We start from the raw sequence: 143,182 nt of genomic DNA, 5'->3' as shown, positions 1-143,182 counted from the left end.
TCATTGTGTGGCAAATGCAATTAAAAAAATAACAAGGAACAGCACCAACCGCTGCACATAGCTTTTATCAACCTCGTGAAAGCCTTTGACTATTAGCCATGGAGGCTTATGGAATATCCTCCTCAAATTTGGCTGCCCTCAGAAATTTGTTATTATTCTCTGCCTACTCTAGGATGACATGCAAGCCATGATCCTCACCAATGGAACACCCACAGACCCTATCTCAGTAAAGACTGGGCTCAAACAAGGCTGCGTCATTTCACCAACCTTCTTCTCCATCTTCCTTGCTGCAATACTGCACCACATTTCCAGCAAGTTACCCAGAGGCACAGAGATAGTTTACAGAACAGATGGGAAATTGTGCAATCTACTTTGCCTTCAATCCAAAGCCAAAATCACTCCAACCTCAGTCATGTAGATGGCGCTTGTGTGCACTCACTCAGAAACTGAACCTCAGGTCATTGTCGACTCCTTCTTTAAGCATATGAGAAAATGGACCTTTCACTGAATACCCAGAAAACTAAAATAAAAACAGAAAATGCTGACTCAGCAGGTCTGGCCACATCTGTGGAGAGAGAAACAGAATTAATGGTTTGAGCTCTGAAGAAGAATCATACAGACTCAGAATGTTAACTCTGTTTCTCTCTCCACAGATGCTGCCAGACCTGCTGAGTTTTTCCAGCATTTTCTGCTTTTATTTCAGGTTTTCAGCATCTACATTATTTTGCTTTTCACCCAGGAAATAAGGTCCACTTCTAACCAGCTCCCACAGCACAACACCCCACGCCCACCCCCCAAATAAGATGCTGTTTGCGAGATCCTGGAAAATATGGACAATTTTCCATATCTTGGGACCCTCTTATCAATGAAGGAAGAAATAGACAATGACATTCATCATTGCCACCAATGTGCTAGCTCAGTCTTCAGCAGACTGAGGAAAAGAGTGTTTGAGGACCAGGATCTCAAAACTGAGACTAACCCAAATTCCGAGACTAAGGTCATGGATTACTACAGGAAACACCGCAAAGCACTGGAGAAGTATCACCAATAGTGGCAGTACAAGATCCTCCAAATCCAGTAGCAAGAAAGGCAGTCCAACAGCAGTGTCCTCTCCCCAAGCCAACATACCCAGCATTGAGGTGCTAATCTGGGTAGGGCTGGACTTTTTGTTTGTATGCCTGACACCAGACTCCCAAAGCAACTGCTCTACATGGAACTCGGTCATAATAGGAGACGCCAAGGAGGGCAGCAGAAACACTTCAGAAATGTCCTCAAAACATCCTTGAGTCAAACACCCCAGCGAATGATGCAAGTCCCTAGTCTGTGACTGACCAAAATGGAGAAGATTAATTCAGGAAGGAGCCAAAAACATCGACAGGCTTTGTCAGGAGCATGCAGAGCTGAAGTTGAATCATTGGATAGAGCACACAAACTTCCAAACAGCTGACCTACTCAACCCTTCAAGAACCAGTTGCCTTACATGTGGCAGAGTCTGCAAATCATGCAATGGACTTCTCACCCATCTCCCGACACATCAAATCAGAGTGGAAGTGAGTCATTCTCAACCCAAAGGGACTGCCTAAGAGAAGAAGCAGCACCAATATTTCATCATGCAATCCACAATTCCAATAGTCAAGGAATGTCCACTTCCAGCTTTATCATAGAGTAGATACTTTATTTGGTCCATCGACATTGATCCATTTAGGGTTCTGTTCTGCCCCCTTCTAAGAGCACTAAATGGGTTTAGATGAAGAAGACTCTTCTGTCCATTTGATGTTGCCCTTACAATACGTCAAAGCTGCCAGCTTTTCATTACAATCCTCAAGGCAGAATCATCCGTGCCCGCTGACTTTGGGCATGTTCAGTGGAGTCAGTGGACAATATGGTGAGAAGGCCAAAAATCGGTTTCACAATATCATAAACCACTTTGCAATTGTCTGCTCAGCCTGTCGTTGGTGGGCCACGTTCCCCGCCATTGGATGTCAGGAACCTCATTGTAATACATTAGCATATTATTATAAGGCCAGCCCACTGGACTCATCCCCCCCCCCCAGCTGGGTCGTCTGCCTACATCGGCAGGAAATACGCCGGTGCAGAACTTGCCTTGACATGTGTGATGTGCAAAAGCCGGGACTTACCGCCAAGGCCTTGCTCACATTACAGATATCCGAGGATATCCAATGCTGGAGCCTGACAGCAATGGCCCACTGAAGGAACGTCCACATCATGCTGGGTGGATTCTCATGGACATGGCTGTGCTTCGATGCAGCTGACAGAAGTTGGAAAGTCACCATTGATGCTCACAACAGATCATGGTCGAGGGGGTTGGAGAGGAAGGTTTAGGATTGACTGGGAAGGGACGAGGTGTTGGGGCGGTGAGGTTGGGAGGGGGGAATGAGAGTGGTGGTGGGATGATGGATGGAAGGGATTATGGTGGGGGGAGGGGTAATGGGGGAGAAGATGGCAACTGGAGAGGTAGATGTAAGGGGGTGGAAGGTTTAAGGGAAGAAGTTTGAAAAGGGGAAGAAGTGCAGAGAGGGGAGAGGGTACAGGAGGAGGAAGGAATGCAGAGAGGGGAGGAGCCCTGGGCGAAGGAGGGGCTGTGGAGACGTGAGGGAATAAGAGTGGAGGAAGAAGTAAGGGCAGGGGAAGGAGTCGGGAAGTGGGAAGGAATAAAGCTGGCCGAAGAGGTGAGGCTGGAGGAAGAGGTAAAGCTGAAGGAAGGAGATAAGACATAAGACATAGGAGCAGAAATTAGGCCATTCAGCCCATCGAGTCTGCCCCGCCATTCAATCATGGCTGATAAGTTTCTCAACCCCATTCTCCCGCCTTCTCCCCGTAACCTTTGATCCCCTTACCAATCAAGAACCTAACAATCCTGGTCTTAAATACACTCAATGACCTGGCCTCCACAGCCTTCTGTGGCAATGAATTCCATAGATTCACCACTCTCTGGCTAAAGAAGTTTCTCCTCATCTCTGTTCTAAAAGGTCTTCCCTCTACTCTGAGGCTGTGCCCTCGGGTCCTAGTTTCTCCTACTAATGGAAACATCTTCCCCACGTCCACACTATCCAGGCCTTTCAGTATTCTGTAAGTTTCACTCAGATATCCCCTCATCCTTCTAAACTCCATCAAGTATAGACCCAGAATCCTCAAACGTTCCTCATATGTTAAAGCCTTTCATTCCAGGGATCATTCTCGTGAACCTTCTCTGGACCCTCTCCAGGGCCAGCACACCCTTCCTGAGATACGGGCCTAAAATTGCTCACGATATTCTAAATGTGGTCTGACCAGAGCCCTATAAAGCCTCAGCAGTATCCCTACTTTTATATTCTAGTCCTCTCGAAATAAATGCCAACATTGCATTTGCCTTCCTAACTACCAACTCAACCTGCAAGTTAACCTTAAGAGAATCCTGGACTAGGACTCCCAAGTCCCTTTGCACTCCAGGTTTCTGAATTCTCTCCCCATTTAGAAAATAGTCTATGCCTCTATTCTTCCTACCAAAGTGCATGACCTCACACTTGCCCATGTTGCATTCCATCTGCCACTTCTTTTCCCATTCTCCTAACCTGTCCAAATCCTTCTGCAGCTTCCCCGCCTCCTCAATACTACCTGTGCCTCCACCTATCTTTGTATCATCTGCAAACTTAGCCAGGATGCCCTCAATTCCTTCATCTAGATCATTAATGTATAAAGTGAAAAGTTGTGGTCCCAACTGCGGAACTCCACTAATCACCGGCCGCCATCCTGAGAAGGACCCCCTTATCCCCACTTTCTGCCTCCTGCCAGACAGCCAATCTCCTATCCATGCTAATACGTTGCCTCTAACACCATGAGCTCTTGTCTTACTGAGCAGCCTCCTGTGCAGCACCTTGTCAAAGGCCTTCTGGAAGTCCAAGTAGATAACATCCATTGGCTCTCCTTTGTCTAACCTACTCGTTACCTCCTGAAAGAATTCTAGGAAGAACTAAAGGTGGCAAAAGAAGGGTGTCTGAGGGAGTCAGAAAGGGGGAGGGACTAAGAGGGTGGGGGAGTCCTGGGGGGGGTGGGAGGACTAAGGTGGGGGAAGGGGTTCTGGGGACGAAGAGGTCTGGTGGGGTGGGGTGGTAGCGGATGTCCAGGTGAACATGCAAGGGAGGGGTCTGAGGGGTCCATGACTCCCAAGGGAGTGAACCGAGGGTGGGTGTGGTATGAGGAAATGATGAGAATGACCAAGGGTAGAGACAGTAGGGTGGGAGGGTGAGGGTTCGACGGTAGCAATTGAAGGGACGGTGAGGGTGATTGGTGGGGGCTTGGAGGCAGATACGGACCCTGCAGGTGGGAAGGAGGAGGTTGGGGAGGTGAATGTGGATGGGGGTGGGATTTTCGGGAAGGAAGGGAACATGCACATTCACCAGATCATCCCGAAGGAAAAGGGTTGTCGCTGGTAGGTCACGGGGGAGAGGTGGAATGTGATTCCAGGGGAGTCAACTGTGATGAGGGAAAGGAAATAGGTGACTGGGGGAGGGGAAAAGATGGGGGAATCTGATGAAAAAGCGAAAGACCATGCTGTCCAAATTGAAAGTGAAACGAGAGTCGTGGTGGGCAAGATCAGGTGCTGCATGGGAGCGTGATCAATGGGTGGGTGGAGATGCAGGTCAGCTCAGATGGACAACTGAAAGCGAAACCCAGCAGGCAGCATTCAATATGCTCAGGACATTGAGGTGAGTGTGGTATGGGAAGGATCTACGTGTGTGGGAGAGTGCTTGCACAAGGCTCTGAAAGGCCCTGCTACACACACACCTCTCCCTCCAGAATCATTCATGGCCGGTTGCTCCCTCTGCGGTGACAGAGGACGAGGTTGAGAGTCTTACTGGCACAGGGGACCAGGACGGAGGACAATTGCCACTCCTCCTCCCTTTGGGTGCCCAAGGGGCCCTGTTCTGACTCCTTGAGGGGAAGGAGCACCTGGAGGGACGTTGAGGTGCCCCTTTTCCCTCTCACATTGCCACTGTAGGAACTCACTCGTGGCTCCCGCGATGAAGTGCAGGTCTGTGCACATCTCCTCATTCTGCTGGACCAAGGTCTCCATGGCATCCGCCATTCTCCCCATGAGGCCTCCATACGCGCGCATGTGGGCACCACTTCATCAGAGATCAGGTGCACGATTTCCTCTGACTCGCGAACCATTCTGTTGAAGACTTCCAACAGCTCTGCATGATGTTACCCCACCTTCTGCTGCCTCTCCATGATGAGTTGGAAGGCTGAATCCAGAGACTCGTCATCTGACTTAGACCTCACAGATGCCTCTTCCCCAGCAGTCATCTGAGTGCCAGGGAGCTCGGCTGAACCAGCCTCCTCCTCCTGCTGTGGACGGGTTTCCATTCGGTGACCACGATTCTGAAACCAGCATGCTCTAGATCTAGGTCCCACCGAGGTCTGCGCTAGTGGAGGGTGTGGGTAAGCAATGTGACAGGTCTTCCAGGCTGCTTATTTCAAGTCCCTTCAATAGAGGAGATGTCCTCTTGGCTGGAGGTGAGGATGTGGATGGAGCTGAGGGACTGGCTGGTGGTGTCAGTCGCTTGGCAGAGCTCCCTGTGAACCAAAGTAGAGATAATTAGTGCATGGCAGCAGATTCAAAAGCTGGAGAGAGAGCACTCACATTTGTATTGAGAGAGAGATGATGCAGGATTCTCAGGTGGGTGTTTACCGCTGCCACAAGCAGGGTCCACATCCTCACCAATTAGCACAACAGCACGCTCCTCAAAGTGAGTGAAAGGCCTAATGTGGGCCACTCCACCCCTGGTCTGGAACCTCTCTCTGCTGATGTGGACAGGCTTCTCCTGCATGGAAACAGATGGAGAGAGTATGAGCAGGACACATGGCACTACATGTAATGTTTGTGTGGTGAGCGGAGCTATGGATGGGATGAGGACACAAGCTCCAGAGGATATGAGCCTGATGGAGATGTGGGGGTGTATGCGAGAGTTGGTGCAATCATCATGGTTTTTAGATCACTGTCCAGTTGTGGCATTAATATTCAACCTAATTCCCACTTCCACATAAACACCTTGGTTATTATTAATCCATCCCTCAGCATCAGCTTTCCAGTACTTTCAGCCCTATTTCAAGGTTCACTGATCAGATTGAAGCCAGCGCAATTTTCTGCCTCATCAGTCTCTAGCTTTAATAAAAAGTTTTCATTTTGATGACTGAGCCAGTACTGTGAATCAAAGAGTTTTTGCCTTTATTAAATGGAGTTCTTACATCTTAATCGAGGCTCAGTGGTGAATTCAAAATCATGAAATGAGTGCAGCCACAGCATTCATCAAACCTTTACCTGTCTGACTAAATATGATAATGTCATCTTGTTATGCAGCAATAATATCCAGATTGCATCTCGGCAGAATCCACCAATGACTGGGTCCTGCAAATCACACTTTGCACCCTATGAATAGAATACTGTGAACTATAGGCAATAGGCATATAGCAATGTGGGTGCAGTAAGTGTGCATATTCTTAGGCTTTGGCACTAAATGGAACCTGGCAATAATCTTTTACCACATCAAAGGTCATTAGGCACATGACGGCCCTCATCCTTCCGTTGGTCTCATCAAATGAAGATCTTCTTCAACTTGGTCATTGAATTACCAGTAAACCGTAGATTTTGGATAGAGCACCCAGGTGACGTCAGAGGCCCTACTAAGAAGAAAACATTGCCAGGATCTCCTGCACATTCTTTGTGTTCCTGTATGCTGTTAGGGACTGGATAGGACATTAACAAACAAAGCTAACAGTGTTTTTCTCTAATTGTTAAAGCTCTAATCACAAAATAAAAGCAAAATACTGCGGATGCTGAAAATCTGAAACAAAATCAAAAATTGCTGGAAAAACTCAGCAGTTCTGACAGCATCTGTGGAGCAAAAGATGAAGTTAACATTTCGAGTCTGTATGACTCTTCTTCAGAACTAAAGAGAAGTAAAAATGTGGTGAAATATATACTGTTTAAGGTGGGGTGGTGGGCAGGTGAAATTGGATAGAAGGCCAGTGATAGGTGGAGGCAAAGGAGAGATTGCAAAAGATGTCATAAACAAAAGGTCGAAGGGGTGTTGATGGTGGTGATATTAGCTAAAGGAGGTGCTAATGGTGAGATTAAGAGTAGATGGTAAAAACAAAAAAACTGCGGATGCTGGAAATCCAAAACAAAAACAGAATTACCTGGAAAAACTCAGCAGGTCTGGCAGCGTCGGCGGAGAAGAAAAGAGTTGACGTTTCGAGACCTCATGACCCTTCGACAGGCCCTGGTGGGGGAGGGGGTAGAGGGAACAGTATGGGAGAAAAGTTCAAAATAGGTTAAAAGGCGGGGATAAAACAATGAATGGAAAGAATTTTTAAAAAATAATAATAGAAATAGGTGGTAAAAATATATATATAAAAATTAAAAAATAAATATTTGAAAAAAGGGGATCAAAAAAGTGTGAGGATTGAGGAGAGAGTTCATGGTCTGAAGTTGTTGAACTCAATGTTAGGTCTAGAAGACTGTGAAGTGCCTAAACAGAAGATGAGATGCTGTTCCTCCAGTTCGCGTTGGGCTTCACTGGAACAATGCAGCAGGCCAAGGACAGACATGTGGGCATGAGAGCAGGGTGGAGTGTTGAAATGGCAAGCAACATGGAGGTCTGGGTCATGTTTGCGGACAGACCGCAGGTGTTCTGCAAAGCGGTCACCCAGTCTGCGTTTGGTCTCTCCAATGTAGAGGAAAGCGCATTGGGAGCAACGAATGCAATAGACTAAGTTGAGGGAAGTGCAAGTGAAATGCTGCTTCACTTGAAAGGAGTGTTTGGGCCCTTGGACGGTGAAGAGGGAGGAAGTAAAGGGGCAGGTGTTGTACCTTCTGCGATTGCATGGGAAGGTGCCTTGGGAGGGGGTTGAGGTGTTGGGGGTGATAGAGGAGTGGGCCAGGGTGTCCCGGAGGGAACAGTCCCTATGGAATGCCAACAGCAAGAGGGGGGGCGGTAAAGTGAAGATGTGTTTGGTGGCAGCATCATGCTGGAATTGGCAGAAATGGCGGAGGATGATCTTTTGAAAACGGAGGCTGGTGGGGTGAAAAGTGAGGACAAGGGGGATCCTATCATGGCTCTGCAAGGGAGAGGAAGGTGTGAGGGCAGGGGCGCAGGAGATGAGTCGGACACAGTTGAGGGCCCTGTCAACCAGCATGGGTGGGAAACCTCAACTAAGGAAGACATGTCAGAAGCACTGTTTTGGAAAGTGGCATCATCAGAACAGATGCAACGGAGGCGAAGGAACTGAGAGAATGGTAATGAATATTGGTGGACAGTCTGTCAACAGAAATTGAGACAGAGAGTTCAAGGAAGGGAAGGGAAGTGTCAGTGTTGGACCATGTGAAAGTGATGGAGGAGTGGAGATTGGAAGCAAAATTAATAAATTTTTCCAAGTCCCGATGAGAGCATGAAGCAGCACTGAAGTAATCATCGATGTACCGGAGAAAGAGTTGTGGGAGGGGGGCCTGAGTAGGACTGGAACAAGGAATGTTCCACATACCCCATAAAGAGACAGGCATAGCTGGGGCCCATGCGGGTACCCATAGCCATGCCTTTTAATTGGAGGAAGTGAGACGAGTTAAGGAGAAATTGTTCAGTGAGAGAACAAGTTCAGCCAGACGGAGGAGAGTGGTGGTGGATGGGGATTGTTCGGGCCTCTTTTCAAGGAAAAAGCAGAGAGCCCTCAGGCCATCCAGGTGGGGGATGGAGGTGTAGAGGGATTGGACGTCCATGGTGAAGAGGAGGTGGTTGGGGCCAGGGAACTGGAAATTGATATGATGCAGGGCATCAGAGGAATCGCAGATGTAAGTGGGTAGAGACTGGACAAGGGGAGAGAGAATGGAGTCGAGATAGAAAGAAATGAGTTCCATGGAGCAGGAACAGGCTGACACGATCGGTCTACTGGGACAGTCCTGTTTGTGGATTTTGGGTAGGAGGTAGAAGCAGGCTGCCTGGGATTGGGAGTCTATGAGGTTGGAAGCTGTGGAAGGAAGGAAGATCACCAGAGGAGGTGAGTTCAGTGACAATCCTGGAAACAATGATTTGATGTTCAGTGGTGGGGTCATGGTCCAGGGGGAGGTAGGAGGAAGTGTCCGCGAGTTTGTGCTCAGCCTCTGCGAGATAGAGGTCAGTATGCCAGACAAGCTCCACTCATCCAAAAACAGAAATACCTGGAAAAACTCAGCAGGTCTGGCAGCATTGGCAGAGAAGAACAATGTTGACGTTTCGAGTCCTCATGACCCTTCAGCAGAACTAAGTAAAAATAGGAGAGAGGTGAAATATAAGATGGTTTAAGGTGGGGGGTGGGCGGTGTGGGGGGAGGTTGTAGGGACAAGCAAGCAGTGATTGGAGCAGATACCAAAAGGTATCACAGACAAAAGAACAAAGAGGTGTTGAAGGTGTTTATCTAAAAGAATATGCTAGTTAAGAATGGATAGCAGGACACGAAAGGTACAGATAGCTCTAGTGGGGGTGGGGTGAAATAAGACTAAAAGGGCATAAAAGGTATAGATTTAAAAGTAATGGAAATAGGTGGGAAAAGAAAAATCTATATAAATTATTGGAAAAAAACAAAAGGGAGGGGGAAGAAACAGAAAGGGGGTGGGGATGGAGGGAGGAGTTCAAAATCTAAAGTTGTTGAACTCAATATTCAGTCTGGAAGGCTGTCAAGTGCCTAGTCGGAAGATGAGGTGCTGTTCCTCCAGTTTGCTTTGAGCTTCACTGGAGCAATGTAGCAAGCCAAGGACAGACATGTGGGCAAAATGGCAAGCGACAGGGAGGTCTGTGTCATTCTTGCAGACAGACCGAAGGTGTTTTGTAAAGCGGTTGCCCAGTCTGCGTTTGGTCTCTCCAGTGTAGAGGAGACCGCATTGGGAGCAACAAATATAATAGACTAAGTTGAGGGAAATGCAAGTGAAATGCTGCTTCATTTGAAAGGAGTGTTTGGGCCCTTGGATGGTGAGGAGGGGGGAAATGAAGGGGCAGGTGTTGCATATTTTGCGTATGCATGGGGAGGTGCCGTAAGTAGGGGTTGAGGAGTAGGGGGTGATGGAAGAGTGGACCAGGGTGTCATGGAGGGAACGATCCCTACGGAATACCACTGAGGGGGGGTGGGGGGGGGGTGAAGGGAAGATGTGTTTGGTGGTGGCATCATGCTGGAGTTGGCGGAAATGGAGGAGGATGATCCTTTGAATGCGGAGGCTGGTGGGGTGATAAGTGAGGACAAGGGGGACCCTAGCATGTTTCTGGGAGGGAGGACTCGAAACGTCAACTTTGTTCTTCTCCGCTGATGCTGCCAGACCTATTGAGTTTTTCCAGGTATTTCTGTTTTCGTTTTGGATTTCCAGCATCCGCAGTTTTTTTGTTTTTAAGCTCCACTCATACGCTGTAAGTCTGAACATTTCCACTAGAGGGTGCTCTCTGGTTATAATTACATTGCTAGATCAGGAATAGTACAAACTGAGCTTCATAAAATAATGTTTGTCAAACTTCTGTTTGGTTGAATAATGAATCCTAGTTTTTGGGTGGTGAGTATTTTACTGCTTGTGCATTGTACTACTTGCATATGAATTTCCCCCCTCCACGTTTTTGCATATCCATTTAAAGCCTTCGTTATGCTGTGGCTCAGTTTCTTGGTGTCTTAGCAGTTAAATGCTGCAGGACAAACAGCAGTAAACTAAATTGAGACAAAGTATATTGCCATAATTGGAAAGAAGTCCTAAGTTAATGAGAGTGTACAATCTTTAGATCCGAAGATCCAGAGAGTAAGTTCTCTTCTGTTAATATCTGAGGATCCATGTTTACAATGCCTGTTTACCCCGAGTATGTCAATAATAATGATTTTGAACATTTGCATTTGTATAGTGTCTTCAATGCAGGAAACCTCCTAAGACCCTTTGATTCTATTGTTTTCGACTGTTCAGGACAAGTTGAAACAGATTTTCATTATCTGTTCCGTTAGGAATCCTAAATACAAGATTCTTATCACATCCAACCTTCTCTTTTTCAGTGGGAATTCACATGACTGCTCCTCATAATTCAATCCCTCTCAGTCACTTTGGTTGCCTTCTTGTATCCTTTCAATAGGTGCAATGTTCTTTTAGTACAGTGGTGAGCCTACCTGTTCACAATATTGTGAATGGAGTTGCACCAACGATTCACAAACTGGTAGGATTACCTCACTGTTTTGTCTTTATTTACCTCAATATGGGAACGGGACTTGCTGCAAGTTAACCCTAACATCGAGTTTACAGAAGGTAGGATTTGGAAGACCAGCCTTGATGAATGGCTGATCTTTCCTTGAAGCTTCATCTTAAATGTGTAGCAACGATTTCAATATATTGTCATAAAAAACTGGAAGAAGGGATTCCCATTATATGATCTTTAAAAAAAATCATTCACAGGATTCATTTGGTGGCAAGGACCACATTTATTGTCCATCACTGTTTCCCTTAAGAAGGCGTAGTCCATGCGATGAAGATGCACCCACTGTGCAATTAGATAGCAATTTCCTGGATTATGACCCAGAAATGAAGAAAAGGCGATATATTTCCAAATCAGGATGTTGTGTGACTTGGAGGAGAATTTGGAATGGTGGTCTTCCTTTGTACCTACTGCCTTTGCCTTCTACACAGTGAAGTCAAAGAAACCTCGGTGAGTTGCTGCAGTATATCCTGGTACAAAATGTAGTCACAATGCACGAGTATTGGAAAGAATGAATGTTTAAGGAGATGAATGAAGTGCTGGTCAAGTGCAGTGCTTTGTCTTTGATGGTATCAAGCTTCTTGACTGCTGTTGGAGGAAAGTGGAGATTATTCCATCACAATTCTGACTTGTTCTTTTTAAGCGCTGGAGAAGTTTTGGGGAGTGGGAGGTGACACTCACAAAAGAAAACTCAGCCTTTGATCTATTCTTGTAGTCATGGTATTTATGTGGCTGGTTCAGTTAAGTTTTTGATCAATGGTGACCCCCAGGATGTTGATGGTACTGCTATTGAATGAAAATAGGAGGTGGTTAGGCTGTCTCTTATTTGAGTTAGTCATTGCCTGGCATACGTGGCATTAAAGTTACTTACCACTTAGTCACAGCAGCTGGATCTTGTCTTGCATGTGGGTATGGACTATTTCATTATCTGAGGAATTGCAAACGGAATGCTGCAATCAACAGTAACCTTATGGAGGGATGATCATTAACAAAGCAGTTAAAGATGGTTGGGCAAGGGAACTATTTTGAGAAACTCATTCAGCGATGTCATCTCACTTTTCTGTGACCTGACCTCTGATCTGCCAGTACAATTTAGCCTGTAGCACATGTCAATACTATCAGGCCAACACAAAGGTATGAGAATGATAAGTAGGAAAAGATCATCTTGCCAATCATGCTTGTCCCATATAGTCATGGCACAACTGAGCATTGTAATTCAAATGTCCTTCCACTACCATTAATAAAAATCCTCTACAACTAATTCCTTATCCATCTCAAGACCTGTCAATCGCACAGGATTATTTCTTAAGAAATAGCCTTAAAACATCTTAAGAGTTGTTGACTGCTTGTTTTTTTTTGTCAGTGGGTAATAATTACAAAGCCTAAACGGACTGATTTTCTAGTGGTTATATAATACATAAAGATGAATTAATGAGATGGAGTCAAGTGAAGCAGATAATGGAACGAACCTAGGCTATCATTATTAATGAACTGCATTGCTAATGCCCTGTATTGTCTGGTTGATTCAAAGCTGTAAGCCTATCTGTTTGCAGCAGCAACAGTTATAAATTATATACCATCTAATCAGCCATAAATGTAGATGCAGCAATAATCAAGGTTAGATGGATGGCATCCATCAGTATTGATGAGTACGTTTTTATGTATTAATTTCTCAATTCTAGCCTTGATACTAACAAAGTTAATTTTGACCCAATCCATCTGGTAGAAATGGAGCAGGATGTTTGATATTGTTTCTGTGGACTCCCAATGCTTGTTCTGCACTGTTCCTTCCCCCATCATTTTAACCCAAGTTTCTGGCTGTGATTAAAGCTCTCACTTGGGCAAATGGTGCCTTAATTAAAATGTCGAAACTGGGATTGCTGTGAGATGAAAATCACCAAACTCCCCATTCTCTGAAACTCCTATGATATTAAACAAATGCAGTGGTGTCAACTGCTTCATCTAGCTCTGGCTAATGGGTCAAGTATATATTCCTAGATAAGTTGTATGTGTGGATTTAATCTCTTAAGGTGCTGAATTTAATAGTAGCACCTTAACTAAAACTAATCTAACATGCCAAAAATCCAAAGGTGCCTGTACCAGTATTGACATCTCTTGGGCCAAATGTAGGTGATCGATTGGAAATATGGCACTATTTAGGAGTTGCTTTTGGGGCCCATACAGACAATAGAAGCAGACAAATAGAATGGCTCCCTTTACAAAAGGGGAAGAGAAGGGAGATAAAAACAAAAAACTGCGGATGCTGGAAATCCAAAACAAAAACAGAATTACCTGGAAAAACTCAGCAGGTCTGGCAGCATCGGCGGAGAAGAACAAAGTTGACGTTGAGAGTCTCATGACCCTTCAACAGAACTAAGTAAAAATAGGAGATCGGTGAAATATAAGCTGGTTTAAGGTGGGGGGGTGGGGTGATTGTAGGGACAAGCAAGCAGTGATAGAAGCAGATAATCAAAAGATGTCACAGACAAAAGAACATAGAGGTGTTGAAGATGGTGATATTATCTAAAAGAATGTGCTAATTAAGAATGGATGGCAGGACACACAAGGTACAGATAGCTCTAGTGAGAGTGGGGTGAAATAAGACTGAAAGGGCATAAAAGGTATAGATTTAAAAGTAATAGAAATAAGTGGGAAAAGAAAAATCTATATAAATTATTGGAAAAAGACAAAAGGGAGGGGGAAGAAATGGAAAGGGGGTGGGGATGGAGGGGGGAGTTCAAGATCTAAAGTTGTTGAACTCAATATTCAGTCTGGAAGGCTGTCAAGTGCCTAGTCAAAAGATGAGGTGCTGTTCCTCCAGTTTGCTTTGAGCTTCACTAGAGCAATGCAGCAAGCCAAGGACAGACATGTGGGCAAGAGAGCAGGGTGGAGTATTAAAAATGGCAAGCGACAGGGAGGTCTGTGTCATTCTTGCGGACAGACCGAAGGTGTTCTGCAAAACGGTTGCCCAGTCTGCGGTTGGTCTCTCCAATGTAGAGGAGACCGCATCGGGAGCAATGAATGAGTAGACTAAGTCGAGGGAAATGCAAGTGAAATGCTGCTTCACTTGAAAGGAGTGTTTGGGCCCTTGGACGGTGAGGAGAGGGGAAGTGAAGGGGTAGGTGTTGCATATTTTGCATATGCATGGGGAGGTGCCATAGGTAGGGGTTGAGGAGTAGGGGGTGATGGAGGAGTGGACCAGGGTGTCACGGAGGGAACGATCCCTACGGAATGCTGCCGGGGGTGGGGCGGGGGGGGGGGGGGGGGGGTGGGTGAAGCGAAGATGTGTTTGGTGGTGGCATCATGCTGGAGTTGGCAGAAATGGCGGAGGATGATCCTTTGAATGCGGAGGCTGGTGGGGTGATAAGTGAGGACAAGGGGGACCCTATCATGTTTCTGGGAGGGCCAGAAACATGATAGGGTCCCCCTTGTCCTCACTTATCACCCCATCAACCCCCGCATTCAAAGGATCATCCTCCGTCATTTCCGCCAACTCCAGCATGATGCCACCACCAAACACATCTTCCCTTCACCACCCCCCCCACCCCACCCCCGGCCCCCGGCAGCATTCCGTAGGGATCATTCCCTCCGTGACACTCTGGTCCACTCCTCCATCACCCCCTACTCCTCAACCCCTACTTACGGCACCTCCCCATGCATACGCAAAATATGCAACACCTGCCCCTTCATTTCCCCCCTCCTCACCATCCAAGGGCCCAAACACTCCTTTCAAATGAAGCATTTCACTTGCATTTCCCTCAACTTAGTCTACTCATTCGTTGCTCCCAATGCAGTCTCCTCTACATTGGAGAGACCAAACGCAGACTGGGCAACCGCTTTGCAGAACACCTTCGGTCTGTCCGCAAGAATGACACAGACCTCCCTGTCGCTTGCCATTTTAACACTCCACCCTGCTCTCTTGCCCACATGTCTGTCCTTGGCTTGCTGCATTGTTCCAGTGAAGCTCAACGCAAACTGGAGGAACAGCACCTCATCTTCTGACTAGGCACTTGACAGCCTTCTAGACTGAATATTGAGTTCAACAACTTTAGATCTTGAACTCCCCCCTCCATCCCCACCCCCTTTCTGTTTCTTCCCTCTCCCTTTTAATTTTTCCAATAATTTATAGATTTTTCTTTTCCCACCTATTTCCATTACTTTTAAATCTATACCTTTTATGCCCTTTTAGTCTTATTTCACCCCACCCCCACTAGAGCTGTAGCTTGCGTGTCCTGCTATCCATTCTTAATTAGCACATTCTTTTAGATAATATCACCTTCAACACCTCTTTGTTCTTTTGTCTGTGACATCTTTTATCTGCTGCTATCACTGCTTGCTTGTCCCTACAACCACCACCTCCCCCCCCCCACCTTAAACCAGCTTATATTTCACCCATCTCCTATTTTTACTTAGTTCTGTTGAAGGGTCACAAGCACTCAAAACGTCAACTTTGTTCTTCTCTGCCGATGCTGCCAGACCTGCTGGGTTTTTCCATGCATTTCTGTTTTTGTGTTGAACAGAAGGGAGACTTTGGCCTGAGTGAGGCAGAGACTGAGTGTGTATATTTGGGAGTTTGGTTCAAAGTGGGAATTCAGTGCATAGGGTGAAAGAGGTGCTTTAGGTAAGGTTTACTGCAGGAAGTCATGTGCTGGGTGGGGAGGTGGTACTTTTACCTTCTACTCTTTTTCAGTCTCCAGTATTTGATTTCCACTTTGTTGCAGCTGAAGGAGCAGATAAACCAGTAACTGGTATTATTAGTTTTATCAGCATTGTAAGTACTGTATTATTTTACCAGTATTGTAAAGTTTACTGGCAGTGCCAAAATCTGTTGGTAAGTGTAGGCTTTGTTAGTTATAATTAATTAGCAATTACTAATTAACATATTGGAGATGGCAGGGCAGGTGATATACTGCAATTGCAGGATATGGGAGTTTCTGGATACCGGCGTGATCCAGGGCAAACACATCTGCAGTTAAGTGTTTGCAGCGGCATGAACTTCAGCTCTGAGTTATTGAGCTAGAGGACGAGCTGCAGACACTGTGGCATATCAGGGAAGGGGCAAGTTACCTAGACACTTTATTCCAGGAGGTGGTCAAACCCCTTAGAATACAGGGACGGGAGAGTGTGACTGCAAGCGAGGCAGGTTAAGGGGACACAGAGGGCAGGAGTGCAGGAGCCTCAACCCTTGCAATTGTCCAACAGGTTTGAGGTTTTTTCAGCTTGCTTGGATGAGATGGCTGGCCATGGCACCTTGGTACAGGAAGCTATCCAAGTGGGGGAAGTTACAAGGAATGTAGAGGTAGTAGCGGATAATATAGTCAGAGGGATTGACTCCATTTTCTGCAGCAAAGAGTGAGAGTCCAGACAACTATGTTGCCTACCCAGTGGCAGGGTTCAGGACGTCTGCTCGGGGCTGGAGAGGAACTCACTGTGGGAGGGGGAGGACCCGGTCTTTATAGTACTTGTTGGTACCAACGACACAGGCAGGACAAAGGAGAAGGTTCTGCATATTCAGTATGAGGAGCGTGGCAAGAAATTAAGAAGCAGAGCCTCAAAGGTCAATCTCTGGATCACTATCTGAGCCTTGTGCAAACTGGCACAGGACAAATCAGAATAGGGAGGTGAATGTGAGGCTCAAAAACTAATGTGGGAGAAGTGGGGCACTGGCACCAATACTGGGGAAAGTGGGATCTGTACCATTGGGATGGTCTACACCTGACCATGCTGGGACCAGTGCTCTTATGAGGTGCATAACTAGGGAAGTAGAGAGGGTTTTAAACTAAGCAGCGGGGGCAAAGGATCAAATCTGAGATGTGGTAAGTCAAAGAGTAGAGATAAGGCAAAAGAGAAAGGTATTACAGGAAGCAAAAAACAGACCGTGACAGGAAGGGATAGAGTACACAAATCTAACAGTAAATCAACAGCTGAAACAAGAGGTTATAAAAATAAAAGGATAAAACTAAAGGCTCAGTATCAGAATGCATGTAGCATTTGTAACAAAATAGATGAACTGAGGGGGCACACAGAAATAAATAAGCATGATTTGATAGTCATATGGCTGCAGAAGGACATTGATTGGGACCCGAATATTAAAAGGTATAGGACATTTAGGAAGGATAGGAAGCGAGGAAAAGGTGGAGGAGTGGCTCTGTTAGTTAATGATGGTATTAGCACAATAGAGAGGGATTAACCAAGTTCTGGAAAACAGGATGTGGAAATGGTTTGGTTAGAGACGAGAAATGGTAAAGGCAAGAAGTCACTTGTGGGAGCGATGTACAGGTTCCCTAATACTAATGGTAGGATGGAGCATAAAGGGAGAAATAATAGGAGCTTGTCAGAAAGGCACAGCAATAATCATGGGAGATTTTAATCTACATATAGACTGGAAAGGTCAGATAGGCAAAGGTAGCCTCGATGAGGAGTTCATAGAATGTTTCTGGATTAGTTCCTTAAAACATCATGTTCTGGAGCCAACCAGAGAGCAGGCTATGCTAGACCTGGTATTGTGCAATGAAATGGGATTAATTAATGATCTTACAGTGAAAGTGCCTCTCTGTATCAGCAACCATAACATCAGTGAATTTTACATTCAGTTTGATGGAGAGAGGAGTGGGTCCGAGATTATGTTTTTAAATTTAAATAAAGGAAATTATGAGGGCATGAAAGGAGAGCTGGCTAAAGTGAATTGGTAAATTAAGTTAAGGGATGGATCAATAGAGATGCAGTGGCAAACATTTATGGGGATACTTCAGAATGCACAGGATATATTCCAACAAGTAAAAAAAGTCCAAGGGCCAGACACACCATTCATGGTTAACTAGAAAGGTTAAAGATAGTGTCAAACTAAAAGAGAAAGCATATAAAGGAAGGCCAGAAGATTGGACAGAACATAAGTAATAGCAGAGGATAACAAAAAGATTAATAAGGAGGGAAAAATTAAAGTACAAGAGAAAGCTAGCCAGAAATATAAAAAGTTAATATGAGTTTCTATAAATATTTAAATAAAAAAAATGATAAAACAAAGTGGGTTTTGTTCCTATAGAAAGTGAGTCTGGAGAATTGATAGTGGAAAACAAAGGAAATGGTAGATGAATTGAACAGGTATTTTGCATCAGTCTTCACTATAGAGGACATAAATAACATCCCAGGAGCAGCTAAAAATCAGGAAATGGAAGGGAAAGAGGAACTCAGGAAAATTAATCACCAGAGAAATGGTACTGAGTAAATGATTGGAGCTGCCACGTAAATGATTGGGCTGCCAAGTGCTCAGGTCCCGATGGACTTCATCCTAGAGTCTTAAAAGTGGTTAGAGAGATAGTTGATGCATTGGTTTTAATTTTCCAAAACTTCCTAGACTCAGGGAAGGTCCCATTAGATTGGAAGGTAGCAAATGTAACTCCATTATTCAAAAAGGGAGGGAGACAGAAAGCAGGAAACTACAGACCAGTTAGCTTTACATCTGTCATAGGGAAAATGTTAGAAACTATTATTAAAGAAGCTATAGCAGGGCACTTGATAAGTTCAAGGTAATCAAGCAGAATTAACATGGTTTTATGGAAGGGATATCATGTTTACTTAACCTATTGGAGTTCTTTGAGGAAGTAACATTTGCTGCGAATAAAGGGGAACCAGTGGACGTACTGTACTTAGATTTCCAGAGGGCATTTGATAAAGTGCCACATCACAGGTTAATGCAGAAAATAAAAGCTCATGGTACAGGAGGTAGCACATGGATAGAATATTGGAGCCTAAAAGAAAGCAGGAAGTAGGCATAAATGGGTATTTTTCAGGTTGGCAAGATGTAACGAATAGTGTGCCACAGGGATCAACGCTAGGGCCTCAACTGTTTACAATTTAAATAAGTGACTTAGAAACATAGAAACTAGGAGGAGTAGTAGGTCATTCGGCCCTTCAAGCCTGCTCCGCCATTCATTATGATCATTCAACTCAATAGCCTTTCTCCCCATATCCTTTGATCCCTTTCGCCCCAAGAGCTATATCTAAATCCTCCTTGAAAGCATACAATGTTTTGGTCTCAACTACTTCCTGTGGTAACGAATTCCACAGGCTCACCACTCTCTGGGTGAAGAAATTTCTCATCTCAGTTCTAAATGGTCTGCCCCATATCCTCAGACTGTGACCCCTGGTTCTGGACTCCCCCACCATCGGGAACATCCTTCCTGCATCTACCCTGTCTAGTCCTGTTAGAATTTTATAGGTTCATTCTTCTGAACTCCAGCGAATATAATCCTAATCGACTGAATCTCTCCTCATATGTCAGTCCCACCATACCAGGAATCAGTCAGGTAAACCTTCACTGCACTCCCTCTATAGCAAGTACATCCTTCCTCAGATAAGGAGACCAAAACGCACACACTATTCCAGGTGTGGAATCACCAAGGCCCTGTACAATTGCAGCAAGACATGCCTGTTGCTGTACTCAAATCCTCTGGCTATGAAGGCCAACATGCTATTTGTCTTCTTTACCACCTGCTGCATCTGCATGCTTACCTTCAGTGACTGGTGTACAAGGACACCCAGGTCTCGTTGCACATTCCCCTCTCTCAATTTATAGTCATTCAGATAATGATATGCCTTCCTGTTTTTGTTACCAAAATGGATAACCTCACATTTATTCACATTATACTGCACCTGCCACTCACTCAGCTTGTCCAAATCACTGAAGCATCTCTGCATCCTCCTCACAGCTCATCCAGCTTTGTGTCATCTGCAAATTTGGAGATATTACATTTAATTCCCTCATCTAAATCATGAATATATATTGTGAATAACTGGGGTCCCAGCACTGATCCCTGCGCTACCCTACTAGTCACTGCCTGCCATTCAGAAAAAGACCAGTTTAGTCCTACTTTTTGTTTCCTGTCTGCCAACCAGTTTTCTATCCATCTCAATACACTACCCCCCATCCCATGAGCTTTAATTTTACACGCCAATCTCTTGTGGGATTTTGTCGAAAGCCTTTTGAAAGTCCAAATAAAACCACAGTCACTGGCTCCCCCTCATCATCTCTACTAGCTACATCCTCGAAAAATTCCAGTAGATTTGTCAAGCATGATTTCCCTTTCATAAATCCATGGTGACACTGTCCGATTCTGCCACTGTTTTCCACGTGCTCAGCTATTAAATCTTGGACTCTAGAATTTTCCCCACTACTGACGTCAGGCTGACTGGTCTATAATTCCGTTTTCTCTCTGCCTCCCTTTTTAAATAGTGGGGTTACATTAGCTACCCTCCAATCTGTAGGAACTGTTCCAGCGTCTATAGAATCTTGGAAGATGAACCACCAATGCATCCACTATTTCTAGGGCCACTTCCTTAAGTACTCTGGGATGTAGATTATCAGGCCCCAGGGATTTATCAGCCTTCAATCCCATCAATTTCCCCAACACCATTTCCCTACTAATACTGATTTCTTTCGGTTCCTCCCTCTCACTAAACCCTGTGTTCCTCAATATTTCTGGTATGTTATTAGTGTCCTCCTTTGTAAAGACAGAACCAAAGTATGTATTTAGTTGATTAGCCATTGTTTTGTTCCCCAATATAAATTCCCCTGTTTCTGACTGTAAGTGACCTACATTTGTCTTCACCAATCTTTTTCTCTTCACATACCTATAGAAACTTTTACAGTCAGTTTTTATGTTCCCTGCAAGCTTACTCTTGTACTCTATTTTCCCCTTAATCAATCCCTTGATCCTCCTTTGCTGAATACCTTAGATGAAGGGATGGTTGCCATAATTGCTGATGAAACAGATAGGTAGTAATTTGTGAAGAGGATATAAGGAGGCTACAAAAAGATATGGGTAGGTTAGTGAGTGGACCAAGATCTGAGAAATGGAGTATAATATGGGAAATCATTCATTTTGGCAGGAAGAATAAAAGAGAAGCATATTATCTAAATGGTGAGAGATTGCAGAGCTCTGAGATGCAGAGGGATTTGGGTGTCTTAGTGCATGAATTGCAAAAGGCTAATGTGCAGGTACAGTAAGTGATTAGGAAAGCTAATAGAATGTTATCATTTATTGCGAGGGGAATTAAATACAAAAGTAGTTATGTTATGCTTCAATTATACAGAGCACTAGTGAGACCACATCTGGAATACTGTGTACAGTATTGTTCACCTTATTTAAGGAAAGATGTAAATGCATTGGAAGCAGTTCAGAGAAGGTTTACCAGGCTAATGCCCAGAATGGATGGGTTGCCTTATGGGGAAAGGTTAGATAGACTAGGCTTGTATCCGCTGGAGTTTAGAAGAGTAAGAGGTGACTTGGTAAGCAAGGTTAGCAGGGGTAGATGGGATGCAGATGAGGTTACCATCAGATCTGCCATGATCTTATTAAATGGCAGAGCAGGCTCAAGGTGCCAAATGGCCTACTCCTGCTACTTGTTTGTCTGTTCGTATGATGCTACCTGGGCTGGTCAACCATTATTTCACTTAGCTCCATAAACCAAGTGACAATCCAAAAGTATTTACAGGAGTAGTTAAGTAACAATATTAGGTACACAATAGCAAAGAGACCAGTAAAATATTTTTAGTTCAGCAAACATTTGAGAGTTGCATGTTTTAAGACTCCACAAAGAGGAAACTGCTGCTGGCGACATCTATTATATTACAACTAACTAAATAATGTGGTCCTGCATTATAAAACCAGATTTGACATCTGAAAGACAATACAACCTATTGACCTAAGTTGAATGTAGAGAGCGGGTGGATTCTACATTCAGGTTTGTAAAAACTGAAATAATTTTAAAGGGTTCATTGACTTAACAGGCTGAGTTATAAGGCTATCCACTTCCAAACTTCACTAGCACCAAAGTATAAAACTGCTATACTATAATAGTTAAAATTGAGTATGCAAGTAAACATTATATAAGATGTGAAAATAAAGTTATGTTGCTTTTCCTACAATTAAAATGCTCATAAAAAACACCATTAAAAAGAAAATCCACATGAAGAAACGATCCATTACTTTAGCTACTTTCTTCCATTCAGCAGATTTAGCATTGGTTGCTTTTTGCTCTCTAAAACAATTGGCTATAAATTCAATATTTTTCACCACCCTGCCTCGATGCAAATAACAGAAACAGGAGGACATGTTAAGATCCTCTTCACTGACACAACTGCCCCCTATGCTTCCATCAAAATGCTCATTGGGTACTTTCTGGTTGCATACTGGACACTGATGCACTGGTATTACAGACAGGGTAGCTTCTTCCTTCAGAATTGTGTTGGAGCATTGGTAATTTTTAGACAGCTGAGCCTTTATTGTTAACTCTTGCTCTTTTCTGAATTTTTCATTTGTCTTGGAATTATCCATCTGTAGTCTATAGTCATTTTTATCATCTTTTTGCACCACTGTGCAAGTTTCACCAATATCATACACAAAAAAGATCTTTGACATGTATTGCAATATGATCACTTTTGCCCATTTTGGAACTGGTTTGGCTTCTGGCCCACAGTGATGAATATTCATGATGAAAATTGTCAGTGCAGTAGAGGCAGTGATCATTGTCATTGTTGCTATGTAGTATTTACCTGAAGGATAAAGAGAAACAAATATTGGAATGATTTAAAGATTTCATTGCAAAACTCAAAATGCATAACTTATTTTAGGTCCAGGCACAGAATTAAGAAAAGGTTATTTGATTCATAAAAGCTGTTGTCTCCACAGACGGTGTACACAATTTATTCTTTTGGTGCATTCTACCCAATACTCAATCTGTTGAGGAGCAAAACTACCAAAATAAAACTCATTTATTCAAATGGCTTCCAAAGCCAGATGATGTACTAATTTCCACCAATTTCGTTTGAACACCCCATGCCTCTCTTCCTTGAATGAAAACAAACTTGATCTATTGTGTCTTTTATACAGGAGTTACTTTGTTTTTGCCAGTTTCTACCCTCTCTCCCAAAGAGATGGACTCCTTCTTGGGTTTCTGCTCAAAGACAGCAGCCACTTTTCAGTGCCTAGCCAGGTGTCTGTTAGTCAAATTTAGTTTGAAACATTTCTCCATGGATAGCTTGTATGTCATTAGCAAATTTATCAAGCAGGTGGGTCAAAGGGGCATGCGGCAGATGTCAGGTTGATAATACAAGTTAGAGAGTTTTCCACTTCCGCTCTGAACTAAGAGAAGCATAGAAAGAGTTTGAGAAGAGACTGGCAGCCGACAAAAAGAGTAAGAAAAGTGTTAACAGATTGAGTGGGAGTTCAGAACATTGTTTGTTACATTGGAACTGGAAGTGTACAATACTTGCTAATTTTATGATACTGCTGAATTGGAAAGAACAATTTATACTGAAAGAGAACAGTTAGTCATAGCACACTGATCAAAGCCAGACAGGTAATCACAGAAGGACAAGAAGTCCTTCTATGGCTAATGCAATAGAAAAAATTTGAGAATACACTAACCAACCAGCAGCCAATCATACACCCAACTAACCAATCCACATCCAGAAGAGGATTGTGCATGAGCCCTTTCAAAAACTGTATTTTGTATGTAAACTCCTGCAAGTCCGACACAGGAGTGCTCAAGAAAGAAGGCAAGTATCAACAAGGTGAACTCCAGTGAACCAAACAGGAAGATGTCAGTCAAAGATCACTCCTAAGTGACTTACAGCCATCTCAGGTCAACCACCAGATGAGTAACAATAATTTAGTTGAAGCTGTTTTCTTTAAAATTCCCAGTAAAGGTGTCAGAGTGAGTCAGTCATAACTCTCGGTCTCCAAACTTAAAAGGGGAAAAAAATCACCCCCAAATTTTGCTAATCAGGCAGGAGACTAAAGTAATTGACAACAGCTAAATCCGACAAGATTAGTGACTAGATAATCACTTAAAAAAAATTGGTGTGTTAGAACCTTGGGTTGAGGAAATAGCTGAAGGTGAGAAAGGCTGGGTTCTCTCACCAAGGCCCAATGAATGAAAGTCATTTGGCTTCTGGCAAATAAGGTGCAAGTCCAAAGACAAGAGGGGAAAATTTAGACAACTGGTGTTCGAGAAGGTGGAACTCCAGAGGAAAGCTGGTGACAGAGAAGCGGTAGTAAATAAGTTAATGAGCAATCTCACAGAGGAACGCGATAAGTTAAAATGTGAAAGGGATAAAATGGGAGTGTGTGGAATCGTGGTGTGAAATGTCACTTGACAAAATGCAAGTTGAAGTGCAATTAATGCAAGGAGGAGAATAAGTTTAATGTAGAGGGGGTGGAGAGAACAGAAAAGGAAGAAGTGAAAGATTAAAAGCTGTCTTTAGGGTATTGCGAAATGACTCTCAGTAAAATAAGCCATCAGCAGTGAGGTCCAAATTTGGGAATTGAGGTAGCAGTCGAGTACAGCACAGGGGACTGAGTACCTAATGAATCCAGGGGATGGGGAGTCTGATGATGGTCCCCAGCATGGGAGCTGCAGGCCCCCGCCATACTCCTGAGCCCCGAGATTGAAACACGTCAGAACCAATGGCCCCAATGAAACAAAAGTTCCCCCGACAAGGGACCCGAGAATTACATAATAATTATGAAGTACCTTACTCCAATGCTCAATTGATAGAGTTAGTAAGAGACATGGCCAAGATCGGGACGAGAGATGATCCTCGCCATCACTTGGCAGGACAAGGTCACCAAGTCAGAGGTCTTGGAGTGTGCTAATTCCATCAGCACACAGTTATTGCTAAGCCAATGCCCATTCCACTACTGTAACCCTGCCAGGTGTTTGACAGAAAGTTTTAGACACAAACAGTATCTCTTTCAAAGTTACAGCAACACAGTGAAATAAACCAAGGAAATTAATCCCCAAATGGTGCAAATGTGAAAAAAGTTATGGGTTGCTTCTGCTACACAATAACTAAAGAGGCCCACCTGGAAACAATGTTAATGATGATCACATATGCAAGTCTAATTTAAAAACCTAATTTGAAATAAATTTTATGAAAAGCAGTAACAGCCTGCACAGGGTGATGTATTTTGTCACAAAATACATTGTACTTCTGAAATTTGGAAAGTTTCTAAGTGTAATTACTTTCCAGCCCATAATTTTGAGCATAACCATTCACTGACAACTTTACTGATGCTCAAGGCTGGTCACTTACCAATCAGTGGAACACTTTCAGATGGAGGCATGCTTTCTGCAACCATCAGCTGAAACACAGTCAATGCTAGGAGCACAGTCACACCAAGAGATACCTTCTCTCCAGAATCAGCTGGTAGGTAAAATCCTAATGGTGCTAGGAATGAGATCATTACACATGGGATCAACAAATTAAAAATGTAAAAGGAAGACCTCCTTTTGAGGATTAATGTATAGGTGACATCTGGGTAAGGATCTGAACAACACCCATATGTTATTATATTCTTTGTTGCTGGCATTCCATGTACTTCCCATTCTACATTCTCCACAAAATCAGTCAGGTCTCCACTGTCAAGTCCATTTGTGATGTCAACCTGATTTCCATTGTAGGTCCAAGAGCCAAAAGTAAGATTGCATCTCTGATCATCAAATGGGAAGTAAGCCACATCCACTACACAAGAGCTCTTCGTAATCGCTGGAGCATCCCACGTAATCTGCCCATCATATCTTAACACCACATTAGTCTCCTTGGATCCTGTAGATTCATCATCAGCTCTAAAATAACAAGTTACCAAAGCATCCATGGCAGTCAGTTACAAAAGGATCTTAAGAAAATATTCAGTCATGTCATAAGTACAAATGATAACAGCCACCTAAAAATTAACTACAGTACTTGAGCTACTTAGCCCTTTTCAGTTTCTGCCCTCCCTCATTCTCTCCTGAAGGAATTTCTTCCTTGCAGCATTATTGTTTCTTGAGCAAAGTCTTCTGCTGAAATCTGGCCCATGGAATCATTCTTGTTAAGCTACTCAATACCTTTCTCCAACTGTAAAACTGCTTTTTAAAATGTGGTTGTAATGTTGTTTCCTTTAAGCAAATAGCATGGATATTCATCTTCACCGCTGGGTGACAATCTGGCTGAGCAGTTCAGCCAACCTTCACAGAACCAGCCTTATTTTCATTCCACTGATTTCAGTGCTGCAAATGTCAGCAGCTTACATAATGGGTGGGTAATCTGCTCTGCCAATTTATAACCCAGGCAGTGAAGATGAAAACCTGTTCGCCCACTGCCTTGCTTCCACAAATATTCCGTTTAGGAAGGAAAAGCATTAAGCCTGCAAGAATCCTCCAAATTTTCAGCACCTTTTCCACCACACTGGAATTCACTAATAAAATGAAGGCAGGGTTATTATTTTGTTCATTCTTCTGTTCAGGTTTATACTGATAAAAATTTGTCTTGGACAAGTTTTGGGCCCAGAACTGACACTGCCAGGCCTTATTTCCATAACTTTGACCATCTGCTGAGTGCTATGTCTCCACAGGCAGGTTCACAGCTTGGAAAACAAATTTTGTGCCACTTGCCTTGCCAGCAATGGTGCCCAGGTATGTGCCAGGGGTTAGCGGGAGGGGAAGGCAGTGGTATGATGGCCAATCGCAGCTGGCCAGAATGCAGTGCAGCTGGGAGGAACACTCCTGTTTATTACGCCTGATCCACACCTGTAAAGCCTGAGCAGAGAAGGTCTGACACCTGCTCTACTCAGAGCAACCCAACTCCCACAAGGGGTGTTAAAACAGCCATTAGGCTGTATATTAGCATATACAAGAGTCCTAATAGCTTTTTTTTCTAAAAAAAAAGGTTTTAGTCCTGGAGGTACAGGGCTGTGGTGTTCAAATCAGACCACCTTGTGCCCATTTTATAGGTATAAATCAGATGCAATAAGTTCCGATGTCTACCCACACTTACCAAAACTTTACTGCATTACTCCTAGGAAATACCTCATCCTCAGGGGAAAAGAGGAAAAAGCCAAATTTTAAATGGAAGTAAAGTAATTATTTAGGAGCAAGACTTCAAGGGTGATAATCCATCAGTCATTTGCTGGAATAGGGAAAGATAATAAGATAGGGGCTAAAGGGATGAGGCCAGGAAATGGGTTTCCATTTTAGTGTGTTGACAGCAGTTCTGGGGAAGATGGAGACTATTTTGGCAATGGGCTAGATCTGGGCAGGAAGGGAGCTAATGGATTGGTGTAATGGGGAAGTGAGGAGTCATGGAGTCATTTAAATTAGAAATGATGGGAGGTGGGGAAAGAGCAAGTACAAAAGATTTTAATGAACAACATAAATAAGCAAGAGAGTAATTTAGTAAAAAGAAGAAATAAAAGAAAAAGGATGGAGATTTAATCAGCCACTTGCAGGTGAGGAGAACAGTGAGATAAAGAAACAATGCATTAGCCTACAGAAAAAAGAGGAAAGGAATATCTTTAAGGACAAACAAAAAACAAAGCACATATTGCAATGCTCAGTTTGGGAACAAAACTGCAGCAATTAAATGAAAAGGTGTAGATTTAATAGACGTAACAGAAACATGGGGTAGAATTTTTCCTATGGCAGGTGGGCTGGAACGGGCGCTGAGCCGATTGCCACCCGCGATCAGCTGCGCACCACCATTTTACACAGGCAGGCCAATTAAGGCCCACCCAGCATAACGTGCAGCTAGTTAACTCTGCAGGCGAGGGGAGGAGGGAGAGTCGCATGTGCGCAAAGAGTGCAGAAATCGCCCTGAGGCACAGAGCTGCCTCATGGAGATTTAAGCTGATAATAAAGCTTTTTAATAAATGAAGTAGAAAATTATTTATACGTGTCCCCTCATGTGACAGTGTCACAGGAGCTGGGATATGATTGTGAATTTTGCAAAATTTATTTAATTATTTTATAAAACCTTCAGGAAACCTCATCCCACTTGTGGATGAGGTTTTCTGAAAAACACAAAGGCCGCTTGGGCTCTTCACCTGCCCAATCTCAAGGTTGGAAGGACAGCGTTGTTAACAACTTTAATTACTTTTTCAATGGGCTTACTAGGCCGTTGACAGTTCGGCAGGCGCACATTTGCAGAACAAAATATCAGAATGACGTGTGACAATGTTGGGATGCACACCCAATGTCATTGCACATCATTTTACACGTCAGTGTGTCGCACCCAACCCCTGCACGCTGATGGCAATATTCTGCCATGGGTATTCACTGGCTTATATTGGGTTATAATATCTGTAGAAGACACAATACAAATGAAGAGATAGGAAGGTGACAATATTGGTGAAGGAGAGAGATGTTCTAGATTTAAATTACTTGCTCATTGACAGGGAGGGGCATGGAATTCCTAAAATGGGTTCATTACTTCTTTGGACAAGCCATTAAGCAAGAAATTAATGGAACTTTTAACAAAGTATTTTAACACTTGTGGGGGACATTAATCTTGATATTGACTAGAATCACAGAACTTTAACAGCACAGAATGAGGCCATTCGGCCCATCGTGTCTGCACCAGCTCTCCAAATCAGCATTATGGCATAGTTCCATTGCCCTGCCTTTTCCCCATGCCCTTGCATATTGTTTCTATTCAAATAATCATCCAATGCCCTCAAAAGCCTTGACTGAACCTGCCTCCTCCACACTTCCAGGCCCATACCTCTCGTAGTGAGAAAGAGTTTTTGCTCATGTCACATTTGCTTCTTTTGTAAATCACTTTAAATCTGTGCCCTCTCTTTCTTGATATTTTTACAAGTGGGAACAGCTTCTCCCCATCTACTCTGTCCAGCCCCTTCATGATTTTGAACTTTCAAATCTCCTCTTAGCCTTCTTCTCTCCAAGGAGTACAGTCCCAAACTCTTCAATCCATCTTCATAACTGAAGGTTCTCATCCCTGGAACCATTCTTGTAAACCTCTTCTGCACTCTCTCCAAATGTGTTCACATCCTTCCCATAATGTGATACCCAAAGCTACACACAATACTCCAGCTGAAGTTAACGAGTGTCTTACATAAATTCGGCATAACCTCCATGCTTTTGTACTCAATGCCCCTATTAAGGAAGCTTAGGATATACATGCTTTATTAACTGCTCTCTCCACCTGTCCTGCCACCTTCAATGATCGATGCCCATAAACACCCAGGTCTTTCTGCTCCTGCATCCTCTTCAAAATTTCACCCCTTATTTTATATTGTCTGTCCACGTTTTACTTGCCAAAATGTATCACCTCACACTTCTCTGCATTGAACTTAATCTGCCACCTATCTGTCCACTCCACCAAATTGTCTATGTCCTTCTGAAGTTCTACACTGTCCTCCTCACAGATTACAACACTCCCAAGCTTCATATCATCCGCAGACTTTGAAAGTGTCCTTTGCACACCAAGATCTAGATCATTAATATACATCAGGAAAAGCAAGGGCCCCACAGCCGACCCCTGGAGAACTCCACTGCAAACCTTCTTCCAGCCCAAAATGTATCCATTGACCATTACTATCTGCTTCCTATTTTTCAGCCAATTTTGTATCCAAGTTGCTACTGTCCCCTTTATTCCATGAGCAATAACTTTTCTCAAGTCTGTTGTGACTAGCAAATCAATTTGGCAAACAGTCTGGAAGAAGAGTTTGTAGAATGCGTTCGCAACTGTTTCATGGGACAATACATTGTGAAACCAACTAGGGACAAAACTATCCTTGATCTAGTATTTTGAGGCAGGGTTAATTAGCGATCTCATTGCAAAAGATCCTCTGGGGAAAATAATCATAATACAATTGAATTTCATATTAATTTTGAGGCTGATATATTCCAACCACAAACAAAAATCTTAAACATAAATAAAGCCAATTGTAAAGGTATGATGAAAGAGCTGGCCAAAATTGATTTTGAAAATACACTAAAAGTTGTGGCAGTAATGAATCAGTGGGAAACATGTAATAAAACAATGCATAATGTTCAGGAGAAATAGATTCCATTAAAATACAAAAACTCAGAAGGATCCATCCCTGGCTTGCTAGGAAACTTTACGATAGTTTAAGATGAGAAGTTTATAATGTTGTAAGGAATAGCCGTAAGCTTAATGATTGGGAGTGCTTTAGAAACCAGCAGATGGTAACCAAAAAGTAGATAAGTATATAAAAAAAAAGTAGCTAAAATAAACATTGGTCCCTTAGAGACAGAGTCAGGAGAAATGATCATGGATGGGTGGAGGGGATGAGGAAATAGCAGGGATGTTGAACAAAGATTGTGTGTCGGTCTTCACAGCGAGACACGCAAATTACATAACAGAAAATAGAGGGTAACCATGGGCGGGTGAGGAGGCTAATAAGAGTGAGGGACTTATGATAATTAATATCAATAGAGAAAACGTATTTGAGAAACTTAAGGGACTAAAAGCAGACAAATCCCCAGGGCCTGATGGCCACATTCAGGAGTTCTAAAAGAGGTAGCTGCAGAGATACGCTGGATGGTTTACCAAAATTCCAAAATTCTAGACAGAAAATTAGAAGTGAACATTATTCAAGAAAAAAATGTGAGGGGAAAAAATATCAGGGAACTATAGGCCAGTTAGTCTGGGAAAATGCTGGGAGTCTTAACAATGCACTTAGAAAATCATAGTATGATCAAAGTCAATATGATTTGATAAGTGGGAAAGGTGCTTGACAAGTTTATTAGAGTATGTAACTAGTAGATAGATAAAGGGGAGTTAGCAGATGTAGTATACTTAAATTTCCAAGGTTTTCAATAAAGTCCCACACAAAAGAGGCTGAATTTTCTTGCGATGGCAGAAGCCCCACTGCCAGGGCCAAAAGGGGGACACATCCTCACATCAAGACAGATGACGGTATATTTCCAGCAGTGGAAATTAAGAGGTCTCCACCTGGGCGGCTGTCCAATTAAACACAATGGCTCACACCCAAGGGCTGCCGGATTTTTGGTCTCTTGGGAATCAAAGGATATGAGCAGCATACAGGGAAATGAGATAGGGGCAGAAGATCAGCCATGATCGCATTGAATGGTGGAGCAGACTTGAGGGGCTGTATGGTCTATTCCTGCTTCTATTTCTTGCGTTCTTCTGTAGTGTCTTCATATGCCTTCAAGAGAAGGGTTGTTGCCTGATCTAGTATTGACTAACAAAATAGAGCAAGTTTTTTTTTTTAATTCATTCTTAGGATGTGGCTCTCCCTGGCTGGGCCAGCATTTACTGCCCACCCCTAATTACCCTTGGAGAAGGTGATGGTGAGCTGTCTTCTTGAACTGCTGCAGTCCATATGGTGTAGGTACACCAACAGTGCTGTTAAGGAGGGAGTTCCAGGATTTTGACCCAACAATAGTGAAGGAAGGGCGATATATTTCCAAGTCAGGATGGTGAGTGGCTTGGGGAAAATTTGCAGGTGGTGGTGTTCCCATGTATCTGTTGCCTGTTGGTATTAATTTTCTAAAACTCGCTAGGTTCTGGAAAGGTTCCATCGGATTGGAAAGTAGCAAATATAACCACTCTATTCAAGAAGGGAGGGAGGCAGAAAACAGGAAACAAATCGGCCAGTTAGCTTGACATCTCTCATGGGGAAGTTGTTAGAATCAATCATTATGGAGGTTATAGCTGGTCAATTAGAAGTGCTCAAGGCAATCGGGAAGAGTCAGCATGGTTTTGTGAAAGGAAAATCATGTTTAACTAATGTATTGGAGTTTTTTTGAAGGAGTAACATGCGCTGTGGATAAAGGGGAGCCTGTGGACATACTGTACTTGCATTTCCAGAAGGCATTTGATAAGGTGCCACATCAAAGGTTATTACAGAAAATAAATGCGCATGGTGTAGGGGGTAACATATTAGCAAGGATAGGAGATTGGCTGACTGGCAGAAAGCAGAGCGTATGCATAAATGGGTCTTTTTTGGATTGGAAGGATGTGACAAGTGGAGTCCCACAGGGGTCTGTGCTGAAGCCTCGACTTTTTACAATTTACATCAATGACTTAGATGAGGGGAGCAAAGACATGGTAGCTAAATTTGCAGATGACACAAAGATAGGTGAGAAAGTGTGCTGTGAAGAGGACATGAGGAGGTTTCAGATGGATATAGATGAGTTGAGTGAGTGGGCGAAGGCCTGGCAAATGGAGTTTAATGAGGGAAAATTGAAGTTGTTCACTTTGGCAGGAAGAACAAAAAAGCAGAGGATTACTTAAATGGAGAACGGCTGCATAATTCTGAAGTGCAGAGGGATCAAGGTGTTAAAATATGTGAGTCAAAGTTAGTATGCAGGTACAGCAAGTAATTAAAGCTAATGGAATGCTATCCTTTATTACGAGATGGATTGAACATAAAAGTAAGGATGTCACACTTCAGTTATACAGGGCCTTGGTGAGACTGCACCTCGAATAGTGTGTGCCGTTTTGGTCTCCTTATTTAAGGAAGGATGTAAATGCATTGGAGATGGTTCGGAGGAGTTTATGAATTTGAAACCTGGAATGAGTGGGTTGCCTTATGAAGAAAGGTTGGACAGACTGGGCTTGTATCCACTGGAATTTAGAAGAGTGAGGGGTGGTTTGATTGAAGTATATAAGATCCTGAATGGCCTTGACAAGGTGGACGTTGAAAGAATGTTTTCTCTTGTGGGTGAGTCCAGACTAGGGGACACGGTTTTAAAATTAGGGGTCATCCTTTTAGGACAGAGACGAGGAGAAATTTTCTCTGAGGGTAGTGCGCCTTTGGAACTCTGCCTCAGAAGGTGGTGGAGGTGGGGTCATTGAGTATTTCTAAGGCAGAGGTAGATTCTTATTAGGCAAGGGAATCAAAAGATTTTTTGGGGTAGATGGGAATGTGCAAATTGGAACACAAGCAGATCAGCCATGAATGGCAGAGCAGGCTCGAGGGATGAGTGGTTGCCTCCTATTCCTAGTTCTTTATGATCTTATGCCCTTGTCCTTCTAGATGATAGTGTTTGTGGGTTTGGAAGGTGCTGTCTAAGGAGTCTTGTTGAGTTTTTGCAGTGCATCTCGTAGATGGTACACATTGCTGCCACCATGTGTCAGTGGAAGTGGAGGGAGTGAATGTTTGCGGATGGGGTGCCAATCAAGCAGCTGCTTTGTCCTGGATGGTGTTGAGCTTCTTGAGTTTTGTGGGAGCTGCACTCATCCAGGCAAGTGGAGAGTATTCCATCACACTCCTGACTTGTGCCTTTGGGGAGTCAGGAGGTGATTTACTCACCGCAGGATTCCTGGCCTCTGACCTGCTCTTGTAGCCACAGCATTTATATGGCTAGTCCAGTTCAGTTTCTCGTCAATCAAAACCCCCAGGATGTTGATAGGTGAGGGAATCAACAATGGTAATGCCATTGAATGTCATATTGTCCAGGTCTTGCTGCATTAGGACATGGACTGCTTCAGTATCTGAGGAGTCATGAATGGTGCTGAACATTGTGTAATTATCAGCAAACATCCCTAATTCTAGCTTATGACAGAAGGAAGGTCATTGATGAAGCAGCTGAAGATGGTTGGGCCTAGAACAGTACCCTGAGGAACTCCTACAATGATGTCCTGGAACTGAGATGATTGACCAGCAACCAGAACCTCTGTGCTAGGTATGACACCAACCAGTGGAGAGCTTCCCCTCCCCCTACTACCACCCTTCCAGCCGATTCCCATTGACTCCAGTTTTGCTAGGGCTCCTTGATGCCACACTCAGACAAGTGTGGCTGAACACCTTTGGAGACATATTGACAATTTAAGATTTTAAAATAAAATAGAATAGGAAAAATAATTAGTACAGAAGCAACGATACAAGATTGGAATAGGAGAGATTTTAGAAAGATCTGAGTTAAAGTCAAAAGACAAATTAACAGAACTATACACCAACAAACGGGAATTTTTTTTTAAACTGCAAAGTTTCAGAATTAATATACAACATTAAAAATGGAGACTACTCTAACATGCATATTGGTTTAGATAAATAAAGTGGTTAAAAATGAGCAAAGATTGAAATGTGCTGATGGGGCCTGTATGTGAAGATAAAGATCGAAGAAAAAGGAAATAAGGACAACAATTAAGTAAAGGATAAGGAAAGGAGAGGAGAGAATCTATAAAAACCAACTGTAGTGTATTTTACAAATAGATTGATAAAAAAGTTAAATGGGAGGTAGGGCCCCCAAGCCTGAATTGCACATACCCCTTTAATTTGAGCAATTATCCTTATTTTATTTAAAAGTACACACAAATACAAAACCAGTCGAACTAATCTGCTATAAATAAATTATACTAACTACACATACATTTGTTATAGGAAAGTGAAAATACAGATTGTTCCTGTGTTGTCAAAGTGCACATGAACAGCGAATTGCAATTTAAGGAAATGGTTATAATAAATAATCATTGTCAGTAAAATTTAATTGAAAAACAATTACTTTAATTTATATAGCACTTCTCGAAGGACATCTCAAAATGCTTTACAGCCAATGACGTTCTTTGGAAGTGCAGATACTGTTGAAATGTTGTAATTGTTGATAAAGAAATTGCATTTCAACTTACTTGTTATATAGAACAATATCAGGTCTCCACACAGAGCTACTGGGTATTCGTATAGCATCAAGTCCATCATATTTGTCTCGGTCCCACTTAAGGAAAGCATCAAACCAGATTTGTCGAATCCAAAGGTAAGCAGTCAAAATTTGGTTCCTTTCGTCCTACAAGCATGAAAAATAAAATTACCTCAAAAATAAATTGAATTAAAATTCTATTGCAATTTTATTTCATATTGTCCCTCAAGCTACAATCAACTTCTCTATCTTAAATATTGCTGAAAGAGAGACATGCTGTCAAACCTTTTTGCCTTGCACACATCAGGACAGTTTCCTCAAGGATACCAAATTTCAAAGGGAACTATTTATACTGGATGAGAAGAGTGTGCTGATTAGTTGGAAAATGGGCTCTGACTGGTAGAGACGTTGCTGTGGAGAATGCACCTGGGAACAAGTAGCCACCAAGGTTTTGTTTAAATTCAAACCAGGCAGGTAGACTCTAATTGGTCAAGGCATTACCATGGGGAATGAACCAAGTAATGGCTGTCCCCCAAGCTTTTGTTTAGTCGAAAAAGACATGTTCTTTGTTTGCAAAGGACATGCCTCTGTATGTGATTATATGCAGCTTCTAGCATGCATAAGTGAGCCACATTGCAAGCCTGACATAATCTCAAATTGGGTGTTTGTGCTAAAAATTAAACTATCAGGATTGTTTAGTAAGTATTGTCCAACCATGGAATTACATCTATACTATATTTTGTTGAACACTATATTTTGAATTTTGCCAGCATGGGCTGTTTGAGTATGGTCAATATTTTGCCTGGTGTGAACAACCAAAGGGACATGCTGTTTGGTACGATCCACCAATCATTGGGACGTACATCTTACAAACCTGGCATCACACCGGCATTGAAATTCATTTACCACATTACTTATTTGTGGGGTAGGCAGATGTCTTTTGGCTTGATGGCAGCATCCTGTTAGTGGAGAATACTACTTGTGTTGCTACTACACAGAGCCTTCATGTCAGGCTGCTACTAAGCATCAATCATCATAGCTGGGAGTCACTAGATGATGACAGGAAAATGGTGACACCACTTATGGGCTGGAGTGCACCACCACAATGGCCAGTGGACAGCTGCTTGGCAGCCACCAATGTCGATAACAATGACCCACAATGATACTTGGAAGCTCCGTGTTGTAGCACTTGAGGCACAACCTGCCTTTCAGGGATCAGTCTCTTCAGCCATCAGCAAAGGTGTGTCGTATGAAGACACCATCTGAAATTGATTGGTTGCAGCGTGTCCATCATTTTTCATAGATGGAAGGAACACGACGACGACAACTCAGGTACAAAAAGTAAGCAAGAAAAGTAATAATAATAATTCAAATGGAATGTTGGCCTTTATTTCAAGGCAGTTGGAATTCAACAGTGAGGACATGATGTTTCAGTTGTACAGGGTTATGGCCAGGTCCCCAGCTGGAGCGCTGTGTTCAGATTTTGGCACCAAACCAATAGTATTCTTAGAATTGGTATCTCTCAGATTTAATGGGAGGTTTGCTGGGGATATGCGGGTTGAAGGTTTCAGAACCTTCACATTTAAAAGATCTGATCAAGGTGTTTAAAATATTAAAATAAATTCAGTAAGGCTGGTAGAGAATCTATTTCATCTAATGGGGAATCCAGAACAAGGAGGCGTAATCATAAAATAACAGCTATCCCATTTAGAGATCAAATTGGACAGTACTTTTCCATACAAAGTGCAATGGAAATCTGGAACACTGTGGCAAAACTGTGGATGCTGCGATAATTATAATTTTTGGGATTGAGAGAACAATACACTTTTGTTGGAAAAGATTTACATTTATATTGCGCTTTTCACAATGACCCAACATCTCAAAGTGCTTTACAGCCAATTAGGTGCATTTTTTTTTAAAAAAAGTGTTGTCACTGTTGCAATGTAGTCAATTTGCACACACCAACTCCCACAGACAGCAATGCAATAGTCACTAGATAATCTGTTTTTGTGATGTTGATTTGAGGGATAAATACCAGCTAGGATATCACAAATGAAAACAGAAAATGCTGAAAAAACTCAGCAGGTCTAGCAGTATCTGTGAAGAGAGAAACAGAGTTAATGTTTCAAGTCCATATGACCCTTCTTCACACTCTGAGGGTCAGATGCTGTTAGACCTGCTGAGTTTTTCCAGCATTTTCTGTTTTTGTTTCAGATTTCCAGCATCCGTATTATTTTATTTTTATCACCAGGACATCTCCCCTGCTGTTCTTCAAAATAGTGCTACAGGATGTTTTAAATCTATGCAAACAGGCAGATGGGGCTCTCCGTTTAATGTCTTATCTGAAAGATGGCACCTCTAATGGTACAATACTTACACAGTATTGCACTGATGTGTCAGCCTTGCTTTTTGTGCTCAAGGACTTGAACCCGGAACTTTGTGGATCAGAGGCAAGAGAGTGAGGCTCAGCTGATAGACTTGAGTAATGAAGGATATGGATCAGATGTGATCAGATTGAATGGCAGAACAGGCTCAAAGGGCTGAATGGCTCACTCCTGTTACCAATGATATTTTATAAATATTCAATGCATAATATGATTTGGGACTTTAACATTGACATCTTTGTATTCAATGATAAGATTACTCAATTTTTAGTCTTTTGTGCCTTTTTAAAACAGATTAGAATTTAGCTTCTCAAGCTCAATATGAATTAAGCTCAAATAGCAATCCGTATATTGTTTCCCAGACCTGCGAGAGACACTCTTCTGAAAGTGAATTTAAAAAAAAACAGCAGCTGATTGGTGAGTAAATCCTGGTGAGTTTTTTTTTCAATCTATTAAAGTAATTCATTGCTTAATACTGAGGTAGGAGCTAAGAAAGTATAGAGTAGTACTATACAAGTAGAATTAGTCAAGAAACAAGGTTCCTAGCTAACACAAATAAGGCCAAGCTAGCGTATTTTTTAAGGGAGTAACTAGCTTAATTGAGAGGGACGTCGTGCCAGGAGAACTCAGACCCGTGATAATGCTCCTCCTGCAGGATGTGGGAAGTGAGGGACGCTTCCAGCATCCCTGGTGACCATGTGTACGGAAGGTATGTCCAAATGCAGCTTCTAGCTAACCGGATTTCGGAGCTGGAGCTGTGGGTGGCCTCATTGTGGAGCATCTGAGATGCTGAGCAAGTCGTGGATAGCATGTTTAGCGAGGTGGTCACACCGCAGGTGAAGATTACACAGGCAGAAAGGGAATGGGTGACCATCAGGAACAGTAAGACTTAGGAAAGTAGTGCAGGAGACCCCTGTGGTAATCCCCCTCACTAACAGATATATCGCTTTGGATATTGTTGGTGGGGGAGATGCCTCACAGGGGAGAGCAGCAACAGCCAAGTTCATGGCACCATGGGTGGCTCTGCTGCTCAGAGGGGTGGGAGGAAAACAAGTGGCAGGGATATAGTGATAGGGGATTCAATAGTTAGGGGCACAGACAGATGCTTCAATGGCCGCAAACGTGCATCAAGGATGGTATGTTGCCTCCCTGGTGCCAGGGTCCAAGATATCACAGAGCGGCTGCAGGACATTCTGGGGAGGGAAGGTAAACAGCCAGTGGTCGTGGTACACATTGGTACCAATGACATAGGTAAACCAAGGGATGAGGACCTGCAAGCTCAGTACAGGAAGTTAGGAGATAAATTAAAATGCAGGACCTTAAACGTAGTCATCTCATGATTACTCCCAGTTCCGCGTGCTAGCGAGAGTAGGAATAAGAGGATAGACCAAATGAACATGTGGCTGGAGAGATGGTGTATCCAGGAGGGATTCAGATTCATGAGGCACTGGGGCCAGTTCTGGGGAAGGTGGGACCTGTACAAACCAGACGGGCTGCACCCAGGCGGAGCTGGAACCAGTGTCCTTGCGGGGGCTTTTGCTAGTTCTGTTAGAGAGTATTTAAACTACTATGGGAGGGGGATGGGATCCCAGGAGTAGGATTAGTTAGGCCAGATTCAGATCAGAAAAATGGAGGTAGAACATTAGCTAGGGACATTGTGATGGACATAGAGTTACAGGAGAAGCAAAGTTTAAAAAGTGTCCAGCAAGGGAAATTGACAGGGTTAAACTGTTTATACTTCAACGCAAGGAGTATTACAAACAAGGTAGAATAGTTAAGGGCACATGTAGACACATGGCAGCAGGATGTCATTGCTATAATGGAGACCTTGCTAAAGGAGGGACAAAACTGGCAGCTTAATATCTCTATAACCAGAGTCTTCAGACACAATAGAGAAGGAGGTAAAAGCAGAGTGGGGTGGGGTGGCACTAATGGTTAAAGAATCAATTCCAGTTGTGAGAAGGGATGATATACTAAATGGGTCAACAAACAAGGCTTTATGGATTGAGCTTAGAAATAAAAAAAAGGGGCAGTCACACTACTGGGAGTATACGACAGACCCCCAAATAGTGAAAGGGAGATAGAAGAACAAATTTGAAGGCAAATTTCTGCTTGTAAGAACAAGAGGGCAATAATAGTAGGAGCCTTCAACTATCCTAATATCAACTGGGATTCAAACAATATAAGGGGCACTGAGGGAGACAAATTCATGCAGTGTGTCCAGGAAAATTTTTTCAACCAATTAGTGACAAACCCAACAAGAGGAGATGCAATTCTAGACCTAGTCTTGGGGAACAAAGGGCAAGTGGGTGAAGTGACAGTTGGCGACCATATCGGGGACAGTGATCACAATTCAGTTAGATTTAGCATTAGCATGGAAAAGGAAGGGATAAGGTAAAAGTCTTGAACTGGGGGAAGGCAAATTTTGCTGAAATGAGAAGGGACTTGGCTGAGGTGGACTGGACAGCACTGCTGGAGGATAAAACAGTGGAAAACCAGTGGGAAGCACTAAAAAGCGAGATCATAATTCTACAAAGTAGACATGTCCCCTACAAAAATAAGAGAGTGGTACTGCCAAATCTAGACCCCCTGGTTGTCTAGAGAAGATCAAACAGAAAAAGAAAGCGTACGATAGGCACAAAGAATTAGACACTGCAGATAGCCTAGACAAATATAGGAAGTGCAGGGATGAAGTAAGAAAGGAAATCAAAGAGGTCATGAAAAAAAGATTAGCAAGTAAAGTTAAAAGGTAACCCAAAGATGTTTTACCAGTACATTAATGCCAAAAGGTTAGTTAAGGCAAAACGAGACCTATCAGAGATGAAGATGGAAACTTGTGTGTGGATGCAGAGGCTGTGGGAAGGGTTTTGAATGAATATTTTGTCTCCTTGTTTATAAAGGAAAGGGAGGATGTAGATATAGTAGTCCAGGAGGAACACTGAAATATTGCACAGGATAGTCATAGAGAGGAAGTACTCAAAGGGTTGAAACCCTTGAAAGTTGATAAGTCACCAGGGCCAGATTTTCCAATCTTCACTAGGTACAGGGGAGGTACCGGAGGACTGGAGAAATGCAAACGTAGTTCTCTTGTTTAAAAAGGGATCAAAGGAAACGCCAAACAATTATAGGCCAGTTAGTCTCACATCAGTAGTGAGCTAATTAGTAGAATCAATCCTGAGATAGGATTAACTGTCATGTGGAAAGGCATGGACTAGTCAGGGATGGTCAGCATGGATTTGTTAAAGGAAGGTCTTGCCTCTCAAATAGCCCTTGCGAATGGAAAGTTGTCCCAAGTGGTGTTCCACAGGGCTTGGTGTTGGGACCCTTGCTAGTTGTATTATATATTAATGATTTGGACGTGAACATGGGCGGGGGGGGCACGATTGGGAAATTTGCAGATGACACAAAGTGTAGAAGATAGCCATAATCTCCAAAACGATATTGATGGGTCGTTGGAGTGGGCAGTAAAGTGGCAGATGGATTTTAACATACAGAAGTGTGAGGTCATACATTTAGGGAGGTCAAACAGTTACAGGGATTACACAATAAATTGGAATATACTAAGAGGGGTAGATGAAGTGAGAGATCTTGGCATACAAGTACACAGGTCCCTGAAGGCAGCAGTTCAAGTAGACAAGATTGTAAAGAAGGCATATGGAATGCTCTCCTTCATTGGTAGGGGTATAGAATATAAAAGTAAGGATATAATGTTGGGGCCACAACTGGGGTATTGTGTGCAGTTCTGGTCACCACATTACAGGAAGGACATTATAGCTCTGGAAAGAGTGCAGAGGTGGTTTACAAGAATGTTGCCAGAGTTAGAAAAATGTAGCTACGAGGAGAGATTGGATGGGTTGGGGTCATTTTCCTTAGAACAAAGGCAGCTGAGAGGTGACTTGATTGAGGTGTACAAAACTATGAGGGGAATAGATAGAGTGGACTGGATAAACCTGTTTCCCTTGGTGGAGAATTCTGGAACCAGGGGACATCGATTCAAGTGGCAAGATGAGGAAGAACCATTTTACGCAGAGGGTAATGGGTGTCTGGAATTCGCTGCCCAAGTTGGTGGTAGAGGCAGAAACTCTAAGCTCTTCTAAAAAGTACCTGGGTCTGCACCTAAAGTGCTGTAAACTGCAGGGCTATGGGCCGGGTGCAGGAAGGTGGGATTAGAAAGGGCACCTGGGTGTCCTTGGGCTGGCATGGACAAGATGGGCCAAATAGCCTCCTTCTGTACTATAACTTTTCTATGGTTCTATATCATTTATCTGGATAAAAACGCAAGTGGACAAATATATTTAAATAGGCTCCCTGGGTGACCCAGCAAACTTATCCAGTGAGCAATCTCTGATTGTTAATTGTTCTCAGTCAGGACAGCAGCACTGGCGAAACATCATCACCCCAACATCATTAGTTTGGCAAATCAAAAATCCTTCTTCCTATCCAGAAACTTCTGGTGAAAGCACATATACGCAAATATCAGAATTGGCTGTGGTGCTCTTGGTAATTAACACTCACTAACAAGGTTCACAGTTGAAGAATGACCATTTGGGTAAAGGGTGAGTGACCCAGTGGAACTGGACTAAAACAAGGTATTAACACCTTGAGGAAGAAAAAAGGGAATAAAAGGAAGAATTGGTGAGGAAAGGAGCTATGAAGCAAATCTTACCATATCTTTAATTTGGGAAAGAGTAATCTTCAGAGTGACATTCAGGGCTAAATCTGTATCTTCTACAGGCCTGAGAGCATCTATATAATCTTCAAATAAATTCTTAAACAGCATCTGAGCATATCTTCCATCTGCTGATTCAGTGCCTATTCAAACATGAAGCAAAGTCTTATTCAAAATATATAGTACAATGTAGTGAAAAAATGATCAAATTATATGCTATTTTTATCCGTTTATTGTTTTTTTTCTTAAACTACACTGCAATTTAAGTATTCTGGAAACTGACACACAAAGCAGAGCAAAGATCTCCCAAGGAATTGTAAAAAAATGTTTCAGGCTCTATAAAAAAATCTTATTTAGCTTAACCTATTTAATTTAGAGAGTAGAACTTAAAAAAAGGAACAGGGGAGGCCCCTCCTTCACACAGGTTGTAATTTTATTGCCCAATTACTCCCAAGCACTGTGTTGAAATGCTTGTCTTGATAGGTTAAACTCTGACATTGCATTAAAACTAACTGCAAAGATTTACTACTAGTGGATTGAAATAATAAAATCTCTCAAGTAGTTGACAAAATGTAAGTAATTTAAATCTGCTATTTTGCAAGCTTTATATCAACAGCACTGCAAGCTCTGGTGGACCAAGAGTTGATATGGTCAGCGACTACAATCAGCTTGCTGGAATGAATAGTATTGTCTGATGTCTGAGGCAACAGTTGCTGTATTATATAAGTACTATCATACTGGAGTTTAACTATAAGTGGTCCACACCAATTATGCAGCCAAACTCCATTTCCAAAGTGATAGCATGTTCCACAACTTTTACTCCAAAAGCACAACCTATTATCCATTCAGCAACCTGTATCCCACCAGCATGGAACATGAATTAGGAAATTAGAATGGGTGAAAGAGGTTCTCTGCAAATGTTTAGCCTGCTCTAAGCATGATCAATTGTTCAATTCCAGGTCCATTAAGACAAGAAATTTGGAGAATATCAGGTGACATGTGGAGAGATAGTGGTTTTATTGAAAGGCATATTGGTGAATCGCTGAACAGTTAAATCAGAGAAAAAAAATGTTTTCTCACTGATGGAACCACTAAAAAAAAAGAATGACAATAGGACACAGGGCAGAATGTTAGCTAATTAGATAAGAGGAGAAAACCTGGCTTAGTAAGGAAAACCTCACTCACCTCAAGCCCAGAGGTGATTAGAAACAAGAGGCTGGCCAGGAAAAGTTCATTCAACCCACTGAAGTCGGATAGTGTAGTATATTATTTTTCACTCTTGATCTCAAGGCTAGTAAAATGAAGGCAAGACTTGATCATATCTAATACTTTGTACATTCATTTGCTATCAGTTTAATGATCCGGACTGAAGTCAGGTGGAGGCATAGTGGTACTGGACTGGTAATGCAGAGATACAGGCTAATGCCCTAGGGACTCAGGTTTCAATTCCACCACGGCAGATAGGGAAGGAAACCTGCCATCCTCACCTGGTCTGGCCTTAATGTGACTCCAGACCCACAGCAAATACCCTCTGAAATAGCCCAGGAAGCTACTCAGTTGCTTCAAACTGCTAAAAAGTCTGAAAGGAATGAAACCAGATGGACCACCCAGCATCTACATAGGCACCAGGAACAACAATGGCAAACTCAGCCTTGTTGAATCTACAAAGTGCTCATTACTAACACGTGGGGGCTTGCGCAAAAATTGGGAGAGCTATCTCATAGACTAGTCAAGCAACAGCCTGACATAGTCCTCCTCACAGAATCATACCTTACAGATAATGTCCCAGACATCATCACCATCCCTGGGTATGTCCTGTCCCATCAGCAGGATAGACCCAGCATAGGTAGTGGCTCAGTAAGGAGGGAGTTGTCCTGGAAGTCCTTAACATCAATTCCAGACCACATTGAAGTCTCCTGGCTCCCTAAAGCCTGTCTACCAGCTACAAGATAGAAGTCAGGAGTGTGATGGAATATTCTCCACTTGCCTGGATGAATGCAACTCCCACAACACTCAAGAAGCTTGATACTGTCCAGGGCAAAGCAGCGCACTCGATTGGCACTCCATCCACTAACTGTCACTCCCTCCACCACCAACACACAGTAGCAGCAGTGTACACCATCTACAAAATGCACTGCAGGAACTCACCAAGCCTTCTTAGACAGCACCTTCAAAACCCACAGCCAGTACCATCTAGAAGGTTAAGGGCAGCAGTTAGATGGGAACACCACCACTTGGAAGCTCCCCTCCAGGCCAGCACCATCTTGACTTGAAAATGTATCACTGTTCCTTCACTGTCGCTGGGTCAAAATCCTGGAAGTCCCTCTGTAACAGCACTGTGGGTGTATCTACACCTCATGGACTGCAGCGGGTCACGATGGCAGCTCACCACCACCTTCTCAAGGCAATTAAGGATGGGCAATAAATGCTGGCCTAGCCAGCAATGCCCTCATTCCATGAATGAATAAAAAGTATTCTAGTCCATCGTTGGATAAACTGGGCAAGTGCAAATGAGGGGATGTACAAAATACAGTATCCAGTTCAGATCAAAGGGGAACCTGGTTAACCTGGTATTGTAACAATTTTTCATTAGATATTGGGTTACAAACATAAGACACTCTGCTTACAGAGCACAACTATTCACAAGAAACTTGTATCAGATATCCATCTTTTCATCTGCTAACACTACACACTGGCTTGTGGAGGGAACTGTGGAAAATTCAATCCATTTATTTCCTTGTGTTAGGTTCTTACAACAGGGAAAGAACCCAAACAATGTATATTCAAAACTTTATCCCTATTACTTTTTTTTTTAAATTGGACCTTTTCCTACTGAATAAAAAATTAAGATGGCTGCTACAAGTCACTTGATCACAAGGTTGGCCCTATCTGGGAGCTAATCCCAACAGTTTCCAAGAACAAGATAAATATTTTTTCAGCTTCTGGAATTTCACATTTCATTGCATGAACAGCTTGTAATCAACGAAAGCAGAGAAGTGCAGATGAACTGGCTTCCCCATCCTGAACCATCACAAAAGGGAAAGATTGAAACTGGTTATACTGGAAGAGATGCTCATAACCAAGTTGTTCTCTCCCAAGGATAAACAATAGAATCCTGGCCAGGAGCCCAGAAACTAATTGTTAAGCTGCAATTAACCATCAACAAGCCATGGCACATGACCCAAGCCTCTGACAGTTTTAACATTGCTTGTGAGGCCCAAAGCTGCTGTTTTAACATTGAACTGGAAAGCTAAGAAACAGGCTCCTCCAAGCTCAACAACAACTTGCCCATCTAGCCTGGTTATGCTGGAAGATTTCTTTGAATCAATTCTGTAGGCGATTATATCTGTGTAACTACTTCATCTTGAGGGATCAGCACCAACTAAAGAAGTGAATACTACAACTCCCCAGTTGAACTTGGAACACCTACGCAAAAGAATTACTCATTGGACTCTGGAACTCATGTGAGCTTATTCATTTTTCTGTGGTCCTTATACTGTAAAACTTTTCTCTATCCTCCCCCACCTTTTTACTGTGCATGCACTAGCAGTGTGGGACATTGCTAACACTCCTTTTTCTGGGTTTTTAATGTGTAAAATAAACTAACCTTCGGAGTTAATCCCAACTCGAGTTTGCTATGGATTATTAGTAAAATTGGAGCACAAAAACTGAGGGATTGGGAAAATACACCACCGCTTATTCTTTAAAAATTAATTCAAAACACCTTCTGTTTATGGACAGGTGGCCAGAGGAAATCAATGTAGTTTGACTGTCTCTCTTGTCCGTAACACTTGCAATTAATTGCTGTAAACATTAATGTTTTGCATTGGTAATCTCCTTGACTAGCATGATTGTCATTACAAACCTATCCAGTGTTTCTTTCCTAACAGAAACGTGAAGGATGGCTGCTCAAAAAGGAATCCTTCGTCTCATCAATAAAACAACTTATATCCATCATCATGGAGGGAAATAACTAAAACATTAAAATTAAACATGCCCTCTCTCTCAACAATCTAGGAATGTTTACATTAGCCTGGATTTTGTGTTAAGTGGCAAAGCAACGGTAATTGCCATTATCCTCAAAGAAAGCTGTGTGCAAAGACATTATTTTGAATTTGTGCCAAGTCAAGGCAATCACCAGGTGTTCAGCAACAGTGCTGTCATTAATCATCAAGAGTAAGGAGTCAATCACATTGAAGTCTTCTTATGGACAAACAAACCAGGAATTAAAATGCACTGATTATTCTTCACTTTAAGGGAATTGTCACTGGTCTGGTAACTCAGAGACCCAGCATAATGTTCCGGGGATCTGGGTTCAAATCTCACCATGGTAGAATTTGAATTCAATAAAAATCTGGAATTTAAAAAACTTCTAATGATGACCACAAAACCATTGTGAATTGTTGTAAAAACCCATGTGGTTCACTAATGTCCTTTAGGGAAGGAAATCTGCTGTCCTTACCAGGTCTGGCCTATATGTGACTCCAAACCTACTCTTCAATGCCCTCTGAACAAGGGCAATTAGGGATGGACAATAAACGCTCACATAGCCAGCGATGCCCACTTCCCATGAATAAAAACTTTTAATTTAAAAAAGGTACAGAAATCAAAATAAGTGGATTGGGTCATATATTGGGAAATATCATAAACTTTATTAATTTTTTATAGCTACTGGAAGCTTCATGAAAAAAATGACATTTACACAAACATAAAATTAGTTTTCCAGGATAAAGTGGTTGTTCAGTAGTGCACCTTTAAAAACTCAGTTGCACCTGATTAACAAGGTGTAATTTCTCTTCAGGGCTTTTTAAACAACGATATTGCAGCACAAGTGGGAAGGCTCTCATCAATACAGAGATTTCTAATTGATTGCAGTCTGTGAAGTCTTTAACAGTCCACCCAATGGAGAAGCCTAGAATTACCAACAGCAACATCTGGATTTCAGTGTTTAACTGCAGATGTGCAAACTCAAGGAACTTCTGTCAGTTTTAGAAGAGTAATGGTGCTGAACAATAACAATACCACCTCAGTACTGTTACTAAATCCAGACTAATGTATAATTCATTGTGTGGTTCCAAGGCCAATGCTATGAAACAAAATAACTTCAGCCAGCCGCTCTGAAAGGAAATTCAAATGGAACAGTCTGCAGAAATGTGAGGTAATGCATTTGGGGAGGGCAAACAAGGGAATACACAATAAATGGTTGGATTCTGAAAAGTGTACAGGAACAAAGGCACAAAAGCAAAATACTGCAAATCTGAAATAAAAACAGAAAAATGCTGAAAATACTCAGGAGGTCTGGTAGCATCTCTGGTGAGAGAAACAGTTAACATTTCAGGACTGTGATCTTTCATCAGACCTTTTGGAATGTATGCCTCCAGATTCCTGAAGGTAGCAGAGCAGGTAGATAAGGCAATCAAGGAAGCATTTTTTTTATATTCGTTCATGGGATGCGGGTATCACTGGCTAGGCCAGCATTTATTGCCTTGTTCACAGGGCATTTAAGAGGCAACCACATTGCTGTGGGTCTGGAGTCACATGTAGGCCAGACCAGGTAAGGACAGCAAATTTCCTTCCCAAAAAGGACATTAGTGAACCAGGTGGGTTTGTAAAGGTTTTGTGATCATCATCAGACTCTTAATTCCACAGTTTATCTAATTCAAATTTCACCATCTGCCATGGTGGGCTTCAAACCCAGTTCCCCAGAGCATTAGCCTGGGTCTCTGGAATGCTAGTCTAGGGACAATACCTGCCTCCCTGCAGCATATGGATACTTTCCTGTATTGCAGAGGTTTAGGCTATAAGTGAGGGAGGTTATGCTGGAACTATATAAGACATTAGTTGGACAGCAAGTAGAGTACTATATACAATAGTATTGTGTACAGTTCTGGTCACCACATTACAGAAAGGATGTGATCATAATAGAATGGTAAAGAGATTTATGAGGATGCGGCCAGGAATGGCGAATTTTAGACATGAGGAAAGACTGGATAGACTGAAACAAGACCAGAAGAGACTGAAGTTTGTACAAAATTAAAAGGGGCCAAGTAGGGTGGACACGGAGGACCCATTTCCCTTAGAGAGGTGAACAACCAGGGGTTAAAATTACTGCCCGATAGAGCGGTACAGGTAGAAACCCCCAACACATTTAAAGAACACCTTGGGCAGGCACTCAAAGATCTGTAATCGACAAGACTACAGACAGAGAGTTGGAAGGTAGGGTTTAACTGTTTAGTTCTTTTGGCTGGTATGAACACAATGCGCTAAATGGCCTCTGATAAGTGCCGTAAATCTTTCTGGTTTTAACAATTTGATATTTGAGGCTCATTATAAACATGCTGATTAAAACAAAAACAAAAGAGAGACAAAAATATAACAAAGCGTTACCTATAATGAACAGTGCAGTCCAAAGAAGCATCAATTTATAAGACAGGAGGCAGATGTACAGGTTCATTCTGCGATCGACCTGCAAATGCAGCAAGGAAATGCACTTCTGCAAAAAAATGTTGCTCGTTACTTTTGACAGCGACAAAAAAAAACAAACATATTGACCGAACACTGACGTTACCTTCAGTGTGGAAAGGCTTCGTTCTAACTTGCGAGGTTACTCCGGCAGCCCCAGGTCAGAGCTGACCCGAACTGCGCGTGCCCAGGTGAGCGGGCTGGGGGGAGCCGCGTACCGGACTCCAGTTGGTGAGTGACAGGTGGCTGCAGCGCGGTGATTGCATCCGGCTGGATTATTAAACAGTTCATCAACACTTATCGAAAATTCTGCTGGCAGCCCCATTCGTTAACCAGTGATCAGTTTGGGCGAATACCGTAACAGTTCTAAGAAAGCCGGGAATGACTCAAGGCCGAATTGAATATTTAGGTGGGACTATGTGTTTATGGTGTTATTTTGGTTGCAAACGGTAATCCCATCAATTGGTATTCTTTATTTTGGTGTAATCTCCCTATGACTCACGAACTAAATGGAACTGGACAAACAGTAAAATCAATGGCTTCGGAGTGGGAAAGAGAAGTAGAGAATTGTATTACTCAGCGAATTAATTATCTATTGTAATGCAGATATTTGGAAGAGCGCTCACCAAGCTGGCAGTTTGCAAGGATCATGGGTTCTCCGGTGTAAGAGTGGAGTTGAGGCGGGTTTTTTACGACAGGACTCACAGCAAGCAGAGTATCTTAGCACAACCTGTTGAAATCGTGTACTGAAGCAAACAGTCCGTTTATTAAAGTCTCTCAGCAAACAACACCTGCCTGAAACCGCAGCAATATTTCCTAATGAAACTAGGATAATTTCTTTAGCAAAATGCAGTTGGTGGAGGATGGTTACATAACGTGATGTGCGTAAAATCAATTCTGGTCCCTTACAATAGTACGGGCTCTAGGCGTGATTGACTAGTTGTGGATGGGGGGAAATTACCAAAATCATCTCTATTCTGGCCAAAAAATAGTAGTATCACTATATCCAGTTATAAATTTTCACCTTTTACAGCATTTTGGTACATGGCTACCGGTAAGGAGCCTTTGCGCGCGTGCTAAACCCTACGATTCCTCACCAGTGTGTTTCCAATGTCTGCCAAGTTTCTTTGGTGAGGTGCAGAGTGGAGACTGGGAAATTGCACTGTCATCACAGAGGGATGGAACCAGACAGTGGCTCAATAAATCCAGTAAGAAATTTAGGAACAAAGTTTTACAGTGTGGTGAGGATGTGGCACTTGCTACCACATGGGGTGGGAGAAGAGTCATACGGACTCGAAACGTTAACTGTGTTCCTCTCCGCAGATGCTGTCAGACCTGCTGAGTTTTTCCAGGTATTTTTATTTTTGTTTTGGATTTCCAGCATCCGCAGTTTTTTGCTTTTATTTAAGGGGAAGCTCGTTAAACACGTGAGGGAGGACTGACTAGGATATGCCACAAGAATGAGATGAAGTAGAATGGGAGGAGGCTTATGTGGAACATGAACACCAGCATACACCAGTTGGGTTAAATAGCCTGTTTCTGCACTGTAGTTTAAAAAATGAAATTTGGTCTCATACTTCATGATTTTAGCCATTAATTTTAAAAGCAAAAATGTATCCCCATGACAAAAACTCTTCCATATTGAAGATTTGACTCTTGTTAATAAGTTAGCTGTACAAAATGTGATTTTTACCCCACAATACATCCTGTGCTCCAATACTCCTCAGTGTAAAGGGAGGCACATTAAAGGGGAGGAAACCCCAACATCCAGGTTGCTTAAACAATAGTTCTAATGTTTGGATAGGTGGGGATCGAATGCTTTTCAATTTGAGCCAGAGAAAATTGGCAAAATGCTGAATGTATGGTATGTGCTGCAAAATAAAACCAATCAAAGATGCATACATGTTATCTTTTGTTAACATGCTTGCTGGGTGTACTCATTAGGTTCTTGATTTCACAGAAAAATACAGCATAGAAGTAAGCTATTCAGCCCACAAAATTGTGCTACCGCTTTGAAAGAGCTATCCAACTGGTCCAATTTCCCTGCCATTTCCTTATAGCCATGCAAATTTTTCTTTTTTCAAATATATATTAAATTTTCTTTTGAAAGATACTATTGAATCTGCTTCTATCACGCTTTCAGCCAGTATATTCCAGATCGCAACAAATGGCTGCATTTTTAAAAATTCTCCTCGAGTTTTTCTGCCAGTTATCCATTGTACTTAGCTTTGTGCTTTGTCTTGCATTTTTTACACTTACTTTCGCACCTACTGTAGGTGGGAACCGTAAGTTCACTGCCTGGGAAATGTGTATCCTATGCTTTTAAGTAGTTGTCCTTCCACCAAATGACAGCCACTTGCTTGGTTCTCATGCTCATCAGTTAACACTTAAAATTGTACATTCCACACACTATCCAATTTAGGGTAAGTGCCCAAATACTTACACCAGACCTGATCTTGCTGAAAATGCTTTGAGTGAATTTTGCATTTCTGGGTGTGCCTTTAAAAAGAAAGGAATAAATTAACACATTTATTGCACTGTGTACTAAGAGCAATTTTACCATTGCAGAATAAAAAATTAAGAGCTTTTATTTTAGGAGATGTATTGTTAAAGAATGCTTCAAAACTTGATAGTAATTTGAGTCTAAGAAAAATAACAACATTGTCTAATGAATGTAATTATGGTACCAAATGAAATTATTTCATGTTGAAATGCTTGTTGCCATCAGTTCAGTTACTTTTCAGGAGAACAGAGCAGATGCTGTTCTGTAGCCTAGTATGATACTCATTAGTGGAACAGCTTAAGTAGCTGTAACGCAAGCTTCCCGGGGTCAATCTTAGCTCTAAATGTACTAACAAGTTTTAAGTTCCCCAATCTCAGTTACCTGCTCTAATTAATAATGAATGGACACCACTATCAAGTTTAATCTCTCCCAGTTATTTAAATCCTAGAATTGAAAGGCCACCTCATGTTACAGCTTATCTGGCTTATCGTTATTGAGGTACCTGGGTGACAAGGTAACAGATATTGTTTGATTGATGTGATTGGATCATTCATTTAAAAACTATTTATAATTTCTCCATGTTCCTTGGATATCTCCAGGGCTTGTGGGAGGTGCACAAGGTGCAAAACACCAGGGCTCGGGCTAGTTGCCGTAAATGGAGCTCTCATCATTGTCCAGACTGAGCAACTAGAGCTTCAAACCTGAAAGGCCATCTTTAAAAAAGAATCAGGCTGATTTTTTTTTAAGCCAGTCTTCCAAGTCAGATTCACTTACAGTTGCTGCGCTGCTACTTATGTTGGGAAGCTTCGTGGTTGTTGCTTTGAAAAGTCCGCTAGAAAACCATGAAGCTGCCCAAAGGTCAGTAGTAGCAATTCCTATTGCAGCTGTCACAAGAGCACACTCAGTTAAAAATCTACTCGAACAATGGTAAGTGGAATCATTTTAGATCCAATTAAATGCTGGGGAATGGGACTTTTCAGGTTTGGTACCACAAATGAAATAGTTACATTTCACAAAATTGTCTTTTGAATTTAAACTGGCATATAAATAGCAGCCTAAATTTTCATTCTGCCCTTAAGTAGGCACAATTCTGATGATGTGCTGTGTTGATACAGAGGCTTGAGAATCTTAGGCCTCATCAGAACAAATGTTTTGTGGGGCCCAGTGTCCTGGGCCCAGCTGCTTCATCAATGACCTTGCTTCTATCATAAGGTCAGAAATGGGGATGTTTGCTGGTGTTCAGCACCATTCACAACTCCTCAGATACTGAAAAAGTCCATGTCCAAATGCAGCAAGACCTGGACAATATCCAGGTTTGGGCTGACAAGTGGCAAGTAACATTTGTGCCGCACAAGTGCCAGGCAATGACTTATCTCCAACAAGAGATAGCCTAACCACTATCCCTTGATGTTCAATGGTATTACCATTACTGAATCTCCCACTATCAACAACCATTGAGCAGAAACTGAACTGGATTAGCCATATAAATACTGTGCCTACAAAAGCAGATCAGAGACTAGGAATCTTGCAACGAGTAACTCGCCTCCTGCCTCTCCAAAGCTTGTCCACAATCTACAGGGCACAAGTGTGATGAAATACTCCCCATTTGCCTGGATGAGTGCAGCTCCCACAACACTGAAGAAGCTTGACACCATCCAGGACAAAGAAGTCCGCTTGATTAGCACCACATCCACAAACGTTCACTCCCTCAACAACTGACACACAGTACTAGCAGTGTGTACCACCTACAAGATGCACTGCAGGACAGTACCTTCCAAACCCACAATCATTACCATCTAGAAGGACAAAGGCAGCAGATAGATTGCAACACCACCACCAGGAAGTTCCTCTCCAAGTCACTCACCATCCTGAGTTGTTAATATATCACCATTCCTTCACTGTCGCTGGGTCAAAATCCTGGAACTCCCTTCTTAACAGCACTGTGGGTGTATCTACACCACATGGATTGCAGCAGTTCAAGAAGGTAGCTCACCACTACCTTCTAAAGGGCATCTAGAGATGGGCAACACATGCTAGCTCAGCTAGTGAAGCCCACATCCTGTGAATGAATTTTTTAAAAAGTGGTGTGACTGCCTCCTGGTACAAATATTCCAGGTAACATTCCCCCTCCCTGATGTGTCACAGGGGCTGCAGCTCAGCCTCCAGCTCAATGACTCTGAGCTGAAGCTCCTCACGTCACTAGCACTTACCGCAGACTTGTTTGCCCTGGGTCACAGTGTTATCCAGGAGCTCCCACATGCCGCAGCCTTGACACATCACTTGTCCTGCTATCCTTAATGTATTTTAAATATTTACTTAATTATATTAATCACTGCATTTGGACATGGACTGCGTCAGTATCTGAAGAGTCGCGAATGGTGCTGAACATGTTGCAATCATCAGCGAACATCCTCACTCCTGACCTTACAATGGCAGGAAGGTCATTGATGAAGCAGCTGAAGATGGTTAGGAGAGGGTCTTCTGATTTGGGCCATGGTCAGGGACAGGAGGATGTGACTGTGAGTGAGGCAGGTAATAGGACCCGAAGGGAAGGAGTGTGAGGCTCTGCAATTGTCCAATAGGTCTAAGGTTCTCTCTGCTTGTTTGGATGAGAGGGGCTGCAGGGTGGAAGAGCAAACTGACCATTGCACCATGGGGGGAGCAAAAAGGGATGTAGTGGTAGTGGGGGACAGTATCACGAAGGGGATTAACATTGTTCTCTGTAGCAAAGAGCCGTGTTGCTTGCTGGGTGCCAGGTTTCAGGACACCTGCAAAGGGCTGGAGAGGAATTGCAGTGGGAGGGGGAGGATCCAGTTGTGTGGTCCATGTAGGCACCAATGACATAGAGAGGATGAGGAAGGAAGCTCTACATGGTCAGTATGAGGAGCAAGGCAGCAAAGTAACAAACAGAACCTCAAAGGTCATAATTTCAGGATTATTACCTGAGCCAGGTGCAAATTGGCATAGGACAAATAAGATTAGAGAAATGAATGTGTGGCTCAAAGACTTGTGTGGGAGAAGTGGGTTCTGCTTCATGGGGCACTGGCACCAGCACTGGGGAAAGTGGGATCTGTGCTGTTGGGACTGTCTACACCTGAACTGTGCTGGGAACAGTGTTCTTGTGAGCCGCACTACTAGGAAAGTAGAGATGGATTTAAACTGAATAGTTGGGGTAAGGGATCAAATTTGGGAAGATGTGGTAAACCAAAGAGTAGAGACAAGGCAAGAGAGAAAGATAGTAATACAGGAAATGATAAACAGACTTGACAGGAAGGGACAAAGAGTACACAACTAAGAGTAAATCATCAGATAAGGCTAGACGTTACAAAAATAATAAAAGGACAAAACTGAAGACTCTTTATCTAAACACATGATAGCCTGAATGACAAAAAGATTAATAACAAGGGAAAAATTAGAGCACGAGAGAAAGTTACCTAATAGTATAAAGACAGATAGTAAGAGTTTCTATAGATATTTAAATAAGAAGAATTAACAAAGTGAGCATTGGTCCCATAGAAAGTGCATCTGGGGAATTGATAATGGAAAGTAGGTAGGTGGTAGATGAATTAAAAAGGTATTTTGCATCAGTCTTCACTATAGAGGACACAACTAATGTACTAGAAATAGCTGTTAATCAGGGAATGGAAGGGAGGGAGGAACTGGGGAAAATTACAATCACCAGGTATTGAGCAAATTGTTGGGACTACGGGCTGACAAATCCCCAGGTCCAGAAGGACTTCACTCTAAGGTCTTGAAAGAAATGGCTAGTGAGGTAGTTGATGCATTGGTTTTAATTTTCCAAAGTTCCTTAGATTCAGGGAAGGTTCCATTAGATTGGAAAATAAGAAATGTAATTCCTTTATTCAAAAAGGGAGGGAGACAAAAAGCTGAAAACTGCAGGCCAGTTAGCTTAACATCTGTCATAGGGAAATTGTTAGAAGCTATTATTAAAAATGTTATAGCAGGGCATTTAGAAAAATTCAAAGCAATCAGGCAGAGTCAACCTGGTTTTGTGAAAGGGATATCAAGTTTAATCAATTTATTGGAGTTCTTTGAAGGAGCCACATGTGCTGTGGATAAAGGGGAAGTGGTGGATGTATCGTACTTAGATTTTTTATTCATTTACAGGATGTGGGCTTCGCTGACTGGGCCAACATTTATTTCTCATCCCTAATTGCCCTTGAGAAGATGGTTGTGAGCTACCTTCTTGAACTGCTACCATCCATGCGGCATAGGTACACCCACAGTGCTGTTAGGAAGAGAGTTCCAGGGTTTTGACCTAGCTACGGTGAAGGAAGGGCGATTTATTTCCAAGTCAGGATGGCGAGTGACTTGGAGGGGAACTTCTAGGTGGTAGTGTACCCATCTATCTACTGCCCTTGCCCTTCTAGATGGTAGTAGACGTGGGTTTGGAAGGTGCTGTCGAAGGAGTTTTGGTGAATTCCTGCAGTGCATCTTGTAGATGGTACACACTGCTCTACCGTGCATCGGCGGTGGAAGGAGTGAATGCTTGGATGTGGTGCCAATCAAGTGGGCAGATTTGTCCTGGATGGTGTCAAGCTTCTTAAGTGTTGTGGAAGCTGTGCTCATCTAGGCAAATGGGGAGTATTCCATCATACCCCTGACTTGTGCCGTGTAGATGGTGGATAGGCTTTGGAGAGTCAGGAGGTGGGTTATTCATTGCAGGATTCCTAGTCTCTGACCTGCTGTTGTATCTACAGTATTTATATGGCTAGTCCAGTTCAGTTTCTGGTCAGTGGTAATCCCCAGAATGTGGATAGTGGGGGATTCAGTAATAGTAATGTCATTGAATATCAAGGGGTGATGGTTGGATTCTCTCTTGTTGGAGATGGTCTTTGCCTGACACTTGTGTGGCGCGAATGTTACCTGCCACTTGTCGGCCCAAGCCTGGATATTGTCCTGATCTTGCTGCATTTGGACATGGACTGCTTCAGTATCTGAGGAGTCGTGAATGGTGCTGAACATTGTGCAATCATCAGCGAACATCCCCACTTCTGACCTTATGATGGAAGGAAGTTCATTGATGAAGCAGCTGAAGATGGTTGGGCTGAGGACACTACCCTAAGGAACTCCTGCAGTGATGTCCTGGAACTGAGATGACTGACCTCCAACAACCACAACCATCTTCCTTTGTGCTTGGTATGACTCCAACCAGCAGAGAGTTTTCCCCCTGATCCTCATTGACTCCAGTTTTGCTAGGGCTCCACATGCTACACGCTGTTAAACACGGCCTTGATGTCAAGGGCAGTCACTCTCACCTCACCTCGGGAGTTCAGCTCTTTTGTCCATGGCTGAATTAAGGCTGTAATGAGGTCAGGAGCGGAGTGGCCCTGGCGGAACCCAAACTGGGTGTCAGTGAGCAGGTTATTGCTAAACAAGTGCCGCTTGATAGCACTGTTGATTACCCCTTCCATTACTGATGATGGAGTGTAGACTGATGGGGCAGTAATTGGCCCGGTTGGATTTGTCCTGCTTTTCGTGTACAGGACACAGCTAGGCAACTTTCCTCATAGCCGGGTAAATGCCAGTGTTGGAACCATACTGGAACAGCTTGGCTAGGGCGCGACAAGTTCTGGAACACAAGTCTTCACCACTCTTGCCGGGTTATTGTCAGGGCCCATAGCCTTTGCAGTATCCAGTTCCTTCAGCCAGTTCCTTCAGCCATTTCTTGATATTACATGGAGTGAATTGAATTGGCCGAAAACTGACATCTGTGAAGCTGGGACCTCTGGAAGAGGCCGAGATGAATCATCTGCTCGGCACTTCTGGCTGAATATTGTAGCAAGTGCTTCAGTCTTATATTTTGTACTGATGTGCTGGGCTCCCCCATCATTGAGGATGGTGATATTTGTGGAGCTTCCTCCTCCAGTGAATTGTTTAATTTTCGACCACCATTCACGACTGGATGGGGCAGGACTGCAGAGCTTAGATCTGATCCATTGGTTGTGGGATCACTTAGCTCTGTCTATCACTTGCCACTTATGCTGTTTGGCATGCAAGTAATCCTATGTTGAAGCTTCACCAGGTTGACATTTCATTTTTAGGTATGCCTGGTGCTGCTCCCGGCATACCCTCCTGCACTCTTCTTTGAACCAGGGTTGATCCCGTGCCTTGATGGTAATGGCAGAGTGGGAAATAAGCCAGGCCATGAGGTTACAGATTGTGTTCGAGTACAATTCTGCTGCTGCTGATGGCCCACAGCGCCTCATGGATGCCCAGTCTTGAGTTGCTAGATCTGTTCGAAATCTATCCCATTTAGCACAATGATGGTGCCACACAACACGATGGAGGGTATCGTCAATGTGAAGGCGGGACTTCATCTCCACAGTGACTGTGGTCACTCCTACCAATACTGTTATGGACAGTTGCATCTGTGGCAGGCAGGTTGGTGAGGATGAGGTCAAGGTGTTTTTCCCTCTTGTTGGTTCCCTCACCTGCTGCAGAACCAGTCTGGCACCTATGTCATTTAGGACTCAGCCAGCTCGGTCAGTAGTGGTGCTACTGAGCCACTCTTGGTGATGAACATTGAAGCCCTCCATCCAGAGTACATTCTGTGCCCTTGCCACCCTCAGTGCTTCCTCCAAGTGATGTTTAACATGAAGGAGCACTGATTTACCAGTGAAGGAGGACAGTACATGGTAATCAGCAGGAGATATCCTTGCCCATGTTTGACCTGATGCCATGAGACTTCAAGGAGTCCAGACTCAATGTTGACGACGCCTAGGGAAATTTCGTCCCCACTGTATACCACTACCGTTACCTCTGCTGGGCCTGTCCTGCTGGTGGGACAGGACATACCCAGGGATAGTGATGGTGGTGGCTGGGACATTATCTGTACGGTATGATTCCATGAGGATGACTAAGTCAGGCTGGTGCTTGACTAGCCTGTGCAACAGCTCTCCCAATTTTGGCACTAGCCCCCAGATGTTGGTAAGGAGGACTTTGCAGGGTTGCCAGGGCTGAGATTGCTGCTGTCATTTCCGGTGCCTAGGCCAATGCCAGGTGATCCATCCAGTTTCATTCCTTTTTGTGACTTTATAGTGGTTTGTTACAACTGAGTGGCTTGCTCGGGCATTTCAGAGGCCATTTAAGTGTCAACCACATTGCTGTGGGTCAGGAGTCACGTGTAGGCCAGACCAGGTAAGGACGACAGATTTCCTTCCCTAAAGGACCTACAAGCAAAAGCTGACTGAGACTGTAACCGTTTGCTGGAAATCCCTATTTGGATTACACTTGACCAATTAGTCCAGAGAACAGAATGTCACACCTAACCAGGCGTCAAGGTCGACTTTAGACTTGGAAAAGGTATAGTGCAAAAACTGAACTGTAATTTCCTCTGAGTTATATCCCAGACTGTGGACAGGATGTGAGATGAAAATCAGGCCTCATCTGGGATCATAACAAATTGGGGATCTCAACCAGGGACCCGTCATTACAAACTGGGGGCCTCGCCCGGGGACCGGTCGTAACATTCACACATTGGATTGAATAAATCTTTCATACTTCGTTTACTTCTCTACATCAGCTCACCCCTTTTAACATGAGAAAAGATCAGTCAAATTGGAATGATGTTAAAAATGGTTGTAACTGAAAACTTTTTATTTATCCATGCAAAATTGTGCAGTACTCTTCAATAGCCATCTTTGAACTGACTTGGGCCAGCTGCAAGAAGGCAACCAGTGTTCATGGAACTTAAAGATTTGGGAATCAAGTGCAATGTTTCAATTTAAGTCTGTCGGCTCCTATTTGTGTGGCCTTAATGGCATCAGACTCAATATTGTAGCAAGAATAGGCATATGTTCTGATCCCAAGTACAATACATAGCTAAATATTCCACCTCACTAATTCTGCAAGAGTCTTTTGTTCTTCCTGAATGAGTTCAACTTTGTCTGCCACATCTCCGACCAGCCGAAGCACAGGAAATGACAAGTGTGCGCAGCTGCACCAGTGCAGCAGCTCCCCCAACTCCTCAAAGCTGGGTCGGGTGGGGTCAAAGGTTGCTAAGGCAATCAAAACATCAGTCATGAAACCGCGCTAATGCAGCAACTCTCCGAACAAGCCAGTACATTTTATCACTCATTTAAAATTCTTGCATGACCCGCTTAAAAAAATGTCTGGTTTTCAGACACCGTCGTTTTTCAGGTAGCTGGATTTTCCTGTACCTATATCTCTTTGTAGCTTTGTTGTGGTCTCCTCACTGTTTATATTCCCACCTAGCTTTGTATCATCAGCAAACCTAAATACATTACGAAAACAAAAATACTTGGAAAAACTCAGCAGGTCTGACAGCATCTGCGGAGAGGAACACAGTTAACAATTTGAGTCCGTATGACACTTCACCAGATCCAAGGAAAAATAGAAAAGAAGTGAAATATAAGCTGGTTTAAGGGAGGGCAGGTGGGACAGGTAGAGCTTGATAGAGGGCCAGTGATAGGTGGAGATTGCCAAAAGGACAAAGAGGTGTTGACAGTGGTGATATTAGCTAAGAAATGTGATAATGGTGACATTAAGGGTAGAAAGCAGGACGAGCAAGGTACAGATAGCCCTAGTGGGGGTTGGTGGGGAGAAGGGATCGAAATAGGCTAAAAGGTAGAGATAAAACAATGGATGGAAATACATTTAAAAATAATGGAAATAGGTGGGAAAAGAAAAATATATATTCATTATTGGAAAAAGGGGGATCAGAAAGGGGGTGGGGATGGAGGAGAGAGTTCATGATCTAAAGTTGATGAACTCAATATTCAGTCCAGAAGGCAGTAAAGTGCCTAGTCGGAAGATGAGGTGCTGTTCCTGCAGTTTGCGTTGAGCTTCACTGGAACATTGCAGGAGACCAAGGATGGACATGTGGGCATGAGAGCAGGGTGGTGTGTTGAAGTGGCAAGCGACAGAGTGGCCTGGGTGATACTTGAGGACAGACCGAAGTTGTTCTGCAAAGCAGTCACCCAGTCTGCGTTTGGTCTCTCCAATGTAGAGGAAACTACATTGGGAGCACCTAAATACATTACTGTCTCTCTCCTCGCCCAAGTCATTAACATAGATTGTAAATAGCTGAGGCCCCAGCAGTGATCCTTGGGGCATTCCATTTATCACAGCCTGCCAACTTGGAAATGCCCCATTTATCCCTACTCTTTGCTTTCAGTCCATTTACTAATCCTCTATTCACACTAAATATTACCTCCAACTCCATGAGCCCTTATGTATTAATCTTCTGTGTGGCACCTTATCGAATGCCTTTTGGAAATTCAAGTGCTCCATTTACTGGTTCTCCATAATCTAGCCTACTAGTTACATCCTCAAAACTCTAAGTCAGTGTTATGTGACCCTGGAGACATTGGTAAAACGATACAGCAGGATGCTCCTGACCAGTCCAATGATTGCTAGTCATGCTCAACAATGTTATACCTATTCCCACCCTATTCTCTGGTAAAGGTATGACCTCAGATAGCAGAGATGCTAACCAATTATTTTGTATCAGTTTTCCCAGTAGAAGACACAAGCAGTAGAAGAGGTAAAAAGCATACAAAAAACAGTGGGGAGACAAATGGGCTAATGAGATTGAGGAACTGTAAGTATCTAATATAGGTAGAAGAAAAGTAGAAAATCAGCTGACAAATCCATTGAACCTACATATTAGGGTTCTAAAAGAAGTGTCTGCAGAAATAGTGAATGCATTGGTTTTGATCTTCCAAGATTCTAGAATGACCCCAGTGGATCGGAAAGTAGTAAATCTACTACCATTATCAAGATGGGAGAGAAGGAAAATTGAGAACTGCAAGTCTGTAGCCTGACATTAGTTGTTGGGAAAATGCTGCAATCTTTTATTAAGGAGATGCTCATAAGGCACTTGTGATTTGGCAGAGTCAAATGGTTTTATGAAAGGGAAATAGTGTCCAACTTACAATTTATTAAGGCTATTTTGACAATGAAACTTTTTTTATTCTTTCGTGGGCTATGGGCAATACTGGCAAGGCCAGTATTTGTTGTTCAACCCAAATTGCTCTTGAGTTGAGTGGCTTGCCATTTCAAAGAGCAGTTAAGAGTCAACCACGTTACTGTGGGTCTGGAGTCACTCATAGGCCAGATTAAATAAGGACAGCAGATTTTCTTCCCTAAAGGGCATTAGTGAAGCAAATGGGTTTTAACAACAATCAATGGTCAACACTTCTGAGATACCATTAATTCCAGATTTTTATTAAATAATTCCATTAGCTGTTAACCATGTTTCTACACCATTAACCCAAGCCTCTAGATTACAAACCCACAGTGATATTATCACTATGCTACTGTCTGCTCTCAATCAGCAGGCTAAATAGAGGAGGCAATAGATGTAGAATATATGCATTTTCAAACCGTGTTTAGTATATAAAAGTTATTACACCAGAATAGAGTTCATAGGATTAGGGGTAATATATTAGCAAGAATAAAGAATTGGATAAGGGACAGAAAGCAGATAGTAGGGATTGCACAGCATTTTCAAGTTGCAGGCTTTAACTGTTGGGGTGCTGCTAGGATCAGTGCTAAATAGTTACTTAGATGAAGGGATCAAGAGTAATGTATTGAAAGGAGGAAAACAAAAAAAGCTGCAAAGGGATATAGACAGGAGTGAGTGGGCAATAAGATGACAGAGTATAATGTGGGGAAATGTGGGATGATCCACATGGTAGGAAGAATATTTTTTAAATGATGGGAAACATGTTCAGAGAAATTTGGGTGTCCTCATTGTAGAAACACAAAAAGTTAGCCTGCAGGTACAGCAAGCAATCAGGAAAGTAAATGAGATGTTGGTCTTATTGCAAACAGGCTGATGTATAAAGTAAGGTAGTCTTGCTGCAGTTATACAAGGGCTTCGGTGAGACTATACTTGGAGCACTCTGCACAGTTTTGGTCTTCTTATCTCGGGAATAATAGAATGGTTACAGCACAGAAAGAGGCTATTCAGCCTATCGCATCTGTGCTGGCTCTTCGCAAAAGCAACTCTGCTAGCCCCACTCTCCTACCCTTTCCCCATAGCCAGTAATTATTTTCTCTTCAGGGCATGGTAGAATGGAATGGTGAATATGAGAGAGGGGCAGAAGGGGCTGGTAGGGCGGGTGGGTGAAAGTGTGTTGGTACCGGTAGAAGGGACAGAAAGGTGGTTGGTGGGGACACGGAGGCAAACACGGGCCCTGGGGCTGGGAAGGAGGTGGTGAGGGAGGTCAGTATGGATGGGGGTGGGATTTTCAGGAAAGTGGGGAACGTGAATGTTTGCCTGGATATCCTGAAATGACAAGGGTTTGGACTGTAGAGTAATGAGGAGGTGGAAGGTGATGCCTGGACATTGGACTGTGATGGGGGAAAGAACATGGGTGACTGGGAGAGGGGAAAGGACGGGGGAACTAATCAAAAACTTTAGTATGACAATTTGGCACAAATCGAAAGTGAGCAGAGCTGCATGTTGGGCAGGCACAAGTGCTGCATGGGAGTGCAATCCGTGGGTGGGAGGAGATACAGGTCAGCTCAGATGGACAATTCAAAGAGAACACCAGCAGGCAGCTTTGAAAATGCTTGGGACCGAGAGATGAGTGTGATGGATAAAGGCTCCCCACACTTGCATGAGGCTCTGAAATACCTTGCCATACACACACTTCTCCCTCCAGAATCACTCGTGGTCTGGCTGTATGCAGCCAAACTGCTAGTTGGGGTGGGGATGCAGGGGAACGATTTGTAAAGCCTGTAAATGAAGCTGAAAGATAACGGGCGGAATCTTCCATGCCCGCTGTTGTCGGGCATGCTTGGCAGTGTGAGCGGACAATATGGCGAGAAGGTAAAAAAAAAATCGCGACATCGTGAAACCAGTTTACAATTGTCCGCTCAGCCTGTTGATGGCAGGCCACATTTCCCACCATCGGACATCAGGAACCTCATTGTAATACATCTGCATATCATTACTGCATAAGGCTAGACCACCGGAATCATCACCCCCGCTAGATCGTCTGCACACACACCGACGTGTTTCACAACAGCATGTATAAGGCAGGCACCTGGCAGGCTGCACTTCGAGGGGAACTCGGAGGTGAGTACAGAGTGATGTTGCACAGCATTCGCCCGGGTTGCCTGTTGGACTTCTGGTTTGAGGCATGTGGAGGCGCGGTGCAAGGATTGCCCTCTGGTTGAGGCAAGTTGGGGATGGGGGCAAGGGCTGCCCTGTGGTTGAGGCAAGTTGGAGGTGGGGGCAAGGGTTGCCCAGTGGTGAGGCGACTTGGAGTTGAGGATAAGGGCAGCCCTACGGATGAGGGGACTGAGGCTTGGGGGCAAGGGCTGCCCTGCGGTTGAAGGTAGTGCATAAGCACATGCGAGGTTGGGGGGAGGGAAGCGGCCAGGCATTAGGGAAATCTTGTATAAAGTGACCATTCCTCTACAGCTGCGAGTGTTCAGGCACAGCCATATTGAGGTCAGAACTCCAGCTAATCTGCTCACTCAAACAATGCAGAGGCATGCAAGCGCCACCAAGTGCTCTAGAGCTTTTCACTCCTCTGGCACACGCTGGAAACTAATGGGCATTTTAAAGGACTGCAGAACAGTTGGATGACTGGGCATGTTGTACAATTGCCTTGCTAAAACTAGCTATGGAGCAGTTACTGTTGGAGGCGTTCACAGCTCTTTGTAATGTCATCATCCCTGTTTGGCCCATGGTTCAAGCTAACAGTACAGCCTTGCAATGTGGGTTAGGAGAATGCCTGTGCCTGAGCTGAGAGCACAGCATGCAGTCCAATGGGCAAAGCTGCCATTGGTGGAGTGGGGCAGAGGTGGTTGGGATTTTGGGCAGCCACACAGTGCACTAAACTCTGACCACCCAAGTGCATTGAGGGACCTTCAGACTTAACCAAGAGAGGTTCTTGGTACACCCAAGCTAACCTGCGTGTATCTCTCTTTCACCCTGCAGGAGGAGTACATCAGTGGAATAGAGCAGAGGTGGGTGGGGTTTCGGGCAGCCATGCAGCGCACTAAACTTTGGTCATCCAAGTGGTGGCCAGCACTCTCCGCGATATGTTAAGGGACCATCAGACTTAACCAAGAAAGGCTCTTAGAATAGCCAAGCTAACCCACACATCTCTCTCTTTATTCCCGCAGGTGGAGTACATCAGGAGCATGGAGCACGGTGAGCTAGCTCATGGCTTACAAAGAGCGGAGATGACAGAGAAGAGAGCAGCAGAGAGAGGAGCAGCACCCTGAGGAAGAAGGGGCAACTGGGGCTCCTGCACACAGCCCCTGAAGAGCCACAGCAAGCCGCTGTTAGCCAGCACCTATCTAGACCCAGGGCCTATAGACGTCGCCTTTCATTTCCTGCAGATGACTGAGAACCAGTGTTGCTGAAGACTGCGCGTGTCCAGGTACCTGGTCGGTCACATCTGCCAGCTACTGCAGGATTTGGCAACACAGGGACATGGAGGACATCCACTGCCAGTGGCCGTGAAAGTGACCACTGCGCTCAATTTTCATGCCTGTGGCTCCTTTCAGGGCTCCACAGGTGACTTCTGTGGAATATCACAAGTCTCCACCCACAAATGCATCCTTGAGGTCACAGATGCCATCTTTGCAAGGGCACACAACTTTGTGCATTTCGCACAAGACCAAGAGAGCCAGGATGCAAGAACGATTGGATTTGCCCAGATCTCAGATTTCCCACAGGTGCAGGGTGCGATTGGCTGCACTCATGTGGCACTCAAATATCTGTCGCAACAAGGCGTCAACTATGTCAACTGCAAGTGCTTCCGTTTGCTGAATGTGCAGCCGGTGTGCGACTATCACAAACGCATCCTGCTGGTCTGGGCATGGTTTTCAGGGAGTTTCCCCAACTTCTACATTCTCATTTGCTCACAGATCCCTGATGTCTTCCAGGCTCCAAAGAGGCTGCAAGGTTGGCTCCTTGGGGACAAGGGCTACCCGCAGAGGACATGGCTGATGACACCCATGCAACGGCCTCAGACGGCAGCAGAGTGAAGATATAATGATGCTCATGCTGCAACTCGCAACTTGGTGGAGCAAGCCATTGGGATGCTGAAAATGCTTGGACTGGTCTGGTGGAGCCCTGCAATATAGCCCACAGAGGGTGTCACGCACCCTCGTCATTTACTGTGCCCTTTGCAACCTGGTGCAGCAATTGGGAGAGGAGCTGGCTGAGGAGAAGATGGAGGAGCTGGAGGTCTCCATTGATGAAGAGGATATCAACGGTGATGAGGCCCTCGAAGGCGACGATGATGGTGATGAGGCTCTCGCACTGACCAGTCAAGGCAGGCATGCTCACGGGGCCCTCATAGCTGCTGGATTTGTGGAGGATGATGATGACATGCAGTAAGGAGACATCATAGATCCAAATATTGCATCTGTGAACATTTGACTGGTTTATGGCAAAGCACGTACCCTCTGTGATAATGTTCCTGTCATGGAGACGCAGTGGAGGCCTTAATAGTCTCTCAGTTGCAGGAGGATGATGACGACATGCAGTGAGGACACTCCATAGATCTTCACATAGCCTCCGAAAATGTCTGACTCCTGTCTGGCCGAGGGTCGCTTACCTGCGCTTTGTGATCAGGGTCACATCACAGAGATGAAACCATGAAACTCTAAAAGCATCTGATCCTTTGTCCACGTTCAGCACCTGACCCCTTCAGGAGCACAATGTCACTGGTCACAGATGCTGAAGTGATCAGGGACCAGCCTCACCTTAAAAGTGCTAAGAGTACACAGAGATAATGATGGAACTTTGTGACACCTGCCCACGACATTCTGGCGCAATGACCAGCACCATTGAGGTGCAGGCATCACTAATATGTCCAGGGAGTGTGGCACTGCTTATCAGAACAAGGAGCCATAGGCAGGGAAACATTCTTGGTATTTATTTGCAATAGAGAACATAATGTAAAAGTGATTAATACCCATATCCAGGCTGTGTAACTACATCATCTTAACTTTCCTAACCCAGCTGCTACATCTTGGTACTCCCTGGACATCCACAGTGGAGGTGGAGGCAGCCTGCTGACTGCTGTGATGCCCTGTCTGTAATGACCTTGGCAGGTGTCCTCTGGAGGGCTGAGACTTGGAGGGCCCTGGCCTGCTTTTGGGGTTCTGCTGTGTGGCAGTGGCACACTCTTTGGCCTGTGGATCTGGAGCTGGTGAGGTCTCGGGAAGAGTGGATTCAGATGGGCCAGACACTCCCGGAATCACCTGCATGGATGACTCCAGGGGGTGCATCTGCTGATCTTCCTCCTTATTGGTGCCCAATGGCCCCTGGCTGATTCCTTGAGGAGAAGGGGTGGCTGGTGTGAGATCAGGCTGCCCCGCACCCCTCTCGCGTACACACTGTTAGAAGCCAATTGTGGTGTCAGCGATGGACTTCAGCCCGTGCAGCGGTGACATCCTGGATCAAGGTCTCCATGGCAGCCGCCATCCTGCCAGTGTTGACCTCGGTGCATTGGCATGCAGGCACTATCAACTCAGCCTGAAGGCAGATGGACTCCTCCATCGTGCCTTGTGATCTGAGGAGTGCAGTGGACATCCCTTCCCGATGTTCCCAAGCTTGCCTTTGCAGCTCCAGCAACTGTGACATGACCAAGTCCAGAGGCTCTTCATCTGACTCGTACTCTGCAATGTTCTGGCCTCCAGCAGTTCTCCAAATGCCGGACACCTGGGATGTCCCTGCCCTGTGGATCAGAAAGTGTGATGTGCTCACCAGATTGTGATCCTGAGGCTACTCTAAAGCTAGGTCCCACCGAAGTATGAGTCTCTGTGCTGGCGGAGGGTGTGGGTGAGTGTTTTGACTGGTTTTCAGGGAGGATTTCAGAGGATCCCTATTCTGAGCTTCCCCTGGGGCTTGATTGGAGGCCCTGGGTTGCGGACTCACTTAGCAGTTTCCCAGATGTGCCTGCGAAAGCAAGGAAAAGAATTAGTGCATGGCAGTGGCCTGTGAAATGGGACACATCAGTCACGGCATGCTTGTCTGATGGATGTTGCAATGCTGGATCCTCACTTAGTAGAGCACCGCTGACCTCACTGTCAGCTCAGGGATGGTCCAGATCCTCACAGGCCAAGTGGATGGCTCTGTTTTCACAGTCCGTGAGGACCTTGATTTCAGGCATTCCTCCACCAGTCTGCGACCTCTCTTCCTTGATGTGTGCCAGCTTGTCCTGCATGAATACAAATGGATGGAGTGTAAGCAAGACACGAGCCAGGCCAGATAATAAGTATGCATGACGTGTGGGTGGTATGTGGTTCCATGCACAGAATAAGGACAATGAAGGTGTGTGAGAGAGGGTGAATGGCGATGTTCCTTGAACTGGCAGTGAGTGAGGGTGCTGTGGGTGTGTGATGAATTTTTTAACTTTTCTAAGCTTAGCACTTCTTCTAAGTGCAGCCCTGACATCCGCAGCAGGGGTGAAGGCAGCCTATGCAATGGTTGGCCCTGTTGCTTCTGATGACTTTGGTGTGCATCCTCTGGAGAGCTGAGGCCTTGAGGACCCCAGCTTGCTTTGGTTGTCTTCCTGTGGGCCAGCTGCACTCTCTGCAGTAACAGAGGATGAGGTTGAAGGGCTCACAGGCAAAGGGGACTTGGAGGGAGTGGACAGCCTCTGAGATTCGTGAGTGGATAGCCAGGGGTGTCCAGCACCATTCCTCCTCCCTTCTGGTGCCTGAGGTCCCAAGCTGGATTCCTTGAAGGGAAGGAGCACCTGGAGGGAGGTCAAGGTGCCCTGTTTCCCTCTTGCGATGCCACTGCAGGAACTCACCCATGGCTATCACGATGGAGTGTACGCGTCTCTGCGTTCAACTGGACAGGCTCTCCATGATGTCCGCCATCCTTCCCATGGAGTCCTCCATGCGTGCATATGTGGGCACTACTTCATCAGATAGCAGGCAGACACATTTTTCCAACTCCGGTGCCACCCTGTTGAGGACTTCCAACAGCTCTGCGTGATGTTACCCCGCCTTCTGCTGATTCTCCACGATGAGTTGGAAGGCCAAATCCAGAGGCTCATCATCTGACCCCGGCCTGACATGTGTCTCTTCCTCATCAGTTCTGTGAGTGCCGGGGAGCTTGGCTGAACCTGCCTTCTCCTGTTGTGGTCATGTGTTCGTGCGGTGTCCACCAAATTGTGAACCCAAGCCTGCTCTAGATCCAGGTCCCACTAAGGTGTGTGTCTCTGTGCTGGTGCAGGATGTAGGTAAGCGCTGTGACGGGTCTTCCAGGCTGCTTATTTCCAGTTCTTCAATGGAGGACGTGTCACCTTGGCTAGAGGTGAGGATGTGGATAAGCTGAGCGTCTGGCGGGCTGAGAGCGTCAGTCACTTGGCAGCACTCCCTGTGAACCGAAGTAGAGATAATTAGTGCATGGTAGCAGAGTCAAAAGCACGACAAAGGGCACTGATAGTTGCATTGAGAGAGGGATGATGTAGTGCAGGATCCTCACGTGGGTGTTCACCTCCAATCTCAGCGTCGCCGCAGGCACAGTCCATGTCCTCACCAGTCAGTGCGATGACACACTCCTCAAAGTGAGTGAGGGGCCTAAAGTCAACCACTCTACCCCCGGCCTAGGGCCTTTCCTTCCTGTTGTGAGCCAGTTTCTCCTGCATGAAAACAGATGGAGAGTGTGAGAGCAGGATGCATGCCATGGCAGAGAATAAGGTTATGTGGAATCTTTGTGTGATGAGAGAAGCCTTGGACAGGATGAGGAGACCAACTCCAGAGGATATGAACCTGATGGAGATGTGAGGGTGTGTGAGAGAGTTAGTGGTGTTGCCCCTCGAGGTGTGAGATCCCTGTGAGTGTGTGATGGGTTTGGGAATGTATGCTGAGAGCGATCAGGTGGCTGACCTACCCTGGCGGAACGGAAGAGAGCATTCACCCTCTTCCTGCTGGATGGCTGACTTCCTCTGTGCTCTGGTGGCACTAACTGCTGTTACCACTGCCTCCCAGACACGTTGGTGACACTGGTGGACCTCCTGAGGCCAGAGCGGGGGGTAGAGGAGCTCACAGCGGCATCCACTGTGTCCACAAGCACACCAGAGAGGGGGCTGCCGTCACGTTTGACCGTATTTGACCGAGTGTAACATCAAGGAGCCCTAACAAAACTGGAGTCAATGGGAATTGGGAGAAAACTCTACACTGGTTGGCGTCATACTGAGCACAAAGGAAGATGGTTGTGGTTGTTGGAGGTCAGTCATCTCAGTTCCAGGACATTGCTGCAGGAGTCCCCCAGGGTAGTGTCCTCGGTCCAACCATCTTCAGTTGCTTCATCAATGACCTCCTTTCCATCATAAGGTCAGAAGTGGGGATGTTCGCTGATGATTGCACAATGTTCAGCACCATTTGCAACTCCTCAGGTAGTGAAGCAGTCCATGTCCAAATGTAGCAAGACCTGGATAATATCCAGGCTTGGGTTGACCAGTGGCAAGTAACCTTCGTACCACACGAGTGCCAGGCAATGACCACCTCCAACAAGAGAGAATCTAACCATGGGTCCTTGATGTTCAATGGCATTACCATCACTGAGTCCCTCACCATCAATATCCTGGGGATTACCATTAACCAGAAAGTGAACTGGACTAGCCATATAAATACTGTCGCTACAATAGCAGATCAGAGGCTGGGAATAGTGGGATGAGTAACCCACTTCCTGACTCCCCAAAGCCTGTCACCATCTACAACGCACAAGTCAAGAGTGTGATGAAATGCTCCCCACCTGCTTGGATGAATGCAACTTTCACAACACTCAAGAAGCTTGACACCATCCAGGACAAAGCAGCCCATTTGATTGGCACCACATCCACAGCATTCATTCCCTCCACCACTGACGCACAGTAGCAGCAGTATGTACCATTTACAAGATGCACTGCAGGAATTCACGAAGACTCTTTAGACAACACCTTCCAAACCCACGACCACTACTATCTAGGAGGAAAAGGGCAGCAGATAGATTGCAACACCACCACCTAGAAGTTCCCCTCCAAGTCCCTCATCATCCTGACTTGGAAATATATCACCGTTCCTTCACTGGGGCTGGGTCAAAATCCTGGAACTCCCTTCCTAACAGCACTGTGGGTGAAACCACACCACATGGATTGCAGTGGTTCAAGAAGGCAGCTCACCGCCACTTTCTCAAGGGCAACTAGGGATGGGCAATAAATGCTGGCCCAGCCAGCGAAGCCCACATCCCATGAATGAATAAAAGAAACACTATCTTAGTTTCATTGGTAAATTTAGCTCCCATACATTTGGTCCCTTCATCCAATTATTGACGTCGATTGTAAATAGTTGGGCCCCAGCACTGATCCCTGTGGCACTCCACTAGTTACAGCTTGCCAACCTGAAAAAGACCCATTTATCCCTACCTTCTGCTTCCTGCTAGCTAACCAATCCTTTATCCATACTGGTATGTTACCCCCTAAACCATGTTCTCTTATCTGGTTTAGTAACCTTAGATGTGGCACCTTTTCAAATGCCTTTTGGAAATCCAGATACACCACATCTAGGCTCCCTTTATCCATATTGCTTGCTACTTTCTTAAAACTCTCTAATAAATTAGCTAAACTTGATTTCCCTTTCACAAAGCCATTGGCTCCCTCCACCATTGGCACACCATGGCAAAATTCATTACAACTCACTAAAACTTCAGCTTCCAAATCTGTGACCTTTACCATCTGGCAGGACAGTGACAGAGGGCACAATGGAAGACCACCGCCCACATGTTCCCTTCCAAGTCACTCACCATCCTAACTTGGAAATATATCACTTCCTACACTGTTGCTGGGTCAAAATATTGGAACTCCCGTCCTAACAGCACTTGGGGAGTACCTTCACCACATGGATTGCAGCAATTCAGGAAGGCAGCTCACCACTATCTTATCAGGGCAATTAGGGATGATCAGTAAATGCAGGCAACATCCCGTGCATGAATCAAAAGAAGAGAAGGAACACTGATAGAACATAGGAACAGGAATATTATAGGCCTTTTTCCCCCCTTGAGCCTGTTTTGCCATTCATGGCTGATCTGTGATCTAGTTCTGTATGCCCACTGTTACCCCATATGTTTTAATAGCTTTGGTTAACAAAGATCTATCAAACTCAGACTTAAAATTAACAATTGAACAGGCATCAATTGCCATTTGTAGAATAGAGTTAAAACTTATGCTCCCTTTTGCGTGAGGTATATAAAATAATTAAAAGGGCTGGGTTGTGCACCGGCTGATGGATTTTTTCAGTTTGACAGATTGGGTAAGACCCACAATCGTGTGTTTAAGCCATGTAAGAGCAGGAATAAGCTAAATGTTTGGTGGCAGTTTCCCCAGAGAATAGGGAACTTTCATATTAAGTCACTGACTCATGTGGCATGTGCTGACTATATGTACACCTTCAAAAGGCAGCTAACTGCAATAGAGAATACATTTTATAAAAGGTAAGCAATTTGCCATTTAATGCAAGTCTGGCTCATATGGTCTTCAGGTTTTGATTGCCTGAGGAGGTGGAGGGGAATTTTTAAACTTTTTTCCACCTTTGGTTAAGGCTTTTTGCTCCTAGATTTTTATTTCTCCCCAGGGCTACTGAGGTTGGGAAATGTTTTGGCATGGTGCTTCAGGCATCAAGAATGCAGGACAGGCTTCATGAACCAGCTGACCTTTTGGCTATTTGTATATTTAGGAATGGTTAACTTTCATCCACAGTAATTACATTTATTTTAAAAACATTATTGACATACCTTGTGGCTACCATCTTTTGCAGAAAGTAAATGCACTGTTGCATCAACACCCGGAGTTCACATACATGAGTGACCAAGAATACATCTTCACTTGTGCAGTTCGGCAAGAGGTCTTTCTAGATTTAGAAAGGAAGTAACCTTCACGCTTCCTGAAAAAAGACATACGTTTATGTAGTACTTTTCACAACCACAAGTGCTTTACAGCCAATGAAGTATTTTTAAAGTATGATCACTATTGTGATGTAGGAAATGTGGCAGCTAATTTGCACACAGCAAACTTCCACAAGCTGCAATGTAAAAATGACCAGATATTCTGATTTTTTTGATGTTGATCGAGGGATAAATATTGGCCAGGATACTAGAGATAACTCCGCTGATTTTCCACAAAATACTGCTTTGAATTTTTTGCATTCGCCCAAGCCAGCACATGGGGCCTTGATCTAACATATCATTCAAAGTCAGTACCTCCAATAATGCAGCACTTCCTCAATACTGCACTGGAGTGTTAGCCTTAATTTTTGTGCTCAGATCCTGGAGTGGGACTTGAACCTAAAACCTTGCAACTCAGAGGTGGGAGTGCTATAATGAGCCATGGCTGACATTAACTTCCTTTCTTTTCAGTTCAACAAGAGGCCTTTCTGCATTTAGAAAGGAAGCAACCCTCCCATTTCATGAATTGAAATGGAAAGTTAAACAACCCCTAACCCACCTCTCCCCATGGAAGACTCCCTCTCCACTGAAAGGGATTTCAAAGCCTGATTGCAAGAAGTCGCTTCCAGAAGAGAATTCTAGGGAAATCAAAGATGTCCAAAATTTAAAGCTATGCTCATTTTATATTATAGTGTGGCACCCAATTTGGAAAAGGAGGACGTGTGTCCAGCCTCTGATATAAGCAAATTTACTTTCAATTAGATGGGTTTTATAGATAGGCTCAAAGGAAGAGATGGAGGGGGAGAAGCAAAAGGATTTATTTAAGAAAAACTATAAAGAAGCTGATGTCAGGCAACATGTGTGTTAATGAAAATATTAAATTCTGGTCTGTGTCTACGAGTGCCACCTTTACATAAAAGGAGTTTTGGTAAAGTAAAACAGATTATTAGTAAGGGTATAGGAGATATCCACTGAGCTTCCTGTTAAGTGTGGCAGCTAGCCAGTTATGATTGGATAATATACTTAGTTCAGTTACACTTCTGGCTGCCAAGCACAGGGTTCGAAATACACAGAGGCGGCAGGTGAATTCACCCTCAAAACCTGCCAAAAAGCTCGCAAAATCAAAAATGGGTGGAAAAAATTCAAAATATTTGAAAGAAAGATCTTCCTCATACTTCCAGTGCTGGATCCTCTCCAGGAATCTTTGCACTCTCGCAACCAGATGACCGCACTATGGTGCTGCTCCTGCACCTTCATGTATGGCCCTCTCCCTCCCTTCCTCCCCAAGCCGGCACTGTTTATTGTTTCTCATGTTATTTTCATCTCAGTGTGAGCTGCTGATGGCGCTGTCGCTCTCACTCTCTCTCTGTTGCCGGGGCCTTGTAGATTACAGAAGATAAAATTAACATCGGCTGTCAATTAAAGCGCTACGTCCACCCATGACAGTGCAACTGGAGAGAGAGTGCACTCTTAGCAGTTTTAAAAATGTTTTCACGAGATGTGGACATCGCAGGCTAGGCCAGCATTTATTGCCCATCCCTAATTGCCCTCAAGAAGGTGGTAGTGAGCCACCTTGAACCACTGCAGACCATGTGCTGCAGGTACACCCACAGTACTGTTAGGGAGTTCCAGGATTTTGACCCAGTGACAGAGAAGGTATGGCAATATGGTTTCAAGTCAGGATGGTGTATGACTTGGCAAAATTGCAGATGTTGGTGTTTCCATGCATCTGCTGCCCTTGTCTTTCTGGGTGGTAGAGGTTGTGGGTTTGCAAGGCACTGTTGAAGCAGCATCGGTGAGTTGCTGCAGTGCATCTTGTTTATGGTGGTGGAGGGACTGAATGTTGAAGTTGGTGGATGGGGTGCCAATCAAGCAGGCTACTTGTCCTGGGTTAAGCTTCTCAAGTGTTGTTGAAGCTACACATATCCAAGCAAGTGGAGAGTACACTATCACACTCTTGACTTGTGCCTTGTAGATGGTGAACAGGCTTTGGGGAGTCAGGAGGTGACTTCCTCTCCATGTAATTACCATACTCTGACCTGCTCATATAGCCCAGTTTTTATATGGCTGGACCAGTTCAGTTTCTCGTCAGTGATAACCCCTAGAATGTTGATAGTGCGGGATTCAGCGATGGTAATTCCATTGAACGTCAACGGGAGATGGTTAGATTCTCTCTTGTTGGAGATACTAATTGTCTGGCATTTGTTACTTACCATTTATCAGCCCAAACTTGAATGTTGTCCAGGTCTTGCTGCATATGGACACAGACTGCTTAAGCATCTGAGGAGTCACGAATGGTGCTGAACATTGTGCAATCATTGGCGAATATCCCCACTCCTGACCTTATGATGGAGGGAAGGTCATTGATGAAGCAAGTGGGGATGATTGGGCCTAGGACACCACCCTGAGGAATTCCTGCAGTGATGTCCTGGGACTGAGATGATTGACCTCCAACAACCATCTTCTTTTATGCTAGGTATGACTCCAACAAGTGGAAATTTTTCCCCTTGATTTCCATTGACTCCATTGTGCTAGTGCTTCTTGGTCAAATAATGCTTTGATGCCAAGGGCAGTCACTCTCACCTCACCTCTGGAGTTCAGCTCTTTTGTCCATGTTTAGACCAAAGCTGTAATGAGGCCAGGAGCTGAGTGGCCCTGACAAAACCCAAACTGAGCATTAGTGACCAGGTTATTTCTAAGCAAGTGCTGCTTGATAGCACTGTTGATGATCCCTTCCATTACTTTACTGATGATGGAGAGTAGACTAATAGGCTGGTAATTGGCCTGATTGGATTTGTCCTGCTTTTTGTGTAGAGGACATACCTGGGCAACTTTCCACATCGCCAGGTAGATGCCATTGGTGTAGCTGTACTGGAATAGCTTGGCTTGGGATGCAGTTTGTTCTGTATGTGTTTGTGTGGGGGGAAGGGGGGGTGCGATTTCTCTCGCTCCTTCCAGGATTGCCAGGAAATTATATGTTTGATTGCTGGGGTCTGTTTGCTGTTGCGGGTAATGATTTTTTTCATTTTAAAAGAGGTACATCAAAAATGGGTGGGAAAACAGGTGGAATGAAACTGAGAGCGCGGGTCCACCTAAAAGAATCATAGCTAGCAGTTCAGAATACCCAAATTCCTGATATGTTTACAGATCAGTACTTTCCTGGCAATCTTGGAAGGAACAAGAGCATATCCCCATACAAACACATGCAAATTTAAAGTTGTCAGGAGTGTACTCTTTCTCCATTCACGTAACAAGGGAAAGCAACACTGCTGATGTTAATTTCATCATCTATCAAGGTCCCGTCAACAAACCACAGAGAGAGAGGGAGCTATCAGCAGCTCATAATGAGATGGAAATAACACAAGCAAAAAAACAAACAACCCAGACTTAGCGAAGGAGAGGGGGAGGGAGGCTGATTACTGTTTCTGTATGTGTGTGTGCATGTATGTGTGCGTGCTTGTGTGTGTGTGTGTGTGTAAGTGTAAAAATGGGGTCACATTGGAAAATAGCTTGTGAAGCACTGGAGTTGAGGGTACAGATTATTTAGGAACTTGTGATAACTGCAAGTGACTTCAAATGCATACTATGAATGCATTGGGATTTACAAGCCTTAAAGAACATTTATAAAAGAATGTATTGCTTAACTGGTGACGATGCTTAATTTTATTCTGGATCTGTGTGTTGACGCATATTTCAAATTTAATGGATTTGAAAATGTGCACTTTCGTGTCTGAGAAAGGAGCCCCCAAAAAGCAGCCATTGACTAAACTAAGCTCTTGTCATGTCTAGTGTCAGCATGACTTATTCATTACTTCAAACATGGACCGGGTTCATATGGAAGCTAACTGGGACTGTCACTTATGAAAGGGCTAAGGTGGCTGCCAAGGATCAGATGATCTTTGCAGCTTCAACACAGACTATCTGAATCTTCCAGAAAGATCCTAATTGAATCACCCCAGGTGGGGGACTCTCCCCCGGAATGGATCTGCCAAGATGAATACTATCTGTGGAACTTACACTTGCTATTGTTTGGAGATTTACCCAAAACACAAGTCCAGACTTCATGTCACCAAGTTGAAACCCTAACAATGAGAGCTGGGCAGAAACCAATTCATCCTGAGTAAGTGTGAAGAACTCATCCATTATCTCCATTTTATAGCAGTGGCTTTCAGATAAGCCATTCCAGGTGAACAATACCAGTGTTCATGTGACTGAACTGGCTGAAAATAATGAGTTTTTATCTGAAGACCCAGAAAGGCCTGGGCAGTCTGCAGAAAACACCAAAAGGCACAGCAGCTGCAGCAAAAAGCTGTGATATCTCTACCTTTAAGAACCTGGAGGCTATACAGCTTAAAAGAGCCTCACAGCCTAATTCCAAAAATCCAAGCCCATCAATGAAGAAATATGATCTCCTGATATGAAAATCACCTAGCTCTGTGACCTGCTGAATAGTCTGTCCTTCAAGGGAATCCTGCAACAACCCTGATATCAGACTTCAACTATTTGAACCCATTTAAACCAGCATTCAAGAGTGGAAAAAGACTCCTTTCTTTATTGGGCCTGCAGCGACTGTTCTTCTACTATGACCCCAACCTGTGAAATATGAACTATTCTTTTAGTTTACAACTTGTCTTTAACTGTACCTTTCTTGTGTGCATGTGAGTGCTGAGTGTTAAGATGGCATTTAGACTTTCGGGGTGAATGCGTGAATAAATGATCCACTTTATTTAAACCCATGAAATCTTGCTGCTGACCACATGCTAAAGGGGGCTTAGAAACACACACATCCACCTTTTCCAAAAAAATAGACACTGATTATGGGCAGTAGGGAATTGGGGATTTCAGTTTATCACTCCTGCCTCTTCCAACACTGCAGTTTTTCTTCTCAAAAAGAGCCCTCAAAAAAAATTATTTTGATCTCTGGCCAGGTAGAATGTGTCCTTGAGGTGGAAGGTAATATGGAGATACAGTAATTATTGTACAAATTAACACCTCAAGCAGAAGGTGCATTTCAAGTAGATGTACCAGTTAAGAGGAAATTTCAGCTCTGAGTTTAATCTAATTAATTTTGATGCATAAAAATCTTTCTTTTTGCTGTTGCTTAAAAGCAGTGTTTCCAGCTACAGAATATAGCATAAAAATAGAAGCTCAATTAGGCTGTTTGGTCCTTTGAACCTGCTCCACCATTCAACAAGGTTATGACTTACCTTCTATCTTCTCACATTATCCCTATACCTCTTAATTCCCTTGGTATCCAAACATCTATCACCCTCTGTCTTCAATATACTCAACAACTAAGCATCCACAACTTTCTGGCATATGCACCTCTAAAGCATATCGGTGAAGAAGAGATCAGCATGCCAGACATCATTTAAAGAAATTGTTATTAAATCAAGGACAAGGGCTCAGCTAGATATTGAAGAAATTAAAGAGTGATAAAAAGCATGAAAAAGACTGAACCTCCAGGACCAGATGGTGTCCATTGAAGGTTTTAAGAATGTAAGAAATAGGAGCTGCAATGAATATTTGGTCCTCTGAGCCTGCTTCATTATTCAAAAAGATAATGACAGATCTCTTACTTGAACTCCACCTTCCCATATTATTCCCATGTCCTTTAATTACCATGGTGTCCAAAAACCTATTGAGTTCGGTTTTGACTATGATGACTGAGCATCTACATCTCCCTAGGATAGGGAACTCCAAAGATTCATAACCAGTTGAGTGCAGAAATTTCTCCTCATCTCAATCATAAATGGCCAGCATTTTATTGTGGGACTGTGACCCATGTTCTAAATGCCCCAGCCAGGGGAAACATTTTCTCAGCATCTATCCTGTCAAGCCCCTTAAAAGTTTTATATGTTTCAATTAGATTACCACTCATTCTACTAAATTCCACAGAATATACGCCGAATCTACTTGATCTCTCCTCACAGAGCAATCCCTTCATCCCAGGAACCTAGTCAATAAACGTTTATTTCACTCCCTCTTGGGCAATTGTGGCCCAGATTTTCATCCCCGGGTTGGGTTCACTGAGTCAGGAGATCTCTTGGCTCAACGAACCCAACATTCAAAAATGTCTGCTGGCAGGTGGGATGAAAAAGGAGTGTGACCCTGGAACAAATGGACAGGCTGCCGGTGCGGAGGTGGCCTGGGCGCAAGGCCTGCCGCTGTGCTCTGACACTGTGTTTAAATAAGTAGAAAATAACAAAAAAATTCCCTCAACCTTCACCCACACACACTCCCTATGCCTCATCCATGCCAACCCACACCTCACACCCCCATGCCAACTTAGTGCCCCTCTACCTGCCTTGCATTTCCCCATACCCTCTATGCCAACTTAGTGCCAACTCATGCCTCCTAAAGACTACCTTTTGCCTTTACCCCCTCCATGCCAACTCACCTAGTATTCTTGGACAGCTCCTTGACAGGTTTGACACTTCCTGGACTTCCTTTGACCCACAAAGATGGGAAATGCTGGGTTTGGGAGAGGGACTTAGCACTTTTGGCAATTTCTGAGATATTCACCACAACAGAGAGCCCGGTGTGGCCAAATTCTGGGCCTATGTCTTTCCCTAGGTAAGGAGTCCAGAATTGCACACAGCACACTCCAGGTGTGGCTTCGCCAATGCCCTGCATAATTGTAGTAAGACGTTTTTACTCAATCCTTTGGTACGAAGCTAGTATACCGTTTGCCTTCTGAGTATTTTGAGTAATGTAAGATTATTTGTTTTCTTTGCCATGTGGGTTTTCACCTTTAGTGTCCAGTGGTGATATGTGCAAAGCCTCAGTCTGCAATGGGTCTATTTATAAAAGACAAGGAACAAGTATTCTAATATAATATGACTCCAATAAAAGCAGAAAGTGCTAGAAAAACTCAGCAGGCCTGGCAGCATCTGTGGCAAGAGAAAAGGAGTTAAAGTTTCAAGTCCTTTATGACTCTTCTTTGGAACTGAAGAGATAGAAATATGATGGGTTTTATGCTGTTGAAAAAATTGTGTGGTTTGGAACAAAGGGAAGGGTGGGGGTATCTCCTGCAGCATTTGCAGTATTTTGCTTTTATAATATGACTGGTCATAAAGATTCCCTAATGTTATTTATTATTTAAAGAGCAATTTTGCATTTGTACAAAGTGCTAGATGAAATACTTATCCATAGAAATGTGAATTAACCCTAAGCTTTCTGACAAGGCCTACGAAATGCTGTACCTTTTATGAATATCACTGCATTACTTTTGTTCAAAGACTTTCAGAGACCTTGCTGATCAAGTTTTTAAAGTTATAAATTACATTTAGTGAAATCCTGTTTTATAAAACTTTGGTCGGAATTTTCCAGCCCCTCACACTGGTGGGATCCTCCTGCCCTGCTGATGTAAATGAAGATCTCAATGGCTCGCTGGCCCGGCCGTGGTGGTGGTTGATGGGGGTGGGGGATGGGTGGAAAATTCTCGCCTTTATAATGCTGAAAAGAAAAGTGGGTGTTTTAAATTAATTTTTGGAATTCAGGGGATGATTTGTTTTGAGCTTTGATTGTGAAATTTAAATTATACCAAATTGAAACGGAATGTAAAAAAACTTTGTAAAAAGCCAGCCAATGCAAGGCTGACACAGACAATTAAAACCGGCCACTGTTGTGTTTTACATGTCATAATGATCCAGCAGAAATGATACAGGCATAACAACACAACCATATTTATTACAGTATTAAATACTCTCACATTCAGCATTTCACTACCAGCTTACAAATTGCACCTTGCATCCAACTGGTTGTTTAAATGAAAACCCTGATACTTAAGGGGTGTTCCTAAACACACTAGTACAGTGCCAAAAAGGAAGCCATATTTAATTCTTAGTTGCAGTTGCAACAAAGTGCTTTAACTGATGTTCACAGAGTGCCTGATTTTATTGGGCGAGGGGTCCTTATCCCCCAGCATAAAAGCTAGGAGGGGTGGGTGCTCGCCCACAACCATTTATTGGCTGTCAACTCATTAATAGGTTTGAGGCAGGCCTTGTGCCACCATCTGGGAGGAAGTCCTGCCTCTGAGAGCTGCCAGCCAATCAAATGGACAGCAGCTCCCTTGTACCAGCAGTGCCACTGGGAGCCTTGGCCACTGCTGGGACTGCACCCATTCCCCAACTATGATCATCAATGGAGCCAGATGTGAAGGTAAATAGGGAGTGATATTGCTGGGGCCAAGCCAGCGGGGATTGCAGGGCAGGGGCGAGGGGAAATGTAGGAGTAGGAAGAACTTGGACCAACCCACCTCACCCTCTTTCCTGGCTCCCAGCCCAAGTAGTGAAAGTTGCCAGGCTGCACGCTTGCCATGGGCCTCTCCCACCATGGGTTAAATTGTGGTTGGTTGGGGCGGGGTGGGGGGTTGCTGACGGTGGAGAGTGAATAAAATCCAGTCTAGAGTGTAGCATGGTTTTAACTATTGGGCACAGAAGTTGGGACATGGCCTTAACTAGTGGGTGCGCATTTGGTGGTTAAGCAGTGATGACACTTATGATTCTGCAGCAATCGCAACCTTGCGAAAGTGCGATGGACTGGCCATATTTGTGCTTTATTATAGAGGATGAACTCTGGCATGGAGTTGCAGTCTCATTGAGACAAATGCACTGTGATTAAAATCATCGCAGCATGACCGCGATGGTGGCTCTGTTCACACTAGCACCGCAGAAGAAGCAAATCAGATATCCGTGATTCTGCTCAGAACACAAAATGAGTCAAAATTGAGCATTAAGGCCTGATGCTATGTTTCTTCTCTGAACTTAATTTCTCTTCTCATGCACTCACCGAGACAGCGACTGATTGCACCTTTCCCACCCACTGAACCTAATTACACCTAAATACTCTCCTGTGGAGAGTTGGGGACTCAAGTGGTCCCATTTTCTGCTCTTCCTATCTCTTTCTAGCCCAGGAACTGCCAGCAATGACAGTGGCAAATCCCCCAAGTGCCAGAATAAGAAAGACTTGGATTTATATAGTGCTTTGCATGACCTCAGGATATCCCAAGGGGCTTTACAGACAATTAAGTACTTTTGATCTGCCATCACTAACGTCAGAAACAAAGCAGGAAGCCAAATAGTGACCTCTCCTATATAGGTACATACACTTAAAGAAGACCTAAAAAAAATGTCCATCTTTGGAGATTGGAAGAGCAATCACCTGCAGCCATGAACATCAACTTGACACCAAATCCTAGGAATAGTCATGAATGTTCTTTTTTAATAATTCACGGGATGTGGGCATCGCTGGCTAATTGTCCTTGAGAAGGTGATGGTGAGCAGTGTCCTTGAACTTTTACAGTCCATGTGGTGTAGGTATAGCCACAGTGCTGTTAGGGAGGGAGTTCCAGGATTTTGACCCAGAGATAGTGAAGGAACGGTGATCTATTTCCAAGTCAGGATGATCAGTTGCTTGGAGGGGAATTTCCAGGCGGTGGTGTTACAATCTGTCTGTTATCCTTGTCCTTCTAGATGGTAGTGGCTTTGGGTTTGGAAGGTGCTGTCTAAGGAGGATTGGTGAGTTCTTGTAGTGCATCTTGAAGATGGTACACACTGCTGCTGCTGTGCGTCGGTGGTGGAGTGACTGAATATTTGTGGGTGGGGTGCCAATCAAGTGGGCTGCTTTGTTCTGTATGGTATCAAGCTTCTTGAGTGTTGTGGAAGCTGCACTCATCCAGGCAAGTGAAGAGTATTCCATCATACTCCTGATAGTGCCTTGTAGATGGTGGACAGGCTATAGGGAGTCAGGTGGTGAGTTACTCGCCACAGTATTCCTAACCTCTGACCTGCTTTTGTAGCCACAGTACTTATATGGCTAGTCCAGTTCAGTTTCTGGTCAATGGTAACTCCCAGGATGTTGATAGTAGGGGATTCAGTGATGGTAATGCCATTGAATGTCAAGGGATGATGGTTAGATTCCCTCTTGTTGGAAGCGGTCATTGCCTGGCACTTGTGTGACACGAATGTTACTTGCCACTTGTCAGCCCAAACCTGGATATTGTCCAGGCCTTGCTGCATTTGGACATAGACTGCTTCAATATCTGAGGAGTAATGAATGGTGTTGATCATTGTGCAATCATCAGTGAAAATCCTCAATTTTGACCTTATGATTGGAGGGAAGGTCATTGATGAAGCAGCTGAAGATGGTTGTGCCTTGGACGCTACCCTGAGGAACTCCTGCAGAGATATCCTGGAACTGAGATGATTGACCTCCAAGAACCACAGCCACCTTCCTTTTGCTAGGTATGACTCCAACCAGCAGCGAGCTTTCCTCCTGATTCCCATTGACTCCAGTTTCGCTAGAGCTCCTTGATGCCACACTCGGTCAAATGCGGCCTTGATGTGAAGGGCAGTCACTCTCGCCTCACCTCATAAGTTCAGTTCTTTTATCCATGTTTGAACCAAGGCTGTAATGAGGTCTGGAGCTGAGTGGCCCTGGTGGAACCAAACTGAACATCAGTGAGCAGATTATTTCTAAGCAAGTGTCGCTGTTGATGATCCCTTCCATCACTTTACTGATGATGGAGAATAGACTGATGGGGTGGTAATTGGCCAGGGAGGATTTGTCCTGTTTTTGCATTCAGGACATACCTGGGCAATTTTCCACATTGCTGGGTAGATGCCAGTGTTGTAGCTGTACTGGAACAGCTTGGCTATGTAATGAAGAACAACTCTTGCTCCCACAGTAAAACAATTATCCCTTCCTAATATTTGATACAATGAACAATTTTGTTGCATTATGCTTTTAATATTAAAGGCAATGGAAAAGTTCAAATTGTTATTGGATTTAACTTTGGTTGTCCCTGGAAGCACAAAAGGACTTGAGCCAATGCATATCATGATTCAAATGGTTAATGTCTCATTAAGCCATAAGCATCAGCAGTAGCTCATTTGCTAGCATACTTGCCTTTGGTCACCTGTCTTAATGTCTTCTTTGATTTAGTGTCAAATTTTTGTTTAACTACACTTCTGAGAAGCGCATTTGGATGTCTTACTATGTTAAAAGGGCCTATAAAAAATACAAATAGTTATCATCAGTAATTGTCAAAATGTTTTACAAAGAAGTATCTTAAAGTGAACATATCCACAATTTTTCCCTGGGAATGTGTCAATATGGGGATATAGCTAATTCTGAGAGAGAAGTCAAGCACAGTTCCAGTTATTGCCAGAGAATGAAAAGTCATCTATGCTCAGTCAATAACTAGAAGGGGAGCAGGAATCCCAAATCAATGGAAGCATAGTTTTGTAAGGAACACTTGACAGAAAATTAAATGGCAGACAATAACATAATGCACAAGAAAGTCTAAAACAATTTGAAAATGAGAGAGAAAATCTTTTTGTGGGCAGTTTTGGAAGAAATTTCACTATGCACATGAAACTTTCAGCAATGTCATATCAACATATCATGAAGTGTTATACCACCATGGCATGTTTCCAGGTTGCCCCATTTCCAAAATTACAATAAACTGGATATTTGGAGTATAAAATGGCTCTTTTCAAAAACTGCCATTTTTCTATCTACTATCTCTCACTTTCCTGCTACCTTGTTAGTTTCTGTCTGCTCCTTGGTTGGTTTCTACCTGCCTCCTGGTTCCTTAATGCCTGTTGCCCCCAGTTGAGTCTTAATGCTCTGAAGGGTACAGTTTCTGGAAGAGAGAATGTGAGCATATAATTTTATATCACTTCTATTAGCAACTACATGGCCTTCCCCTTCCTATCACTCTAACCTCCTCCAGCACTACAACTCTCCAAGAACTCTCCATTCCTCCAACTTTGGCCTCTTGTCAAACCCCCAATTCCATCACGCCACCATTGGCAGCTGTGTCTTCAGTCATGTAGACCCCAAACTCTGGAATTCCACCCCCTAAACCTAATCACCTTTCTTGACTCCCTTTAAGATTGTGCTTAAAACTTCTTTAGCCCTAGAGCAGGGCTTGAATGCAATAATTAAAGCTGATATTCTACTGCAGTGCCGAGGGGGGGCTGCACTGTTGAAAATTCCACCTTTCAGATGAGATCTTAAACCAAAGCCTCATCTACCTGTTTGGGTGGATGTAAACAATCCTATGGCGCTATTTTTAAGAAGAGTGGTATCGTAAACCCAATCAGCATCACAAAAAACCGATCATCTAGTCATTCTCACATTGCTGTTTGCACATGTTTGCTGAGCACATGTTGGCTTTACTTTCCTATATTACAACAGTGACTATAGTCGATGAAGTACTTTTCAAAATGTAGAGTGCTTTGAGACATCTGGTAATCATGAAAAGCATTATATAAATACAAGTCCTTCCTTTTTAAAATAGCAAGGATAGAAATTTGATATGATCATGTTGAGTGTACTTATGATAACATTATTCATTGTACAGGCTTTCAAGAAATATCACTGGAGAATCAACCTGCCCATGACAAGTCCAGGGAACCCTGGATGTCAAGGGATATAGGGGATTGGATAAGAAAAAAAGAGACTTATGGCAGATAATGAAGACTGAAAACAGCGGAAGCCCTAGAGGAGTATAGGAAGTGTACGGGGGTACTTAAAAAAGTAATTAGGAGAGCAAAGAGGGGGAATGATAAAACACTGACCGGCAAGCTAAAAGAAAATCCCAAGGCATTTTATAAATATATTAAGGGCAAGAGGATAACCAGGGAAAGAGTAGGACCCATTAGGGACCAAAGAGGCAATCTGTGCATGGAGCCGGAGGTCGTAGGTGAGGTTTTAAATGATTACTTTTCATCTGTGTTCACGATGGAGGAGGACGATGTAGGTGTAGAAATCAGGGAGGGGGACTGAGATATACTTGAACAAATTAACATTGAAAGTAAGGAGGTATTAGCAGTTTTAGCAGGCTTAAAAGTGGATGAATCCCCAAGCCCAGATGAGATGTATCCCAGGCTGCTATGTGAGGCAAGGGAGGAGATTGCAGGGGCTCTGACATTAATTTTCAAATCAAATTTCTGGCCACAGGAGAGGTGCTAAGGAGACTGGAGGACAGCGAATGTGGTACCATTATTCAAGAAGGGTAGTAGGGACAAACCAGGTAGTTACAGGCCAGTGAATCTAGCAGCAATGGTAGGGAAACTATTGGAAAAAATTCTGAGGGACAGGATTAATCTCCACTTGGAGAGGCAGGGATTAATCAGGGGTAGACAGCCTGGCTTTGTGATGGGGAGATCATGTCTAACAAATTTGATTGAATTTATCAAGGAGGTGACTAGTTGTGTAGATGAGGGTAGTGTAGTTGATATAGTTTACATGGATTTCAGTAAGGCTTTTGACAAAGTCCTGCATGAGAGAATGGTCAAGAAGCTAAGACCCCGTGGGATCCAGAGTAATTTGGCAAATTAAATCCAAAATTGGTTTAGTGGCAGGAGGCAGAGGGTGATGGTCGAAGGTTATTTTTACGATTAGAAGCCTGTGACAAGTGGTGCACCGCAGGGATCAGTGTTGGAATCCTTGCCATTTAGACGTGAATAAAGGAGGCATGATCAGTAAGTTCGGAGATGACACGAAAATTGGTGGTGTCGTAAATAGTGAGGAGGAAAGCCTTGGATTGTAGGACAATATAGATAGGCTGAGCAGTGGAATTTAATCATGAGAAGCGTAAGGTGGTGCATTTTGAGAGGACTAACACAGCAAGGGAATACACAATGAATGGTAGGACCCTAGGAAGTACAAAGGATTAGAGGGACTTTGGTGTACATGTCCATAGATCCCTGAAGGCAGCAGCACAGGTAGATAGGGTGGTTAAGAAGGCATATGGTATACTTGTCTTTATTAGCTGAGGTATAGAATATGAGAGCAGGGAGGTTATGTTGGAGCTGTATAAAACACTAGTTAGGCCACAACTGGAGTACTGTGTACAGTTCTGGTCCCCACACTATAGGAAGGATATGATTACACTGGAGAGGGTGCAGAGGACATTCACCAGGATGCTGCCTGGGCTGGAACATTTCATCTGTGAAGAGACTGGATAGGCTAGGGTTGTTTTCCTTAGAACAGAGAAGGCTGAGAGGGGGTACCTGTAGAGGTATACAAAATTATGAGGGGCATAGATAGGGTAGAAAGAAAGAAACTTTTCCCCTTAGCAGGGGTGTCAATAACCAGGGGGCATAGATTTAAGGTAAGGGGCAGGAGGCTTAGAAGGGATTTGAGGAAAAATTGTTTCACCCAGAGGGTGGTTGGAATCTGGAAGACGCTGCCTGAGGCGGAGTGGTAGAGGCAGGAACCCTCACAATATTTAAGAAGTATTTGGATGAGCACTTGAAACGCCATAGCACACAGGGCTACGGGCCAAGTGCTGGAAAATGGGATTAGGGTAGATAGGTGTTTGATGGCCGGCATGGACATGATAGACCAAAGGGTCTGTTTCTGTGCTGTAAACCCTATGACTCTATGCTAAGGTGGTGTAGTCTAAAGTCTGACCTTCTAAGCCCAAATCTGTTTGAGCTCATCCTCCAAGACCATCAAGATAGTCTTCTCCAGTGAAAGTTAGCAGCCTCCCACTGACCATGCTGCAGCCACTGGGGTACTGCAGCAAAGGAACACTAGGATAAGCAAAGGCACACAGAAGCCAACATAAAGAGAGGATGATTAGTTTAAATTTTTGCGCAATATGGCATGAATTCATTTAAAATTTGGTTTGGAATTTTTATTTGCATTGACTTTTATTTCTGCATTGTGGTCAAGAAGACAATTTGATGGCTTTGGTCATGTGACATAATACCTCCTAATGTGGTTCAGTGTCATACTTTGTTTTAAAACGCCACTGTGAAGTGTCTTGGGATGGTTCATTACTTTAAAGTGCTTTGGAAATAAACGTTGGTGGTGGCGATAGAAAGACGTTAATGAGTGTGGGACTGTTGGTGAATAGGTTTTGAGGTTGTGATTGCTTGTATCACAATTTAAAGAGTTCTTCAAGTACAGCCCAGACAGAAAGGGGCTGTCTAGATTGCGACCTCCCATCCTCCTCCTCATACTCCTGCTTGTACTCCTGCTCCTCAACTTCTCACCTGATAGGTGTGGCAAGGTCTGTTGTTTCATGATGGCGAGGTTATGCAGCACACCACCACACACCTTGAGACCGACTTGGTTGTGTGTTGCAGGGTTCCTAGAAACATAGAAAAATAGGAGCAGGAGTAAGCTATTCATTATGATCATGGCTAATCATCCAACTCAATAACCCACTCCCGCTTTCTCCCCACATCCTTTGATCCCTTTCGCACCAAGAGCTATATCTAACTCCTTCTTGAAAACAGACAATGTTTTGGCCCCATTTACTTTCTGTAGCGAATTCCACAGGCTCACCACTCTCTGGGTGAAGAAATTTCTCCTCATCTCAGTCCTAAATGGTCCACCCCGTATCCTCAATCTGTGACCCCTGATTCTGGATTCCTCCACCATTGGGAACATTCTTCCTGCATCTACCCTGTCTAGTCCTGTTGGAATTTTATAGGTTTCTGTGAGATCCCCTCTCATTCTTCTGAACTCCAGCGAATATAATCCTAACCGACTCAACCTCTCCTCATATGTCAGTCCTGCCATCCCAGGAATCAGCCTGGTAAACCTTCGCTGCACTCCCTCTATAGCAAGAACATCCTTCCTCAGATAAGGAGACCAAAGCTGCACATATTATTCCAGGTGTAGTCTCACCAAGACTCTATAACTGCAGCAAGACATCTCTGCTCCTGTACTTGAATCATCTCACAATGAAGGCCAACATACCATTTGCGTTCTTTACCACCTGCTGCACCTGCATGCTTACCTTCAGCGACTGGTGTACGAGGACATCCAGGTCTCGTTGCACATTCCCCTCTCTCAATTTATAGGCATTCAGATATTAATCTGCCTTCCTGTTTTTGATACCAAAGTGGATAACCTCACATTTATCCACATTATACTGCATCTGCCATGCATTTGCCCACTCACTCACCTTTTCCAAATCACACTGAAGTATCTCTGCATCCCCCTCACAGCTCACCCTCCTACCCAGCTTTGTGTCATTTGCAAACTTGGTGATTTTACATTTAGTTCCCTCATCTAAATCATTAATATATATTGTGAATAGCTGAGGTCCCAGCACCGATCCCTGCGGTACCCCACTAGTCACTGCCTGCTATTCAGAAAAAGACCTATTTATTCCTACTCTTTGTTTCCTGTCTGCCAACCAGTTTTCTATCCATCTCAATACACTACCCCCAATCCCATGCACTTTAATTTTACACACTAACCTCTTTGTTGAAAGCCTTCTGAAGGTCCAAATACACCACCTCCACTGGCTATCCCTCATCAACTCTACTAGTTACATCCTCGAAAAATTCCAGTAGATTTGTCAAGCATGATTTCCCTTTTTCTCTCAGTTCCTTCGCCTCTGCTTCTTCCTCGAACAGAGGCCCGAACAATCCCCCTCCACCACCACTCTCCTCCGTCTGGCTGGACTTGTTCTCTCACTGAACAATTTCTCCTTAAACTCGTCTCACTTCCTCCAAATAAAAGGTGTGGCTATGGGTATCCGCATGGGCCCCAGTTATGCCTGTCTCTTTTTGGGGTATGTGGAACATTCCTTGTTCCAGTCCTACTCAGGCCCCCTCCCACAACTCTTTCTCCGTTACATCGATGACTGCTTCGGTGCCACTTCATGCTCTTGTCTGGACCTGGAAAAATTTATTAATTTTGCTTCCAATTTCCACCCCTCCATCATTTTCACATGGTCCATCACTGACACTTCCCTTCCCTCCCTTGACCTCTCTGTCTCAATTTCTGTTGATAGACTGTCCACCAATATTCATTACAGGCCTACCAACCCCCTGAGCTACCTCGACTACAGCTCCTCACACCCTGCTTCCTGTAAGGACTCCATCCCATTCTCTCAGTTCCTTCGCCTCAGTCGCATCTGTTCTGATGATGCTACCTTCAAAAACAGTTCCTCTGACATGTCTTCCTTCTTCCTTAATCGAGGTTTTCCACCCATGGTTGTTGCCAGGGCCCTCAACCGTGTTCGGCTCATCTCCCGCGCATCCGCCCTCACGCCTTCTCCTCCCTCCCAGAAACATGATAGGGTCCCCCTTGTCCTCACTTATCACTCCACCCGCCTCCGCCATTTCCACCAACTCCAGCATGATGCCACCACCAAACACATCTTCCCTTCACCACCCCCCCCCCCACCTCCCCGTCGGCCTTCCATAGGGACGGTTCCCTCCAGGACACCCTGGTCCACTCCTCCATCACCCCCTACACTTCTGCCCCCTCCCACAGCATCTTCCCATGCAATCGCAGACCTGCCCCTTTACTTCGCCCCTCCTCACCGTCCAAGGGCCCAAACACTCCTTTCAAGTGATGCAGCATTTCACTTGCACTTCCTATAATTTAGTCTACTGCGTTCCCTGCTCCCAATGCGGTCTCCTCTACATTGGAGAGACCAAATGCAGACTGGATGACTGCTTTGCAGAGCACCTTCAGTCTGTCCGCAAGCATGACCCGGACCTCCCTGTTGCTTGCCATTTCAACACACCACCCTGCTCTCATGCCCACATGTCCATCCTTGGCCTGCTGCTATGTTCCAGTGAAGCTCAATGCAAACTGGAGGAACAGCACCACATCTTCCAGTTAGGCACTTTGCAGCCTTCCGGACTTAACATTGAGCTCAACAACTTCAGATCATGTATTTTCTCCTCCATCCCCACCCACTTTCCGATCTCCCTTTTTCCAATAATTTATATTTTTTAATATAAATTTTTTTTAATATGTTTTTCTTTTCCCACCTATTTCTATTATTTTTAAATGCATTTCCATTCATTGTTTTATTTTAGCCCATTTCAATCCCTTCCCCCTACCCCATCCCCACTAGGGCTTTCTGTCACCTACTCGTCCTGATTTCTACCCTTAATGTCATCATTAGCACATTCCATAGCTAATATCACCACCATCAACACCCCTTTGTCCTTTTGTCTATGACATCTTTGGCAATCTCTTCTTTGCCTCCATCTATCACTGGCCCTCTATCTAGCTCTACCTGTCCCACCCCCCTCAACCAGCTTATATTTCATCTCATTTCTATTTTACCTTAGTTCTGATGAAGAGTCCAATGGACTCGAAACGTTAACTGTGTTCCTCTCCACAGATGCTGTCAGACCTGCTGAGTTTTTCCAGCTATTTTTGTTTTTGTTTCAGATTTCCAGCATCCACAGTATTTTACTTTTATAATTTCCCTTTTGTAAACTCAAGCTGTCCTGGCAGTGGAATCGTTATTTCAGCATGGTAGCGTTGCTTTCATTGTATGCATACTGCTCACGTATGTGTGGGTTGCTAATTTTAGTCATTAGCCATATGGTCAATGGATACCTTGCTCAGTGGCCATTCTTCGGTTTGCTCTGATGGCAGAAATACAGCTGGCCCTTGTGGGCTGCTGCAGAAAGAAGGCAACATGCCTATGGTCACGCATCAGCTGGATGTTGTGGAATGGAATCTCTTTTAGTTCCAGTACATAGCAGAATTGAAATCAACACCTGAGAAGCAGTCAGTAGCACCCTGAACCATGGGAAAACAGTTCTTGCTCCATCTGCTTGTCTGTGGAAAGAGGGAATGAAATTAAATTGTTTCTCTTTGAATAAAGATCCTCAGGGCCATCCCTGGAGTAACAATGGACTGCAAACTGCGAGATGTTGCTGATATATTCAGCACTAGCCTGGAGGGAGAAGGATGCACAAATGCTCATAGCCATTGGCACCATTAGCAATGCAGTCCTTACCCTGCTCTGAAGTTGGAATTGTGGCTACAGCAATTGGCAGATTTCAGTGATTACATTGTTAGTGAAGCAGAGACATCTCAAATATTGGGTTGTTGATGAAGTTCAGTTCGGAGAGTTGCCCCCTGAAAACTATGGGTCTATATAGCTTCCTGCTGAAAGCCCTTCTCCCCCTCCTCCTCCTCCAACAGCTTGTCCTACTCTGAATGGATTTATTTTGCCAGTCATGTTAAATTCCAAGAGGAAAGCCTGCTAAAGCACCCATGTCTAGGAAGAAACAGTTGCACAGAAACCTTGAAGTCAGCAACCTCCTACACCACTCTCTGTAGACTTTTGAAATTTGAAACTACTACGGAAAGCACCAAAACGTGTACAATTTGAGAAGAAATCAACCCAGAAACTAACCAGCAATTAATTGATAATCCTTTTTAAAAGTGCTGATGTGGGTCAGGGGAGGGGGCCTCCCTGATGCTGAATGTGTGTTCAACTGTGTGAGGTTCAGAGACGATGTTGGTTGGAGCACTGAGTTCTAAAGTGGCAGTGCTGATGTCACCTGATCACTGCATCATAAGTGTGGGCATGAGCTGCAGACATTATTGTGATGCCTTGTGGCACTTGTAATAATTGGGCACTTTAGGGCCTCTATTAGCCTCTGCGTGGGAAGGCCGTCCTCAACCGTTCCTGCCCCTGAATTAATCACTTAATCGGGGGAGAGTCAGGAAGGCTGTGGGTTCTCCGCTTGGTGCCTTCCCACCCACCTATATGGATCCCCATCCCTGCCTCCCAGCCAAATCCTGGCGGACAAGGGGGGCAATTAAATTCCACCCAAGGTGTATAATCTACACCAATGCATTATCACCCAAATAAGTAAAATGAAAATCTGCTCAAAAGTATCTTAGCCTGTAACTGACCATGGTAGTCATCATGCAGTTAAGAAAATTTTGGCAAACCACAGTGACATTAAAACTTATCTGATTTTTTTTCAGTGGGTGTTGGTGACTCATATGAGTGGTTTTTTTACATAGGGGTAGCACTTACTTTTCCATTTTTCGAACTCCGAAGGAAACAGTAAGCTGTGTTTAATGTCAGTTTCCTCCATTCCCTTTCCAATCTTCAAACCTACACAACTGTGTATAGTAAATCTTGAATCTCTGCTCAGTCAAGAATTTAGTAAGTATATCTCCTCCATCAGGGATGTCTTTTATCGTGATCAGAATAAAACAAAATACCCTGAAGTTCTGAGCATGTTGTTAGAAAATTTAACAAACTCTTAAGTATGTTTTACTAAATATCAATGGGTAAAACTTGCAGCTTTGTTCAGTATGTATAACAATCACTGATCCACTGTTGCCTGTTTGTTCATGGCTTTGTTACCTCTATTCCAAGGCACTTCTGGCTTGCTTCCCAAATTCTACCTTCTGTAAACTTGAGGTCATCCAAAACTCTGCCACCAGTGTCCTACCTCGCACCAAATTATGTTCAATTCTATCCTTGCGTTTGCTGACCTACATTGGCAATGCCTTGTTTTCTATAATTTTCAGCCTTGTTTACAAATCCCTCCATGGCCTCATCTGTCCCTATCTCTGTAATCTCCTCCAGCCCCACAGGCCTCCAAGATATCTGTGTTGTTTTAATTCTGGCCTCTTGAACATCCCTGATTTTAATTGCTTCAGTGGTGGTCATGCCTTCAAATGCCTACTAATGTTGATAACTGATGCTGTGCTTTTGAATGAGTTCACCAAGAGACAGCATGTAGAAAAGAAATAGGAGGGGGCAATGGATAGATCCCTTGAGAGACACTAGATGTGATGGTGTGGGAGCAGGAAGAGAAGACATTGCAAGTAATACTCTGGCTACGATTAGATAGAGAAGAATGAAGCCAGGCAGGGCAGTTCCACTCATTGGACAACAGTGGACAGGAGTTGGAGGAGGATAGTGCGAAAGGTAGCAGACAGCCTGGCAAGGCCAGCATTTGTCACATAGAATGCCATTTGTGACTTTGATAAGAGCCATTTTGGGGCAGGGGTTGAAACCTGATTGGAGGGATTCAAACATTGATTTTTGGGAATGATGGGCAGATATTTGGGGAGCAACAACATGTTCAAAGACTTTGGAGAGGAAATGGAGGTTGGAGATGAGGTGATGGCATACAAGGACGGTGGGGTCAAGAGTTGCTTTTTTGAGGAGGAGATGATGACAGCAGATTTAAAAGAGAGAGGCACAACACCTGAAGAGAACTGTTCACAATAATGGCCAACCTGGGGACCAGGAGGAGAAGCTGGGTGGTCAGCACATGATGGCAAATGAGTAAAATCTATAGCTTCATGCACTCATAGAAATCCACTGATTTGATGAAAGTTGATGGCTCATTCATATAATTATTTTCCTCCTGTGCGTAAAGTAATGAACTGGGCTGTACTGGCAAACATATTATTTATTATTTGCATTATACAAAAATGGTCAGTAAATTGACATACTTAGTAGAGGTAACCGCTTGCCCCTTGGAATAAGTTATTGGCTAAAAAGTTAATGAAGTAGTGACCTTCTCTTAACTGTTGTACTATTTCATGCAAAAGTTTATGGATCAGCTTATAGAATGGTGCCAGAGTGAATCACTTCCTTCTTATAGATAATTTCAGGGAGGTACTCAAATAGGATATTCTGTGTCTGTGGTTGAGTATCTGTAGGAAGGTTTGGATCTCCTACAGTGCAGTGGCTCAATGTAACACCCATACCTCTGAGTCAGAGGTTGAGTGTTCACTTCCTACTCACAGAGACTTGAGCAATAAAATCTAGGCTGATCCTCTTATGCAATGCTGAGGTAGTGCTGCAGTGGTGAAAGTCTCTTGAATGAGACATTAAACAAAGGCCCTGCCTGTCCATGCAAGTGCATGTAAAAGATCCCATGTCACTATTTGAAGAAGAGCAGAGGAATTATCGCCCGTGTCCTAGTCAATGCTAATCCCTCAACCAACATCACTGTTGAAAAGTCATTGACCTGAAATGTTAATTGTTTTTTTTATTCGTTCATGAGAGGTGGACGTTGCCGGTTAGGCCAGCCATTTATTGCCCATCCTTAATTGCCCTTGTTCATAGGGCATTTAAGAGCCAACTACATTGCTGTGGGTCTGGAGTCACATATAGGCCAGACCAGGTAAGGACAGCAGATTTCCTTCCCTAAAGGACATCTGTTTCTCACTTCACTGATGATGCCTGACCAGATGAGAATTTCAGCATTTTCTGGTTTTATTTCAGATTGCCAGCATCTGCAGTATTTTGCTTTTGTATCACTAAAAATCATATTATCCGGTTATTATCACATTGCTGTTATGGGACCACACTGTGATATGGTCACAAATTGTCTGTTGTGTTTCCTACATTACAACAATGAGTGCACTTCAAAAAGTCCTTCATTGAATGTAAAATTCTTTGAGATGTCCTGAAGTCATCAGTGACACTATATAGATATAAGTCCTATTTTTTTTTCTTACATTACTGCCATATGAACTCAACTTCCCAGTTTCTGTGCCAATCCTCCTCTTCATCATCTTTCAAAGTATATATTTTAAAAAGGAGAATCCTCATTGGAAAGCCGCCTACAAGTAGCATTACAGTTTTGTGAAATTTCTCAAACTTTAAACAGTCTTAAAGCTAAAACCCTCCATAAAAATTTGACAAAAGACCAATCCAAAGTTCTTGTTGAAGCCAATTTCTAGAGGCACAATAAAACAAAGCAAATAACTTATAAGATTCTAGCATCAGCATTCCTCAGCTGTTGTTCCCAATTACCACTATTTTCTAGTGCATAAATTAGATCAGTACATTCAAGGGCAGCAACGTCAGAATTTAGGATTGGTCTAAACTCATCATTTACCAGAACATATAAATGTAGCCACAAATGACAGTCAACTCTGAACTTAGATCACCGGGGAAGTGGCATTGAGAAAATTGTTGGAGCTGCGGGCTGACAAGTCCCTGGGTCCTGATGGACTTCATCCTAGGGTCTTAAAAGAATTGGTGAGTGAGATAGTTGATGCATTGGCTTTAATTTTCCAATATTTGCCTGATGTGGGAAGGTTCCATTAGATTGGAAAATAACAAATGTAATACCTTTATTCAAAAAGGGAGGGAGACAGAAAGCAGGGAACTACAGGCCAGTTAGCTTAACATTTGTCATAGGGAGGATGTCAAAAGCTATTATTAAAGACGTTATAGCAGGCCGCTTAGATAAATTCAAGGTAATCAGGCAAAATCATCATGTTTTGTGAAGGGGAAATCATGTTTAACCAATCTATTGCAGTTCTTTGAGGAAGCAACATGTGCTATGGATAAAGGATTCTTAGTGCTTAGATTTCCAGAAGGCATTTGATAAGGTGCCACATCAAAGATTATTGTGAAAAATAATAGGTTATGATGTAGGGGATAACATATTGGCATGGACAGAAGATTGGCTAGTTAACACGAAGCAGGATACATGGACCATTTTCTGGTTGGCAAAATGTAACAAGTGGTGTGCCACAGGGACCTGTGCTGGGGCCTCAACTTGTCACAATTTAGATAAGTAATTTGGATGATAATGTAAGATCTTAAGGTGTCTTAAGGGTGGATGTAGAAATGATGTTTCCTCTTGTGGGAGAATCTAGAACCAGGGGTCACTATTTAAAAGTAAGGGGTCACCCATTTACAACAGGAATGAGGAGAAATTATTTCTCGCAGAGGGTCATAAGTCTTTGGAATTCTCCTTCTCAAAGGGCTGTGGGAGCAAAGCCTTTGGACGGAATGGTATAGCCTCATCGTGGCAGGGGTAGGGTCATAAAATGCGTTAAGCCATTCAAAAGTCCACTGGGGAGAATTTTCTCCCTATCAGGCAGGCCATTCAGGAGCGGGCGCAGGCGGGTGCAGAGCCAATTGCTGCCCACGATCGGCTCCATGCCGCCATTTTATGTGGGCTGGCCAATTAAGGCCTGCGCAGCGTGAAACATGGCTCCCGAGAATAGCGGTAGTGGGCAGGCAGTGGCGGGAGTGCATTGACCACCGGTCCAATGGCAACCCGGCGGCCTGTTCAAATAACGCGCAGACAGCCTTGCAAAGGCTGTGCATCATGGCAAACAGAAGGACTCCCAGAGCACTTCTGGTGCGCAGGCCAGGCAGGAAGGTAGGGCAGCGGCACACTGTGCCCCTCGCTTTTCTGACGAGTGCCTAGCTGCCCTCCTGGAGGAAGTGGAAGCATGGTGGGAGGTCCTCATTCCTAAGGACAGGAGGAGGGGACACCCACATCTGACCAAACGTGCCTGGGAGGAGGTGGCAGACATAGACAGCTCCCATGATGCGGTGCGACGCACATGGGTCCAGTGCCACAAGCGTTTCAACAACCTCTTGCACTCAGGAAGCGTGAGTACCATGTTGGCAGAGGTCTCTTAATACAACAGGTAGGCTTTACTCCCAGTGCCCCCCACCCCCAACTCTGAGTGCAGTTACAGCATTGAATCATTCACGGCATGTGTCCCTCACTGGGTGGACCAGCAGATATTGCACATGCCTAGTTCACCCTGAGATGGTAGTGATGAGATGGGTTCTGCACCGGCAGCATGTGATAGACTGATACCCAGAGTACTGTTTTGGGGGCTACCTCAAGGATCTGCACCTAGGCATAGTGCTCGAACTGCAAAACATGTCAAAGTCAGGCTGCTGACATGCTGGAAGGGAAGCTTCCAGGTGGCAGGGCATTGATCTATCTGCTGCTCTTGGCATTCCACATGCTTGTGTGTCCTTGTTTTGCAAGGTTAGACTGTGTGATGGCAAATGTGATGGAGGCAGCATGTGGGCCGAGGGGGTCAGCCCTGGCTTCATTGAGTGTGCAGCAGCTGCAGGATGATAATTCACTGGAGCCCTGCAATGTCCCACTCAGGTGGGGGTGGCAGGGATGAGATGGCAATCCAGGTACAGGATGGACTTATTAATGGTCCTCTCTCCTTTTCATGAGAAGAGTGGATGCAGACTGGCGGAGGCCAGGTCCAGTTGGCCATAATCACCAGATACCAGCAGACGGCGGTGGAGCTGGATACACACCATATGCCCAGGTCAACCCATGGCGGTGAGGCTGGGGTGCCATGGGGAGGTAAGAGTGCCATGCACTGAGGTCACCATGTGTGTCCCAGCAGCTATCCCACGGTTGAATGTTCAGTGATTGAAGCTTCCAACATGGGTTGTCCATTGATTATGGAAGGATAAGCGCATATTGATCCAGGGCCAGGCATGCACATTGACATTGTCTCCACTTTAACTAATCAAATGTCCTTGTTCTTCCTTTCAGCATCACCGGAGCTGGACCGGGAGGAGGAGGCAGAGGGGACACCTCAGACACCTGAGGGCTCAGAACAAATGGAATCATCAGCTTCATACCATCTCTGCCGGGTAGGCACCAGTGCAGATATAGCACCTTGGTGGGAATTAGATCATCGGTTAGTGTCCCAAGGCACAGCGGTGAGGGCACTTCACACCCACTTCAGGTGCAGCTGGAGACAGAGAGTGCCCAGGGCGCCGGCAGTCGGAGGACTGCAGGGGACCAGGCACATGCTCAGAAGGTGGCTGATGATGTGCCTCTGGAGTTGTCCGTGAGGCAGAAGATGCTGGACATCCAGCGGTGTATGCGGGAGGATCTGGCGGAGGTACATGAGGCAATGCGTGGCATGGTCCCTGTGCTAGAAGAGTCCACGCAGAGCATCACCGATGCAATGAGCCTCATGGCCGAGAGCCACGCTTCCTCCATGGAGAGAGTGGCGACTCTCATGGAGAGGCTCCTCCAGGAGAACAATCAGGGCCCCCTGGGGTTGCGCTCGGACCAGCAAGCCCTCACAGCGGCATTGACCTCCGCCTGTCAGTGCCATGTGGGAGATGGATTGGGCACCAAATATCCTAGCTCAGTGCCCATCCATCATGTCAGTGCAGGAGCTGCCTGACATCTCTGCGGGGGCCTCTCAGGGCGCTCCGGATGAGGGTAGCAGCTCCTCCACCCCTCTGCCAGTGACCATGGGATCCGATGAGGCTGCGGTGACTGGGGAGATGCCAGCCGTGGAACTGGCCACTCTCTCCCAGGCGGGGCCATCACAGGTTCCATGGGCCAGAGTCATCGAGGTCATCGAGGCCAACAGGATAGCACAGTTAGCAGGCTATCTCAAATGCCAGTGCCAATGAGGGGGCAGCACCTAGACGTCGCACCCAGAAACATAAACTTAAGGCATCTTAGGCACACCACGGACTTCTCACTGGTGGTTTTATGTTGCCCCGCTATGAGTTGATGACAAATTGGTGTGATGCTGTTCCGTTCCTGCTTTATTTTTTTAATTCATTAAATGTTTATATGTGAGCATGGCTCAGGGTGATTCCTTACTTCTGCAGGTGGACGGGAACCCATGATGTTATGAGTGACTTGTTTGTCATCGAGTTTTATTGACAAGGCACATAGTTAATGTTCCTAACCAGGCAGATGTTGCTGTCAGGTATCGAGTATGGAGCCTGCAGCCCTGCTTGTGTTGGAGGTCCATCTGTGGTGGTTAGCTGAAGGTTTGTTGGATTAAGGCCTCCCGGGTGTCCCAGACTCCATGGAGGATGCTGGGGTCAGTATTTACCCTCTCAGTATTCTCCTGTGCGTGCTCATCCTCAGACTCACTACTGGACTCATCATGTGCAGCCGGAGCATCTGCGTCTACATCTTTCCTCCACTGCATCGCCCCTTTCCAGCAACAGATTGTGGAGAGTGCAGCATGCAACCACTATCAGCGATACACGATCTGGGGGGGTATTGGAATGTGCCCCCTGAACGGTCCAGGCATCGGAAGCACATCTTGAGAAGACCGATGGTTCTCTCTACCATCACCCTTGTGGAGGTGTCACTCCTATTGTACTGATGCTCAGCCTCTGTTCTTGGATGGTGGAGAGGCATCATGACACCTTCTAAGGGGGTAGCCCTTGTCACCCAGCAGCCATCCATCCAGCCGGGCTGGAACACCGAAGAGCCCCGGCACCTGGGAGTGTCTGAGGATGTAGACTTTGTGGGAGCTGCCTGAGTACCTTGCACAGACTTGTAGAATCAGCATCTTGTGATCACACACTATCTGCACGTTCAAGGAGTGGAATATTTTCCTGTTGATGAAGGCACCGGGTTCACCTGCTGGCGCCTTGATGGCCACGTGTACAGTCTATAGCACCCTGGACGCAGGAGACGTCAGCAATGGCCACGGAGTCTCTGGCTCGCTCTGTCTGGCTGGCCTCATCCCAGTGGTAGTGGATGAAGGTCAATACACGCCTGAACAGAGCGTCTGTCACCTGCTTGACACAAGTGTGGACAGCTGACTGGGAGACCCCACAAAGATCACCCACTGATTCCTGGAAAGAGCCGGAGGCTTAGAAGTTGAGGGCAGCCACGACCTTCAACGCCACTGGCATGGGGTGTCCACCCACACAGTTGGCGCAGATCTCAGGGCCTATCATCTGAAAAATGGAGTTCACTGTCTTCCTTGAGAGATGGAGCCTCCTTTGGCACTGCATTTCAGACATATTGAGGTAGCTGCTTCACCGCCTGTATACCTTGGCAGCAGGATTGTGGCGTCTTCTGTGGACCCTTCCGCCCTGGATTTCCTGTTGGCCCTGTGCCCCTTTTGCCTGCACCTCTCCTCCCAAAGGTGGCTGCCCTGGAGCCTGAATGTGGACTCCTGGCCTTCTCCCACATCTGGCCCTCCCTTCCTCCTCAGAGGAGGTGCCTCCAGTGGAGAGCACAACTCCTATTCCCAGGCTAAGGGAAGGCTTCCTGAAACCAGCAAGGCCCCAAAAATGTTTACTCCAGAGTTCGCACCTGAAGCCTGTTACTCCCATCCAAGTGAAGAGTTTTGAAGTATCCTTACTCACACAGGCAAGTAGCAGTAAGTTTAAGCATTAAATGCCTGACAAATAACACTCGCGACCCCACTCACCCCTCTTATCCCGCCTGTGGATGAGGTTTATAAAAATGCGGCCTACCCGCCTGCCCGTTGCACCCGTGCAACAATCTGAAGATGGTACAGGCCCCAAAATATCAGTGTCAATTACTGCCTCAAGGGCCTTAAGTGGCCCATTAATGGCGGGCGCGCATCAGAGATCATCGCCCGCCCACCGAAATAGCACAATGGTGCGTGGTGACGTCAGGACACTTGCCCGATGTCACCGTGCATCATTTTACGCCCCCACACACCAATGTAAAAATTCTGGCCACTGACTTTGGCGGGACTGGAAAATCCTGCCAGCAAGAGCGGCCGTAAAATTCCACCTTTTGTGTATTTTTAAGGCAGAGGTAGATAGATTCTTGCTAAGTAAGGGAGTGAAACGTTATAGGGGGTAGGCAAGAATATGGAGAAGTCAGAGCAGCCATGATCTTATTGAATGGCAGAGTAGGCTTACTCCTGCTCCTAATTCGTAAGTTTGTATGTATTGATCTTTATAGGTCACTTAGCTATTTAAGTTAATACAAAGCAGTCTTGAATCAGTGCAGAAGCAGGAACCTGAGCCATAATAGCCAGTTTTCCACTCACACTCATACTGCGAATTACCCCTTTACTTTATACCTGACTCTTCCAGGAGCTGGCTGGTTCTGCATCAAGGCTGATTTATAGCCCAGCCTCATCCCTGTCCCTCTCACCCAGAAATTCCAAGATCATCATAGTCCATAGCTATTTAATACAAGAAGGCCTACTATATAGGGAGACAAAAGATAATTTGCATTCGAGACCAGCGCAGGGTGCAGACCATGAATGAGGAATTGTAACTCCGGAAATACCAGTCCAGCCAGGAAAGCTGGTGCACAAATGTACAGATCTGAGCTGCCTCTTTAAAGAAATCCTGCTGCTCATGTGACACTGAGAATTTGGTCAGAGCATGTTCTGCAATACTGTCTTCTGCACTTCTTCAACTAACATCAATACCATCGCGTGCTGAGTGGCTTCTTTTTTCCACATGATTAGAAATAAATTACCTTGGGCATAGTTGTACTAAAGTGGATGAAAAACAATGAGCAACAGGCCCATACATTTCTAACACATGACCAAAGCATGCTAGGTATCTCTTCTTGTATGAGGACTCAAAGTTCTACTCTATTATATAAAACCTGCGTAGTTTTGTAGTGCAGGATGCTGTGTGGGCCAAGAGACACATTTAAAGTGATAAAAACAAAAAAACTGCGGATGCTGGAAATCCAAAACAAAAACAGAATTACCTGGAAAAACTCAGCAGGTCTGGCAGCAAAGTGAGCTTACATTGCTATATGTGTCTATGACGTTTTGTGGCTGATTGAGTGCCTGGATGTGAACAGAGAGGCAAAACATGGCATGAACATAGCCTGGAGCTTGAAGTAGCCTCTAGTTCAACCTTCCAATCAACTCTCAACCCTTTCAGCCAATGATGTCAAACAAGATCTCCACAAAGGGTTAGAAGGATTTGTCATTTCTGGGTGCAAGTTCAGTTCAAACCTGTTAATTTTAATTGTGAATCTATTGTCCAGCAAATAGAGGAGTTCTAAGATGTTGCAAGCTGAAGAAGCACATGTATTGATATTCAAGTGGCCAAGTTACTGTCTCTCCTGTGTATCAATAAATTAACACCTATCATATTAGATTGTGGTGGAAGGATTTGCTGTGTGAGCTCCTTTTAAGTGTCAATGTAACAGCAGTTCCATTGTAAGTCGCAGCTTGAAGTTGTGCTGTGCTGAAATATGAACTATGTGCATGAATTGTAAACATTGTAAGGCTGTATGAATGTTTTGGATGGCATAGGCTAAAAGTTAACAACAAATAAGGAAACACTTTTTGATATTTAGAATTTGACATATATAAATATAATAGCTAAGAAAGCAGCTCAGATGTCTTACCTTGGCAGTTTTATTCAGAACTTCCATTGTCTTGTGCAGTTGAACGACGTCCTTTACATATTGCATTCACACTGTCAGTTGTTTGCTGCCATATTTGCTGTATTGGTGATATTTTGGAGAGTGCCCTTTATGGCTGGAAATGACAGCTGAATTTACCTTCACTCCCAGCAGCATGAGCTCAAGCTCAACATAAGTAATTCTAGCTGTGCATGACCATTGATCAGGAATCTTTCAGCTCAAAACTTATTTCTCATATTACAATTGAGAATACAACAATTAGAATGGATCCAGGGGTATCTAAATGAGTTTCATGTGAAAACTGCAGTAGGCAGCTTGCTGTGCTGGTTGGAGTTCACAAAATAAACAAAACACACCAAATGCAGATATCAAATGTGACCATGAACGTGTTCACAGGAAATAGTCACAAACCATTAATAATCCAAGTTTACATGTAACAGTAATTTCTATCATCAGGAAACTATCTCAGAAAATGAATAGTTAAGGCACTTGTGATGTCAATCCATCGCCCATTGATCTATCTAGCCCTTTTAGGCAGATGTAAAACAATTGACACAAAATGCACCTCAAGGATTTCAACCCTGGTTTAACTGGTGCCAAACTCCAACTTTATTTCACCTCAAAAGGTGAATAAGCTCCATTTTCTATCTATGAATTTTTTGCAGAAAAAAATTACAATGTGTTGCACTTCCAAAGAACATTTGTCAGTTTTATCTTGGTGCTGAACACTGTGGCAGATGTTTCCTGTACAAGACAAGCATCTTCCTTTGTGGTCAGCCAGCTTGGCTTACTAGCGTTTCAACAATAATGTTAATTCACACTATTCACACAGATTAGCTTCTTTAACTATTAAGATCTAAGATTTATTCAAATAGCATTGGATTTAACTGAAACCCAGCTTGTTTTTCTGTCCACTTAACAAAAGACTGGGCTTTGTGCTCCCTTCACCCATCTGAAATATGTCCAAGAGAAGTTCCAACTACTGGTGCTCCAGCAGAGTCTAAGGCACCTTTTATATAATTTCCAGCTTTAGAATACAGTTCCAAAAATACAAACTCCATTCCTGTTTAACAGGAGTGTAAATCAGAGAAGCAAGTGTTTTTTGGCAGAGGCAAATGCAGTAGGAAATGCAGCTGGAAAGGGATAGTGGAGAATATATGTGGTAGGGGAAACAACGAAGCAGTTGGAGATGGTCTTGTTAGCGATCAAGACCCTGGGATTACAGAATCACAGTATCTTAATGGCACAGAAGGAGGCCATTCAGCCCATCGTGTCTATACTGGCTCTCCAAATTAGTATTATGACCTAGTGCCATTGCCCTGTCTTTTCCCCGTAACCTTGCACATTGTTTCTATTCAAATAATCATCTAATGTCCCCTTGAATGCCTCGATTGAACCTGACTCCACCACACTTCCAGGCAGTGCATTCCCAAACCACTTGTTGTGTGAAAAGTTTCTTCTCATGTCACACTTGCTTCTTTTGCAAGTCACTTTAAATCTGTGCCCTCTCGTTCTTGAACCTTTTACTATTGGGAACAGCTTCTCTCTATCTATTTAGTCTAGCCCCCTCATGATTTTGAACATCTCTATCAAATCTCCTCTCAGCTACCTTCTCTCCAAGGAGAACAGTCCCAACCTCTACAATCTATCCTCATAGCCGAAGTTTCTCATCCCTGGAACCATTCTTGTAAACCTCTTCTGTACTCTCTCCAATGTGTCCTACCTATAATGTGGTGCCCAGGGCTGTACACAACATTCCAGCTGAGATCTAACGAGTGTCTTATATAAATTCAGCATAACCTCCCTGCTGTTGTACTTTATGCCCCTATTAATAAAGCCCAGGATACTATATGCTTTATTAACTGCTCTCTCCACCTGTTCTGCCACCTTCAATGATCTATGCACATATACACCCAAGTATTTCTGCTCCTGCACCCCCTTCAAAATTTCACCCTTTATATTCTCTGCCCATGTACTCCCTACCAAGTTACATCACCCCACACTTCTCTGCATTGAACTTCATCTGCCACCTATCTGCTCACTCCACCAACTTGTCTATGTCCTCTTGATGTTCCACACCATCCTCTTTGCAGTTCACAACACTCACAAGCTTCTTATCATCCGCAAACTTTGAAACTTTGTGTCCCTTGCACACCAAAATCTAGATCATTAATATATATCAGGAAAAGCAAGGGCCCCACTGCCGACCCCTGGGGAACTCCACTACAAACCTTCCTCCAGCCTGAAACATATCCATTGACCATTACTCTCTGCTTCCTATTTTTCAGCCAATTTTGCATCCACATTGCTATTGCCTCTTTTATTCCATGAGCAATAATGTTTCTCACAAGACGGAGATGGAGACTTGAGAGAAAGAGAAATGAGAAATGTGGTCTCCTCTACATTGGAGAGACCAAACGTAAACTGGGCGACCGCTTTGCAGAACACCTGCGGTCTGTCCGCAAGAATGACCCAAACCTCCCTGTCACTTGCCATTTTAACACTCCACCCTGCTCTCTTGCCCACATGTCTGTCCTTGGCTTGCTGCATTGTTCCAGTGAAGCCCAACGCAAACTGGAGGAACAACACCTCATCTTCCGACTAGGCACTTTACAGCCTTCCGGACTGAATATTGAATTCAACAACTTTAGGTCGTGAGCTCCCTCCCCCATCCCCACCCCCTTTCTGTTTCCCCCTTCCTTTTTTTTCCAATAAATTATAAAGATTTTCCTTTTCCCACCTATTTCCATTATTTAAAAAAAAAACACCCCCACTAGAGCTATACCTTGAGTGCCCTACCATCCATTCTTAATTAGCACATTCGTTTAGATAATATCACCAACTTTAACTTTAACACCTATGTGTTCTTTTGTACTATTGTTGTTGACATCTTTTGATGATCTGCTTCTATCACTGCTTGTTTGTCCCTACAACCACACCCCCCGCCTCCACCTCTCTCTCTCTCTCTCTCTGCCCCCCCACACACACACCTTAAACCAGCTTATATTTCAACTCTTTCTTGGACTCGAACTCAAGTTCTGTCGAAAGGTCATGAGGACTCGAAACGTCAACTCTTTTCTTCTCCGCCGATGCTGCCAGACCTGCTGAGTTTTTCCAGGTAATTCTGTTTTTGTTAATGTTTCTCACAAGTTGGTTGTGTGGCACTGTATCAAATGCCTTTTCAAAGTCCATGTATACCACATCAAAAACATTACATTCATTGACCTTTTCTGTTACCTCTTCAAAACTCTCCAGCAGAATCACAGAATCACACTTTGCAGAAGAGGCCCTTCGGCCCATCAAGTCTGCACCGACATGTGAGAAACACCTGACCTACCTACCTAATCCCATTTACCAGCACTTGGCCCATAGCCTTGAATGTTATGACATGCCAAGTGCCCATCTAGGTACCATTAAAGGATGTGAGGCAACCTGCCTCCACCACCTTCCCAGGTAGCACATTCCAGACCGTCACCACCCTCTGGGTAAAAAGGTTTTCCCTCACATCCCTCCTGAACCTCTTGCCCCTCACCTTGAACTTGTGTCCCCTCGTGACTGACCCTTCAACTAAGGGGAACAACTGCTCCCTATCCACCCTGTCCATGCCCCTCATAATCTTGTACACCTCGATCGGGTCGCCCCTCAATCTTCCCTGCTCCAACGAAAACAACCCAAGTCTATCCAACCTCTCTTCATAACTTAAATGTTTCATCCCAGGCAACATCCTGGTGAATCTCCTCTGCACCCCCTCCAGTGCAATCACATCCTTCCTATAATGTGGTGACCAGAACTGCACACAGTACTCCAGCTGTGGCCTCACCAAGGTTCTATACAACTCCAACATGACCTCCCTACTTTTGTAATCTATACCTTGATTGATAAAGGCAAGTGTCCCATATTCCTTTTTCACCACCCCGCTAACATGCCCCTCTGGCTTCAGAGATCTATGGACACACACGCCAAGGTCCCTTTGTTCCTCAGAACTTCCTAGTGTCATGCCATTCATTGAATACTTCCTTGTCAAATTACTCCTTCCGAAGTGTATCACCTCACACTTTTCAGGGTTAAATTCCATCTGCCACTTATGTGCCCATTTGACCATCCCATCTATATCTTCCTGTAGCCCAAGACACTCAACCTCACTGTTAACCACCTGGCCAATCTTTGTTCGTTAAATATGATTTCCCCTTTAGAAATCCATGCTGGTCTTCCTTATCAACCCATATTTTTCCACGTGACTACAAATTCTATCCCATATGTAGAATAATTGTTTCTAGAATCTTGTCCACTGCTGAAGTTAAACTGACTGGTCTGTAATTGCTGAGCTTATCCTTACACCTTTTTTTTTGAACAAGGGCATAATATTTGCAATTCTCCAGTCCTCTGGCACCACCCCTGAGTCTAGAGAAGACTGAAAGATTATGGCTGGTGCCTCTGCAATTTCCACTCTCACTTCCTTCAATATCCTTGGATGCATCTCATCCGGTCCCAGTGCCTTGTCAACTTTAAGTACCAACAGTCTATTCAACATTTCCTCCTTATCAATTTTTAACCTTTCTAGTGACAGAGTTTCCTTGTCTGTCACCATGGCCTGGGTAGCATCAATCTCCTTGGTTAAGACGGATAAAAAGTATTCATTTAATACCTCAGCCACTGCTCCTTCATCCATGTGTAAATTCCCTTTTAGGTCCTTAATTGGTCCTACTCCTCCTTTTACCGCCCTTTTACTATTTATATGCCTATAGAAGACTTTGGGATTCCCCTTTATTTTGGCTTCCAGTCTTTTCTCATAATCCCTCTTTGCTTCTCTGATATGCTTTTTCACCTCCTCTCTGGACCTTCTGTATTCATCTTGGTTCTCAATTGTATTTTCTACCTGACACCTGTCATAAGTGCACTTTTTCTTATTTATCTTAAGTCCAATCTCCTTTTTCATCCAGCTCTGGATTTGTTTGTCCTACCTTTCCCTTTCGATGGAATATACCTTGATGTGCCCGCGCCAATTCTTTTTTGAAGGTAGCCCATTGGTCAGCTACAGTTTTTCCTGCCAATCTTTCATTCCAGTCTATTTGGCCCAGCTCCATTCTTGCAGATCACAGAGGTCACAGGATATTGCAATTTCTGAGATGATGACTGTGAGTATGTAGGAGAGTTTATGTGAAGAAGAGATTTCGGGAGAACAGGTGGGTAGTGAATTTAATGGAGCAAGGACCAGATGAACTGAGATTAGGGTGAAGAGTCATACAGTTTCTTTGAAAACAAAGAAGAAAGATGTACTAACATTTTTCTTGAGATCATCCAAAACTCTGCCACCCATGTCTTAACTCACAGCAAGTACCATTCCCTTATCACTGCTGTGTTTGCTGACCTACATTGGTTCCTAGTCAAGCAGTGCCTTGATTTTAAAATCCTCATCCTTGTTTTCAAATCCCTCCATGGCCTTGATCCTCCTTATCTCTGTACTTTTCTCTAACTCCAGAACCCTCTGAGATATGTGTGCTCCACTAATTCTGGCCTCTTGTGCACTTCACCATTGGTGGCTCTGCCTTCAGTTATCAAGGCCCCAAGCTCTGGAATTCCTTCCCTATACACCTCTCCACCTTTCTATCTTAGTTCCTCCATTAAGACACCCCTTAAAAACTTTTGGCCATCTGGCCTAATGTTTGGCCCGTGTTATTTGGACCATGTCATACTTTGATTTATAAATGCTCCTGTGAAGCATGTTGGAACGTTTTATTACATTAAAGGTACTATATAAATGTAACTTGTTGCTCATGGTTTCACATCATCAAAACACTTCAAATCTCATCACACAATAAATTATGCTTTAGAGTTTGACTGCTCGAGCCAAAAAGCTCACAAACGGCAATGAGATAACCGATTTGTGCATTTTGATTGCAAGAGGGATGTTGTCTAAGGCACCAGGAATTTTCCCTGCTCTTTGAATAGTACAATAAGGTCATTAATATCCAGTCAGGACCAAGTGTAACGTCTCAACCTCAATGTTAAAGCAGTTGCTTAGCAGTGTAGTTCCAGTTCTGGAATGTGACTGAAACTTGCAACCTACTGGCTTAAACATGACAGCACATGAGCCAAGATAAGATTTAGCAAATGCTAGTACCTTTGTTCTGTATATTTTGTGTTTTTCCTTCCATTGAACTGATCATTACCTCTAAGTTTGAAACTCTTCTGCATGATTGTGACTAGCTTTTTTTTTTGGGAAACAATAATTTTGACCAAACAAATTGTTTTCTTTGTACGGTAAATAGTACATTTTCCTTATTATCATCTGTATGCTTGTGTCGAAATCCAGGCCCGCTTTTCAAAGATTTTTGTCTAAAAGCCATTATCTGAGAAAATGTGGGCATTCAAGACTTCTTCCTCTAACATTAATCACATTTACAGGGTTCAAAGCTTAAATTCTTGCTGAATTGACACTTCCTGGATTAGAGTTTTTATCCACGTTATTAATTGCTGTTGAGTCTGGCTTGTGTTGCACTTATCCTACTATTCAATGTACTGTGGATTACAAACCTAATGATCAGTATATAATCCAACAATTTCATACAAACCTGTCACAAATAGAGTCCACATGCAAATCTTGCACATTTGTAATGCAAGTATGACGCTAGTTCTGCATTTCCATCTTCAAAACCTGCTATAAGTCTACACAACATCACAGAATAATACAGAATGGTGTATTAGTCACACGTCAATAAATTATGCCACACCCAGCAATGGTAGATTTAATTTTGTTCAAAAATATATTAAAATTCCTGGGTGGTATCCAATCCTTGGCAGTAAAATAAAAACAAAAGAATGCTGAAAGTGGATGGAAGCATGAAATGTTATAACACAGAAGATTGATCTATCATGTATGTTTTAGCTCATGCTAGACCAATCCAAAACCAATTGTCCCACACTCATCCTGTATTATCTTCTGTTTCAAATATTTTCACATTTACCCTTTAAAATTGAATAGTCTCTGTCTCAACCACTCCCTAAAAGCAAAACGTTCCTGCACTATCATCCATCTCTGTAAAAAAAAAATCTTCTAGTCTCTTTCCTCAATCTCTTTGAGATGTCCCTCATCATTGATTTCCATCTAGATGAAATAGGCTTCCCCAATTCGTTCTTTTGTGATTTCAAAAATATTTATTAAATCTCCTTTTAGCCTTCTTTGCTCCAATGGAAAGAAGTACAACATCTCAATCTCTTTTTATAACTATAACTTATTATTCCTGACTTCAATCTGGTGAATCTGCAACATGAATTTTCTATGACTAATAGTTGTTTGGTAGTACAGAACTTGAGTGTTGCTGAAAAAAGAGACATGTCGAAGCTTTTCATCTTGTACTCATCTGGACATTTTGCATTCTTGTGAAGTGTCCTGATGAGTGCAAGACAAAAAGCTTTCACATGTCTCTTTCTTCAGCAATATCTAGGCTATTGTAATTTCCATAATGGAGACCCAAAGCTTAGCACAGCAGGATACACTTACTAACCAATGTTTTATATTAATTTAATCAGTTTTTAAATATTTGTAAGCTACTATTTATAAAAATAGTAAAATATCACAGGAGATCATTTAGTTAATGAAAAACCCCAGCTGAAAGTGACTTTATGAAAGTGAGGTATAAAATGTACAAAATTATTTTGGAGCACGAAGCATGTAGATTTTATACTTAGATGGCAGAACAGAATTTGCCACAGTAAGAGTTTGATTCAAAGGCTGGGATTTTATGTGCCTGCTGGTGTTGGGCATATTTAGTGGCGTAAGCAGACAATATGGCAAGAAAGCCAAAAATCAGTTTCACGATGTTATGAAACCAGTTAGCAATCGTCCGCTCAGCCCATTGATGGCGGGCTGTGTTCCCCACAATCGGACATCAGGAGCCTCATTGTAATACATCAGCATATCATTATAATTATAAGGCCAGCCCAACGGACTCATCCCTCCCCCGCCCCGTTGCTGGATCAGCCGCCCACGTTGGGTGGGAGGGAAACATGCCGGTGCAGAATACGTCTTGACATATGTGGCATGCAGAAGTTGGGACTTACCACCAGGGCCTTGCTCATATCGTGGACATCTGAGGAGCAGAAGATGCTGGAGCCCAACTGCACTGACACACTGGAGGAACGTCTATGGCATGCTGAGTGGATTCTCATGGACATTGCTCTGCTGCAGAGCAGTTCACGGAAGGTGGCAAGTCACTGTTGATGCTCACAATGGATGATGGCTGAGGGGATGGGAGAGGAAGGTCTAGGATCAACTGGGGTAGGAGGAGGTGTAGGGGGTGGGTGGGTGAAGTTGTAATTATGCTTTTATTTAGTATGTAATATACCTTTAAGAATAATGCTTGTCAAGGAAGATCACATGATCTTTAGTACCCAATGGGAGAGTAATGCAGGTTACCTCAGTAGTTAGTAGTATAGAGATAGAGTTTGAGTTGAAAGCACACATGTAGTTGCTGCTGAGTTCCTTGGAAATAAACTTCAAGTTTCCACCCAAGAAGTGTCCCTATCAACTCTATCAATAGTACCAACTCAGCCAATTTGGAAGAATTGATCCTTTCGATCGAGCCACAGATGATTGGTCTCATTACACTGACAACTCACATTCTTTTTTCAAGCGACCGAGGTTACGAGGGAAGAGAAGATTCACGAGCAATCCTGTTAAGTACTTGTGGGAAGTGCAAGTAGAGAGGGATTGGGTGACCGCCGGACAGAAGAAGGAGACCAGGCAGGTAGTGAGGGAATCCCCCAAATGCATCTTGCTTGTAAACCATTTTTTGGCCTTGGAAAATGGTGAGAGTGGCAGTTCCTCCGTGGAGGCCAACCAGAGCCAAGGCCATGGCACTGTGGGTGGTCCGGCTGCTCAGTGGAGGAGGAAGAAGTGTGGATGTGGTGGGGGATTCATTAGTGAGGGGAGTAGATAGGCACTTCTGTGACCGTAGATGGTATGTTGCCTCCCTGGGTGCCAGTGTCAAGGATTTCACAGAACAGCTGCAGGGCATTCTGAAGGGGAAGGGTGAACAGCCAGAGGTTGTGGTCCATGTTGGGATTAATGACATAGGAAGAAAGAGAAATGAGGTCCTGCAAGCAGACTTTAGGGAGTTAGGTAGGAAATTGAAAAGCAGGACTTCAAAGGTAGTAATCTCCAGATTACTCCTGGTGCCACACAGCAGTGGGTATAGGAACAGAAGGATAGAGCAGATGAATGCGTGGCTGGAGAGATGGTGCAGGAGGTAGGGCTTTAGATTCCTGGGGCATTGGGACCAGTTCTGGGGGAGGTGGGACCTGTACAAGTTGGACGGGTTTCATCTGAACAGGAACGGGATCAACATCCTCGCGGGGAGGTTTGCCAATGCTGTTGGGATGGATCTAAACTAAATTGGCAGGGGAATAGGATCCTGAAAAGTAGTTCAAAGGGGAGAGAATCTGAGTTGGAATTAGAAGTTAAAACACTAGTAAGTAAGTTTGGAAGGCAGAGGAAACATAGGCTAGATAAGAAAGAAGTGAGGTTAGCAAGGCTAAATGGAATATATTTTAATGCAAGGAGCCTGAGAAATAGGACAGAGGAGCTGAGGGCACAGATAGTGTGTTACATGTGTATGTATCATACACATGGGAGTATGATATAGCTATGACCGAGACTTGGCTAAAAGAAGGACAGCTCAACGTTCCTGATTATAGGGTATTCAGAAGAGATAGAGAGGGGCATAGAAGAGGAACGGGATCACAATATTGATCAAGAAATCAGTTATAGCAGTGAGAAGGGATGATATCTTGGAAGGATCATCAAATGAGGCCATGTGGGTAAAAATAAAAAACACAAAAGGGGCAAACATGTAATCAAATTTCAGAGAAGTGTTAGAATAATAAGGCAGTAATAGTAGGGGATTTTAACTACCCAAATATTAACTGGGACAGTGTTAGTGTGCAAGGTAGGGAGGGAGCAAACTTCTTAAGTTGCATCCAGGAGAACTTTTTAAGCCAATACGTAGAAAACCAACAAGGGAGGGGGCAGTTATGGACCTAATATTCAGAAATAAGCCTGGGCAGGTGGAAGGCGTGTCAGTAGGGGAACACTTTGGAGATGGTGACCATAACTCAGTTAGTTTTAGGATAGTTATGGAAAAGGATAAGGTTGGGCTGGGAATAAAAGTTCTAACTGGGGAAAGGCGAATTTTACTAAGATGAGATGCGAAGTGCCCAAGTGGACCCCAGCTACTTGCACATAAAACTGTGTCAGAGCAGTGAGAGGCATTCAAGGAGGAAATAGTGAGAGTACAGGGCAAATACATTCTCATAAAGACAAATTCGGGGATCAAGTCCAGAGAACCCTGGATTTCAAGGGACATAACGGTTAGGATTAAGAAAAAAAGAGAAGCTTATGGTAGATACCGAGGGCTCAATACAGCAGAGGCCCTAGAGGAGTATAAAAAGTGCAGGGGGGAACTTAAAAAGGAAATTAAGAAAGCTAAGAGAGTGCATAAGAAAGCGTTGATGGGTAGATTAAAGGAAAACCCAAAGGGTTTTTAAATTTATAAAGAGCAAGATAATAACTAGGGAAAGAGTAGGGCCAATTAGGGACCATAGAGGTAATCTGTGTGTGGACCCAGAAGACCTGAGCACAGTCATCAGTGAATACTTTGCATCGGTCTTCACAATAGAAAAGGACGACGCAGGTATAGACATCAGGGTGGAGGACTTTGAAATATTAGAGGAAATTAACATAGAGAGTGAGGAGGTACTAGTGGCCTTAAAAGCAGATAAATCCACAGGCCCAGACGAGATGTATCTCAGGCTGTTGAAGGAGGCAAGGGAAGAGATATCAGGGGCGCTGGCAGTAATTTTCAAATCCTTTCTGGCCACAGGTGAGGTGCCAGAGGACTGGAGGACTGTTAAAGTTGTCCCATTATTAAAAAGGGGGGGAAGGGATAGACTAGGAAATTACAGGCCATTCAGTCTAACCTCGGTGGTGGGGAAGTTACTGGAAAGAATTCTGAGGGACAGAATATATCTGCACTTGGAGAGACCTGGATTAATCAGGGATAGTCAGCATGGATTTGTTAAGGGAAGGTTGTGTTTGACAAATTTGATCGAATTTTTTGAGGAGGTAATCAGGAGTGTTGATGAGGGTAATGCATTTGATGTGGTCTACATGGATTTTAGCAAGGCTTTTGGTAAGGTCCTTCATGGCAGACTGGTCAAGAAAGCGAGAGCCCATGGGATCCAAGGCAATGTGGCACGTTGGATCCAAAATTGGCTGAGAGGCAGGAAGCAGAGGGCGATGGTAGAGGGATGTTTCTGTGTCTGGAAATCTATTTCCAGTAGAGCTTCGCAGGGCTCAATGCTGGGGCCCTTGCTGTTTGTGGTGTACATAAATGATTTGGAATTAAATGTAGGGAGTATGATCAAGAAGTTCGCAGGTGACATGAAAATTGGTAGGGTGGTAACTAATGAAGAGGATAGTGTAAACAGCAGGAGGATGTCAATGGACTAGTCAGGTTGGCAGAGCAGTGGCAAATGGAATTCAACCTGGAAAAGTGTGAGGTAATGCACCTGGGGAGAGCTAACAAGACAAGGGATTACACTATGAATGGTAGGACGTTGGAAAGCACTGAAGATCAGAGGGACATTGGTGTGCATATCCAAGATCCCTGAAGGTATCAGGGTAGGTAGATAAGGTGGTTAAGAAGGCATATGGGATACTTGCCTTAGTTAGCCGAGCCATAGAATACAAGAGCAGGGCGGTTATGCTGGAACTGTACAAAACGCTGGTTAAGGCCACAAATGGAGAACTGTGTACAGTTTTGGTCACCACATTATAGGAAGGATGTGATTGTATTCAAGAGAGTGCAGAGGAGATTTACCAAGATGCTGCCTGGGATGGAGGGTCTGAGCTATGAGGAAAGATTGGATAGGCTGGGGTTGTTTTAACTGGAGCAGCGAAGGTTGAGAGGGGACCTGATGGAGATGTTAAAGATTATGACAGGCATAGATATGGTGGATAGCAAGGCACTTTTTCCATTAGTAGAAAGGTCATTAACCAGGGGGCATAGATTTAAGATAAGAGGTAGAAGGCTAAGAGGGGAGTTGAAGGAGAAATGTTTTCACCTAGAGGGTGGTGGGAGTCTGGTTCTCACTGCCTGAAAGGGTGGTTGAGTCAGAAACACTTGGAACATTTAAGAAGTATTTAGATATTCACTTGTGTTGCCATAGCCTCCAGGGCTATGGGCCAAGCACTGGAAAATGGGATTTGTGTAGTCAGATCGTTGTTGACCGGCATGGACACGATGGGCTGAATGGCCTTCTGTGTTGTAAACATCGATGAGTCTAAAATGGAGCCATCCTCCACATCGGGCAGGAAACCTCAGCCATGAAGGGCGCGAAAGTGCAAGACTCCACTGAGAAACAGCCCCTGCTAGTCGAAGAATGAGAAGAAAATACTTAGCAGAAAAATCAAAAAATAATTTCAATAGAGGTGGAAACAAGCAGCCTTTTAATGTATGGCAGTTTTAAAAAATCAAGTGCCATTATTGTCACAGAAATGGACATATAGTGAGATAGTGCAAGAAAAGATTCAAGCAGGCTTATAAACAAGAGAAATAACCCAATGAAATCTACAATGTAAAAGAACCTGAAACAACAAATTCAGACATTTACTCGTTGTTTAAACTGAAAGTTGGTGTGGTAATTATGGTTTTATCTAATGTGTAATATACCTCTAAGAAGAATGCTTGTTAAGGAAGATCGCATGATCTTTAGTATCCAATAGGAGAGTAGCGAATAGGAAACCAATCGGTAAAGCTACCCTTGACGATGGTGGCAGGTGAGGAACCAAGCCTCCAGGGGCAAAACTGGCTAAAGGAGATTAAGTTAGAATGGGCTGAAATTTTCCAGTTAAATGCAAGTGGGTTACCAGAGCTACTTCAAAAATATGCCACAGTCTTCAAGGATGAACTTGGGAAGGTCCAGGGACTGCAGGCAAAAGTTCATGTGGATCCAGAGGCAACACACTGATTCATGAAGGTGGGACCAATACTTTACGCACTGCGAGAAAAGATCAACACCAAACTGGACAGGCTAGAAAAACTGGTCATTATACAACCTGTGCAGTTCTCAGAATGGGCAATGCCCATATTCCCCATCCTTAAACCCGACCAAAGCGTCCAAATTTGCGGAGACTACAATTTGGTAGTTAATAAAGTAACTAAATGATAAGATACCCCATATCAAAAATCGAAGACCTGTATGTCAAGCTGGCAGGTGGAACCATCTACATGAAGCTTGATATGAGTCATGCTTATCAACAACTAGAGTTAGATGATGACTCTGGGGATTTACCACAATTAATACACACAAAGGCTTGTACCAATACACTAGATTGCCTTTTGGCATCTCCTCAGCTTGCGCCACCTTCCATAGAACAATGGAAAGTTTACTGCAGGGACTGCCCCAGGATGTAGTCTATTTAGACAATGTTTTGGTGACAGGATTCACTGAAAAAGTGCATTTGACAAACTTAGAAGACGTCATAAAATGTTTCTCGCAAGCTGGAGTGTATTTAAAAAAAAAATGCATGTTCCAAGTGAGGGAGGTATTCTATTTGGGTCACCGGGTAGATTCACAGGACCTGCACCCAGTTGAGGAGAAAGTGAGAGCCATAAGAGAGGCACTTGCATCAAAGAACACCTCAGAGCTCAAATCATTCCCAGGAATGATCAACTATTATGGGCTGAAAAAAGAAAAAATTGGTGTTGACATGTAATGCATCCCCCTACGGAGTGGGAACAGTGCTCTCCCATCGGATGGATGATGGCACGGAATGGCCAATAAGTTACATATCAAGAATGCTCACCACAGCAGAAAAGGGATACTTGCAGATAGAAAAAGAAAGCCTGTCAATCATCTTTGGTGTCAAGGAATTTCATCAGTACTTACACAGCTGCCATTTTACTGTTGTTTCAGACCACAAGCCATTGCTAGGATTATTCAGCGAAGACAAGGCTATACCACCCATACCCTCGGCAAAAATACAATGATGGGCTTTAATACTGTCAACAGAAATATACTTAGGTATATAGGTCTGGTAATCAAATCACGAACACCAATGTACTTAGTCATTTGCCTTTAAAAGAAAATGATTAGGACGTCCCAATTCCACAAGAACTTGTTAAATTTCTTAGATTCCTCGCTGGTATGTGCTTGACAAATCAGACACTGGACAAGTCGAGACCCAGTCCTATCTCAAGTACGAGAACAAGTGCTACATAGTTGGTCTAAGGAGTCTGTATCTGATTAAATGAAACCATGCTTTAACAGAAGACATGAAATAACCAGCCAGGATGGCATCTTAACTGTGGGGAGCATGGGTGATAATACCTCCAAAAGGAGGGGAGCCACTATTAATTGAACTACACAGTGCACATCCTGGAATATCCCGAATGAAGACCATAGCTCACAGTTATCTATGGTGGTGTTGGATGGATGGTGAAATAGAGATTTTAGTGAAGAATTGTGTGCAATGTCAGCAACTGCAAAAGTTGTCTTCAACAGCTCCATTACACCCGTGGAAGTGGCCAGGAAGACCATGGGTGCGGTTACACATTGACTATGTGGGATCTCTAATGGAAACAATGTTGCTGCTCATTGTTGATGCCCACTTAGAAAGGATGGACATATATGAGGTGAAGTCACCAACATCTTGTTCTGTAATTGAGAAGCTATTTCAAAGTTTTGCCTTTGACACAGTACCAGAAGTAGTCATTTCTGATAACGGCATTTACAAGTGCTGGTTTATCAGCCTCAATGGTATCACTCATGTAAAAACTTCACTGTACCACCCTTGTTCAAATGGACAGGCTGAAAGGGCAGTTTAAACATTCAAGACAGGCATGAAGAAGCTAACTTGAGATTCCTTAGCAACCAATCTAGCACGCTTTCTTTTCCATTATAGGACCACTCCTCACACAACAACAGGTGTCACACCTACAGAGTTATTGAAACGCCGTGTCAGGACGAGATTGAGCTAAATAATGCTGAATTTAGGAGGGAAGGTGGAAAGGAGTCAGGGAGGCTAGAAAACTAGACACGACTGGTATAGTCATGAGAGGAAATTTACTGTGAGAGAGACGGTAAACATGAAGAACTTTGGAAAAGGATCAAAGTGGTTACCGGGTGAAATAAGTGCAGTGACTGGACCGCTAACCTACCATTTGGAGGTAGAAGACTGAGTCATACGGAGATATGAGCATCATTTCAGAAAGAGAGAAACAAATCACTGAGAATTGATTCCAACAGTGTTCATGACCAGGTCGGCATTGCCTGTTGAGAGCACTCAACTCAATATTGACATATCTGATGTCCCTGTAAGAATTGAGGATACAGATCTGCAGGTGCACACTGAAGCACCTGATGTTCAGGCAACTCTGGAAAAGGAGGTTTTTGACACAGCATCTGAAGTTGTAGAGCTGAGACGCTCTACATGCATAAGGAAACCTCCAGAAAGACTGAATTTGTAAATTATTTACCAGTGTAAATAGTTTGCTGTCATGAGAAAATTGTACTTGTAAATATAAAATGTATATCCAAGGAAAGGGGGAAAGATGTGGTAATTATGGTTTTATCGAATGTGTAATATATCTTTAAGAAGAATGCTCGTTAAGGAAGATCACATGATCTTTAGTACCCAATAGGAGAATAGCATGGGCTACCTCTATAGTGAGTAGTTAGTAGTGTAGAGATAGAGGTTGAAGTGAAAGCATATGTTTAGTTGCTGCTGAGTACCTTTGTAAATAACCTAAAAGTTTCCACCTAAGAAATTTCTGCTGATCAACTCTATCAATAGTACCAGCTTGGCCACCACTCACAACAGTTGGAAAGACAGAATCAATATTTGTCACAGTGAAAGTAAATGGCAGACTTGTTAGAATGGAAGTGGACACAGGAGCCTCCACTGCAGTAATTGTGGAACACACTTTCAGATATCTGAATAATGGTGAACATCAATTAAGTTTAGAAGAAAATGCTGCCAAACCAAAAACATACATGGGTGAAAACATTCAAGTCAACACTGTTGAACTACACAGCACACATCCAGGAATTTCCTGAATGAAGACCATAGTACGCAGCTATCTATGGTGGCCTGGGATGGATAGTGAAATAGAGAGTTGAGTGAAGAATTGTGTGCAATGCCAGCAACTGCAAAAGTTGCCATCAACAGCTCTGTTACACTCTTGGGAGTGGCCAGGTAGGGTGCGTTTACACTTTGACTCTGTGGGACCTTTTTGGGAACAATGTTTCTACTCATTGTTGATACCCATTCAAAATGGTTGGACATATATGAAGTGAAGTCACCAAAGTCAGCTGCTACAATTGAGAAACTACATCAAAGTTTTGCCATTCACAGACTATCAGAAATAGTCATTTCTGATAACGGCAGGACATTTACGAGTGCAGAGTTTCAGCAGTTTATCACCCTCAATGGTATCACGCATGTAAAAACTTTACCACACCACCATTGCTCAAATGGACTGACCGAAATGTTTCAAATGTTCAAGGCTGGCATGAAGAAGCTAACTGGAGATTCTATGGCAACCAAGCTAGCACGCTTTCTTTTTCATTATAGGAGCACCCCTCACACAACAAGTGTCACACCTGTGGAGTTATTGTTAGAACGCTGTGAGCTTAATAATGCCAAATTTAAAGGGGAAGGTGGAGAGGAGTCAGGGAAGCCAGAAAACTAAGATAAAAGCAAAATACTGCGGATGCTGGAAATTTGAAAGAAAAACTGAAAATGCTGGAAAAACTCAGCAGGCCTGACAGCACTTATGGAGAGAAAAACAGAATTGAAATTTCGAGACCATATGACCCTTCTTCAGAACTACAGAGGAGTAGAAGTGTGATGAAATTTATACTGTGGGTGGAGCAGGCGAAGCTGAATGGAAGGCCAGCGATACATGGGGGCAAATGGGGGATTGACAAAGATGTCTTGAACAATAGGACAAAGCCATAAAACTGGACTGGCATAGTCACGAGAAGAAATCTACCGTGAGAGAGATGGTATACATGAAGAACTTCAGAGAAGGACCAAAGTGGTTACCAGATGAAGTAAGTGTGGTGACTGGGCCTCTACCTTACCATGTGGAGGTGGAAGGCTGGATCACATGAAAACATGTGGACCCTTAAAGGAAGAGGGAGATAAATCACAAAGATTTGGTTCCACCAGTGACCAAGACCACGTCTGTGTCACCTGTTGAGGATACACAACCCAGGATAGACGTGTCTGGTGTTCCTGTATGCATTGAGGATGCAGAACTACAGGAGGCCACTGAAGCACCTGATGTTCAGGCAACTCCGGAAAAGGAGGTTCCTGACAAAGCATCTGAAGTTGTAGAGCTGAGACATTCTGTACGCATAAGGAAACCTCCCGAAAGACTGAACTTGTAAACTCCTTATCCAGTGTAAATAATTTGTTGTCTTGAAAAATATGTACTGTAAATATAAGATGTATAGCCAAGTTAGAGGGGGAGGGATGTAGTAATTATGGTTTTATTTAGTGTGTAATATACCTTTAAGAATAATTCTTGTAAAGGAAGACCACATGATCTTTAGTGACCAATAGGAGAGTAGCGCAGGCTACCTCAGTAGTTAGTAGAGTAGCGTTAGAGTTTGAGTTGAAAGCACACGTGTACTTGCTGCTGAGTTCCTTGCAAATAAGCTTTAAGGTTCCACCAAAGAAGCGTCTGCTGATCAACTCTACCAATAATACCAACTCGGCCACCACTCACAACAGGGAGGAATGAAGGTGTCGGGGGGATGTGAAGTTGGTAGGGGGGAATGAATGTTTCAGGGGGGTGAGGTTGGGAGGGGGGGATGAAGATGTCAGAGGGTGAGGTTGGGAGGGAGACAGAGTACAGTGGGGAGGAGGGGTTGGTTAACAGGGGTAGAAGATGGCAATGGGGGGCTAGTTGTAAGGGGATGTAAGGTGTAAGGGAAGGAGTTCAGCAGGGTGAAGGAACGCGGAGAGGGGAAGGAGTAAACCTGGGGGAAGAAGTGAGGCTCAAGGAAGAGGTAAGGCTGGAGGAAGGAGTTGGGAGGAGGAAGGACCACGGGTGGTGGAATATTTAGGGGTCTCTGAGGGAGTCAGGAAGGGAGAGAGACTAAGCGGGGGGTGAGTCTGGGGGTTTTGAGAGGACTAAGGGGGAGAAGGGGTTCCAGTGGGGAAGGGATCTGGCAGAGGGAAGGGGTTCCGGGGGCAGAAGAGGCTCAGGGGGAAGGGATTCTGCCGAGAAGGGGTCTGGAGGGGGTAAGGAGTTCTGTGAGAGAAGGGGTTCCAAGGGGCGTAGGGGTCCAGAGAGGGGGGAATAGCCAGATAAACATGCACGGGAGGGGCCTGGTGGGTTCCACGACAGCCTCCTGGGGATCAATCTGAGGGTGGGCATGGAATCAGGGAATGGTGAGAATGACCAAGGGCAGAGTGAGGCAGTAGAGTAGGAGGGTGAGAGCACGACGGTAGCGATAGGGACAGCAGGGGTGGTTGATGGGGACTTGGAGGCAGACACGGACCGTGGAGGTGAGAAGGAGGAGGTCGCAAGGTGAATGTGGATGGGGGTGGGACTTTTGGGAAGGAAGGGAACGTGCACGTTCACCAGGACATGCCCAAAAGAAAAGGGTTGTGGCTGGTAGGTCAGGTGTGGGGGGGGGGCGGTGTCAACTGTGATGGGGGGAAGGAAATTGGTGACTAGGGGAGGGGAAAAGTTGGGGGAGCTGATGAAAAAGTGACCCAGACCATACTGTCCAAATTGAAAGTGAAATGAGAGGCATGGTGGGCGAGATCAGGTGCTGCATGGAAGTGTGATCAGTGGGTGGGTAATGATGCAGGTCAGCTCACATGGACAGCTTAAAGCGAACCCCAGCAGGCAGCATTCAAAATGCTCAGGACATTGAGGCGAGTATGATATGTGAAGGATCCGCGTGCATGGGAGAGCGCTTGCATGAGACTCCGAAAGGCCCTGCCATTGGTCTCTCCAGAATCATTGGCCAGCTGCTCCCTCTCCAGTGACAGTGGACAAGATTGAGGGGCTCATGGGCAAAGGGGACTTGGAGGGAGAGGACAGCCTCTGAGATTACTGAGTGGATGACCCAGGGGTGACCAGCTGCCGCTCCTCTTCCCTTCAGGTGCCCCGGGACCCTGGCCTGACACCTCGAGGGGAAGGAGCACCTGGAGGGATGTCGAAGTGCCCCATTTCCTTCTCGCATTGCCACTGTAGGAACTCGCCTATGGCTCTCACGGTGGAGTGCAGGTCTGCACACATCTCCATGTTCTGCTGGATCAAGGTCTCCATGACGTCACCATCCTCCCCATGGACACCTCCATACATGCACATATGGTCACCACTTTATCAGACAGCAGACAGATGCACTCGTATACCATTCTGATGAGGGCTTCCAACAGCTCTGCGTGATGTTACCACACCTTCTGCTGACTCTGCAGGATGAGTTGGATAGCCAAATCTAGAGGCTCATCTGACTCGGACCTCACATTGCCTGATCCCCAGCAGTCCTCCGAGTGGCGGGGAGCTGGCACGAACCTGCCTCCTGCTGCTGAGGACGTGTCCATGCAGTGACCACCAGATTGTGAACCCAAACCTGTTCTAGAACTAGGTTCCACCAAGATGAGTATCTCTGCGCTGGTGCAGGGTGTGGGTAAGCGCTGTGAAGCATCTTCCAGGTGCTTGTTTCCAGCTCTTCAATGGAGCAGATGTCCTTTGCTTGGCGCTGAGGATGTGGATGAGTTTAGGGAGTGACTGGCTGAGGGTGTCAGTTGCTTGGCAGAGCTCCCTGTGAACCAAAGTAGAGATAAGTAGTGCATGGTAGTAGAGTCAAAAACAGGAGAGAGAGCACTCACATTTGCGTGGAGAGAGGGATGATGTGGTGCAGGATCCTTATGAGGGTGTTCGCTGCCAACCTCACCATCACCACAGGCACAGTCCATGTCCTCACCAATCAGTGCGGTGGCACACTCCTCAAAGTGAGTGAGGGCCTAATGTAGGCCACTCCACTGGGACCTCTTCCTGATGCTGTGAGCAGGCTTCTCCTGCATGAAATCAGATTGAGAGAGTGTGAACAGGACACATGGCACTGTTTGGAATGTTGTGTAGTGATCGGAGCCAAGAGTTAGTGAAGTAGTCCCTGGAGGTGTGAGATCCCTGTGGATGTGTGATGGGTTTGTGAGTGTGTGAGTTTAGACTGATGAGAAGCGTGAATTACCTTGGCGGAACAGATGAGACCACTCATCCTGTAGCAGCACTGGGTGGATGTCCTCTTTTGCAGGACACTGGTGCTGACCACCGCTGCCACTGTCTCCAAGGCCGGATTAGTGAGGTTGTTGCCCATCCTGCGGCAAGAGGACATCACGGCGGGCCTCTACTCATCTAAAAGGCGCTCGAGGGATGTGTCATTGAACCTGGGGGCTGCAGTCTTTTTGCCTTTCAGGACCATGTCATCTTTGCAGCAGCCATGGGGCAGAATCTTCGGCTCAGCAAACATCAGGCATGTGTCTGACATCACCATCTAAAAATTCAGATTTTCAGTTCGGTGGGCGCGCACCTGAGTCGGCTGTGCACCTGCCAAACTGTCAAAGGCCTATTAAGGCCAGTTAACTATCAACTGAAACAACTAACTAAGCTGCCTGTCCAACCTTAAGGTTGGCGGGCAGGCGAAGAACCCTGGCAGCCTTCACATTTATCATGAAACCTCTTCCACGGGCAGGATGAGGGTTCATGAAGGTTTTTAAAGTTTGTAAAAATTTTTAATAAAATTAATAGACATGTCCCAGCTCATATGGCAGTTTCACATGAGGGGACATGTCTTAAAAATTTTTTTTTCTTTAGTATATTTTTTTGAACTTAAACAAATCTCCCTGAGGCACCCCTGTGCCTCATGGAGATTTCTGTGCTCTTTCGCGCACATGCACGAAAAAGCACAGGCTTGGACTCAGGGAATCCCACCTTCCCCCACCCCTGGCCCACACAGGAGCGCTTAACACGTCATGCTGGAAGGGCCTCAATTGGCCCGCCCACGTAAAATGGCGGCACCCAGCCGATCCCAAGTGGTGATCGGCTGCGCGCACACCTATGCCTGTTCCCACCCGACCTCTCTGATGGGGAGAAAATGCTCCCCATAGGCTGGAAGCACTGAGAGGTGTGTGTACAGCTGGACTTTAAATATGGCGCACGGCAAGGTGATGGCGTGGCAGGCGAATGAGAACCCGCCAGCCATGGAAATGGCATGTTTCCCGGGAACACATAATTAATGCAGCTGGTTTGGGATGATCTGGCATGAAAAGCTGCCATTGTGGCCAGCGGGTAAAACGTTGTTTTACCCACCCGCTACAACACACAGTGCAAATCTGGGACTATTCTGCCCAGAGAATGATTCAAGGAAATTAAACTGAAAATTTGAACTTGTGGCTTAAGGCCAGCAACCTTTCATTAGCAGAACATTTTAAACATTTTACAAAGCAACTGGAATTTACCACCTAAAACAAACATGGAATTAAAGTAAGTCTACTTCAGATAAGCTTGTGTGAACTTGAGGGAAATTACACACAAATACGGTAAGCAGTGCTGAATAGGAAATGTCCCCAGCCCATTGAATGTAGCCAGTGGTTGGTTGGGGGAGGTTTTAAGAAGTGCTAGTTTACTGCTGAGAATGAGATCAGATGCATGGAACCCCATCCACCCACTTGAGTGCTTAATTATGGAAACAAACAGCTCAGTTACTTACAAGTGAAATTTCATCTAAAGTCAGACTAACTGAACCATTTGTGGAAAAAATGAGATTCTAAACCACTGCTAAATTTTCGTATTGCCATTTATTACTAAATTATGGCAGGTAATTTACAATAGGTGTTGGAATAAGCTTTCACAAGGCTGTGGAGGCAGAAGGTGACTATTACTTTTAGTTTCACAAAGAGCTCTGTGAAAGTGTTCTGTATTTGTGGCGGGCTTCAATTCACTTTAAAAAATAAATATTAAAATACACACATCACAGGTAAATCAACTTTGAGAACTCTTTGGTAACAGAATCACAGGAAAAGATGAGAATGATTATAATTGAAACAGAGCAGGGAACTGCTTTTAATTTTATACAATTAGCATTTATTTTGCTGTTCCAGTTAAAATTGCCACTTTTAAAAAAGCAATCAAACATTTAATTAAAAGCACTAAATATAGAAGTTACTTAGTGCAAAAATATTGATATTATAATGATTTGTTGGACTGATGTTCCTTAGAACAAATTTATGAACAACAAAAATTCAGTTTCCAAACAATATACTGTATTAATATAACAAAGGCATTAGTGTTCCATTCCTTTAAACGGTGCATATGAATACAATAATTTTATTTCCAGATAGCTGCATGGAAGAGGGCTATGTATCTTTAACTGCAGTGAACAGCTAATTTGGGGTGAAAAATGCATCTTGGACTGGATTTTTATCCTTGAGGTAGGTATTGGGAGTCAGGAAAATTCCCCTCGGAAGAAAGTGCGCACAAGGCTGGGATTTTCGTTGTGAGGGTATAGGCTGCAGTCAGGCCAGATGACCTGGGAAAAATTTCAGAGGCAGCCATAGAGGCTGCTGGCTGTGCAGGTGGATTGTTTAAAAGGCCTGCTCAGTGCTTTGGGACTTTGTCCCAGTTATAATAAAATGAGAAAGGCCCCCCAGCCTTCCCCACCCACAGCCTCTCACCACCTCCCCGCCCCACCCCCCCCCCCCCCCCCCCCCCCCCCCCCCCCCCCCCCCCCCACACTCCCCAGGCTGAATCCATGCCACTTCATGCCCCACATGCCAAGTTATCCCCTCCCAAACACCCTCCAATGACTCACGGCACCTCAGAGATGTCATGAACCATAGTCTGCAAGAGAAGATCTTTTGACTTTACCTTTCAAAAGTTTCCCTCAGGCACACCATTGTTCATAAATCCTCTGAGCTGCCATGTGCCAAGACTCTGAAAAGCTGCCCCAGCTCCATGAAAATTGTGGAGGTCTGAAACATGCCTGACTCTGCAATGGAGGAGTTCAGGTCAGGAGCGCAAGGTCCCGGCCCATAACCCGAACCAACCCGCACTCTTAAAAGGCACTCCTGAAAACGGAAACACCAGGAATGAGATCAGGAGCCCCAGAATCGTAACCTGCTCGTCATTTTTACAGGGCTCCCAAGTCATCCCTGCTGGGTGAAAATTTAGCCTTTTGTATCACTTTATGCTTCATATTAAAGTGCAGCTAATGGAAGCTAGCTTCAAATACACCATTTCAAGGGCAATTAGGGATGGGCGATAAATGCTGGCCTAGCCAGCGACACCCACATCCCATGAATGAGTAAAAAAAATGCAAAAAATTGAAACTTGCAGATCTCTGATTTCCAAGGTATTATGCAAACACCGTTGTGTTTGAAATTATGAATAACATTTAGTTATCCCATGAAATTACATAGACATAACAGCACAGATTCAGATCAACTGGTCTATGCTGGAGTTCATACTCCACATGAGTTCTTTCCCATCCTACTTCATCCAAACCATTAGCATCATATTGCCAGCATAGGACTTGGAATTAAATCCCATTCTGTGGAATTCAAGGAAAGCAGCTGATACAGAAACCTTTCTACTTAATAACTCCTAAATAGAAAACTGGCGCCTACAAAATAAATATTGATTTTAATTCTATTTACATTTTTCAATGTAATGATTCATTTGATTGCATTTTAAATAATGATAAATTTAACTTTAGCAATGTGCCTACTCAAACATATGCTACCATTAACTGTTATTGGTCTTCATGCTGTGAGAATTTTAGTGAAATAAATTCTAATTAAATAAAAACTATAAATTACATTTATAACTATAGAAAAAAGTTTTAGTGGAAATATTTCAGAAATTATATCAGTTAAGCATCCAATCATGTGGAAAGTTAAACATAGGATAAAATCTAATTTTTCTGAGGAGAACAAAAAGGGATAAAAATTGCTGATGTGATTATTCCAAGTACGTGAGCAGTGTTCAGACATGTGGCAGTAGCACTCATGGGTATCAGTGGCATGTTTAATTATCTAATATATAATTAAACTTCTCAGAAATGCATAAAAATAGATTATAAATACTTTATTAAAAATAATACCTTGCAAAACTGCCAATTGCACAAATCAAGAGCATGTACAGGTGTTGGCTATGATTGCTCAGGCTGTTTGCTAAACATAGAATTGTACAGCATGAAAGATGAACATTCTGCCCATCATACCTGTCCCGGCTCTTTGAAATAACTATCCATTTTTTTCCCACTTCTGTGCTCTGATCCCACACCCTGCACATTTTTCCAATTCAAGTATATATCCAACTCATTATGAAAGTTACTATTGAATCTGCTTGCACTATTCTTTCAGGTAGTGCATTCCCGATCAAAACAACTCAGAGCTCCTCAGCTCCTTCTTAGTTCTTTTGCCAATTGATGCAAGCCATCTACAGCTTTCAGGTTGACCAAGTATCCTAATTATTTACGCCTTCCTTAAAAGTTTTGAAAATGTTAATGTATTTTAAATGTATAATATAAAATGAGCACGCGTTCACATTATCCATATTTTACTTCTAATAACTAAATTTAATCTTGCCCAAAGTTTATATCATTAATGATGATCACTTACTGACAGACCTTAGCTATTTATAATGCGGTGCACAAAACAAAATAAAAGTAGACACAATAAGTATATAGATTTCTAAGTAAGAAATTTAGGCAGATAACCAACATTTGAGCCGTCCATCATATGCATCGTTCAAGAATATAATCAGAATTTGGATTTCCTCAGATTCCATTCAACCCATTTAAAATACAAATGTGAAATTTCAGCCAAGACAGATAACTTCATTGAAACAAGAACTTCTTTAGACACATAGCAGTGTTACTGTAGTAGAAAAGGAATAATGTTTTCACAAATTTGTGAGTGCTTCACAAAAGACTTCAATCAGGACTTGTATTTATTACAATTTATCGCCACTTAAAAGATACAAACCTATATATTTTAGAATAGAATAATTTTAGTTTGGGGAAGTACACTGTCATTGAGATTAGTTAAATATTGCAATTGCTGATAGATGTTTAATTAAATATCCCTGGCAGAATTACACGATATTTATTATCCTATTATAAACATAGAGGGAATTTTTCCCAAACCTGTCTTTCTTTCCCACTCAACCATTCTTTTGGTCTAGCATTATGTTGAGTTTTTTTAAAGCAATTTAGCTTTGTAATTTAAAATTATTCTTGTTGCAGCCTGTTCGAAAATATGCGAGTCAGAATCTTCAAATGCCAAAGCTGTTATTCTAACAACTTTCGTTATGATTTCTTTAAAAAGAACATGTTAAAAGATTGTTTTGTGAAAAAAATTCTGTCAAACAAAATTCACACAAATTTAATTTTATTTGTACCCAATGAATTTAGCCCACCTACAACAAAACCTAATCAAATGTTCTTCAGTTTCATTACACTACTGAACAGAATTGAACTGAGCATTAAGCTGAAGTGCAGCCTTCATATCCAGGACAGACAGACGGAATGCAGAAAAAGTAGCGAAACTGTCTAATCGATTCAAATTTTACGCGATAACTACAGCACAATGTGTGATCAGCAAACTGAACAAGAGAGTATTACAGCAGAGGAAGACGACACACAATCTATTACTTACAAGGAAGTGGCTTCAAAAAGACAAAGTACAGTCCAGAAAAGTATTGCAATAACATAGTGTTAAGGGACATTTTAAAAGATGTTTTGCACATCCATTTGAATTTTTTTAAGTTAAATTAAATTAACAATAAAGGAAAAGGATACTTGAAAAAAAACAGACAGGACTACAATCTGTAGAATACACTTATCTCAGTAAAAGGAAATTGCAAGAAACTTAGAGGGAGGGCAGATGGTGGTGAATTGGTTAGGTATTGTGGTTTTCAAGGGCTGTAAGCACAGGAACTCCATAGTGCTGCTTAAAGGTTTTTCTAAATGTTGGTGCTACCCAAAATAATTCGGTCATTAATACATTACAATTTCTGTTTGAGTATTATTATTGGCTTACATAGAACATAATCCAACTATGTTTTATGAATCCAGTGATTTTTTTTATCTTTATCCAATCATTATCAGCTTTTAGATCCCAAAGAAACTCGTGAATTGGGAGATAATAGGCATCCTGGTCAGCTTTTAGATTTTGAATGGCTGAAAGAATGTCACAATAATTCTACACTGACACAGTATCAGACTGTTATCTTTAGAGTACAGCTTTCACCAAAGTAAACTCAGGTTATACTGTTGGGATTCCTTGCACAGGATTCACTGAAGTCAATGAAAAAAGTGCACAACACAGAAAAACAAGTTTATTAAGTTCCTGGAAATTCCTTCCCTGGAGGCAAAGCTCCATGCTGGAAACTTGGTTTTGTAAAGTCAGTCCTTGGATGGAGAAATCCTGCATTCACTGCAAAACTAAATAAATATGAGTCTAGCGCTTGCAGTTGATTTCCTACCAATTCGCTTTAGTGTGCCCGGGAGATCACAGCAGTGATCTGACATATCTGCATGAGTCTTGAGTAGAAGTCTGCTGGATCAGATACATTTTTGTCCCTCAGAGGTGGAATATCTTTGAACTCTCTGCCTTTTATGCATTGTTTTTAAAACTAAATATTTGACCTGTTAATCCTTTTTTCTGAAAAAAATCGGTTTGCAAAATTGGTTGGCTTTTCCTCCTCCTCCCATACTCAGATATTCAGCACTAGATTTCAGTTATCAACCTCTCCATTCTCTGCTACTATTGTGAGTTGTCAGCTCTACTCAATAAAAGTAATGGAATAAGTCAGACTGCAGCGTGCAGTAACATAAGGGTTAAAACATGAGTGATGTGGGTCACCATACAACGTCACAAGCATTCTTGAAAATGAATACCATAAGCAACAGACATAAGTTAGAGAGAGCCATATAGTCAAATATAGCATTAATAATAGTATCTTGCTAATATGAATTATCCATATGTTGCTGTTCAGAGCTTGAGTTTAAAAATAATATGGCAGTACTTGGTCACGAAGGCTGTTTTTTATTCATTCGTGGGATGAGGGTGTCGGTGGTTGGGCCAGCATTTATTGCCCATCCCTAATTGCCCTTGAGAAGGTGGTGGTGATCTGACTTCTTGAACTGCTGCAGTCCATGTGGTGTAGGTATGCACACTGTTGTTTGGGAGGGAGTTTCAAGAACGTAACCCAGCCACAATGAAGGAATGGCAACATATTTCCAAGTCAGGATGGGGAGGGGCTTGGAGGGGAACTTCCAGGTGGTGGTATTTCCATGTGTCTGCTGCCCTTGTCCTTCTAGATGGTAGCAGTCATGGGTTTGGAAGGTGCTTTCTGAGGAGTGTTGGTGAGTTCCTGCAATGCATCTTGTACCAGCACCATGCTTTGGTGATAGAGGGAGTGAATGTTTGTGAATGTGGTGCCAATCAAGTGGGCTGCTTTGTCCTGGATGGTGTCAGGTTCTTAAGTGTTGTTGGAGCTGCACACATCCAGGCAAGTGGAAAGTATTTCATCACACTCCTGACTTGTAGGTGGCGGACAGACTTTGACAGATCACTAGCCTTTGACACCTGTAGCCACTGCATTTGTATGTCTAGTGTAGTTCAGTTTTATGTTGGAGTTCAACAATGATAATGCCATTCTCTCTTGTTGGGGATGGTCATTGCCTGCCACTTGTGTGACACAAATGTTACTTGCCAGCTTAAGCCTGGATATAGCAGGTATTGCTGCAGTTGGAAATGATCGCTTCAGTATCTGGGGAGTCAAGAATGATGCTCAGCAATCATCATTTGTGATGGAAGAAAGGTCTTTGAGAACAGAGCTGAAGGTGATTGTGCCTAGGACACCACCCTGAGGAGCTCCTGCAATGATGTCCTGGAGCTCAGGTGATTGACCGCCAATAAGCACAACCATCTTCCTTTGTATTAGGTATGACTTTTTTTTATTCATTCATGGGATTTGGCATCACTGGCTAGGTCAGCTTTTATTGTCCATCCCTAATTGCCCAGAGGGTATTTAAGAGTCAACCACATTGCTATGTGGTCTGGAGTCATATGTAAGCCAGGCAGCAGATTTCTTTCTCTAAAGGGCATTCATGACCAGATGGGTTTTTACAAGAGTTGATAACAGTTTCACAGTCAACATAGCTTTAATCCTAGTTTTTTTATTGAATTCAAATTCCACCATCTGCTGTCATGGGATTCAACCCCAGTCCCCAGAGCATTACCCTGGCTTTCAGGATTACCAGTCCTGTAACAATACCACTACACCACCACCACCCTGATCAGCATTGACTCCAGTTTTGCTAGGGCTCCTTAATGCCACTTTCGGTCAAATGCTGCCTCGGTAGCAAGGACAGTCACTCTCACCACACCTCTGGAGTTCAGCTCTTTTGTCCATGTTTGAAGCAAGGCTGTAATGAGATCAGGAGCTGAGTTGGCCCTGCGGAATCAAAACTGAGCATCAGTGAGCAGGTTCTTGCTAAGCAAGTGCCGCTTGATAGCACTGTTGATGATCTCTTCCATCACTGTACCGATGATGGAGAGTAGACTGATGGAGTGGTAATTGATTGGGTTGGATTTGTCCTGCTTTTTGTGTACAGGACATACCTGGGCAATTTTCCACATAGCCAGGCAGATGCCAGCATTGTAGCTGTACTGGAACAACATGGCTAGGGGCATGGCAAGTTCTGGAGCAGAAGTAATTAGTTCTATTGCCAGAATATTGCCCAGGCCCTTAGACTTTGCAGTATCCAGTGCCTTCAGCCACTTCTTGATATCAAGTGGACTGAATCAAATTGGCTGAAGACTGAAAACTGTGATGCTGGGGACTTCTGGAGGAGGCTGTAATGGATCATCCACTCGACACTTCTGCCTGAAGATTGTAGTAAGTGCTTCAGCCTCCTTTTTTGCACTGATGTGCTGGGCTCCTCCATCATTGTGGATGGGGACATTTGTGAAGACTTCTCCTCCAGTGAGTTGTTTAATTGTCCACCACCATTCATGACTGAATGAAGCAGGACTGCAAAGCTTAGTCAGTTGGTTGTGGAATCGCTTAACTCTGTCTATCACTTGGTCCTTATGCAGTTTGACACGCAAGTAGTCTTGTGTTGACGCTTCATTTTCAGGTATGCCTGGTGCTGCTCTTGGCATGCTTCCTGCACTTTTCATTGAACCAGCGTTGATCTGCTGGCTTGGTGGGGGATTTTTTTTTGATCATGGGTGTCGCTTTTATTGCCCATCCCTATGTGACCTTGTTCAGAGGGCAATTTATGAGTCACATGTAGGCCATACCAGCAGATTTCCTTCCCAAAAGGGCATTAGTGCACCATATAGGTTTTTATGACAATCAACAATGGTTTCATTTTTAATTTTTGGATTCAAATTCCACCATCTGCCATGGTGGGATTTGAATCCAGGTCCCAAAAGCATTACCCTTGATTGCTGGTCTAGTGACAATACTCCTATGCCACTGCCTACAGGAGGGTACAGATTGTGGTTGAGTACAATTCTTCTGCCGCTGATGCCCCACAGCGCCTCCTGATTGCCCAGTCTTGAGTTGCTAGATCTGTTTGAAATCTATCCCACTTAGCACAATGTTAGTGCTACACAACACAATGGACCATATCCTCAATGTGAAGATGGAGTGTGGTGGCCACTCCTACCGATACTGTCATGGATAGACGCATCTGTGGCAGACAGGTTGGTGAGGGTGAGGTTGAGTATGCTTTTCCCTCTTGTTGGTTCCCTCACTACCTGCCGCAGACCCAGCCTAGCAGCTATGTCCTTTAGGACTCGGCCAGCAATGGTGCTACCAAGCCATTCTTTGTGATGGACATTGAAGTCCCACACCCAGAGTACATTCTACTTCCTTGCCACTCTCAGTACTTCCTCCAAGTGGTGTTCAGCATGGAGGGGCACTTGTTCATCAGCTAAAGGGCATGGTGGGGACAGTACATGGTAATCATCAGGAGGTTTCCTTGCCCATGTTTGATCTGATGCCATGGAACTTCATGGGGTCTGGAGTCAATGTTGAGGACTCCCAGGGCAACTCCCTCCTGACTGTGTACCACTGCGCCACCACCTCTGCTGGGTCTGTCCTGCTGGTGGGACAGGACATACCAAGGGATGGTGATGATGGTGTCTGGGACATTATCTACCAGGTATGATTCTGTGAGTATGACTATTGTCCATAAGACCATAAGACATAGGAGCAGAAATTAGGGCATTCGGCCCATCGAGTCAGCTCTGCCATTCAATCATGGCTGATAAGTTTCTCAACCCCATTCTCCCGCCTTCTCCCCGTAACCTTTGATCCCTTTACCAATCAAGAACCTATCTACCTCGGTTTTAAATACACTCAATGACCTGGCCTCCATAGCCTTCTGTGGCAATGAATTCCATAGATTCACCACTCTCTGGCTAAAGAAGTTTCTCCTCATCTCTGTTCTAAAAGGTCTTCCCTTTACTCTGAGGCTGTGCCTTTGTGTCCTAGTCTCTCCTATTAATGGAAACATCTTCCCCACGTCCACTCTATCCAGGCCTTTCAGTATTCTGTAAGTTTCAGTCAGATCCCCCTTCATCCTTCTAAACTCCATCGAGTATAGACCCAGAGTCCTCAAATGTTCCTCATATGTTAAGCCTTTCATTTCTGGGATCATTCTTGTAAACCTCCTCTGGACCCTCTCCAGGGTCAGCACACCCTTCCTGAGATACGAGGCCCAAAATTGCTCACAATATTTTAAATGTGGTCTGACCAGAGCCATATAAAGCCTCAGCAGCACATCCCTGTTTTTATATTCTAGTCCTCTCGAAATAAATGCCAACATTGCATTTGCCTTCCTAACTACCAATTCAGCCTGCAAGTTAACCTTAAGAGAATCCTGGACTAGGAGTCCCAAGTCCCTTTGCACTCCAGACTTCTGAATTTTCTCCCCATTTAGAAAATAGTCTATGCCTCTATTCTTCCTACCAAAGTGCATGACCTCACACTTGCCCATGTTGCATTCCATCTGCCACTTCTTTTCCCATTCTCCTAACCTGTCCAAATCCTTCTGCAGCCTCCCCGCCTCCTCAATACTATCTGTCCCTCCACCTATCTTTGTATCATCTGCAAACTTAGCCAGGATGCCCTCAGTTCCTTCATCTAGATCATTAATGTATAAAGTGAAAAGTTGTGGTCCCAACACGGACCCCTGCGGAACTCCACTAGTCACCGGCCGCCATCCTGAGAAGGACCCCCTTATCCCCACTCTCTGTCTCCTGCCAGACAGCCAACCTTCTATCCATGCTAGTACCTTGCCTCTAACATCATGTGCTCTTATCTTACTGAGCAGCCTCCTGTGTGGCGCCTTGTCAAAGGCCTTCTGGAAGTCCAAGTAGATAACATCCATTGGCTCTCCTTTGTCTAACCTACTCGTTACCTCCTCAAAGAATTCTAACAGATTTGTTAGGCATGACCTCCCCTTGATGAAACCATGCTGACTTTGCCCAATTTTACCATGCACTTCCAAGTATTCTGAAATCTCATCCTTAATAATGGACTCTAAAATCTTACCAACGACTGAGGTCAGGCTAATCGGCCTGTAATTTCCCGTCTTTTGCCTCACTCCCTTCTTAAACAGGGGGGTTACATTAGCGATTTTCCAGTCCTCTGTGGCCCTCCCTGACTCCAGTGATTCCTGAAAGATCACCACTAACGCCTCCACTATCTCTTCAGCTATTTCCTTCAGAACTCTGGGGTGTAATCCATCTGGTCCAGGTGATTTATCCTCCTTCAGACCTTTCAGTTTTCCTAGCACCTTCTCCTTGGTAATGGCCACCATACTCACCTCTGCCCCCTGCCTCTCTTGAACTTTGGGGATGTCACTCGTGTCTTCCACTGTGAAGACTGACGCAAAGTACCTATTCAGTTCCTCCACCATTTCTTTGTTCCCCACTACTACTTCTCCAGCGTCATTTTCCAGTGGCCCGATGTCCATTTTTGCCTCTCTCTTACCCTTTATATATCTAAAAAAAACTCTTGCAATCATCTTTTATATTACTGACTAGTCTACCCTCATATTTAATCTTCTTCCTCATTTCTTTTTTAGTTGTCCTCTATTGGTCTTTGGAGGCTTCCCAATCCCCAGGTTTCCCACTGCTCTTCACCGCAGGCTGTTGTCAGGCTGTTTCTTGTCTAGTCTGTGAGACACTCCCCCAATTTTGGCACAAGCCCTTAGTTGTTAGTAAGAAGGATTTTGCAGGGTCGATGCAGCTGACTTTGCTGTTGTCATTTCCAATGCCTCTGTCGATGCCCAGGGTCCATCTGGTTTCATTCCTATTAGACTTTTTAGTGGTTTGATACAATTGAGTGGCTTGGCTAGGCCATTTCAGAGGGCATTTAAGAATCAACCACATTGTTCTGGATCTGGAGTCACATGTAGGTCAGACCCAGGTAAGGACTGCAATTTTCCTTCCCTAAAGGGCATGAGGGTTTTTACAACAGTCAACAATGGTTTCATGGTCACTATTAGACTTTTAATTCCAGATTTTAATTGAATTTAAATTTCACCATTTGCCATGGTGAGATTTGAACCCAGGTCGCCAGAGCATTACCCTGTGTCTCTGGATTATTAGTCCAGTAACAATTAACATTGTCACTGATATAGCCATCTTCCAGGAGCTATACTCCTCTGTGAGAATATATGTTAAATAAGCATTGTTTTCATGGGAACAGGAGAAGGCCATTCAGCCCATCAAGCCTGCTCCACCAATCAATACGATCATGGCTGATCAAACACTTCAATGCCTTTTACCCACACGATCCCCACAAACCTTTACGTTATTGTTAATCAGAAATCTACCAATCTCTACCTTGAACATACTCAATGACTGAGCTTCCAGGTCCTCTGAGGTAGAGAATTCCAAAGATTCACAACCATGTGAGTGAAGAAATTTCTCCTCATCTCGGTCCTAACTGGCTTCCCCCTTATTTTGAAATTGTGTCCCCTGGTTCTAGAGTCCAAGTTATCTGGCACTGTTAGCATCTGAACACCAAACATCTTGTGGGAAGAATTAGAGGAGATAACCAAAGATGGGGTAAAAGAGAGAGATTTCAAAGGGGCTTTTGAATGTGGGGAGAGAGGTAGCAAGCTGACAGGAAAGGTTCCCAAAGGTACAGCCCAAAAGGCAGCATGTCTCTAGTAGTAGAACGGGAGATACAATGAATGCCAGAGTCAGAAGAGCTGAGGATGCCCACTGCCATATTCGGCTGGAGCAGCTTTCATATGTAGGGGTGGGTATGGAGGGGTTTTAATGCATGCAATGATTCTGAATTCAACAGGGTTGATTTTAACTAGATCTGCCAGATGGGACTGGGGCAGTAAAATTGAAGCACCACATTTACTGGCCCATTCCCACTATGATTCCACCTGTCACCATTTTGTCCGGTATCTTTCCAAGGGCATGCCAAGCATTTGCCTGATTCAAGTCGGAGCACTCTGTACCATACATGGTATCCTGGTTGCCATATCAAGATATAAATGGGCAGATTGTTCACAAGCACTGCCCAAAATCGTCCCACTTGTTACCAGGTGGTGAGCTGGTTAACCAGTGCTCCTTAAAGGTTCCAAACAATGCAGACAAATCACAAAATGGTAAATTTCTTCTTTTTTGCAAGGCTAGGAGAAGCAGAAGTGCTCGTCCTGGTCCCACAAAAAATGTGGACCACTGCTAGCCCATCTGAGGTGCTTCTAGGATCGCCCTCCCGTCCCCCAAGTTGTGATTCCCATCCAGCTTGGCCAAAACAGGCAAGCTATAGAGTCATAGAGGTATACAGCACAGAAAAAGGCCCTTCAGCCCATCGAGTCTGCACCAGTCAAACAAGTACCTAACTATTCTAATCCCATTTTCCAGCACTAGGCCCATAGTCTTGTATGCCATGTAATCGCAAGTGCACATCCAAATACTTCTTAAATGTTATGAGGGTTTCTGCCTCTACCACACTTTCAGGCAGTGCATTCCCTGTTCCTACCACCCTCTGGGTGAAAAAATTCTTCCTCACATCCCCTCTAAACCTCCTGCCCCATACCTTAAATCTATGCCCCCTGGTTATTGATCCCTCCACCAAGGGGAAAAGTTCCTTCCAGTCTACCATACCCTATCTATGCCCCTCATAATTTTATACACCTCAATCATGTCCCCCCTCAAACTCCTCTGCTCCAAGGAAAATAACCCCAGTCTATCCAACCTCTCCTCATAACTAAAACTCTCCAGCCCAGGCAACATCCTGGTAAATCTCCTCTGCACTCTCTCTAGTGCAGTCACATCCTCCCTATTAATGCAGTTTCCAAAACTGCATGCAATACTCTAGCTGTGGCCTAACCAGCGTTTTATACAGTTCCATCATAACCTCCCTGTTCTTATATTCTATGCCTTGGCTAATAAAGGCAAGTATCCCATATGCCTTCTTAACCACCTTATCTACCTGTCCCGCTACCTTAAAGAACCGGTGGACATGCACACCAAGGTCCTTCTGATCCTCAGTACTTCCCAGGGTCCTACCATTCATCATGTATTCCTGTGCCTTGTTTGTCCTGCCCAAGTGCATCACCTCACACTTATCTGGATTAAATTCCATTTGCCACTGATCAGCCCATCTGACCAGCCCATCTATATCCTCCTGTAATCTAAAGCTATCCTCCTCATTATTTACCACCCCACCAATTTTCATGTCATCTGCAAACTTACCGATCAACCCTCCTACATTCAAGTCTAAATCGTTTATATATACCACAAACAGCAAGGGACCCAACACCAATCCCTGTGGAACCCCCTGGACACAGGCATCCAGTCACAAAAACACCCTTCAACCATCACCCTCTGCTTCCTGCCACTCAGCCAATTCTGGACCCAATTTGCCAAATTGGCTTGGATGCCATGGGCTCATACCTTTGTTATCAGTCTCCCAAGTGGGACCTTACCAAAAGCCTTGCTGAAATACAAGTAGACTACGTCAAATGTATTGCCCTTATCTACACATCTGCAGCAGGCCGACTGTTTGGCACCTCCAGCTCATCCACAAAATGAAATAGAAGCCAAAGTTGCTAAATTACTCAGGGCTCCATGCCAGCAAGAATAGGCAAATGGAGACTGTGTTTCACCCACCGTCCACCAATCCTTCACTGATAGTTGAAATCGGCCATAATGTTGTCTAGGGTGGACTGTGAAGAGCTGTCATGCAGTGTTGGAGAAGTAAAACCTGGTTGTGATGATGACATGGGTGAGATTTTCAGCTGTGGTGGGGGTGAGATATTGACAGTGCTGGCAATAGGTAAGATTACTTTTACTTATTCATTCAGGGGATGTGGGCATTGCTGGCTGGGCCAACATTTATTGCCCATCAATAATTGCCCTTGAGAAGGTAGTGGTGAGCTGCCTTCTTGAATCACTGCAGTCCATGTAGTGCAGGCATATCCACAGTGCTGTTAGGGAGGGAGTTCCAGGATTTTGACCAGCAACAGCGAAGGAATGGTGATATATCTCCAAGTCAGGATGTTGTGTGGCTCGATGGGGAACTTGCAGGCAGTGGTTTTCCCATGCATCTGATGCCTTGTCCGTCTAGGTGGTAGAGGTCTGGGAAGAGTGTCCTCTGCAATCACCGTCGTTGGGAAGCAGCCTGGGAAGAGTGTCCTCTGCAGTCACTGTCGACATGAAGCAGTTTTGGAAGAGTGCCCTCTGCAGTCATCGTCGCCGTGAAGCAGTCTGGGAAGAGACTCCTCTGCAGTCACTGTCGCTGAGTGAAAAAAAACAAAGAGTGACATCACAGGAAAGGCGTAAGTTCATTGGTTTGTAAGTAACTACTAGTTTGAACTACCTATTCTAAGTTGATTTCAGATTAAAGGTGACTACTGGGGCCCAGGATCGGAGGCCGAATACTTCAGCTTCAACTCAGCAGAGAGAGCGAGTCCCAGTTGATTTTAAAAAGTGTATTTTGAATCTCTATTCTAACTTGCTTTCAGATTAACGTAAGTAGGAGAAATATTTTACAGATTGATGAACTAAAGACCAGTAGGAAATTTAAAAACAAATTGAAAAACTAAGTAAATAAAATAAAGATGCAGGGCCAGGTGATGTGTTGTAGCTGTATGATATGGGAGCTGGTGGACCCCGTTGTGGTTCCTAGTGACCACATCTGTAGCAAATGTTGGTTGCTCGAGGAACTCCGGATCAGAGTTGATGAGCTGGAGTCTGAGCTTCGGACACTGTGACACATCAGGGAGGGGGAGAGTTACCTGGACATTGTGTTTCAGGAGACAGTCACATCCCTTAGATTAGCTACCTTAAATTCGGCCAGTGGTCAAGGACAGGAGAGTGTGACTATGAGTGAGGCCGGTAGAGGGCTCCAGGAAGTAGCACTGCAGGAGCCTCAGCCCTTGCCCTTATCCAACAGGTTCAAGATTTTTGCTCCCTGTTTGGATGAGAGCTGGGACTGGAGGGAAGAAGAACAAAATGACCATAACACATTGGTACAGGGAGCCATCCAAGTGGGGGGAGAAAAGATAATCGGGGATAGTATAGTTAGGGGAATAGATACTGTTCCCTGTAGCCAGGATCGAGAGTCGCAAAGGCTATGTTGCCCACCTGGTGCCAGGATTAAGGATATCTCATCTGGGCTGCAGAGGAACTTGGAATGAGAGGGGAAAGATCCAGGTGTCGTAGTCCAAGTAGGTACCCACGATATAGGTAGAACGAGGAAAGAGGTTCTGCTGAGGGAGTATGAGCAGCAAGGGGCTAAATTAAAATGCAGAACCAAAAAGGTAATAATCTCCGGATTACTACCTGTGCCACAAGCTAATTGGCATAGGGTCAATAAGATTAAAGAGGTAAATGCGTGGTTCAAAGATTGGTGTGGGAGAAATGGGTTCGAAATCATGGGACATTGGCACCAGTGCTGGGGAAAGAGGGAGCTATTCTGTTAGGACGAGCTCCACTTGAATCATGCTGGGACCAGTGTCCTGGTGAATCACATAACATCACATAAGGTTGTAGATAGAGCTTCAAACTAAATAGTAGGAGGAGGGTTCAGTTGCATGGAAGTATAAAAAATCAAAGTTTAAGGAGAGGGTAAGAGTGCAGGTTAGTGACGAGGCTGATAGTTACCAAAAAGTGAAAGGAAGGGACGGAGTGTGTGAACCCAATATTGCACCAAAGAATCATATAAGAGTAGGGAAAATTGACAATAGAGCAAACTTAAAGGCTTTGTATCTGAATGCGTGTAGCATTCGGAATAAAACTAGTGAGTTAACAGTACAAATAGAGATAAATAAGCATGATTCGGTGGCGATTAATGAGGTGTGGTTACAGGGAGAACAGGTTTGGCAGTTGAATATCAGTGTTTCGGAACGATAGGCAGGAAGGAAAAGGAGGTGGTGTAGCTTTGTTGGTAAAGGAAGAGATCAATGCTATAGCGAGGAATGATATAGGTATTGGAGAGCAAGACGTAGAGTCAGCCTGGGTAGAAATAAGAAATAGCAAGGGAAAGAAGTCCCTGGTGGGAGTTATCTATAGGTGCCCAAACAGTAGTTCAGCAGTAGGGCACAGTATAAACCAAGAAATACTGGGGGCATGTAAGAAAGGCACAGCAATAATTATGGGTGATTTTAATATGCATATAGACTGGACTAATCAAATTGGCAAGGGCAGACTCAAGGGACAGCTCATAAAGTGTATTAGAGTTTGTTTCTTGGAGCAATATGTTGTGGAACCAACCAGGGAGCAGGCTATTATGGATTTGGTTTTGTGTAATGAGATGGGATTAATTAATGATCTCATAGTAAATGATCCTCTAGGGAAGAGTGATCATAGCATGCTAGAATTTCAACTTCAGTTTGAGAGCGAGAAACTTGAGTCCCACACTAGTGTTCTGGAGTTAAACAAAGGCAACTACATAGGCATGAGGGCAGATTTGGCGCTAGTGGACTGGGCAGGAAGACGACAAGATAGGACAGTTGATGAACAGTGGCAGATATTTAAGAAGATATTCAATTCCTCCCAAGTAAAATATATTCCAAAGAGGAAGAAAGATGGTAAGAGGGGGAAAAAGCTTCCATGGCCAAGCAAGGAAGTTAAAGAAAACATAAAGACAAAAACTAAGGCATATCAAATTGCAAAGGTCAGTGGCAGGCTGGAAGATTGGGAAACTTTTAAAGATCAACAAATGGTTACTAAAAAAATACTAAAAAGAGCAAAGGTAAATCAAGAAGGAAAACTAGGGCAAAATATAAAAACTGATAGCAGAAGCTTCTACAAGCATGTAAAAGGAAAGAGAGTAGCTAAAGTTAATGTTGGTCCCTTGGAGGTTGAGACTGGGGAGTTAATAGTGGGGAATGCAGAAAGGGCAGAGATGCTTAATCAATATTTTGCCTCAATTTTCATGGTTGAGGCCACTAGTGCCACCCCAATAGTAACAGGTGGTGCAGAGGGTATAGAGGAGGAGGAACTTAGAACAATCATCATCACAGGAGAAAAATTACTGGGCAAACTATTGGGATTAAAGGGTGACAAGTCCCCAGAATCTGATGGCCTACATCCCAAGGTCTTAAAGGAAGTGGCAGCAGAGATAGTGGATGCATTGGCTATAATATTCCAAAATTCCCTGGATTCTGGAAAGGTTCCAGTAGATTGTAAAAATGCTAATATAATGCCTTTATTCAAAAGGGGGGGGAAGGGGAGGCAGAAAGTAGGAAACTATAGACCAGTTAGTTTAACGTCTGTCGTTGGGAAATTGTTGGAATCCATTATTAAGGAAGTAGTAATGGGGCATTTGGAAAGTCAAAATGCAATCCATCAGATTCAGCATGGTTTTGTGAAGAGTAAATCATGTTTGACGAATTTGCTAGAGCTCTTTGAAGATGTGACAAGCAAAGTGGATAATGGGGATGTAGTATATCCGGACTTCCAGAAGGCCTTTGATAAGGTGCCGCACAAAAGATTAATACACGAGATAAGATCACACAGAGTTAGGGATAATATATTAGCTTGGATAGAGGATTGGCTAACCAACAGAAAGCAGAGAGTCGGGATAAATGGGTTTTTTTCTGGATGGCAAGCTGTAACTAGTGGGGTGCCACAGGATTCAGTCCTTGGGCCCCAACTATTTGTAATCTATATTAATGACCTGGATTCAGGGATAGAAGGTACTATAGCTAAATTTGCAGATGACACCAAAATAGGTGGGAAAGTAAGTTGCAATGAAGAAACAAGAAATTTACAAATGGATATGGACAGGTTAGGTGAATGGGCCAAAATTTGGCAGATGGAGTTTAACGTGGATAAGTATGAGGTTATCCATTTTGGTCAGAAGAATAAAAAGGCGACTTATTATTTAAATGGAGAGAAACTTTGGAATGCTTCAGTGCAGAGGGATCTGGATGTCCTAGTGCATGAATCGCTGAAAGCTAAAATGCAGGTACAGCAGGTAATAAGGAAGGCGAATGGAATTTTGGCATTTATTGCTAAAGAAATAGAGTATAAAAATAGGGAAGTGTTGTTGCAACTGTACAAGGCATTGATGAGACCGCACCTGGAGTACGGTGCATAGTTTTGGTCCTCTTACTTGAGGAAGGATGTAGTTGCATTGGAGGCAGTTCAGAGGAGGTTTACTAGATTGATTCCAGAGATGCAGGGCTTGTCTTATGAGGAGAGATTGAGCAGTTTAGGCTTCTACTCGCTAGAGTTTAGAAGGATGAGAGGAAATATAATTGAGGTATATAAGATGCTAAAGGGGATAGACAATGTAGACATGGAGCAGATGTTTCCCCTTGTGTGGCATTCTAGAACGAGAGGTCATAGTTTTAGGCTAAGGGGCGGTAGATTTAAATCAGAGATGAGGAGGAATTGCTTTTCTCAAAGGGCCATGAATCTGTGGAACTCACTACCTCAGAGTGCAGTAGATGCCAGGACGCTGAATAAATTTAAGGAGGAGATAGACAGATTTTTAATTAGTAACAGGTTGAAAGTTTATGGGGAGAGGGCGGGAAATTGGAGTTGAGGCCAAAATGAGATCAACCATGATCGTATTGAATGGCGGGGCAGGCTCGATGGGCTGAATTGCCTACTCCTGCTCCTAGTTCTTATGTTTGGAAGGATTGTTTGAAGGAAGGGTTTGCAGCCTTGGTGAGTCCCTGCAGTGCATCTTGTAGATGTTACACACTGCTGCCACTGTGCGTCAATGGTGAATGTTTAATGTGGTGGATGGAGTGCCAATCAAGTGGGTTGATTTGTCCCGGATGGTGTCAAGCTTCTTAAGTATTGCTGGATCTGCACTCATCCATGCAATGGAGGGTATTCCATCACACTCCTGACTTTTGCCTTGTAGATAGTGGGCAGACTTTGTGGAGTCACGGGGTGAGTTGCAATCTGCAGAATTCCCAGCCTCTCACCTGCTCTTGTAGCCACAGTATTTATATGGCTGGTCCAATTCAGTTTTTGGTCAATGGTAACCACCGGGATGTTGATAATTGGGGATTCAGTGATGGTAATGCTATTGAATGTAAGGGGAGATGGTTAGTTTCTCTTTAGTTGGAGCTGGTCATTGCCTGGCACTTGTGTGGCACAAATGTTATTTGCCATTTATCAGCCAAACCTGAAGATTGCTGCACATGGACATGGACTGCTTCCCTGAGGAGTCAGGATTGGTGCTAAATATTGTGCAATCATCTGTGATTATCCGCACATCTGACCTTGTGATGGAGGGAACTTGCTAAAGACTTGCTATTAATTTGCTCAAGAGTACGAAGCCTACTTCATGGTGCCTGAAGCAGGATCCTTCAGGAATCATACCTAACACAAAGGAAGATGGTTGTGGTTTTTGGAAATCAATCATCTCAGTTCCAGGGCATCCCTGCAGGAGTTCCTCAGGGTGGTGTCCTTGGCCCAACCACCTTCATCAATGACCTTCCTTCCATCATTAGGCTAGAACTGGGGATCTTCACGGATGATTGCACAATGTTTAGCACCATTCTTGACTCCTCAGATACTGAAGCAGTCCATGTCCAAATGCAGCAAGACCTGGACAGTATCCAGGTTTGGGCTGTCAATCAGCAAGTAACATTCGCACCACACAATTGCTAGGCAATGACCATCTCCAACAAGAGAGAATCTAACCATCGCCTGTTGACATTCAATGGCATTACCATCGCTGAATCCCCCGCTATCAAATTCCTGGTGGTTACCACTGACTGGAAAATGAACTGGACTAGCCATGTAAATACTGTGGCTTCAAGAGCAGGTTAGAGGCTAGGAATCCTGTGGTGAGTAACTCACGTCCTGACTCTCCAAAGTCTGTCCACTATCTAGAAGGCACAAGCCAGGATTGTGATGGAAACTCTCCACTTGCCTGAACGAGTGCAGCTCCAACAGCACTCAAGAAGCTTGACATCAACCAGGACAAAGCAGCCCGCTTGATTGGCACCACATCCACAAACATTCACTCTGTTCCCCATCAACGCACAGTGGCAGTAGTGTGTATCATCCACAAAATGCACTGCAGAAACTCACCAAGCTTCCTTAGACAGCATCTTCCAAAGCTACAACTGCTACCATCTAGAAGGACAAGGGCAGCAGAAGCATTGGGAACACCACCACCTGCAAGTTCCCCTCCAAGCCACTCAGCATACTCACTTGGAAAAATATCGCCATTCCTTCACTGTCGCTGGGTCAAAACCCTTCCTAACAGCACTGCGGGTATACCTATACCACATGTGCTGCAGCGGTTCAAGAAGGCAGCTCACCACCACCTGCACGAGGGCAATTAGGGTTGGGCAATAAAAGCTGACTTTGCCAGTAATGCCACATCTCATG

At 44.0% G+C, this 143,182-nt stretch overlaps 1 protein-coding gene across 4 annotated transcripts; it reads right to left on the bottom strand.

The window, feature by feature from the left end:
• Positions 1-21,781: 21,781 nt before the first annotated feature.
• Positions 21,782-101,666, bottom strand: chrna9a (cholinergic receptor, nicotinic, alpha 9a). 4 transcript variants are annotated; one of them, XM_041198517.1, is made up of 10 exons: positions 101,212-101,666; positions 86,587-86,684; positions 71,420-71,568; positions 50,614-50,669; positions 48,797-48,916; positions 48,096-48,201; positions 41,706-41,851; positions 34,648-34,802; positions 25,345-25,877; positions 21,782-22,800 (listed from the first exon to the last, which is right to left on the bottom strand). In XM_041198517.1, exons 6-10 carry the CDS (start codon positions 48,160-48,162, stop codon positions 22,154-22,156), a joined length of 1,548 nt encoding a protein of 515 aa, XP_041054451.1. In that variant the 5' UTR covers positions 48,163-48,201; positions 48,797-48,916; positions 50,614-50,669; positions 71,420-71,568; positions 86,587-86,684; positions 101,212-101,666; the 3' UTR covers positions 21,782-22,153. The 4 variants fall into 4 exon arrangements, with proteins under 4 accessions (XP_041054451.1, XP_041054369.1, XP_041054407.1 ...); XM_041198435.1 differs by lacking the exon at positions 48,797-48,916 and having other exon boundaries at positions 50,616-50,669; XM_041198473.1 differs by lacking the exons at positions 48,797-48,916; positions 101,212-101,666 and adding an exon at positions 89,636-89,824 and having other exon boundaries at positions 50,616-50,669.
• Between the last annotated feature and the right edge of the window lie 41,516 nt (positions 101,667-143,182).

This window comes from Carcharodon carcharias, chromosome 1 (assembly GCF_017639515.1).
Source record: "Carcharodon carcharias isolate sCarCar2 chromosome 1, sCarCar2.pri, whole genome shotgun sequence".
NCBI lineage: Eukaryota > Metazoa > Chordata > Chondrichthyes > Lamniformes > Lamnidae > Carcharodon > Carcharodon carcharias.
The sequence above is the reverse complement of the archived record's forward strand: the minus strand, read 5'-3'. Positions and strand labels throughout refer to the sequence as shown.

Coding starts and splice junctions, on each gene's coding strand:
- chrna9a (XM_041198435.1), bottom strand. CDS start 50,657: ATGCAAAATTCACTCAAAGCATTTTCAGCAAGATCAGGTCTG. Junction 48,202..50,615: donor TTTCAGCAAGATCAGGTCTG/GTGTAAGTATTT, acceptor ATTTTTTTGCAG/AAGTGCATTTCCTTGCTGCA. Junction 22,801..25,344: donor TGAAAGTGTTCCACTGATTG/GTAAGTGACCAG, acceptor TTTATCCTTCAG/GTAAATACTACATAGCAACA.